This window comes from Saccoglossus kowalevskii, chromosome 21 (assembly GCF_978046115.1).
Source record: "Saccoglossus kowalevskii chromosome 21, keSacKowa6.1, whole genome shotgun sequence".
Taxonomy (NCBI): domain Eukaryota; kingdom Metazoa; phylum Hemichordata; class Enteropneusta; family Harrimaniidae; genus Saccoglossus; species Saccoglossus kowalevskii.
This window is the reverse complement of record NC_140661.1, coordinates 16,783,199-16,927,377: the sequence shown is the minus strand read 5'-3', so window position 1 is coordinate 16,927,377 and position 144,179 is coordinate 16,783,199. Positions and strand designations below refer to the sequence as shown.

The 144,179-nt window shown below is 36.6% G+C and overlaps 4 protein-coding genes and 1 long non-coding RNA gene across 7 annotated transcripts; 3 read left to right on the top strand and 2 right to left on the bottom strand.

Annotated features, from left to right (window-relative positions):
* Positions 1–28,840: 28,840 nt before the first annotated feature.
* Positions 28,841–31,185, bottom strand: LOC144343699 (uncharacterized). Of its 3 annotated transcripts, none has more exons than XR_014928022.1 (4): positions 30,255–31,185; positions 29,943–30,102; positions 29,643–29,668; positions 28,841–29,355 (listed from the first exon to the last, which is right to left on the bottom strand). It is a non-coding gene; the product is annotated as an uncharacterized LOC144343699 (long non-coding RNA). The 3 variants fall into 3 exon arrangements; XR_014928021.1 differs by having other exon boundaries at positions 30,846–31,185; XR_013419033.2 differs by lacking the exon at positions 29,643–29,668 and having other exon boundaries at positions 30,846–31,185.
* Positions 31,186–66,015: 34,830 nt separating this feature from the next.
* On the top strand, positions 66,016–74,008 carry LOC100369061 (uncharacterized). Its single transcript, XM_006825468.3, has 7 exons — positions 66,016–66,243; positions 67,742–67,924; positions 69,924–70,174; positions 71,157–71,451; positions 72,043–72,199; positions 72,620–73,076; positions 73,302–74,008. The coding sequence occupies exons 2-7, from the start codon at positions 67,782–67,784 to the stop codon at positions 73,523–73,525; spliced, it is 1,527 nt and encodes a 508-aa protein (XP_006825531.2). The 5' UTR covers positions 66,016–66,243; positions 67,742–67,781; the 3' UTR covers positions 73,526–74,008.
* A 1,967-nt stretch (positions 74,009–75,975) lies between these two features.
* On the top strand, positions 75,976–86,076 carry LOC144343704 (uncharacterized). Its single transcript, XM_085495342.1, has 7 exons — positions 75,976–76,844; positions 78,303–78,495; positions 78,784–79,031; positions 82,238–82,532; positions 83,606–83,762; positions 84,511–84,967; positions 85,395–86,076. Exons 2-7 carry the CDS (start codon positions 78,344–78,346, stop codon positions 85,616–85,618), a joined length of 1,533 nt encoding a protein of 510 aa, XP_085351468.1. The 5' UTR covers positions 75,976–76,844; positions 78,303–78,343; the 3' UTR covers positions 85,619–86,076.
* A 7,366-nt stretch (positions 86,077–93,442) lies between these two features.
* LOC144343703 (uncharacterized) lies at positions 93,443–112,682 on the top strand. The gene is made up of 7 exons (XM_078006124.2): positions 93,443–93,517; positions 106,498–106,690; positions 106,967–107,214; positions 108,812–109,106; positions 110,395–110,551; positions 110,984–111,440; positions 112,041–112,682. The coding sequence occupies exons 2-7, from the start codon at positions 106,539–106,541 to the stop codon at positions 112,262–112,264; spliced, it is 1,533 nt and encodes a 510-aa protein (XP_077862250.2). The 5' UTR covers positions 93,443–93,517; positions 106,498–106,538; the 3' UTR covers positions 112,265–112,682.
* A 2,035-nt stretch (positions 112,683–114,717) lies between these two features.
* LOC146729665 (uncharacterized) lies at positions 114,718–117,136 on the bottom strand. The gene is made up of 4 exons (XM_085495049.1): positions 116,490–117,136; positions 115,767–115,932; positions 115,362–115,500; positions 114,718–115,162 (listed from the first exon to the last, which is right to left on the bottom strand). The coding sequence occupies exons 1-4, from the start codon at positions 117,134–117,136 to the stop codon at positions 114,999–115,001; spliced, it is 1,116 nt and encodes a 371-aa protein (XP_085351175.1). The 3' UTR covers positions 114,718–114,998.
* Between the last annotated feature and the right edge of the window lie 27,043 nt (positions 117,137–144,179).

Below are 144,179 nucleotides of genomic sequence, written 5' to 3'. Positions count from 1 at the left end.
TGGATGTTAATATATAATTTATTACTGATTCGAAGTAAATAAATTTATATTTTAGCTTACTAATTCCCCCAAAGCTGATTTATTTTGAACGCCAATTTTGCGATGATTACTGAAGTATCAGGGGGGATTCTTCTCCTCTGAGGTTCTCCACACGTGATAGGGGGGACTCGTCTGGGCTCTATATCGCGTCTGCTTGAGGTACGGGACCGGGAAAGTCACTTAAACTTTACAGTCAAATAGACACGCACAACGAAATACGTTTCACCTCTCGTCTTTAGTCGGTCAGTCGAGTACTCTATAAGACACAGCGCCCTGGGGAAAAGGCCTCAAGACTATCACAAGGCTGACCCAAGAATCTCTCTAGACTGCCCCAAGACTGCGTCTCTCGTGGTGTACTCGCCAAGACCAACTAAAACAACTTTATTCACTTTCAAAACCTTAACCAATTACAAAGCAGTATAAAAACTCTAGGGCGTAACCTTCAATCATACAGCCAATCACACTAAGTACTGAACACGTCATTTATTTTGTTTAATCATTCACAAAATATTAGTAACTGCGAATACCAACTGTAAGAAATAGTAGTCCGGATAGCGACGGTTATATCGTAATTAGTTCCAAATCACTGAGTCGAGTTCCGTCCAGGACCTCGCATGAGTCTAAACGATGACATATATAACACAGCCATTCTCTAGTAATCAGCTAAATAAGTCGATCAACAGATACGCAAAAACAAATTCATCACAGAAGCACGAACCAGATTGTTTGAATACAGCATCAAGTGATGGATGTTTACTTTTGCAAACTCGTTTATTTGCTGTGTTATTGCTGTGTAAATATTGAACTAGTTTCTGAAAGTGTGCCTCATCAGGTAGATACATTTCCCAATGTATTGTGGCGGGATCATGTGTGAAAATGCTAAACCAATGAGCTAACTTCAGTCGTGTCAGCTGACGTCGAAAATTCATAATTTATTGGCCTCTTCCACCATATTTGTTGGTTTTTATTCCGCAGCACTTTTTGTTCCGTGTTTCGAAAAAATTGCATGGAATGCATTAATTGGTGTAACCCGATCACATAAACCAACTTCTAAGCGAATCTTTAGTAAAGGGCGGGCTCTCCCCTGTGCCAGGCATTTTAACGAATATTCATCGTAATTACCTCAGAGCCACTCTCATCCTCTGACCTACGCTGTGATACGGAATCATTCCTTGTTCAGATATTTTCAATTTTCTTTGTATTCCGTTGTCACATTCAGCATCAAACCAATTCTTGATCTTTTGTGGAAATAATCATTTAACCTTTAGACGTAGAAAACGAAAACTACTAATATTGCCTACTACTAATATAGTGTTGTGCCTGTAATTCTCGCTATCATAATTGTTATGCACTTGGGCGCAATTCTTTGTATTTTTCATCATTCATCCAAGGGGTAAATCATTTGCAACTGACTGTAACTGATTAGTGTAATCATCCTGTGCAGTCTGTACTTGTGTTATGTTCATGAACTTACATTTTCCCCATGTGCGATGTTTTATTTACAGTCGGGTACGCTAATTTGAAATCTCCAATTAAGAGCATTTTTTTTAAATAGTGCTCATTTCAATTTGGTATTTGGTATTAAAGCATAAATATTTCTGATAGCTATGATATAACTTCTTTGACGTTCGGTGAATATTTTATAACATGATATATTATTTTATGATGATATTATCTTCTTATGATTGTGATTTTTAGTGAATTCATTTGAAGGGGAATTTTAGACTTCTTCTCGAAAACTACTTTTATGTTGCAAGTGTTAGTATTTCATATGTAGTCAAATTGTGGATGTGTTATTATTTTGTACGTGTACACCAGTAGCGTGTTTACGGAAGTTTCTCAACCAGCTGAATCACATCAAATCGCACATATAACTTGACATGGCTATACGTGCATCATCTCTTATTTATTTCATTCAACAGCTGCACCAACATCACCAACCACTGTGCAGATTACATATGTCTCATATACAACAATAACCATTTCTTGGATTGCCCTGCTTGGTGCTGACAGTTACGTAATAACCTACGATGAATCCACATCCGGAACACAGCATACCATAGATGTTCCATCGTCTGCGACTTCCTATATGATAATTAATCTGAACCCCGGCACACTGTATGACCCCATAACTGTACATGCAATGTATGCTGGGACACAAGGTCTTCTGAGTAATGCGGTTTCTCAATTAACACGTAAGTATTTATATTCGTCTTTCCGTTAAGTGATATTTGTGCCACAAATAAATAGTTCTCACAATGTACCAACATTATTATTTAAATAATAATAATTACAATTATAATTCGTTCACCAGCTGCACTAGCACCAACGTTAAGCGATACAGATGTTACAGGAACAACAATAACTCTTTCTTGGTGGGCAATCCCTGTGGCTGATCATTTTCATCATTACATATGTAGAATACAATGAAACCCTTCAAACCATATCTGTGCCAGGGACAGCCAGATCTTATGTATTGACAAATCTGAAATCCAACAGTTTCTATGAGATCTACATACAAGCAGCATATCCTGATGCGACCAGTGTTATCAGCAATGCAATTGCAGTAAACACATGTAATTACATATATACTTATGTTTTACTTCACTTAAAACTTTTCTTGTTATCAACATTTCACAGATGGTATTAATTGTAAATGTCCCTGCAAGCAGCAATGTGGGATTCCAAACTGGTTAACATATCTGCCATACATTTGTTCAATTGTAGTGTTTGTGTCAGTTATCTAATGCAAAACAGTATTAGCTTACAGCAACATCTGCTTGCTAGTTCTGGCGTAGTGGGGTATGTATGCATGCCTATAATACATGTGACCAGCAAATGCCGTTAATTTTGTGTGTATTGTTTAAATCACACCATCCATCAACATCTTCCCCATTATCAACCATCACTTGGTCTGTCATCTGATAGTAATGACTGTCTTTCTTTGATTGAACCCGATGTGATTTCCCATATTGGTTGTCATGTCATTTTTCCTTAAACAAATTATCTTTCTGTGTTTTTCTTTGTCTTGTGCATGAAATTTATTGCTGATTTGCATCATCACTCTGGTTAACAGGCACAACTATTGGTGAATGGGAAACCATGTTATTTGTATATAAACCATATTATCTGAAAGTTAAGGTTTGGCTATTAGAACGCTAACAGCACTTAATGACTTGTTAGGGATCGTTATTCTAGTATTTCTGACTGTCTAAGGCACGTAATACGACATTTACAAGATATATACTCTATTAGTTACAAGCAGTACATGTTAACTAGATTCTTTGTTCTCAACATTACCCATTTACAAGGATATGGGTGTTTTTCCAAACTAGATTCAACAGTTCCCTCACTATGTTACATTTCCTGATAAGTAAATTCAAACCAATGATTTAGATATCACTGAGCTGTAAAATTGGTAAAACTTTATGACTGAATATGAGAACTAGACTGTTTTTGAGGCAAAGATTTCTCTGTCCAAAATCAGTAAGTTAATTAATTTTAGTTGTATTCTAACTATCAGATATACCATGCTGTTTGGGAATGTTTGCAAACATACCATGTCAATACATGCCCATAATTAATGCTATTTAATACATCTCAGTATATGTACCCACTGAAGAGGCAATTGCAGCAGGCGACCCACATATGACAACTTTCGATGGACGTCGATACAGATTCCAAGGTGTATGCTGGTATACATTATTTTAAGACTGCAGCACATATCCTGATTTTGAAGTGGCAATTAAGTTTGAAAAAAGAGATGATATCGAACTATTCAAGACAAGAACAGTATCCTTTAAAGTTACTGTCAGACCAGTATGCTATTGTTAATGACGTTGATGTAATCAAAGTAAGTATTTTGAGGAATGATATTGGAAAGCTAAACACATAGACATACATCATAGTGTTCACAATATCTAACATGCTAGCATATATTGATATATAGGGAAGTACCAGTGATGGACGTGTGGATTCCACTGCTATACAAATTCAGAAAGAAGATCACATGATGACACTGACTTTCACGTCCAAGGATACAACATTCACAATGACATGGACAATGAGGAAACATATATTACAAGCATCATTCTCTGGCACTGATTACAGCGGCAAACTCTGTGGTCTGATGGGAAATGCTGATGGTGACAAAAGTAATGACTTCAAAAAGCCTGACGGTATTAGCAGTAATGATGCTATTGAATTTGGAGAAAGCTGGAAAGTAAAAAATGTGCAGTCTGTTTATTGCATATTTAAATTGCGATTATTTGAGGAAGACCTTTCTGGTTTGTGGTCTGACAAAATCACGTGAGTTATGCCATCCACGTTGCTCCTAACAGAATACACGCCTGACAGAACGATGTAGTTTTTCACTTTACCAGACGAGTGTTTGTACCAATCAAATTTCAGGAACGTCAGATAGTGACAGACATTAATAATAACCAGTCAGAGCAAAATTTATTTGTTTGTTGACATAATGTGTGATAAAGTGCTGGCAACTTTCCGCCCAATGTTTATCATCTTTTTAAAGACCGTCTGTGATTTGTGTCAACAATGCAAACATGTATTGTTCTTTCAAACGAGACATATACTATTCTATCAGGTGTTAGTGGGGTCTGATGCCGTTCGGCCAGTGAGGGCGCCACTCACGCCTACATACAAGGCCATATGGTTTGCACTTGAATACAAACTAAATTGCTGAACTAACACGATTTTTACTGGAAATTACCTTATGAGCACAAATGAGTAGTTATTCTTGGTAGCTAGGTAGCGATAAAAAATACATTTAACGAGGAATGCAGACAGTGCAAATGTACAACTTACTACCAAATTACTAATTGCATGTTTTCAAAGCTACAAACCTGTAGCTAAACAAATAATGTTATTTATAACACATTGAAAGATATCTTATTTTTGTTCGACCTTGCAAGTGTAACTAAGAATGTCGAAGGGACGAAAACTGACCTACTGCTTGCATGTTATCTAGTCATTTGGAAAGTTGGTCACATAAGATCCTTAATTTTGATGTTTTATGTTGTAAAATGTGTAGTAATTTAGAAGTTCTAGGGTTTGGTTTTAAATTATTCAAGACAGGAACTGTATAACAGGTTTTATGGGTTTCATGTTCAGCATCAAAACGTTAAATTCAATAAAAGGTGTGAAGTTGGGAAAAATTGTGTGTGAGTATTTCTTATTTAATTTAACAATTTTAAGAAAAAAACAAAGAATAGAACAGGCTTGCACATGCATTAATCTATGAAAGTGTTTTAAGAGCAAATATGTTTGTAATATGTCTTAATGGGCCACAATGGATGTATCATTGCATATGCCTGAATCTAAGCATGTATGATGAGGGCGAAGATCTACACCATCAAGCTTAGATGTACCCAAATAAATGTATTTTTGTTTAGAAGATGTGTGCATTCAGGCTTACACAGCAAGAATTTATACAGGTGAATACAGAGATTTATTGGGGGAAAGGCTGTTCATTTCTGCCCACCGCTAAAAATACATAGTTTTTTTCTCTTCAGCGAAAAATTCGCTTCAAACGCCATTAGTACTGCCCACAACGTTTTTCCTATCAGGCTACCCGTTTCCCACATAATATTGATTGAAGACTGCCCTCTCCCTAAGTAAGGGCCCACCCACTACCAAAGTTTTTGACTTGCCACAAACTAAATTCCCTCCATCAATGCAGAAACGTGCGCCCATCAATGTTTCTTCTAAACTATTACAAAGAAAAATTGCATCTTCTGGTTAAAACATCAATTTTTGGGCCAATTTCCGAGCCCAACCCCATTTTGTATGTAGTGTATACCCAATTAGAACTGTTATTTGTTATAAACATGCAACTTTTCATATATTTTGTACAACCTGCAACTCATAAACATTTTCTATTCCAAAACAACCCTAAATAATTCAAGATGACTCATTCCTAGGACACAGTATTGATCTTATAACGATCATACATATTGCCCTTATAAAAAACATAATCAACCAGTGCCCTCAATTAACAGATAATTATAATATAAAGGCAACATTTATTGCATAAAGCAAATTTGATTCAACTATCTTTTCAAAAGATTCATTTCAACAGCAAGATAAATGGTGTGTAGATTGACATTTCTTCTGCAGCTAAAATTGCAAATAATTCGGCTGTTGGGCAATCTAATTTTACACTAATTGTTAAATTAATTACGTAAAAGGAACACAAGTTCACACAAATATTGCCGTGAGAACAATAGAATATTTAAGAAAATGTAAATGCAGTGGCTAGTAATCATGATTTATTTAGAAAAAAACACTTATTGATAGTTTTACATATTGATCAATTAGAATTCAAAAGTTATGGAAGAATGGGGTAACTGAATTTAAACTTAATGGAAAATATTCTTTTTCTCATCGATTTTGAAATAACCACTATTTTACATAAAGAACTACTAAAAAAAACAATTTTGAGAAGGCAGTTTATTTTTACAGATATTTTGTATTTATGTAATCAGGAAGTTCACATTCAAAAAGTATACAATTAATTTGAATCTTACAAAAATAAGAACTCCAAGAAAATAATATGTCAAACATTGAAAAAGAATTGTTGATGTTATCGATTGTACATAATGCACATTACATTAAATTGATGACTAAAATTGACAATAACCCATTCTTATCAATGCAGGCAAGAATAGACAGAAGTCCTAATCCAACACGTATGATCTCCAAAACATTTCGAGCAAACAACTTTTGAGTATCAAAATTAGTCAATTATATTTTCAAAGTGGCTGCCAGAATCACAATGCTACATAAGACCAAGTTATTTGATGTAAATCATAATGTAATGTCCTTCTGATTGTATTATTGAAGTTTGTAATTCAATATACATTCCAACGCTTTTCTCACCATTCACTGCAAATCAATATGCCGTATCTCGTACACCAGCGGATGGCGAAATCTTGTGACATCATCATTTAAAAAAAAAGATTTTAGTTGTCAGTAAAGTTATAATGAAACCAAGCCTTAGTGAACATTTTCCTCGTTGCCCCAATGCACATGTTGGACTATACTGTACTTGCACCTATACATTGCTACTTTTTCCATTACGATTGTTCAGCTTGAGATCCACCTCGAGATCGATGTTCCATCTAAATCTCCAAAACAAGACAAGTCTAGATGTTTTCTAATTGATTGGAGTTAATTGCAAAATTGTTAAGAGACTATCTATGTTAGTAGACTAAACTAAGGATATGTGCGACAGCATCGCCTCATTTAATTTTCTTATAATATTCTAAATTTGAAACCACTGTAAGAAAAAGTTCAAAAATATGATTTTCGACATAATATTTACTTTTAAATCTGAAATCATTGGAAGTGACGATTTAGAAGTCACAATTAACATGGCTAAATACGACCCATTATAAAATCACCTAAACGTAAAAAAAATACGATATTGACATAACCTTAAAAAATCTACGGAAAAACTACTTAGGAATCTAACATGTTTTTAAGAAAAGTCTGATTGTGTAAGCACGAATCACAATCAATTTCACCATAATATAAGAATTAAAGAGAAAATCTATGATGGTGCAAAATTAACAAATCCAATTGCGAACCACACAATGTACTTGCAAGCATTCTGACTTGCAGTTTTGAATTAGATGAATGCAAAATTCTAACGTACAAAAGAGCTGAACAATTTTTTTCAAAAAAAAATTATATATAAAACACTTCTAACTCAGAGTCTGGTGAAGATACGAAGAAAACCTCACAATCAGTTATTTGGTTGTGGTATACACTGAAAACATGTTCAGTTCCATTATTTTGCAAGTACATTCTTCACTAATAAAGTAATTTCTGTAAATAAATCATTATTTTAAACAAAAACACATTGGTACAAAGCAATGTAAAATTGTTAGAATATTAAAAACGTGCGTTTTTAAATAGCTCCACTAATTAATACATCTTGAACTTCAGTATCTACAATGGCAATTCAAACAAGCCCAAACAATTTTTCACAATTATGTTTGACTTTGAAAATAAGCACAAGTCCTGAATTACATTGATTATCGCATGTAGAGTTTTGGAAACTCAAACATTGAAAAAAAATGAACATTCAGAATTGGGCATTCATTCCTTCCATGCATTGATCTACAAACCTAAGGATGAACGGCAGATATTATGAGGTTTAAAACCCTGTTGTTTTTGATGATCACTCTTGTTCCGTTCGTTCATCTGTGTCACGGGGTAGGCTAGCATCAGACCACAGATGTGATAAGAGCCACGCCTCCACCTCGTGATGTGGATTCTTTGAAACCCTACTGATTAAAATATCAAAATAAGCCTGCTGATGAGTTGGTTGTCCTCTGTATAAATTATTATCGTACCAGACCCGCTTGCACACAATGAAATACACAGTAATATCGTAATGGATGGTTTAATTGTACAACCAGTTTATGATATCAATAGTACACAGATATATGAATTCACTGTACAATAGGAAACATTAAAACGCATGTCAGGGCAGAATAAAGCAGTGGCGTCCCGTAGATAACCCATATACTCGACCATGTATCGAACGACGCCGCCGCCGATAGTCGTGCGGAACTTAGAAGCAGAAAACGGGCTGTTACAAAATACAATGAAGCTAATATTGTTACAATTTCAGAGCACCCGTAAATAAGCATACAATAATTCAGCCAATAGATTACACAAATAATTACCAGGGTTAGGGGTCAACAGAAAAAACTCCCCAAGTTTCCTACATTTCACTGTACTATAGAGAATAACTGCTAAAGTATGAACGACATGTTTATTCTATATATGCTGCTGTATGATGTCAAAGAGTTGGGAATCTATTTCGCGTGTTGATAACGTGATTTCACATGAGGGTAAACACAATTCAGGTGTTAATTTATAACGTCGGAACAGCATACGATTACACTGTCTAGAATATTTTCCAACCAGTTCTGGGTGAATGCGTTGAACGGCATCGTAACAAGTGTCAATTTTACGGATATCAATTTTGCGCAAAGCTTGTCGATGTATTGGCGAATTTCGCTAGCCTGACTGTCTTCATCACAGAATCCATAAGATAAACAAGCGTGTCGACAAACAAGCTAGGCCATGAATTGATGAATTCAGTGACATTTTTTTCAGAAGCAGTTTATCTAATGGTTGCCTGTGAAAAAAACACATGCATTGCATGTATGCATTATAATAATAATCATGTTAATCACTGGTAAACTTAACCAGAATGAACTGTATTTACAGTCTCAAAAGTATAGGTGGGAAATCTGATTGCAATGTTACTAACGAATTGGCTGACTGCTTGTGTTTTGATAGTCGCACCATTTTGGACGAACCTATATAACAGCAGGGAATGGGAAATGTTCACGACAGCTTACAAATAAAATAACTATAATCATTGATCAATGTGGTATTTGTATGTAAAAAAAGAAAACAAAAAAACGTACCTGACAACACTATTGATTTGGGGTAAAATTTCATTGAAATCTTTGTACTGTTCCATTGTTAATGTTACCCCGCGCTTCGTCAGGTACCCGTTATATTATTCACGAATATGTACATAACGTTTCCCTCGGAATGAATTTATCTTTACATACAGGTTCTTAATGGGCCACAACAGGTGAGTGAAGATGTTCTCACCTTTGGGAGCGATGGTGGGGGATTCACCAGCCGTTGCACTGATGTCAGGTGATACCTTTTTAGAACATTCACCAGTTGATGGACACGTTACCCGTCAGAAGATGTTGTAGCCAGCGAATTAACGGCCCGGCGTTACTTAGGACGACTCATCATGATGCTCTGTTCATAGGTTGGAGATGGGGTCACAACGTCTTGAGTGAGAGAGCCAGCTAATTCGTGTAAATACGTGTTTAGCTGATTCATCTTGAAGCAAGGCTGCTATCTGAAGAGATGACGTGAACCACTAACTCTTTGTGTTCAAATTCTAATGCTCTCTCGCTGATTGGACAATACATTTTTTCCAGGACAGAACATTATATTTATAGATGTGGTGTAAAACAGAATGTATGAATCATCTTTTTATTTTCCCACAGATACAACATTCCTCGAGACATTAATCTTGGTGGTGACTTAGGTAGACAACCACTACCATAAGTATAGAACTGGTAAGGGCTGGTAACCTCATTTTTATTTCCCATAAGAAAATTACAACATTTCTTGGAACCACTTGCTCGGCGTTGAACGATGAATGCGTGCAACTGGTTTCCTGATACAATTATATCAAGCCAAAACAGACCCCAAAGACACGGTAAATATCACAGCTGACTATTATGTTAAAATATGAATGTCAGGGTTGGTGTGTATCGCGAGTTATCAAAAACACTAGAACATTTACACTCTACGCCATCTAACCTTCAGCATGATGCCTAAGCAATCTCTAGAATTGGTTGAAACGAATTCCACTGTTAAAAAATAATCGAGTCATTTTTATTTTTGTTTTCACGTTTTCAAACACTAGACAATAATTCTGAATATGCGAGTTTTTGTTTTGAAAAACTATCAGTTGAAACCACTGAGGAAGCCTTGACCCTTTGCGTTTTTAAAAAATGCGTTACTGCTATGAGAGACATTCTTATAACTGTTCTCATTTTCAGACACATGATAGAATATAACAATTCAGATGATAGGTAAATGATTTATTTATTTATTTATGAGCATTTTGAAAATGAAGGAAAAATAAAACATGTTTTTTTAACTTCATCTACAGGGAGAATTTTACTTCAAACTTTGTCAGACCTAGAACATGAATGTATTATTTTAAGCAGGTGTGTACTCGAATACTATACATATAATTTATTCGATATGCATGTGAAGATCAGTAAACAATTTAATAAAAATAATATAACACTTTTTTTTTCAGTGAAGACGAGACACCTGAGCAATCACCTACGAAAGATAATGTTTCGTGAGTTTATTTATTTTATTTATTTATTTATTTATTCATTCATTCATTCATTTCTGATTTTTATTCCTCGAGTGTAGAAAAATATAGCATTGATTAATTACAATGACAGAATCTCAAATTCCGATTACAGTATCAAACATGTATCAATGTTCACTTATAAAATATTACGAGTGTATGTCACAATGAAAGTCAATGCATACATGTGACGATATAATACATATGAATTATAAAACTATTGATTACATTATATTCAATAAAAAGCTTATTTGTAAAATCACAATAATATAAAAAACGTTAAATACGAGTATGATGTAACGATATTATTAACAGCGGATTGTCTCTCTTGTTTTCTCAGCCAGTATCCAGTACATCTGGGAAGCGTAGTATCTCTCCTTCCAATATTGCCACAGCACCATTCATGCACCATTGGAATTTGAAGACATCCAGTGACTTGGTAAGCATGTGATAATCGTATTCTCTCTTAATTCTGTGTTTTAGGCGAGTAGTGAAACATTTTGCTGCAAAGACATCTGAATCATCGTTAATTTCCTTGTATCTTGTAATGTGAATTGCAGTTTTCACCGAGACACAAAGGTAACACAGAATACGGTGCGTTTGTGTTATTGCTTGACGTCTTGGCGGCCCCAGAACGTAGTAAGAGATTGGTACACTGTCTACATTGAGTAATGTACAAATAACAGATTTGAAAATGACAAACAGTCGATTTAGCTACCAGTGGGATAGGCGACATGAAGTAACCGCCACTGTAAGTCGCCATCTTTTGTTGTTATTGGTTTAAAGTAACAGTCGCGAAAAAGAGGCTGATGTTCCTTTTCCAACGAGAGAATATCTGTCCATATGTTGTAAAAATATGTAGTGTGCTTTGAAAAATAAAGTTTAGAAATAAGAAATTTATAAATAACTCCTTTTTGCAATTTATAAAGTGGACAATTTAAAAGTATGTCATTGTCTTCATCTTCGTACAATAATTCGAGTGAATAATTCGAGTTGGTGACTTGTGTAGTGTTGTCACTGCAATTTTCAATAATTTCTTTAAATTGACGTGGGATAGCTCTGTGCACCACATCAAGTGCAACATTGCAAAGCCTTCTAGAACATATCGGCACTTTGTTATACAAGATGTCACGTCCAAGCCACGCAGTCCCAGTGACAAGATCTCCAATTGTCGTAATGCCCGCATCACGAAAATGTGTGAGGGTGATTGGCACACCATGCAAAGGGTGCAGAATCAGACTGTTATACAAGAGCGGTTCCCGACAAACAGAGTAATAGGGGTCGGTTGCCCTTTTCTAATATTTGAGATGGAGGACCAAACCTTCATAAGCTCACAATAGTACACTGGTACTATTTGTGGTACATTTGTAACAAACAACTGTTTGTCATATTTCAAATTATTAAAACGTTTAAGAAAGTAACTGGTGAAATAAAAACTAGGATGCTTCAAATTGGAGTAAAAATAACGTTGAATGTATTGCAAACGAAAGGAGGCAATTCTTGATGGTAAATGAACTAAGCCTTGACCACCCTGTGAAGGCGGTAGATAAATAGACTCTGCAGGGAGCCAATGGCGACCCTGCCAAAAGAAATCAACAACAAGTTTCTGAATATGATTAATTAGAGTACTGGGAGGACATAAACAAACTAGCCTATGTAGCAATTTGGACACTATCAACTGATTAACAACCAATTTTTATCAAGCCACATAGGTGTATTCCCAAGAAATGTGCCAAGAACTTTAACACCCACGTTGTTCCAGTTGATATTCAAGGGCATATCAGTTCTTGTTTTCCATTGTCCCACCCATAATCCCTGGGACTTTGCGTAGTTGATCCGTGAATTGCTGGCTTGTTCATATATGGTCAACCATTCTTGCAATCTATAGAAATCGGTGTTATTTGTTAAAAAGAAACTGACGTCATCAGCATACGCAGTGAGATGGGTTTTTTTTCTTGTTGAATTACATACTTGAATGCCCTGCATACCACTCGTAGTTCGTACTTTGTGTAGAAACGGCTCAATACAAATAGAATACAGCTGACCACAGAGTGAACAGCCTTGGCGTATGCCGCGGGCGAATTGCAGAGGGGCAGTAAGATTGCTGTTCACTTAAACAAGAGATTGGGTTCGTGAGTACAAAAGTTTTATATATTTAGTGAAATTATCACCAAATCCAAAAGCTTTGAGAGTGTTAATCAGATAATCGTGGTGTACACGGTCAAACGCTTTTTCTTGATCTAAAGATACGATACCAAGAGCTGTGTTGTTATCATTTGCATACGTGATGACGTCATGTACCAAGTTAATGTTGTCAAATATCTGACGACCAGGTATAGAGTAACTCTGATCAATGTGAATTATGTTACTGAGCACTGCCTTGAGTCTGAAGGACAGAGCCTTGGTCAATATATTGTAATCAGAGCATAATATACTGACTGGACGCGAATTCTTTAACAAATTATTATTTCCATTTTTAGGTAGCAGAGTGATAACAGCTCGTCTGCATGAAAGCGGGAGCTCTCCATCCTTGATCGAGGCTAGAAAGACTTCATGCAGCTCAGAGCCCAAGGTTGGCCACTAGAATTAAAACACCATACAGGGTTATGATTTCTTATAGACTTTATTGAAAGACAAAGTGTAACAAGGCAATGATCGGAGAAATTATAATGTGGGCAGATAGAACTACTTTTAATTCTAGACGCAATAGATTTGGATACATAGAATGTGTCTATACGGGATTTATATTCATTTCTTCTCCAAGTAAACTGTTGGCTAATGTGTTGCACTGACGCCTAGCATCAACAAGTTTAAACCGACGTAAAAAGTTTGCAGATAAAAAAGTGTGGTTCCGGGATTTCAGATCTATTATTCTCAGGGCATAGGGTACAATTGAAGTCGCCCCCAATGACAAGTGGGTCGTTATTTAAGCTGTTCAAAAACGTTTTTAAAACTTTAAAAACGTTCAAACCCATTTGTCGGAGCATACACATTAATTAAATGCACCGGGACGCTATCAACCACGGCATGTATGTGCAAAAGACGCCCTGGAACGACATTCTTTAGATTTAAAATTGTTACATTTTTATTTGGTTTAAAAAGTAAGGCAACACCAGCAGAAGGTGAACTTTCATGTGAAAAATACACAGGTGCTTTCCATACCACTTGCCACCTTACTTCATCAGAAGGTACGGAATGCGTTTCCTGGAGGAAACAAAAAATCAGTGAAGTGGTTTTGCTTAATAAATTCAAACACTTGACATCTCTTGAAAGAATCACGACAACCATGTAAATTCCAAGTAATTTCTGAGAAGCTCGCCATGAGTAAGGATACAAGAAACAGAACAAGGGCATAGACAAAAACATAGGCGCAACTATTTGATTTATTAATAACTTTAATCATTATTAGTGGTTAGTAGTTTAATTCAACTTGGGTATTTTACTACCAGCAGTAGTGCACATACCTCGTCTTGCATCTAATAATTTATCGCTGCGTTTGTTCGTAATTCTGGGCATTCAAGAGATGCCGATACTTGACGCGATTCTACAAGTCAAACGCCTTATGCGGATTTTTTCCTTTGGAGGGAAGTCGTTATTTGTAGGGAATTACTTTGAGAGCGTACATGTACGCGCAGGGCCGGACAAAAACTATTGGCGATCAAATGTTTAGTTAGTTGTTGCATCTCATGTGGTGCATCAACGATTGTACCATCATCCACAAATTTTTGTATTTTATCATGCGCCAGAAGAGACATTGAAGTTTCGCTTGAATCTTCGTTCTGTAGTAGGCTAGACATATCCGAAAAATCCGATGCAACTGACTCCAGATCCTCCATATCATCTAATGGAAAAGTGGGTTGTTGATGCTTTGAATCAAATGGATCGATGAACGAAGCATCGACGGAAGAAGAGGATGCCCCGGGAGACGTAGTTGTTGAGGGAAGGGTTCGTACCATCTCCTCATCATTATTTGGTGAACGACCTGTTATTGTAGTTATTTCAGTGCTGACAATCTCATTAACATTACAAAGACCTGTACGCGTGGCATCAAGTTGAATGGCATCTGTGCTGGGTTCAATCGAAGTTGAGTCGTCATCACACACGCCAGTCACGTCAGTTTCCATATTATTTTTATCAACATTAGCAGTTATTAAAATACTATCAGTTTCAACATCATTTTCAGTAGGGTTTTCATTATTTTCAGTGGTCTCAGTTATTGTGTCATTAACGGCAGTGCTAGTCATAATGTCGGTTGTAGGAGTATGTGTAGATGTGTCAAGTGTGTTCTCTGCTTGAGCCGTTTCAACGTTTTCACGGCAATTACGCTGGATATGCCCCTTTTTATGGCGTTTATGGCACACGATTTCGTCCGTTGACAGGTAAATTCGGACGGTGCGCTGATCGTGTGTGATATTAATAACCCCGTCAATTGAATTCTCATCACATATCATGTACACCTGTCGACGGAACGATTTGACATGCCTTAATTCAGGATTTCTGCAGCCCAAAGGAACGTAATGAATACTCAAAACCACTCGACCATAATTAGATAGTTCCCTTTCCAATAAAGAGATCGGAACGTAAGGTGGTACACCAGAAAGTATAACAACAAAAATAAATGACGACCCAATAGAAATATCCTCAGCGCAAACCAGTTCGACTGAGGTAACACAATCAACAAAAACAATAACACTATGATTGACACGAGAGGCAGCTACAATACTCTTTGCCCCAACAATAGAGGATATTGCCTTTACATAGGCATCAATTCTTACACCATCAACAGATTGGCACTTAATCCCGTGCTTGCGAGTAAGACCCGAAAACGGGTTCCCACCTCATGGGTTTGCCATGGGAGCGGCCATCTTGGCAGGCTCACCGGCAAGACTCCAGACAACAAAAAATAAAATCAACCAAAAACACGGCAGTTGTATGCATAAACTGATTAACAAAGTAATGACCGTGTGCACAAAGTATTAATGAAACAACGTAGATAATCAAAAAAGTAAACTTAACTCTCAAAGAGGTGAATTTTCAGCTATATTGAGGAGCTCAGTGCAGCGATGTGTGAAGCTAATTAGCATTCATTCATTCATTCAATCATTCATTCATTTATTTATTTATACACAAAAAACGATGTTGTATTTTTTTTCCATAGTTCATGGTCTCCAGCCAGCAGTATAGCTACTCCAGATTTCAATCAGAAATCCACGACACACCTGAGCAATCACCTATGAAAGATAATGTTTCGTAAGTTTATTTGTTTATATATTTATTCCTTCATTTATGTATTTATTTATTTATTTATTCATTCATTTATTTTATTTGCATTTGAAAATTGTATGTGAGGGAAAAATAAAACATGTTTTTAACTTCATCTACAGGGAGAATTTTACACGACTTCAAACTTTGTCAGACCTAGAACATGAATGTATTATTATAAGCAGGTGTGTACTCGAATACTATACAAATAATTCATTCGATATGCATGTGAATATGAATATGAATATGTGAACAATATGAATATGAATAATAAAAATAATATAACACTTATACAAATAATTCATTCGATATGCATGTGAATATGAATATGTAAACAATATGAATATGAATAATAAAAATAATATAACACTTATTTTTTCAGTGAAGACGACATACCTTAGCAATCACCTACGAAAGATAATGTATTGTAAGTTTATTTATTTCATTCATTCATTCATTCATTCATCCATTCATTCATTCATTCACAACAAACGATGTTAAGACCTCACAATATCCAGTTGGGCACCCGACAGTCATAACTAAAGATTTTATCGCCAAGCCCACTGACTATTTCGATATTATCAAGTGCGATATTTGCCCTCCGAGGAGATTGTAAATACCAATTCTAACTTTCAGGGTGAACAAAAAACTTATGTTCCCACTCTGTTCCAAATGTGCGAAACCATGAATCAAGACGAATGTCACCACGGTGTCAATGAACGCCAGCTGACAGGTGTTTGGTGCACTGCGGCATTGGAAAAAGCTAAAGAAGTAGGGTATTGCATCACCAAGGTATACAAAGTTTTGCATTACAATGAGTCGGCAACCTACAACCCCGGGACTGGAGAAGGAGGGTTGCTTACCAAGTACATCAACATGTTTCTGAAAATAAAACAAGAGTCATACCGAGGAAGACCGAACCATCTACATACAAAGGAACCTCGAAAGAGAAGGTATCGTCTTGGACAGAAGCAAGATAACCCCAAATTCAGGCCTCAGAGCTCTAGTTAAGCTAAACCTCAACTCATTCTGGGGAAAGCTGGGACAGAGATCAAACTTTGGACAGAGCGCGTATGTAGAAACGGACGCCGAACTGTTGGAAATTTTGAATGATAGTACAAGGGACATCACAGATCTTTCTTTTGTCTCTGACGAAATGGTACTTGTCCAGCACTGTGATAAAAAATACCACATTACCGAAGCACCCATTACGAATGTTGTACTGGCTGCCATGACGACGAGCTATGCCCGACTTAAACTCTACAGTGTTCTGGAGAAATTAGGTAGTAGAGTCTTGTACTTTGACACAGATTCTATCATTTACATCCAGCGACGGATGATTATCTCAGGGATCTAATGAGAGAAATAACTCCAACGAATAATTACATCACACATTTCGTATTGGGTGGACCGAAGAATTATGCATACAGACTACACAAACCAGACAAAAGTGGGAACCAGACGGTGTGTAAAGTGAGAGGGTTCACCCTCAATTAAAGAAATTAACTGCAAATTAATTTTGACTCCATGAATTGGTCCTCTGCATGTCAAAGACCCCCGAAAAATAATGTGCAAGGGAGGTAGAATATTCAATAGAGAAGAAGTTAAAACATACAGTTTAGTGTATGACAAACGAGTGATACAAGATGATTACTGTACCCTCCCATACGGTTTCTAAAAAATATAAATAGAAGCGAAATCATCAGTTACCCTCCATTCATCCATTTGAACCTTGAACAATCACATTGACATGGGTTCCACCAAATCGGACATGGTTCTATCATTCGTCAATTTCGGCTTATGCACACTGCCTCATTTTGTTTTAAACTGGATATTGAAAAAGTACATTGAAGAACGTAAAAAGAGACGTGATAACGAACGTGGTCCTATTATGTCGTCATGGATGCAAGATTGATACACCCATTTACCTCTCTCATGTTCGGTCCCACAAAGTCAGGGAAGACGTTTTTAGTCGAACAAATATTAAAACAATGTGACAGCGTCATATCCCCACCGCCGGACGTTATCCATTGGTGCTATGGTGAGTTTCAGCCAGCCTATTTGGAAATGATGAAGACAGTGCCTCGAATTCGTTTTATCAAAGGGGTACCTCCAGATATTGGTAGAATGATCAACCCGGCTAAAAGAAACTTGTTGGTGATAGATTATCTGATGACAGAAATGGGTAATGAAAAACAAATCGCCCAGCTTTTCACGAAGGGATCTCACTATCGAAATTTATCCATGATACTGATTTGCAAAATCTCTTTCATCAGGGCAGGCATCGAGAACCATCAGTCTCAACACGCACTACATTTTTCTGTCCGAGGGATGCATCACAAGTCAATTCTGGCTAACCCCAGAAACATTAAGTTTCTTCAGAAGGCATTCACCGATGCCACCCAAGAACCTCACGGCTACTTCCTCGTGGATCTGATGCCAGACACCCCTGAGGAAATATGCATTCGAACGAACATACTTTCATCTCAAGTACCAATAGCGTATGTGAGAAAGGTATAAAAATGACAGTCTTCCACTGTCAGTCATTTCATCATGTCAGCCTGCATGCGAAAGAACGCTGATTTTCTCTCCGTATTGCACAAGACCAACTCAAAACAAAAAAGGGGATAATCGATGGATCATCTAGTGACTTGATACAGGTTCTTTGCGAATGCTCACTCAATGTGTTGAAAGGGAATGTCCAACTATCACCTAGTCAGAGAAATTGGCGTTGTACGTGAAACATCTCTGAGCACTGTCCAATCAGTAAACTCCCGTAAAAAAAAGAAAAAATTCTGGTTCAGAAAGGGGGTTTCCTGACAGCCTTAATCACTCCCCTAATTTCGAGCATACTCCCACCGCTACTCGGTCTTAAATAGATGAAATTCGTGAAGAAGATGGCTTTAGTCCCTGCTGAGCTCTTATCTACCATCCAAAACCAGAATGCTCAAATGTGGTGAAATCATTGACTCTGCTGGATAGAGACTTGAATGACATAACGCAAATGGGTGAGTTGCCAGAAGATGAGAAGATCACACTTTACCAACAAGTTCTGCACAAGTACTTGTTGTTGCGGGAGAAGGAAAACTAACTGATTCCAATCTACATTACACAACAATTACCCAGCGCTGTCACTGTAGTCGATCGAGAATCTCAACCCAACAAAGACGGTGTGCCAGATCAAATTACATCCGAAGTCTTACAAAGTGTTCCCAAGAGCATGCAGAGAAAAGTGATGCTCCTACATCAGAAAGTTAAATGGAACCAATTGGTAGACTGGGGTGAAAACGGTCGTCTTACATGCATAGCAGCACACTCAATTGGGAGAGTTCCTCAAAGACGTGGTCCCCATGTGGTTTCCACTCCCATTCATCCCTGACACACCTGGGTGATGTATTAAATAGAACCTTGTCGTACAGCCTTGATCTCACTTTGGTACAGTCGGTCGTGATGGATCCACGCTGTCCCACTTTGCTTTTGTTTATCGAACGTATCCACTGCCTCTGCTGTGAAGATGGTCACCGTCCTAGACGAACTGTTTTACGATGTCCAAAGTCCTTGAAGTTATGGTGGTTTGAATTCCCTTTATGCTGCCGTAAAAAAACAAAGAGAGGAAAAAAGATAACCAAATCGGACGTGAGGAAGTGGTTGAGTAAACAGGATACATATACTCTGCACAAACCGTCTAGACGGTTCTATAAATGAAGGAGGGTGGTGGTTTTCCGAGTGGATGAGCACTGGGAGGCTGATCTATGCCATCTCTCCTCGATATCCAGATACAACAGAGGATACAAGTTCTTATTGACGTGCATCAACGTTTTTTTCGAAATATGCTTTCGTCGTACCTTTGAAAGACAAGAAAGGGGCGAGTTTGGCTCAGGCAGACCGACAGAGGAACTGAATTCACCAACATACTCTTTCAGAATTATCTCAAGAGCGAGGATATTAAGTTTTTCACTACAGGCAATGAGACTAAAGCCAGCGTTGTGGAGAGGTACAACAGAATCATTAAGGGGGAAATATTCAGATATTTCACAAAGAACAGTACATTGACTTATCTGACTGTATTATACGACATAGTACATTATTACAACAATACCGATCACAGAAGTATAAATACCAAACCCTCACTCATTACCTATGCAAACCAGAAAAAGGTCAGAGACATATTGTATGGTGATCTAAGCACAGAGAAAAAGGGGAGGAAGAATATTTATAAACTCGGTGACAGAGTCAGAATCAGTTAAATCAAACATGTTTTCAAGAAAGGATACTTGCCCAATTGGACCGAAGAGGTATTCACAATTGTTGGACGCCTCAACACGCAACCATCTGTTTACAAAATGTCAGATTACAATGGTAAATGTTGGATGGTACTTTCTATGAAGAAGACTTCAGAAGATCGTAAAGGACGATGATGCATTGTACGTTGTGGAGAAAGTGTTGCGCATTTCAAAAACCATCATGTCGGGCAGGATTTCTTCTTGACACTCCCTAGTAATGCATCGGTCGATGTTTTCCCAAACAACACGTTGACAAAATACACTGTCAAACTACCGAGAACGCTTTTGTTAGATAGATGGCAATTGGGAAGTAGCGTTGGCTGACATCCACTACCCAAATTCGTGGTACAACATCGTACATGATGAAAATAGGGTTTCTTACGATGCCTCACCCAATCTGAGAGATCACGGAGAACTGAAATTGAATTTGGGCTACCATAACTTGATCAAAATGATATTATACGCAACTCGACAAAAAGGTCTGCCAGGTGAGATACTGATGACGTATAATTTGAGGTTTTAGAGAGTTGCCATTGCGGTTGAAGAAGGAGCTCGTGTAATCTTGATGGATGGATTGGCTGAACTGTTAGGATTTCCCTCAAATACAACAATTACAAATGAAAGACGCACTAGCCCCTACCTTGAGTTTTCGCAAAGCACGCCATCACTAGTGTGAAGAAAAAAATGAGCAGACATCGACCTTACACTCCTCACGTGGGGGTTTATAGAAATTACTACATGAATCAGATCGGAAGAGGATCTGTATTTTCTGCTGCAAGACTTCAACACGGATATGTAATCGGAAGTATGTTTTCTGGATTGGCAAGATCAGACCCACCGCTATTAACTACAAGATCTGAAAGGCGTGGCAAAACCAGCGCTCGATGCCAGTTTGGGTAATCTAGGTGACCTTGTACAAGGGAAAAACTTTAAAAAAGTGGCTTTGAGTAAAGCAAAGACTGCGGGTCATCAAATTACTTCTTCAGTATTGAGCAATTTATTTGGAAAACCCTCTCAAACAGGGCAAGGAAGTACCATCAAAAGGAAGAAACAACGGCAAGACGTGTCATTTCTTCCAAGACTAAGAAGAGGAGAAGATCTCCGGATATATTCGACTGAACATCATGGCTTTTGTACAAGAACACTCCTGTGAATGCGCAAAGACGGAACTTGATCTCTTTACTATTCCTCACAGACAAGTATCAAAAAAGGAAGTTACGAAGAGGTAAACCCACTCATGAATATAGCTGAAGGTCAAATTGGGAGTGACTACATCGATATTGGTTCTACACTTTTGCACATTAAGGCTAAAATCAAGAATGCCAACAGAAGTAATTTGGCTGCAGACGCCACTGTAGGACCTGCGAACTTGTGGTTGCATTCCCTCTTCAATCAAATCGACGTGTACCTGAATGGAAAGCAGATTTCTGACGTATCTCCCACCTATTCTTACAGAGCCATGATTGAAACGCTATTGAATTATGGAGTGGACGCCAAATCAACACAGATCGGTGCGGCAATATTTGAGAAAAACACAGCTGGCAAAAATGAATATCGCAAACCCGAGGGCCGATGATGGTGAAGCTAACATGGGACTCAAACGGTAAGACGGTCGACATGATTGGACGAATACACAGAGACATATTTTTTCAGTATTTACTAAATGGGGTGGAAGTTAGACTGAAATTACATCGAAGTAAATATTTAGTTCTGCTTAATCAGCTCAACTGAAAATTCAACATTCAAAGTAGTCATCACCGACGCTACTCTCATGGTGAGAAAAGTCCAGTTGATCCCCCAGTGTACAACTGGGACACATCGAAGCATTGAAATAGGGAACTGCAAAATATCCCATTGATCGATGCGTTATGAAAATTGCTTCCATCCCGGCTGGTACAATGTCATTAAACAAACTAAGATTTGATATTCCTCGGTCAGTTGCATTGAAAGATCATCCTGTATTTTGTTTCCAATGCGTCTTTCAACGGATCCTACGAAACCAATCCATTCAACTTCCAAAATTACAGTATCACGTCCTCAACGTTAGAGGCGAGCAAGTTCCTGCAAAGCTGTTGAAGACGAACTTCACAGCTGGTGGTGGTAGAAGTTGCATCATGGCTTATTACATCCTGTTTACTGGTACAAATAAAATTGGTCAAGACCAATGAAACGGTATCACTCGAAACGAATATCCCGAAGGGTACACAATCTTTGCATTTGACCTTACTCCCGACGAATCAGCTCGCGATTATCACCTCAATTTGATACAAGAAGGAAAGATTGGTCTTGAGATTCAGTTCAGGCAAGCATTGACTGAGACTCTGTACATTTTGAATTATGCTGAATACGACAACGTTATCGAGATTGACAGAGACAGAAACGTGTTGACCGATTTCTAGCTGTGATGGACACGAATCATCAACTGGATCGAATTCTGTTGACTAATCCATACACTACAAATGTGTCCTTTGGAATTTATGCTAGAGATCAACTGCTGAAGGCAAAAGTGTTTCAGTATCCCGCAGTGTTCGTATCAAACACCGATGACAGTAGTGGGGGCGGGACGCATTGGGTGGCGTTTTATCTGAAGGATGCCTACCATGGAGAATATTTTGACTCGTATGGTAGTCAACCCTATTACATGGAATTTAAGAGATTTCTCCAAAAAAAATCGTTTGTACATGGATCTACAATCATCAAATACTACAAGTCCCGTTCTCTACAGTGTGTGGTCAATACGTCCTATATTACTTGCTGCATATATGCCAAGGGGAACCTATGAAATCCGTAGTCGAATCTTTCACTAGTGATAAACATTTGAATGACATTTGACCGGACTCAACCTCCCTATTTATTTTTTCCCACGCAGTTTTCTTTTGTGACGTCATTTATTAAAAACGATACATTTAAAAATTACATTAAAATTAATTACACTGAATTCAACTGAAATATGGAGTTGGAGTCCATTATCAGCTATATCGATGGCTTCGTTGATATCCAAGATGCTGTTGAACTTATTCTGTCTTCTCAGGTGGCACATTTCAGCTGTGTCATTAGTGAATGTGTTGTAATGGTTGTGAAGTTGGGAGATAGATTATGTTTGCCTCTATATTTTCAAGATCAAAGTAGAAACTACTGCCAGACCCAGTAAGGCAGTGATTGCAATGAATTGGTACACACTTCGTTTCCGTATTACCAAGTGTTTAAACATTTCCGGTATTTACTACAAGGTTGCCAGGAAAGCGTGTCTCAGTTGTTTTATTCCACTGTGTTTTTTAATTGAGATGAGCTGTTAGAAGTATATTATGTTGTTAACTCTTTAACTTTTATTTACCCAGATCCCACCATTATTATATATTGGTATATTTTTTTTTCTTTTTACACAACGTAAGCCAGAATTCGTTAATTATGTCACAATATGTCTCATCGTTGATGAGAATCGTATCGAGATATCACGAAGGCTACATGATATTAACTTGTCTTTGAGATAATACAAAATTCAATTCATGACTTGAAAACTGAAAAGAACGATTGATTGATACATGTGCAATGTTTGAAGTTAATGCTTATTTAATAAAGAAAGTGTTCCACTTAGAACAACTGTAAAGTCCAACCAAAGTGAATACACCACAAAGTGAAATGACGCCAGACATCGACCAACTTGTAGCGATCAAGTATGCCTTGTCAAAAATATCGCTGATTGTGGATGAGACTCTCGTGCATTATTGCGATTTAGTTTAGGATTCAATGTGCAATTGAAATCATCCACCATGATTATTGAATGGCGTTCATTTAGTCTAAGATCATTTATTGTTTTCTCTTTCTAAGATGCAACAATTTCATGTCAATTTTATTTTTGCGAGCTTTTTTCTCAAACAAGACTCGCACAATTGATCTAAAAATTCACTACATTTTATGAGTTTGAGCTCCGGTGGATCTAGCACGTGGTCCGTGGCTACATAAGACGCAGACTCAATATCTGCAAACTCATCTACATCCTCATTAACTAACAATCTCTCATGCAAATAGAGGGAATGAGGATAGGGTTCGTACCCCCACTTCGTCATTAACACGTTTTGATCGAAGGGGCCAATATTTAACATTACCGTTACCACTATTACTGTCATGCAGGGGAATATTGCCAATATTCACATTTCCATGTAATCTGAATACTCACTTATTTGCATATCATTTTGTGGTAATTCATTTGTGGTTTAATTTGTTTTCAGGTTATCAGTTGAAAGTATATAAGTAGTTATGTGTTGTTTATCATTATTTGAAGTTATAATTTGTATACTAGTACCAATTTCACCCTCGTGTTTATTATTGTTTGTATTGTCAATTTTATCATCATATGCCACACCAGAAAAAAATATAATACTAGTAACCGGATAATTCATTCTAGATGTGACGACGAAGTTCTTGTCGCCAACAAAATCACCAAAGCAACAGCAATAACATACTTTTCCACTGACAGTTCAACAAAACACTGACATCTCACTATACGATCTCGACTAAAGTGTGTTTAATAAAAATTGCCAGACAATGGGGCGACCATCTTGCCAGCCCCACACTGAAACCCACACATATTAGAAAACAAATTCCAAATACAGATGATGAAGAAAACACAACGAAAATAGTTTGTAAAGAAATTGAATAAAAAAAAAACTTTCCTAGCTTAAATGAGGCAATATCACGGAGCTCCTGCAAAACACGTCCACAAGCGGCCTCACCAGGTCTAAGCTGTGAGATATTGTATATTTACTAAAGTCATACGATTGTCATAGGGTTAATTTAACTGATCAGTGCCATGCGTCAAAATGCAGTTGGTTCGCTGTATTTATCTAGATTAGAGATTGAGATATGATTTTCTGACTAAAAAATGAACCAATGTGATTATTCTTCATGAGGTTGCATGCTCATATAATAACAGCTGCTTATATATGTCATTATTATGTTGTTTGTTGCATGCTGCAACATTGTTCTAGATATCACATGACCTAGCAATGTGACATTCCAATGAAAGAAGTTAGATGGTATAATTGCACTTGCCAAATTTTAAATCAATCCAACCACTACATATATTCACATAACATTTTGCACCAGTTTAATTTTTCACGAAATCAAAGATTGTGGACAAAACGCATGACTGATCAAAATAGCTATTACTACTCTTTAAAATATTGCTCCGAACATGGTCTATACATATCCAAAATATGAAGTTATGGCCAAACCACGGGGCAGATCAAAATTCTTTTCGTCGGAATCTATGACTATACATAAGAAATACAAACTATCAAGTTAATTGCTTGGAACATTCAAGAGAAACACATTCCCCCAAACTGTTGGTCATCTTTGTCAAAAATCAAAAGATGGCGGCCAAACCACGTGACTGATCAAAATTATAACATTTTTTTGTAACATGCTTAGGCCATATATATGATATACACAAATTACTCAGTTGATCGGCTGAAGCACCAATGAGGAACAAATGCGCAAGCTTTGGTTATCTTTATCACAAATCCAATATGGCGGGCAAAGTATGATATATTCAATTGTTCACATAAGAAGCTATGGTTACGCATATTATATGCAAATATCAAGTTGATTGGTTGGAGCATTCAAAAGAAACAAATGCCCAAACTTGTGGTTATCTTTATCAAAAATCAAAGATGGCGAACAAACAACGTGACAGATCGAAATTATAATAGTTTTCTTGTAACAAGCTAAGACCTTATATGTTATATACAAACTATTCAGTTGATCGGCTGAAGCACCAATGATAAACACATGCCCACACTTTTGTTTGGTATTTTAATCCAAGATGACTGCCAAACCAAGTGACTGATCAAAATTATATTATTTTTCTTATAAGAAGCTAGGGCGATACATGTTATAGAATGTCCAGTTGATCAGTTGTAGCACCTTTCTAAAACGAATGCCTTTCAATTTTGCCTAAAATCCAAGATTTTGATTAATTGTGGCTTAATTGTGGCTTAAGTAAAACACTGGCCACTGTTTAAAAGAAATCCAAAATGGCGGCCAAACCATGTGACCAATCACAACAAACATAAATGTGCTTCATATATAGATGCCAAATACCTCATTTGAGATTATTTTCCTGAAGAAGATTTTCAAGTGTTTTTTGCCTTTTTTTGAAGAAAAAAAAACTGGAGGAAAAAATTGTGTGACCGCTGAAGTTGTTATTACTGCTATCTTTTACGCATGATTGGTTAAATAGCCACTTCCGGTTTGATTTAATCATATTTGTCTGCCGAACAAATTGACCAATCAGAATTCTGAAAATGTAATGCACAATATTTCATTAGAGAGTATTAGTATAGAGAATTTCACACCATTTCATTCAGCGGTTTTTCCAAACGCCTCAATGAAATAAAGTTATATAAGAAAGAAAGATTGTTAAAAGCACTATTTAATACTTTACTTGAAACAAGTTACTATTTAGTATTCAATTCCTACACAACTGGTTTAAAAACAAAACAAAAACAGTTTATCATTGTTATTAATTAAATCTTGAGGGAATATCAGCTTTTCGCCATTAACCTCTGCTAGTGAACTAAGAAGTAACCCAGTTTTTTTATGATTTTATAATACCGCCTGACAGTGTGTAGCCTTTACTTGAACATTCGGATGACTCCCGTCGTCGTATCTCTATTAATCCTATTCAGTCTGGTCTGATGAAATAGAGAGCTGTTTCGGTTTGGAACCACCAATGAGGAAATGTTATATATATGGAGTGAAGGTTGACGCAAAAAAAAGATGTAAACGGGAACACTGTAAACAGGTGTGTAAAAGATCTCCTTTTTCGTGGCAGAAAGAGCACTGTTTTGATATAGATTGTTTTAAAATATATGGTACATGTACTTTCTCCAATAAACGTAGTGAATAAATATATTTGGTGTAATTCGATGAAACGATTGTCCCTTACTTTAACAACAGTAGGAGGGGGTCAAGTTGGTTGATACCAATAATTCAACCTTGTTATGATACTGCTGGAGCGGAGCGCCCCACTGGTCCAAAATTGAATCAACTTCTGAACCATATCAACCCAATTATTTGCAATAAAGTCTTTTTTTCTAATATAGAGGCCAAAAAACTTTAGTCCTACATTCTTCTAGCTGATTCCCAAGTTAGTATTAGCTCTGTTTTTTACAACATCCGACCCATAGCCCACGTGATTTATTAAGATTTACCTCGCATTTCTGTTTTTTCATAAACAGCAAGCCACTTCGACAATTTTGACTGATAAAAAAACTGAAGCCATCGCGTAGGCTGTTAAATTGCACTTTCTGTTTCATTTAGTTGTGTCAGCATCCTGCGCGAAATATTATTCTTTCCCAACTCCAAAAAGGAAACCACAAGACTAGTCCGACTCGCGTAACAGACAATGTCGAGACCGTATAGTTGCACCACGCGTCTCTTTTTTCGTCAGTTCATCTAATACATATTTCTTACCATCCTTTTTTTAAAGTATGCGTGTTTTAAAATAATTGATTTCACCAGTGAGTTCTGTTTTGTTCTACTTTATATTTACAGAATTTAATTACACTCTACTGTTGACTTATTTTTTTATTTTGTATTTCAAAAAATCCTACCACATTTGTATATTTGTGTAACAAATTTCACCCCAAATATTTTTTATTAAATCACAGAATGCTTCATCCTCGAGTAAGCTAATATTAGGGAACCATTCAGGGTTTGTGATCAGAATATGCAAATGACTGGAATAAGCATATTATTGACTTAACACGTGTCCAGCGTAGACCGGCTGTCACCTCTGACCCAGTTGATATTGCATGCATCACAACGCCATGCATCGATTAACTTTTGCCGATTGATGATGCCTTTTAAAAAGCGAGAGGGAATTGAGTGTGGTTCAGCGTACAATTGAAATTGCTTCCCAATCCATATGAGTCACGTTTTTCCAGGTTGTTACTAGTCTTCATCATTACCAAAAACCTCAGATGTTTAGCACCACTAGTTGGTGCATATATGTTCAGTATATGATACTTAAAAATAAACCATTAACCGTGACGTTAGTTTCTATAGGACGACCATTAACAATACGAATTGACAACAATTTGTTTATTTTGGATACATGAGAATATCAACGCCAGCCGACGTGCTGCTAACGTGTGAAAAGAAAGTTGGCGGACGGTTGGAATGATATGAGTTTCTTGCAGAAAGTACAAGTCCGCATTCTGGTCGCGTTTTAAAAAGTTAAATATGTCATGATGCTTGAGTGAGTCGCGGCAGCCATTTACATTCCACGTGGTTATGGAGATTTAATGGAATAACGCATATGTCATCATTATTTTTATTCAGTTTAAAATCAAATTACAACTTCTTGTGTATGTGCGAATACAATATCGATACAATATACAATATACAGTTTTTTGTATATTCAAGCTTTCCGTTGAAGATGTGTAAGCTCTGAATTTAGCACACAATACCCAGTTGTTATTGTTTATAACAACATTGTTTCACACACCCATGTCTTGTTCTGGTCAAATTGATTATCAATCCAGCCAAAGGTACCATCTTCTAACACCTTAATTATATCATACTCTACGTCCTCAACGTCCAGTTTTAATATAACATAATGGTCTTTTTATTAGTATTTTGTTGAATCCACTGTGACAGATCAACGGCAGGTACGTGTATGCGTCGAGATAAGCTCCAATTTCTGCCATCTTGGTCATTTTTCTCACTATCGAAGATCCTCCACCCCACCTTGTCTATATTTTGGTTTAGTTTGCCAGGATAGTCCATCAAGGTATGTCTGTAATTCTGGAAGCATGCAACTTATTACAGTTACATTAAATGGCAGCTGTTTGCACGTGATAATTTATAGACGAACTGAAAATCTGGCAACTAATGACTGTCAATATGCCGAATAACCCAGTGGCTGAACTGAATCATAATGGTTACTTTATGGGATAGGTTACAGGGGCAATTTTATAATTCAATCAATTTAGACTGGCAGTACTATCACAATGGTTTTGGCAATACGACGTATCTGATCTATGTCAGAGTACAACAGTGTGCTATGTACAGTAGTGAGAATAAACACTAACCTGCTGTGCACTAAAGATTGTGCTACCTTCAAACGGGGAAAAATAAGAACGTTGTCAGTACTCAATATCAGAATAATAAATGATATACTTTTTTGCCCTTTGATTTTAGTCACCATGTCAACTAATAATGAGAATATTGTGTGATTTGCAAAACAAAAAAAGAGCTAAGATGTATAATTTTAAATATTTTTTTTGAATATTAGCGATTACATTATTACAACCAAAATATATTTTATATCATAACCTACAAACCTGTACACACCTTATCAAAGCTGTCATGAAATAGAGAAATATAAATACCTGGACAGTGGTTCAAAATCGATACTTTCATTCTGGTCGCGTGTCCTAATTTCGGCAGAATATTTCAACACTAAAATGACGCACACAATTAAAGTGACAACTGAGGCGAGACAAATGGGGAAGTATCTTCCTATCAATCGTGTCATGTTTTGGTTCAGTGCTGTAGGATGGAGAAAAGCAACACTAGAATACAGTCATGAATTGTAGAACAGGAAATCTGTAAAGGGTAGATGTTGGTGAAGACAAACGTGTGCCATGATATATTGCGGTAACCGACAATAATTTTATTTGGAAGGCTCAATTTTAACTCACTTCTGATGTGTTTTATTAACGGCCAACACAAAAGTGGTTAGGTGGTGTAGTACCAGTCACATCAACGAGAGCGACTACCTGTTATGTTACTAAATGGAATGATTATGATTATGAATAATAATTGATTTAAATTTGTAATTAATATTTATTTCATATTATTTTAATTATATATTTTTGGTAGTTTTTTTTTATATAGGAACAATGGTGGAATTATATATATAGAATAAATTTGGCAAATTTGTAGTATATCTAGATATTTTTCTACCTAAGAATACACACACGTTCAGTAATGTTGGTATGTAATAAAACACCTACATGTCATCGATTATTTGTTGTAGATTGGAGTATTAATCACACATACAGTTATTGAAAACCTTCCTTTAAAAGGGTTAAATTTTTCCGTATTTTTTCACATTAACGTGGACATAAAAAGAAAAAATTCATCCTTGAACCACCGGTGATTAATTTATTTCTTTATTGTCCAAATAAAAGCAAAGAGGAAATAAGAAATGGTGTATGGAAATTAAGACTGTGAAAACCAGCCCCATAAATATGTTGTATGACAAGGTAATAAAAACATGTTTACATTACCGTTTGCAACTGCCTGTTATCACACGTTCACACGCTGCTTATGCTGCCATATAACATGCCACGTGATCTTTATGCAAATTGTGTCAGAAATAAACCTGTTCATACGTTAACCTCTTCCAAATAATATGCAGTGAATTATACTACCATTTTTCCGTAAAATAGGTTTGTGATTGTTGATGTCAATAACACATCAAAATGATGGTAGTGAACACTGTTACACAGCCGCACACTTCCATAACATAGGGGCACATACAGCGCCATTGTACTCGATATCAAAATATCCATGGCACTCTGCTACCGGCACATTTTTCAACGTAGTCGCCGAATTTGGTTTGCGCAAATCTGCTCACGACAGCAGGTAAATTAAGCTGACATGACCTGTGACAATTGCAGTATGCGGTAGAACAGCAGCATTAACAAAACAGTCTCGTCAATGAATTAAGTTATTTTTTCCAGTTCATTTTCTAGTATTTAACAACCCTCGTCGTAGAAATGACAGTCAATTTGATGAAGCTAGCTTCTATATATTCATGAAATAGAATTAGGATTTAGTTTGGATATGCAAATGTATTCAGCGAAAATAAATAGGGAATTAAAACCTTGTTTATTTTTGTATACAGGACTCTCAATTTCTATCGAATCTAAATTCAGAGTTAGTGGGACCAGCGCAATATAAACGCGACCTTGATAATAGGATTGTGTTTTCCTGAGTGTTCAATTAATAGAAGCTGACATTTTTTGAAACACAAGACAAAAGTATTAGATGGATTGCAAAAGGAGGCTATAGTCAATATAGGCAAATGATTTGCTTGAGCCATTGGTACATTCATAGAATTGATTTGATTGTGACAATGTATACATGTATGAACTATTATGTGAATATGGTATTGTGTGTTATAGAAAGAGGGTGATATATTAAGTCTTTTGGTTATGTCATTTGAATCAGGAGGGGGAGGTTAAAGTATTTGATCGGAAATAATGATTATATTTGTTCTTTGGAAGTGAATGGCTTATTTGTACTTGACTGATCCACCCACCCACCACTCGATTGTAATTTGGCCAGTTGCTATTAGACATCACTAGCATGACTAGTTTAAGACAGCAATGTAAATACAGTGTGAAAAGTATAAACGTCTATAATGAACAAGGAAATAATAAAGGTTTTATTTTTTGTCTTAACCAGCAATAAACAACAAATTTACAAAAAAACATTTGAGTAAGAATAAAGTAACAATAACTGTTAAGTTTAACCACTAGGAGATACTTGTGATGGTTGAATTATCTCGCCTGGAAGAAAATATAAAACAAGTAAATGGTAAGGATTATATGAAGGTAATGAATGATTTGATTAAGGTGTTGAGTAGAGGAAAGTTCAATAGGAAGAACATTGTTGAAATAGATAATGCTTTGGAAACTTAAAATGAAAACTGAGGCGAGACAAATGGGGAATGCTGTACCGTGCATTCAAGCATAATCTAAATGAAAGGAAACACAGGATATGCACATTTACATTATAATGATGTAAATTAGTGTTGTAGTCTTAGGATTAAATCTGGTATGATGTGCATGAAACGACTCATGGTGCAAAAGCGCATAATGGTTCATGGAAGATATAAATGATAGGTATCACAACCGACAACAAATTTGGTAGTAGTCATATTGCCAAAAATACTATATCTTGTTGTTTTCAATAAGTATATGTGCATCAATAATAAACTGTACAAAACCAGTAGTTAACTGTTTACAGCATTGCACAAGACAGTATTATAGACCCATATCATGCAATGTTACAGGGTGTCCCTTATATACCCCCTTACTGTTGGGCTATTGTATGTTCATGCAACTGTTCATTCAGAATGAATAGAAAATAAAGTCGGTGCAAAGACTTTATATATAGTGTAATTGTACTTCATAGGAATATCACTGCTTTATATGAATGATATAAATTCCATCAGACTGATAGAACCTGTAAAAGTCATGAATTTATCGCATGTCAATGTGCCATCTGACATATAACCAAAGTGAATTGACCATTGTGCAAAAACAGCGTTGTTGGTTTGCATAAGACAGCCCACACACATGTTATAGGAAGTAAAATCTTGGTATCACCATTATCATGGCTGTAAATGAGTCAACATCAAACTATAAACATAGAATATAAATGCATGTACCTGTTTTAACAGAATACCGGTTCATCCCTCATCATTTATGTCGACCATGTTAATAAGATCCCAAACCATTATGAGGCCAATGAAAACAAATTCAGTGTTTCCAATATTATGGTAAAAAATTATTGGGTCAATCATGTTAAACATTTGTTTGTTGACATGATGATATTATTATCAACTTGTGTTCGTTTTAGAAAAACAGTAACTCATTACCATAAAAATAAAGTTTGGCCTTCATAACAAACACATGTCATTGTTTCAGGTTGAGGTGAGTGTTAAGAACTGTTGATCGGTGGCACCATTTCACGAATGGCAGCTGGCGACGGCAAAACTTTCACTAATGTGCATGTGTATGTTGACAACAGCACAAGGAATTGGCCCCTATCAGTTTCTGTCAAATAATTGACAGTTATGTACATTCCTGCTGTGGCCATTTACCTACAATAGCAACATCACAAGCATGGTAAGAGCATTTCTGATGTACACATTGCAGCCCTTGCTGTTTCTTGCATGTGACAAAAATCAGCCTAAATCACAAGAAAATTGTAGTGTGCCAAACAATGTCCATTAAAAATAAGAATAGAAACAGCCTGCCATGCCAATTCATATGGCGAATGAAATGCAATTATTGCATGATCTTCTACTCAATATTATAGTGTGTGGTAGCCTATGCCGATAATCAATGCGTGGTCACAAATGATTAGAAGATTAATCATGATCACATACTTCATAGACACTATAACATTACATTAATGGACAAAGACTATAAATCATATTCATGCATCTAAACATGTCTGCATTTGAGGTAATCATTTTGCCAATGCCATTCTTGCAATTTCATTATTCTTGGTTGTATGATGCGGTTAATTATCGTGTTATCAACCAATATCTGAAGTACCAGGGACCGGGGAGTTCGCCACCTTTCGATCGAACAAGACACACACACAGGTAGAATACAGGTCAATTTCTAAGTCTTAGTTACTCGCCAAGAACTCACCAAGACAGAATGTCCTGGGGAAAAGTCCCAGAAGACTCTCTCAAGGCTGGCCCAAGACTGTGTGTCTCGTGGTGTTCTGCAAAGACCGACTAAGTCTTTTTTATTCACTTTCAAACCTTAGCCAATTACAAGGAAGTATAAAGACTATAAGGCGTAGCCTTCAATCATACAGCCAATCACACGAAGTATATAACACGTCATATCTACTGATTAATCGTCTGCTATAATGGGAAATTACACATACCAAATTGTCAGAAATAGTTCCAGTCAATGATTTCAGTTCCGACCAAGGCGCCATATAGGTCTAATGATGACAAGTTATGGAAATGTGTTGAATGATCTAAACCAGCTATAAACTAGAACAGTCATCAAGTCGTATCAGTGACCAATCCTCTTAGACACAGAAATAAATCATGACAGTATCATGGACCAGACTATTATTGTACACGTATTTACACATACATACCTTATACGCAAAATAACAATATACTTTGAGGGTTTTTTTTTTTGAATAACAACCTCTGACTCTATTATTATAGACCTGCCATACTCTCGCCATGATATCGGAAATAACACTCGACTTTGTTTCGTGTGATTTCCGATATCATGCCTCGAAATGACACTTCGTTGGTATGGTCGTGATATCATCTCGTGATGAGGCCTCAGAATAAATTACATAAACAGGTTAAACGTTTTGTTTTCAATCGAATATTAGGATGACACATTATACTGCTATAATTGATCAGATATTTCCGGTAATAGTAAACACGCAATTGTTGTCAACAATTCTAGCTCCAGCGTCCTGGGCGTTTAGTTTATGGATTTCAACATCCGCAGGTTATGATGTGTCGGAAAATTCATCAAGGTCGAAGTTTACTTACTTGCTTGGAGTAATGGAGTTTAAAATTCTTTGAAAAATCAACAAGTAAAACGTGCTTTGCTACTTTCTTAAGTTAAGTTAGTTTACAGTGATAGCAATATATTAATTATGTTCAAGTTTGGTTACCTTCTACTGAGCGGTGTCCTGTTCGTTCCATTATGAGTTGCTCATCAACACCATGCTCATAAAGACTGGTCGCAGCTGTAGCATGTAGACTATGGTTTGTAAAGTTTCCAACGATTCCAGTAGATCGGAATAAATCTGGCACCACGAGTTGAATAAAATTGTGACCCATCGACATCTTAGTAAACCATATCTTGTTGAATACTTCGTATTTACGTCGGGGTTGCAGGTAGAATGCTTTTTTGTTTTCCCTCGGACGGGCAGAGTGATGTGTACTTCTTGTACATTCTAGTATGGCATTGTTGGGGGTTTTCAGCATTTGCATAATGCACTACCTCCTTTCGTCTTACTCTGCGATGCTTTAGACCACCTTGGTTGCTTTTCGACACGTCTTTCACATACTTAAAATAAGTCGTTTCACCTGGTAACTTGTGTAAAGTGTTTTGGGGTGGGTCAAAACGTAGAGCTTTTTTTGTTTTTGATCCCAACCCCATACTGGGCAATCTCTTCATTTCTGAATCGAGTACTTGACAAAAACCCTGAAATTCTTTATCACTTAGAACATTTAGAGGCGTTTGCATCTCAGAACAACGGTAGCTTTGCCAACCCATGATCAAAGATAACAATGTTTTTGGAGGATAACAATTTCCATCCACTTTTCGCACCTCTAGAACGAATTTACTTAACCAATAAGCCAAGTCCACGACGAGCATTACTTCGACACTCTCATAAATGTTCACCTTTTCATCAGTCAGATGTTATTTCGTACCATCGCCCATTCATTAAAAGTACGCAGAGCGCACATGTTACGTCGCCTTGTGTTTTTTGGTATTGAATCCTTAGCGACGGCCCGTACAGCAGAATCCGACACTGGGTCGCAAAACCGTCCACTCTGGATTCCCTGCAATATGATAAAACAAGTTGCATGTGAAGTCAAGTTTGCTTTTTTTAATACAAGAATATGATAAACCAGTAAATTTTATTCACTGAAGTGAGAAAATACTTTCTTGTGGAACAGTACCCGGTTCCATATAGACATTATCAAACCCGAGCTGATTCAAATATTCAGCTGCCTACGTTGCTTCTATTAGTTCATCGTCGGAAACGTCCGAGAAAGTGGAAATGCTTCCATCTCTCAACGATGCGCGTCAATGAGAACTGGGGAAAGTTGGCCATGTGTCATATTGCATTCAGCAAATATTACGTAGCCAATCAAACAACTTCAATTTTGTGAATACCAAATGTCCGTGGCTTGATTGGTTGTATAAAACTAAAATGCATCCAGATGCGGATGTCGAATTCCACAAAATCTGCATATCAATGGGGGAGGGGGGGGGGGGCTATACCATTTTAAAACTCAGTGCTGATATCGACCACTTGTTTCATTACAAAAGGTTTTGCAAGGTTCTATTATGTTGTAAGGGTTATTTCTCTATAACAGAAGGACATCCTCTCGTTGTGTATGTTTGATATCGCATTCCTTCCTCGACGATATCCATAATCGCCTCAGTAGTATTGCGATATCTCACACATATCGTCTAAATTTAGAGCCATTGTGACAACGGTGGTCGTGCAGGACTGGTAGCTTAGGTAGTTGTTACTAGTTGCACCGTTCATGTGCACACCACACAAATAATACGAGTTCACAGGCCACTGACCTTGTAAATTGCTGCCATAATTTATGTACGATGTTTAGCGATGACATCATGCTAATGTGGCCGCAATATTTATTTTTTATTAGATTCTCTGATTCATGACATTATGTACCAACATATCCTGAAAATCGGCTTTGTTAGACGATGAAGTCGTTTAGTTCAAAGCACTAAATAATCATAGAGTGCAGAGTTTTAGATGTAAAGCATTTGTTATTAATAAGAACATATTTAAATTTGTGGAAAAGAGCACGATCTCTTACCTATAGTACAATGTCTGTACGGCGACCCCGGCTGGCTGGCAAAATAATCTACGTCATCGTAAGGCGCGTGTACGTGTACTGTGGACAGTTTTCAAACGCTGCATTGCATGCGTGGAATCCGCTTTTTTCAACAAATAATTAACTTTTTTCTCCCGACAAAACGTCGTCAATCTCATTTCATTAACCTGAACTTTGTCGTTTTGACAGCGCAAATTACAGCTAAATAAGCATCTTTGGTTGATTTTTGGCAACCTTTATTGATTCTCGACTCCGTCATAATTACGCGTTTAAGAATGACCTGGTGATCCTAAATTGACGGGTCCCGGGATCGTTGCGTCTAGTGTCATATTTATTACGCATTTTACCTGAAGACAGCCATATATGTTCGACATAGGGTCACTTTGAAGCTGATTACACTATCGCGTTCATTTAAAGTGTTTCTCCTCGAGAATTAATCAAATATTTACTTTGCAAATTTGCTCGGTTTCAATAACTCAGAACTTGATCCTGTGTTCGTAACGAATGATTGTGACTATCGTCGACTCTTGCAATGCCAAGGGTTAGTGTTAGGCATGCATAAGGTAATACCAGTCGTTGAAAATGGCTACGATCAGATGCTATGTAAAATTGAATGATATCGAATTCAATCGGTATGCCAGTTTCAGTATTATGATTGACATAAAGAGGGAGCAATTAACATCAGGGTTGGAGCAAAGTACTAATAGTCAAGCGGATAAGTGAATCATTGTTCAAATTGTGATAGAAGCATGAAATTTGGTACAGGTGTTCATTTTGACATGTAGATTTATATTCGATTGAGACCTATCGCTGATCTGGTCGATGAAGACTGATTTTTGGAGTAAAATACCACATTTTGGTCAAAAATTATGAAAATAAATAATTTGGAAATGTTGAAATGATAGTAGACTTATAAAATGTAGTACAGATAAACTGTTATATTTAGATTCATATTTCATTGGCTCATACATCTTCTAACTGGCCCAAGAAGACTTATTTTGATGTAAAATATCACATTTTGGTCAAAAATTATGAAAATAACAAATAAGTAATTTGGAAATGTTGAAATCATAGTAGGCTTATGAAATGTAGTACGGGTATACACTTTTATATTTAGATTCATATTTCATTGTCTCACCCATCTTGTAACTGACCCAAGGAGACTTATTTTGGTGTAAAATATCACATTTTGGTCAACAATTATGAAAATAACAAATAAGTAATTTGGAAATGTTGAAATCATAGTAGACTTATGAAATTTAGTACAGGTATACGTTTTCATATTTAGATTCATATTGCATTGGCTCACTCATCTTGTAACTGACCCAAGAAGACTTATTTTGATGTAAAATATCACATTTTGGTCAAAATTTATGAAAATAACAAATAAATAATTTGGAAACGTTGAAATCATAGTAGACTTTTAAAAGCTATCTTCTGGGGCAAAAACATAAAAATAACAATAAATGATTTACAAATGTCTTGATCGTTTAAAAACCATATAATCTGGCACACGTATACACTTTTGATGGTTGTAATGTAGATTTATATTCCATCCTTGTAACTGACCTATAAAGACTGATGTTTAGTGTAAAATATCACATTTTAGTCAAAAATTATCAAAACAACAAATTACCTATCATTCAGTCTTGGTGACAATTTCCTGCGCAGAAACAAAGTCTGGTACATTGAAGACTTGCTTTGTAACATTTGAGGTTACCTCTGCAGTGAATCAATTCATGACATGATTTGGATGCTTCTGGTAGGGTAGTTCATGTTGGTATCCACACATTGTCTGGTGATTCCCAACCCCAGTTACTTGGGCTGGGAAGTTCTTGAATAGGAACAAGGGCCTGTCCTCAGACATGACCAGCCTGGTATGCAGCTCTCTTTACATGTTCTATTAGGGCAGTTTGACTAGGTGGAATATTCTCTATAGATCTTCTATCTTGAGAAATCAGGGCTTGACGGACTTTGTTGACTTGGCTATGAGGCAGTGTTCGGCTGTACAACAAAACAACAAATTGTTCAACTGCTTGGAGATCTTCCTCTGATATAGTTATTGGTCTGTTAGAGAGTGCACGAAATATCGGAGTCACATTTGAATCTACATTCCATGTCTCAAATGCCACTTTCTTCCCTCTACCAGAGAAGGCAGAAACTGTGTCACTCTCAGTTACAGAATGGAAGTGCTTCACATTTATTTAACCCTAATGAATTAGCTAGAAATGTATCGTTTATGTTTTCCAGTGCCAAAGTCCAACCACAGTTCTTGAATGCCTAGCTTATGAACATGTGAAATGCCTAGTACTAAAACACCGGTATCAACAGTTCTTATCATAATTCTTTGGTGGTCATTCTTTGCTCCATGTGCTATATGGAGAAGGAGTCCTCTTCCTCGTGGTTGCATGGTGCAATGCCAATAGTATCAATAGGAGTTGAACTAACAACATCTTGGTTATAAGTGCTGACTACTTCTACTTCATCTATTGTATTATCAGTCACATATCTTGCCAAAAACGTGAACAGTTCAGTTTTGTTTTCATTCACTCTCAGAAAACTCATCCAATTTCCTGGAATAACTGTATCTTTTGTGTTTTTTTTAGACTATTTCGAATATATCGATCCCCTACAAGATCCAACCGCTTTACAGGTTGTGCTTCTTTCTTATTATGGGGAAGAAAAACTGATCCTGCATAATCCTCGAATGTCTTACATTTCCCTGGCAGAACCATGTTGACTATGACAACACCATCTACTACTTTCATATCTACATCTGGGGGGTCAGATACTGTATCCATTTCCATACACTTAAGTAAATCTGATTTATGACCAATTCGTAGTTTTCCGTGGGAAGAGAGTACTGGAGGGTAGGCATATTCTCGTGTTTAAAAACTCTTTCAGGTTTCCATCTCTGGATTGACATGCAATATATAATCTGGAGAAAAGATTGCAGTCATTCTTTAATTAGGCTATCTGGGTTTTCATTCTTAACCGGGTTTTCTGTGGGGTTCCAAGCAAAAGCAAACTGTTCTTGGAAATTATGTCTGTGATAGGAGTTATACACTTTTGAAGTCTCTCATCCGCATATTTAAGGTACTGTGACTGCCCCAATTCCTCAGCACAATTAATTGACCTAATAACACTTTCAGGCATAATATCCTTGGTGTCTAACACCAGCAGATCAGTGCTATCTTCTGTGAAAGGGTTGCCCATTTTCTCCATTACAGAGACAAGGTCATGTACATCTCTGGCAAAAGCATTTTGCACACTTGAAACCTGTTCATGGTGATGGAAATCATTTATCTTTGGCGCACGAAAAGTAGCTTCAAACTCTTTCACAGCCCTTGCAACCTCTGGTTCTGCAATCATCTAGCGTCTTGGAGCTGCTGGGTTATAAGTCAAACCACAGCTCCCCCATCACCTTTAATTACTTCATTCTCTTGTTCATGATTTTGGTCTAAAGCTATTAATGAGAAAGCATGGTGAGTTGTCTTTGCAAAAATGGCAGGATGTTTCTCTTCCAGAAAGACCATGTCTCTGATATGGACAGGAAGCCATCTGGCATAGTTATTGTGTCCAGTGCAAACATCCATGGAACTATCTCAGAAAATATTTGAACATATAAGGGAAAGTCACCCACTCTTTGCGACCTTACAAAATCCAGGTGTGTAAGCTCCAACTTTGAAGTAGTGGACCAGAATTTGAAGTGAGGGTGTTTTTAGACTGTTTCTCTGTCCACGTACTGAAACCCAGAACGCCTGTGCCTTCAACAAAATCAGTATATGCTTTATATGCTTTTTTCTGTAGGCTATACAGTGCACATGCACTGATTTGATGAGCATAGCGAGAACGTGTGACATGCGAGGCCTTCAAAATTGCATCTGCTTTCCCTGTGGTTGTGATTGCAGCTTGCAATCAGGGCAGTCATTTCAATGTGCAGTGCTCCCATCATCACTACGTATTTGTCCTCCCCATATGTGTCAGTAATATGCCATTGAATGTGTTTGCCAATGGCATACAATGGTTGATCCATGAGCACAACAGGAGTCTATCCAGGGTTGAGGCATTCCACTGAGTTTGTTATGATTTTCATTGAGTGCAGCATCATTGTTGGCGAATGTGCAGTTTCGTGGAAGACTGGTAGTAATGATGTATTAGCTAATGGTCTAGAGCAAGATGGTTGTATTGAAGCATTGTATGCAGACAATGAAACATAATCACCATCTGTAGTCTAACTTTCGGACCTCTGTAACAACTCTGTAACCATAGGTTACCCTTTGCAAGAAAAACGATTATGATCAATATTATCTGTTGCTCCAGTGGTGAATATCTGCTTTTTTAGTTTTGGTGGACAGCAGGATGCCTGGCCTATGTACTATGAGATCTCACTCGATTAACGGCATTGAAAATGATTAGTTGAGACAATGTTAATGCTGCATCAACTTTCTTGTTGCCTATCTGATTGTGTATGTCAGGTTTTTTCAATATCATATTTATAAGAGCAAGTAATGATAAATACATGGCTTCTGTGTCAGATCTGTTCAGATGCGCGAATTGCAAAGCTGTGCCAATGTCTCCTTCAAAAGCAAGCATGACTTCTCTACCTTCATTATATGCTCTATGATCGGGGATTTGAGAAATCAGTCGCTCTTTCAGTCTTGAAGAGTTAACTCTGTTAGGAACATAAGCCCCATTCTGTTCCAATCTCGAAGTATACAGTTTCACCATGTCTGACAACCTGAATATGCAAGTGGTGTCTTCCCCATCAGTCCTAGTTTCTTCAATGTATGACTCTATCTCAGCTAAAGCAATACTTTCCATTAACGTTTACTTTGTATTGCACTTGGCTTGCTTGCAAGTGCGCCGAGCTCGGTTGTACAAAGCCACCAGACATTTCAAATGGTAGTTGGCATATAATGCATGCATGTCATCAGCAGCTAATTTAGTCAATAACTGTATGTCTCCTAGTTCTGTGGCACACCATTTTACCTTGTGGTCCAAGTCAAGGGTACATGCTCGATGTAGGGATCCTCCAGGTTCGTCACAGAAAAAAACACACTGTTGTATCCCTATTTCCACTAGAAACCCATGATCCCATGCTGGCACTGGTTTTTACAGGGCTTGCATGTGCTACAACACTTTCACTTAATTTTCATTTTTGTACTCTTTGGAGCTTGAGCATGCCATTTTGCATCATTTCTTCTCAAGGTAGCCTCAATTCCTTGACCTTCATCAAGTTTAGCTATATTATTGTTCATAGGTACATTTCCTAGTTTATGAAAACCAGACAAATTATCAGACAGTGTATGGTATCCTGAACCTTGCTTATTTTTGCGGTTAGACTGACAAATTAACTTTTCATCTGACTGTTGTTGGCACAAGACACATACATGCCACTGGATGGAGCTATCTTGACTATTTCGCTGGCAATTTGTGGATTCTAGTTCCATTTTACTCTCCAGTTATGTAGTAATATCTAACTTAAAATGTATTTTCACCTACAAGTAAAATGATTGCATAACTATTGTGCAAATTCTACCAGAATGGAAACAATCAACACGTGAAGAATATTTACTCACCAACACATGAAGAGTGGAAGTGATCGATGAGGTGGTACTCGGAGAATATACAAAATTATTTGTTATGGTACAATATACATGTACATGTAATACTTCTGGACTAAATCTGTCCAACCTTCTAATGTCCTGCAGTGCATTAAAGTTCTTGTTTTACTGGGTTTTCCTAATCCATCTGATAACATGGAGATTACAACGCAAACCTGTTTCCCAAAGGAACTAAGCGCATGCGCAGTTTCTTCTGGCAACTGAGGGTGCTAATATTAAATAGTGTCAAGCTAAGATGACGCAATCAACTGTAGAACTGATATAAATGCTCTTGTCTCATGGCATCATATTTTTGGAACAATCTAGATTGCGTTTTCATTTAAATATGTATTTATTATTATTCACTATATATACATGTAGTATGTTATTCAATATATTATTGTCCAACATGCTTATCTATTGACTTTGTGTCAATTTTTGTTAGGTGTTTATACTATTATTATATTCAGGTTATTTTTGTGTCTTTCAAAATGATTTGTTCACGGAACTCTCATTTGCACTCAAATGCACCCCTACTTGGGTCGCATTTTTATACAAATCTGCATTTACAGTTGAAGTTTACAAATGAAATTTATAACACTTGAACAATTATAAAAAAAAACAATGTTATTCTCCACATTTTACCCCAAAACCCACTTTTCAGAGGAGAGTCAAATGCACGTTTAAGTATCATGTGCACTGCCACATCAAAATGCATGTATGTACCGAATTTCATGCTTCTATAATACGAGAGGCAGTTATAAATCTGGTATTTGTATTTTTTAAAACCAAACATCAGTCATCACAAGCAAGGTTCGCTATTGATTTCAATGAAATATGAATCGACATATTAAAGTGCATACCTGTACCATATGGTATGGTTCTAAAACGATTTAAACATTTGTAAATCATTTATTGTTATGTTCATATTTTTGAACCAAAATTTGATGTTTTTGCCACAAAAGATAGCTTTTAAAGTTGAGCTCAATAACAGTTCACATTTTATATGAATTGTAACATTAAAACGTGTATATGTACTAAATTTCGTGTGTGTACTACAATTTAAACATTTCTAAACAATATATTTGTTATTATCATAATTTTTGACCAAAATGTAATATTTTACACCGAACATCAGTCTTCACAGGCCAAATCTGCGGTGCTTTTCAATCGAATATGAATCTCCACATCAAAATGATCACCTGTACCAAATTTCATGCTTCTATCACAATTTGAACAATTCCGTGCTTTTTGGGTCTTATCTGCTGGACTATAAGGCCACGATCGCAGTTGTTAACATACGAGTAATGTAGCAGTTATCAGACTCAAACTATTTGCATAAATTTTGAGATGTATATAAATATTCCTTATTTGACAGTCGGCAATACAGACTAAATATGTTGTCTTTATTCAACAAACAGGGAAATAATAAAATAGGGCATTTATCGCTTACCTGAAACAATATTTTGAGACGCAACTAAAACAAACACGTTGTTATTCTGTTATTCTATTTGAGACAGAATAGTATGGAGGAGAATTTGTCAACAAAATAGAAACAAACATACAGCTACTTTGGTTCTAAAATAATATGCGCTACATTATCTTTGTAGTGTTAAATTCTTGTTTATTATATTTGAACTCTTGTTTAAAGCAAGTGTAGACACTACACTCTGGAATTAATATTTCTCCGATGAAGAAAGCAGGCAATAGTATGGCTAGTAATCTCACCAAATTGACGACGAGGGCTGGCATCACTAGCAGGAAAGTACAAATAATGTTGACATCACTTGCACTAAAGTACAAATAATGTTGACATCACTAGCACTAAAGTATAGAGAATGATAATATCACTTGCACTAAAGAACAAATAACGTTGACTTCACGAGCACTAAAGTACAAATAATGTTGAGATCACTAGCACTAAATTACAAATAATGTTGACATCACTAGCACTGAAGTACAAATAATGTTGACATCACTAGCACTAAAGTACAAATAATGTTGACATCACTAGCACTAAAGTACAAATAATGTTGACATCACTAGCACTAAAGTACAAATAACGTTGACTTCACGAGCACTAAAGTACAAATAATGTTGACATCACTAGCACTAAAGTACAAATAATTTTGAATTCACTTGCACTAAAGTACAAATAATGTAGAGATCACTAGCACTAAAGTACAAATAATGTTGAGATCACTAGCACTAAATTACAAATAATGTTAACATCACTAGCACTGAAGTACAAATAATGTTGACATCACTAGCACTAAAGTACAAATAATGTTGACATCACTAGCAATAAAGTACAAATAATGTTGACATCACTAGCACTAAAGTACAAATAATATTGACTTCACTAGCACTAAAGTACAAATAATGTTGACATCACTTGCACTAAAGTACAAATAATGTTGACATCACTAGCACTAAAGTACAGAGAATGATAATATCACTTGCACGAAAGAACAAATAACGTTGACTTCACGAGCACTAAAGTACAAATAATGTTAAGATCACTAGCACTAAAGTACAAATAATGTTGAGATCACTAGCACTAAATTACAAATAATGTTGACATCACTAGCACTGAAGTACAAATAATGTTGACATCACTAGCACTAAAGTACAAATAATGTTGACATCACTAGCACTAAAGTACAAATAATGTTGACATCACTAGCACTAAAGTACAAATAATGTTGAGATCACTAGCACTAAAGTACAAATAATGTTGACATCACTAGCACTAAAGTACAAATAATGTTGACATCACTAGCACTAAAGTACAAAAATGGTGACTTCACTTGCACTAAAGTACAAATAATGTTGACATCACTAGCACTAAAGTACAAATAATTTTGACTTCACTTGCACTAAAGTACAAATAATGTTGACATCACTAGCACTAAAGTACAAATAATGTTGACATCACTAGCACTAAAGTACAAAAATGGTGACTTCACTTGCACTAAAGTACAAATAATGTTGACATCACTAGCACTAAAGTTCAAATAATGTTGACATCACTAGCACTAAAGTACAAATAATGTTGACATCACTATCACGAAAGAATAAATAATGTTGACATCACTAGCACTAAAGTACAAAAATGACGACTTTACTTGCACTAAAGTACAAATAATGTTGACTTCACTTGCACTAAAGTACAAATAATGTTGACATCACTAGCACTAAAGTACAAATAATGTTGACTTCACTAGCACTAAAGTACAAATAAAGTTGACTTCACTAGCACTAAAGTACAAATAATGTTGACTACACTAGCACTAAAGTACAAATAATGTTGAGATCACTAGCACTAAAGTACAAATAATATTGACTTTACTTGCACTATAGTACAAATAATGTTGACTTCACTAGCACTAAAGTACAAATAATGTTGACATCACTAGCACGAAAGTACAAATAATGTTGACTTCACTAGCACTAAAGTACAAATAATGTTGACATCACTAGCAATAAAGTACAAATAATATTGACTTTACTTGCACTAAAGTACAAATAATGTTGACTTCACTAGCACTAAAGTACAAATAATGTTGACATCACTAGCACGAAAGTACAAATAATGTTGACATCACTAGCAATAAAGTACAAATAATATTGACTTTACTTGCACTAAAGTACAAATAATGTTGACTTCACTAGCACTAAAGTACAAATAATGTTGACATCACTAGCACGAAAGTACAAATAATGTTGACTTCACTAGCACTAAAGTACAAATAATGTTGAGATCACTAGCACTAAAGTACAAATAATGTTGACTTCACTAGCACTAAAGTACAAATAATGTTGAGATCACTAGCACTAAAGTACAAATAATGTTGACTTCACTTGCACTAAAGTACAAATAATGTTGACATCACTAGCACTAAAGTACAAATAATGTTGACATCACTAGCACTAAAGTACAAATAATGTTGACATCACTAGCACTAAAGTACAAATAATGTTGACATCACTAGCACTATTGTATAAATAATGTTGACATCACAAGCACTAAAGTACAAATAATGTTGACATCACTAGCACTAAAGTACAAATAATGTTGACATCACTAGCACTATAGTATAAATAATGTTGACATCACTAGCACTAAAGTACAAATAATGTTGACATCACTAGCACTAAAGTACAAATAATTTTGACTTAACTAGCACTAAAGTACAAATAATGTTGACTTCACTAGCACTAAAGTACAAATAAAGTTGACATCACTAGCACTAAAGTACAAATAATGTTGAGATCACTAGCACTAAAGTACAAATAATGTTGACATCACTAGCACTAAAGTACAAATAATGTTGACATCACTAGCAATAAAGTACAAATAATGTTGACATCACTAGCACTAAAGAACAAATAACGTTGACTTCACGAGCACTAAAGTACAAATAATGTTAAGATCACTAGCACTAAAGTACAAATAATGTTGAGATCACTAGCACTAAAGTACAAATAATGTTGAGATCACTAGCACTAAATTACAAATAATGTTGACATCACTAGCACTGAAGTACAAATAATGTTGACATCACTAGCACTAAAGTACAAATAATGTTGACTTCACTATCACTAAAGTACAAATAATGTTGACTTCACTTGCACTAAAGTACAAATAATGTTGACATCACTAGCAATAAAGTACAAATAATGTTGACTTCACTAGCACTAAAGTACAAATAATGTTGACTTCACTAGCACTAAAGTACAAATAATGTTGACTACACTAGCACTAAAGTACAAATAATGTTGAGATCACTAGCACTAAAGTACAAATAATATTGACTTTACTTGCACTATAGTACAAATAATGTTGACTTCACTAGCACTAAAGTACAAATAATGTTGACTTCACTAGCACGAAAGTACAAATAATGTTGACTTCACTAGCACTAAAGTACAAATAATGTTGAGATCACTAGCACTAAAGTACAAATAATGTTGACATCACTAGCACTAAAGTACAAATAATTTTGAATTCACTTGCACTATAGTACAAATAATGTTGACATCACTAGCACTAAAGTACAAATAATGTTGACATCACTAGCACTAAAGTACAAATAATGTTGACTTCACTAGCACGAAAGTACAAATAATGTTGACTTCACTAGCACTAAAGTACAAATAATGTAGAGATCACTAGCACTAAAGTACAAATAATGTTGAGATCACTAGCACTAAAGTACAAATAATGTTGACTTCACTTGCACTATAGTACAAATAATGTTGACATCACTAGCACTAAAGTACAAATAATGTTGACATCACTAGCACTATTGTATAAATAATGTTGACATCACAAGCACTAAAGTACAAATAATGTTGACATCACTAGCACTAAAGTACAAATAATGTTGACATCACTAGCACTATAGTATAAATAATGTTGACATCACTAGCACTAAAGTACAAATAATGTTGACATCACTAGCACTAAAGTACAAATAATTTTGACTTAACTAGCACTAAAGTACAAATAATGTTGACTTCACTAGCACTAAAGTACAAATAAAGTTGACATCACTTGCACTAAAGTACAAATAATGTAGAGATCACTAGCACTAAAGTACAAATAATGTTGACATCACTAGCACTAAAGTACAAATAATGTTGACATCACTAGCAATAAAGTACAAATAATGTTGACATCACTAGCACTAAAGAACAAATAACGTTGACTTCACGAGCACTAAAGTACAAATAATGTTAAGATCACTAGCACTAAAGTACAAATAATGTTGAGATCACTAGCACTAAATTACAAATAATGTTGACATCACTAGCACTGAAGTACAAATAATGTTGACATCACTAGCACTAAAGTACAAATAATGTTGACTTCACTATCACTAAAGTACAAATAATGTTGACTTCACTTGCACTAAAGTACAAATAATGTTGACATCACTAGCAATAAAGTACAAATAATGTTGACTTCACTAGCACGAAAGTACAAATAATGTTGACTTCACTAGCACTAAAGTACAAATAATGTTGAGATCACTAGCACTAAAGTACAAATAATGTTGACTTCACTTGCACTATAGTACAAATAATGTTGACATCACTAGCACTAAAGTACAAATAATGTTGACATCACTAGCACTAAAGTACAAATAATGTTGACTTCACTTGCACTATAGTACAAATAATGTTGACATCACTAGCACTAAAGTACAAATAATGTTGACATCACTAGCACTATTGTATAAATAATGTTGACATCACTAGCACTAAAGTACAAATAATGTTGACATCACTAGCACTAAAGTACAAATAATTTTGACTTAACTAGCACTAAAGTACAAATAATGTTGACTTCACTAGCACTAAAGTACAAATAAAGTTGACATCACTTGCACTAAAGTACAAATAATGTAGAGATCACTAGCACTAAAGTACAAATAATGTTGAGATCACTAGCACTAAATTACAAATAACGTTGACTTCACGAGCACTAAAGTACAAATAATGTTGACATCACTAGCACTAAAGTACAAATAATGTTGACATCACTAGCACTAAAGTACAAATAATGTTGACATCACTTGCACTAAAGTACAAATAATGTTAACATCACTAGCACTAAAGTACAAATAATGTTGAGATCACTAGCACTAAATTACAAATAACGTTGACTTCACTAGCACTAAAGTACAAATAATGTTGACATCACTGGCACTAAAGTACAAATAATGTTGACATCACTAGCAATAAAGTACAAATAATGTTGACATCACTAGCACTAAAGTACAAATAATATTGACTTCACTAGCACTAAAGTACAAATAATGTTGACATCACTTGCACTAAAGTACAAATAATGTTGACATCACTAGCACTAAAGTACAGAGAATGATAATATCACTTGCACTAAAGAACAAATAACGTTGACTTCACGAGCACTAAAGTACAAATAATGTTAAGATCACTAGCACTAAAGTACAAATAATGTTGAGATCACTAGCACTAAATTACAAATAATGTTGACATCACTAGCACTGAAGTACAAATAATGTTGACATCACTAGCACTAAAGTACAAATAATGTTGACATCACTAGCACTAAAGTACAAATAATGTTGACATCACTAGCACTAAAGTACAAATAATGTTGACATCACTAGCACTAAAGTACAAATAATGTTAACATCACTAGCACTAAAGTACAAATAATGTTGAGATCACTGGCACTAAAGTACAAATAATGTTGACATCACTAGCAATAAAGTACAAATAATGTTGACATCACTAGCACTAAAGTACAAATAATATTGACTTCACTAGCACTAAAGTACAAATAATGTTGACATCACTAGCACTAAAGTACAGAGAATGATAATATCACTTGCACTAAAGAACAAATAACGTTGACTTCACGAGCACTAAAGTACAAATAATGTTAAGATCACTAGCACTAAAGTACAAATAATGTTGAGATCACTAGCACTAAAGTACAAATAATGTTGACATCACTAGCACTGAAGTACAAATAATGTTGACATCACTAGCACTAAAGTACAAATAATGTTGACATCACTAGCACTAAAGTACAAATAATGTTGACATCACTAGCACTAAAGTACAAATAATGTTGAGATCACTAGCACTAAAGTACAAATAATGTTGACATCACTAGCACTGAAGTACAAATAATGTTGACATCACTAGCACTAAATTACAAATAATGTTGACATCACTAGCACTGAAGTACAAATAATGTTGACATCACTAGCACTAAAGTACAAATAATGTTGACATCACTAGCACTAAAGTACAAATAATGTTGACATCACTAGCACTAAAGTACAAATAATTTTGACTTCACTTGCACTAAAGTACAAATAATGTTGACATCACTAGCACTAAAGTACAAATAATTTTGACTTCACTTGCACTAAATTACAAATAATGTTGAGATCACTAGCACTAAATTACAAATAATGTTGACATCACTAGCACTGAAGTACAAATAATGTTGACATCACTAGCACTAAAGTACAAATAATGTTGACATCACTAGCACTAAAGTACAAATAATGTTGACATCACTAGCACTAAAGTACAAATAATTTTGACTTCACTTGCACTAAAGTACAAATAATGTTGACATCACTAGCACTAAAGTACAAATAATGTTGACATCACTAGTACTAAAGTACAGAGAATGATGGTATCACTTGCACTAAAGAACAAATAACGTTGACTTCACGAGCACTGAAGTACAAATAATGTTGACATCACTAGCACTAAATTGCAAATAATGTTGACATCACTAGCACTAAAGTACAAATAATGTTGACATCACTAGCACTAAATTGCAAATAATGTTGACATCACTAGCACTGAAGTACAAATAATGTTGACATCACTAGCACTAAAGTACAAATAATGTTGACATCACTAGCACTAAAGTACAAAAATGGTGACTTCACTTGCACTAAAGTACAAATAATGTTGACATCACTAGCACTAAAGTTCAAATAATGTTGACATCACTAGCACTAAAGTACAAATAATGTTGACATCACTAGCACGAAAGAATAAATAATGTTGACATCACTAGCACTAAAGTACAAAAATGACGACTTTACTTGCACTAAAGTACAAATAATGTTGACTTCACTTGCACTAAAGTACAAATAATGTTGACATCACTAGCACTAAAGTACAAATAATGTTGACTTCACTAGCACTAAAGTACAAATAAAGTTGACTTCACTAGCACTAAAGTACAAATAATGTAGAGATCACTAGCACTAAAGTACAAATAATATAGAGATCACTAGCACTAAAGTACAAATAACGTTGACTTCACGAGCACTAAAAGTACAAATAATGTTGACATCACTAGCACTAAAGTACAAATAATGTTGAGATCACTAGCACTAAAGAATAAATAATGTTGACATCACTAGCACTAAAGTACAAATAATGTTGACTTAACTAGCACTAAAGTACAAATAATGTTATCTTCACTAGCACTAAAGTACAAATAATTTTGACATCACTCGCACTAAAGTACAAATAATGTTGACATCACTAGCACTAAAGTACAAATAATGTTGACATCACTAGCACTAAAGTACAAATAATTTTGACTTAACTAGCACTAAAGTACAAATAATGTTGACTTCACTAGCACTAAAGTACAAATAAAGTTGACATCACTTGCACTAAAGTACAAATAATGTTGACATCACTAGCACTAAAGTACAAATAATGTTGACATCACTAGCACTAAATTACAAATAATGTTGACATCACTAGCACTAAGGTACAAATAATGTTGACATCACTAGCACTAAAGTACAAATAAAGTTGACATCATTTCATGTGAAGTATTACAAGACATATTTTGATAAATAAATATTTTTGAAAAGCCAACAAACAGTATATCAATTTGACAATATAGCACTTGTATTATTTAAACCCATCGAAACTGAGAGATGACCCAAATTCTCCTTTTCCATTATAAGAAGTCATAAAAACGACGTCCGAATAATGTCCTCGTCAGGTGCCACGCAATTCAATCTGAAGCGTGTTTAATTGGTATGGTTCAACTGTTGTGTTTATATTTCTTTTTATTTCGCGGTAATATTGGCAAACATCCAGACTGGTACATGAAATAGTGTTATAGTTGCTTTTTCAGTGTACAGCATAGTGTAAACTTGAACTTTAAAACTTAAATCCAGCATGCAAATACAAATCTAAGTTACAGTCAATAGTTGAAGAACTTGCCCTCCCCAAATGTAAGTTTATGATTCCTTATGTAACTACAAGAACGCACCGTCACCAAGTTTGGATTTCTGCAGTTTGACGAGCACTCCCGTAAACTAACAATGCTATGTTTCGAGCTCTCATATAGATAATCTAATAAAAAAAACTGAAATCACATAGCTGTCTGGAAAATCCGAAATCTTAGGATACCGCCTTGTTCACCCAGACCTTCGTGAATTATTGTCAGAGCCTTTGAGGTACGTTGCACGTCTTCAAAAGTATGGTAGTTGTCATTGGTTAACAGCGTTCCTGGAAGATAAAATTCGTGCATGAGATATAATAAATATCCACGATATAACTTCCTGCACGGACGCGGGGGGTGTTTTCTGTAAGCAACTCTGTTAATACTACTAGTGAGGATAGCGGTGTCAGTGAGGTGGATACTCGGGTAACTTAACTCAACGTTGAAATATTAATGGAAGTGGCAATTTCAATATATGCAGTAATTATGTAGTGAGTATTTTCACAATAGCAATTTAATGCGCTACCCTAGTGTGAGTAAATTGTGGTAAGTATTTTTTTGTAAATATATTTAACACATATATTTAACACCTAACACATATCTACCAACCACGAGTCCAATGCAGCAACCATTATGCGACCAGTGGCCAGCCCCAGTAGTGGTTGGCACCAACTACCGCTCTCATGTGCATTCTGATGCGAACCAATCAACGAGAAACAAACTCGTAATAAGGAGTGTAATGAATAAAAAGTAAAAAAATGCATATCCGAATTCATGGTGTCATTACTAAAGTAATTATAGTAAGTAATTATAGTGTCAGTACTAAATACAATTTTGCATTTACAAATATTATACAAATTAAAACAATGTCACTGCTTATTCATCGCTTAATAAAATAATTGCCAAATAAAGTGTACCATGTAATATGACCATACCAGTTTTCGGTGAAATGAGACTTATGCCTTGATTAAGCGTAAATCTCTATCAAATATCACCTTCCGAACATTGGAACCAGGTGGCAGTATATATGCCGGCGTGAAACCGATTTTTTCATTCGTTGTTATGTGCTGGTCACTGACATGCGCAGAATATCTTCCGTTTTCGTTCCTCCCAATTATCACCTGATAGAGGGCCACTTGCATGAATGTTTATTTCAAAGCATTTGCTCCATGTTAAGGCTAGATCTGGAAAATATTCCACAAAGTCGCCATATATAAACAGAGTCAACGGCACGTTGAATCTATACGCTGATATGCTATCAAACAGTCGTATCGCTGACTTCAAATTCATTCCTATCTCAATGACGGCGCTAACCATTGTATGTCCGTGCTTGAGTATGCACTAGTCTAGAATTGTCTTCCTTGCTCCCGGTGTGTTCTCTGGGATCTGTGGGAAAATATGTGTGAAAATAACCGTGCATTTAAGGATGAACTAGTATTTTTTTCTAGTTGTGCAATCGGGACAATTTTTGTTTGTGTTCACCGGGAAATATATTTTCAGGAACTATTTTCATCTCTGTAAAGAATAATCAGGTTTATAATGTGACAAAAAAAAATGATGGTATTTCATCTGGTACACCAGCTGGAATGAATATGACAGGTTAAAGTCCTGATATCATCAGCACATTATTCAAGTACATTCTTTAGTTAAAGGGCGATTGTCGTCGCGCCACGTTCTGTTCGATATGGGACTTATAGCGACGAACACAACGCGTGTAAAATACAACATTGCCGTTTATAGTTGACACTGTTATTTTAGAATGGTCGTGACAATGTGATGTCATTGCTTGATAGTATCATTAATAGGCACATAATGCACGTGTTTGGGCCCAGAATTATGTATTAACGAATTCCCATTATGTAATTAATTGAGGTCAGAGTAGCGCGACTGGTGTTGTTATACATGTCAAATAATTTTGTGTGATTGGTTGTTAAAATTTCATTTGGTGGAATATACGCCCAATCAATCTGAATTCCGATGTAACAGTGCTTATTGTGGAAGAAAACAAAACCTGACAAAGGAAAGTATTTGACAGTGCTTCGTGATCATTGCGGGTGAATGTTATCGATCCCGCCTTACTGGAGTATTTTTCTCGTATATTATTTTTATTCAATTTAACTCTTATAAAGTCGGGTCAATATGTAAAAACATGACGCTGATACGATGACGGGTAATAATAATTTTCCCCGATTCAATATTTGGCACTAGAAACAGAAATAACGCTCCGGCCAGTATACAAGTCTACACAATGAATGAAAAAGATTCTCGAGTGTGTTTTAAGTCGAACTTGGCGTTGTGGAGAGCGAACCGCCATCGTTTCACGAAGGTAATAGAAGTAATTGGTAAAAAAAATAGCGCCCTGCCAATATTTCGTGCATATTATCAAAATCGTCAAATCTGCATTTCGCTCCAATCCAGTCAACAAACTTCACTCCTGTACCTGTCATCTTGTCCGTTATCTCGATTTTTCATAAGCATAACTTCCCATAGAATCTAATACAGATTTATTGAAACAAAAATATGTAGATGATGTTTAAGAACAGGACGTTGTTTCTATACTAATACATTTGTGATCATAATCTTCTAAATGACTAGTAAATAAAATACCTACCGTTTCGTTACGAATCAACAATTTTGAGCACCAGCGTAAACTTTGGCCAAAAAATATAACAGTCGTGCAGCATTTTTGGTTTCATATTTTATTCAAAATTATAATCGAAACATGTAATCAGGAAATATTTTTTTTGTATAACAATTGTCAAAACCATTAGTAGAAAAATACATGGAAAAATTCAAAAACGCACTGTTAAACCAATGCGATGCTCAGCAAGTCCAGAATACATTATTATGTTGAGCATTTTCACAAAGACGACATTCTATATTTTGCGTAGTAAATAAAATGTCCCACAAACATTGAAAAAGGCGTCCCAGGACCACAAACATTATGAGCCAGTGGATTATTAGTTTTATTGCGGTATCATTTAGTTATCGGCCGAACGGTTTCCCAAAATAATTATTTCTTTATTTACGTTATTTCAGGTTTAGTATTGTTTAATTTAAGTACCATATATACTATAGAATTTGTCTGTGTAAGCTCGTTAAATAGTATAGGGATATAATAAACCCCAGCAGTAAAAAACGAAGACGCAGTGAAAGAGTTTGTCTGTGGCACTTTAACAGCTGAGCCCGAAAGCCGCCACCTAGCGATGCTACGCTTTTGTGACGTAAATGCATACAAGTAGGAAATACAACAATGTTTCGACACTATCTTCTATATTTTGTTATTGTTATGCTTAAACCAATATACGTTATATACGTTTGTCGCTAGATGGAGCATCGCATTGGAAACAACTTTAACAATATCACTAATACTTATCTATACAGTCAAATGTCCCATGTGGTTTCCAAAGTAAATTGTTATAGTAATACAAAACGAGTTAGCACGAGTAAGATAACTAACGGATTGCCAACGCGTTGAGTAGTCCGGGACAGAAATATTATAATATTATGAAGAATATTGTTCGAGCTAGCTTGAAAGTATTGCAGTAGACTTGACCAACTTAGGCTAATCACACTTTATAATGCCATACCTGTGGGTTGGCACTTGCGTTGTTAAACAGTGATCAATTATAATCGAGTGCGTCTATTCGCATTACATTACTGACGTTGTAATTATAATAATTTATGATTTAGTAAAATTTAAAAATTTGAAAAAAAATATGATATTTATTGACTATCGAACGGTTTCTGATTATTAACATCAATGCATTTGATTACTATGAAATACTTCAACCAAAGTAATGGTTTATGTCAGTCTTTTGTACATTGTACTACTTTCAAACGGAGCGAAGTAAGGACGTAGTTGAGGGTCTATCTTAAATGAATGGATAACTCCTTCGCCCAAAGATACGTTTCACGAAACAAAGGTGCAGAGGACGCCACGTTTGCCCTGCAATCTAAAAAGACCTCCTTGGAGCTGGTAATGAACCGACCGTATTCCATTTACAGGGTTGCACTTTTCTGTTTTCTACACTGACAAAAATGTCCAGTATGTTAACACAAGGTTTTGTCGCACCAGGAAAATATTGCATGCCCTTAAACAGGCAACAAATCTAGTGAAAATGAAACCATGACAAAATGAAAAACTTTAGTTCGATGATGGAATACGCGATTACAAATTATATTTTAATTATTTCCCGGGGTGTGTAATAGCACGACAAAATATATGAAAAAATACACAAAAATATGAAAAAAAAAACTCCTCAAAGTTGATCATTTTGTTAGTTAAAATGAACTGCCTGAACTGCTAGTTACCTGCGTAATGGCTTGTAAACTCTTTCATCGCTCTGACCACACGCCATATTGCAAACACAAGAGTATTGAAGCACTGCAATGATGTATGAAATCATAGAGAAGACATACGCGAGTCAAACGCAGAAGAATAATTCTTTCAATCGTGCATTGATTTGGTGGCGTCGATGTTGTATATTATGAACGCTGTGGAGTATATAAAAAAAACTTTATACATACAATAGCGATAGATGTAAAACAGGCAGTCTGTGAAAGACAGGCAAGAATTAATTGAGCTATACTATTTATTTTTTTCACAGAAATTTTGTTTGATATTTTTTACCGTTCATCCAACCCCCGACAATAGTCTCTGAAAATGGTAATCTGTTTGAAAATTCAAGTGCTATAACTAAGAGTGGATGAGCGTATGTCATGAGTATTTACCGCAGAAATCATGGTATTACTCAATTGAATAGTGGCACCCCAGTTGTTCATTGATTGCGTTACTATATATACAAGTCGGCAACGCGTAAGTAATTTACTGCGCATATACAAAACAAAAACAAACAAAAAATGTATAAAATACAACTTTACATTTCACATTGCAGTATATATATAATGTACGGTAAACTTTGACTTTTGGTGAGTGCATGTCGCCGACTTTTCTATTTCACTTGTCCCATTTACCCAGCCCAAAATACTCAATACAAAAACAGGTAATGAAAATACATGAAGAATGCATAGAAACGTTAATATTTAACGCTTGGTTTCTCACGCGAAATTGCTAGAATGTCATCAAAACGTTTTTGCAATCAATATTTTCCTTATTAGACAAGACTTTGAGCAGATCCCTGTAGAATTACAAATAGGTATACCAATCAATACGCAGAACTATAATATAAATCTTATGGTTTCGTAGTTACCCTGTAACACTTACCTATGACGTTAACTTCTAACTAGGCATTGCATGTCTCGAGTGCTATGTGGTGTACATTTTGTCGAAAATAAAAACATACATACATTGGTACTGAACGTACAACATCCATGTGCTTCACGCTGCAAACATTTTGAAAAATCATAGTTTGAAATATAAATTCAGTATTTATATTTAGGACGGGTAGCGCCCTCTAGTGCGCATCGCTCTGGTATCCCCATAGTCTTTTAACCGTCTATGCGTGTACACTTGATATTAACATAATTTGAATTAATTTTACTAGCGGCCTGACGTATAATATCAAACAAACAATAGGGAAACCTATCCTTTTTATTGCTGAGATAAGATTGGGAGAATTATAAGCCCGCATATACAAATTCTGAGGTCATTCTTAGAACATTTTTTCGGGTCGTTGTACTATGATTACAAATTATTGCGGACCGCGGTAATTCAGAACACAAAAGAATCTCTGAATCCTCGTGTGTTGGAAAAAAGTCAGAACCCGTCGACTGAGATTATTTCTACGCATTGTAAATCATTAACAATTTGAATATTTAAGTAAATATAACAATTCGTCAACCCAATATTTTACCTTGTACTCCCAAAACGCGAACACATTACAACATTACAACATTACACAGTACAATATATCGCTAAATTGTATATCGATTCCTCCAGGCTTTTGCTCAAATTCGTCTGGAAGATTTAACGGGCGTACAGTTTGCGTACAGTTTACGACAAGCGTTCATATCCAGTATTTGCGATGAGAATATGTTACACATTCGAATACACATGATTAAATTGGCTCAATATCACGCACGAAGTCACACTACAGTTCAGAGTATATACTTCACACATTTGCATACGGCAAGCAGTGATGGCGATGAGATAGATATGTTGTAGACTGTACTGCAACGTATATTTATGCAAATATATGCAAATGCGAAAAAATGCTTAAATCGACATTGTAACTGCCTGTTATCACACACAGGGTCCGTGCGCTAATTCAGCTGCCACGTATATTTAGACCATGGGCCAGAAAAGGACCCCCCTCCCTTTGGGGATTTTTCAAGATGATGTTTTTCGCATACCTTAGGGTGTGTCTGACAAAAATTAGGTTGTCTGCCATCTTCCCAATGGTGGGCGTGGCCACAAGGCCACCATTTTGAACATATAATGAGTAAACCAGTTTTCAGGCTCTGGTACTGGAAAATTATATTTAAGCCTTACGTTTTACATTGTATGCTACATTGTCAATATCCATAGCCAACATACATTATTTTGGCACCTTTCTTATAGGAGCGTGGTTAACAAATCATCTATTTTGAATATTTTATGAGATTGGCTGTAATAATTGCTTCTATGTTTTATTCAATTTTAAATGCACTGTCAGTAACTGAACAATATCTCTATTTGGATTTCTTGAGCTGAAAACTTCATTAATCATCACAATCAAATATTACATCTGTTGGTAATTACAAAAGATTCATCTTCCTCAGTGGAGTCCTGAGAGTCATTCATTACTATCAAATCAACAATCTCTTGTGGCATTACATCACCCTCAATCCATTTGTAATCAAGCTTTTCATCAGTTATATACCAGCCATGGCCACCTGGTGTTGGTACCTGTGGACGTGCTTGATTTGCTCTGCACCAAATGAGAGCTTGGTAATTAGCTCTTCTTATATGCATTCGAAGCGCTGCTTTGCAAGGTGGTGAGATACTCATATCAACTCCATTATAGCTTGAAAAAACTGTACCTTGCTTTGGGCTGAACTTTTGCATGAATAACTCAAGTCGAAGCTATATCACATGATGCAAATGTTCTCTTGTACAAAATACACGTGAAATGCTCTAAACTTTCAAATACACGATCATCTACATCAGGTGTGGCTCCTAATGTTAGGAATGTCTCAATAAAGTCTGGATGCTGCTTTAGAATTTTCAAAGGCAACAGTTTTCCATTGCGAACAAAAGCACTGATTGTGTCGCACCTAGAAAATGCATGAAGTGCGGGTAAAGCTGAACATATGTCTTTCCCTGTTTCTGCAATGACTTTATGACGGTCTATAAGTCGTCTTTTGTTCGAAACTCCTGTATCAAATAATAGTGAATTTGTAATACATTGCCCAAACTTGAGTAACAAAACAAAGACATCCGTATCAGGGGATTTTACAACAATTGTTATATCTGGTGAACTTGAGGCAATGTGAAGGCAGTGCAAGACTATTCGACTATCAGCTTCTTCTTGTATTGAGTGCAACTCTTCCACCTCTGCTACTTCAGTAGTCAGTCCATCTGTACTAGACAAAGATATGCACATCTTCTCACACACATACAGTACTTTTTTTTCTAGTAACTTATTTGCATATTTGTCAGTTTAATCGATTGTCGCTTGTTTTCTCATGGTATTTTTGTAAGGGCACCTTGGATCATGTATGATTTTGATACACCTCTGCGGGTTCTCTCTGCATCTTTTATGGACATAGGAAAATATGTGTCGGTTACAAAATCCACACGCTGTACCTTTGGAAGCTGGGAGAACAATGTTTCCGCTAAGTCTCCAAACGTGCTTGGTAGACCTGTTTGGGGTTGGAAAAGAGCATTTCCATCAATGACATAATCTGTAATACTTTGATTTGGTCGTTATGTTAAGGCTACATTCTCCTCAAGGTAGTGCATCAGTTTTGACTTGTCTGTCTTTGCAGGAGACTCATCAGATATGGCAAGAGACCATGGTACAGGGCCTAGTGGATAGCTAAGTGCCTTTCCTAAGTTGATGTTATGTCTAGTTGCAAGCAATGCAAGTTGGCCAAGAACATTTCTTTCTGCTGTGATCTGTTTTCTTTTCGTTCCTTTCACTGTCACAGTTTCGGCATGTGATGCAAATGTCTTCAATTTCAACTTCTTTATTGGGTCATTCCATTCGCTCTTCAACAAAGGAATTATATGCTTTTTTTTCCAAGACTTGAAGCTGAAAGGAGGTCCCGTTCTACATCAGTCGGTGCTGGTGCACCCGAGGAAAGACAGTAACGAACATTTTTATTGTCAAAGGGGTTGATGAAATTGTCAATCGCATCAATGACCTTACTAACAGCTTCTTCACTGTGAAGTATTTCTGACGTTCTAACATCCTTGTGTGATGTGCTCTCATGGCTATCCATCTCAGCTATTTCCATCGAGGTCTGAACATACGCTGCTTTAGTATGCCTTGTCATACACCATCTATAATAAGCTGAATAATTCCGACTGAAACCTACAATTCCTCCATGTGCTTTAGCATGCCGGTTAAAGGTCTGTTCTATAGTAATGTCTACTGCATTCCTGGAGGATGGAACATCTGACCTATTCACGCTAAATCCATTCTGCCTTAGAAGTTCTTCAGCACCAGGATGTGACTTGTCCAAATTAAGGAGTATAATCAAATAAACTGTAGCATATCGGGCATAATTTACATGATTATAGCTAAAATACATTGGAATGAGCTCCTGGAGACAATTACAATGAAGATCAAAGTTGTTCTCCTTTGTTGCTGTGATAAATCGTAGGATGAGCCATACGTTATCCAAGCTCTCCTCTGCGAATCTATCTTTGAACGTTTCATATTGTGAAATAATCATCAAACAGGTGTCACTGGCCATAACTTCTGACAGTGATTCATGGTTTGGAGCTTGAGCTAGAGTATTCAAATTGTTCATAGCTTCCTTGTTTTAGTATTCTACCCTCAGTTTCTTCATATGCTCTTAGAAGCAAACGTTCAAATGCTTCAAGCATTATTTTATGAACACGCATGGAAATGTTATAATGCTTGCCTGACATCACCTTTGCAATTGACCCACTTGCACAAATGTCTGCTTCAACCAGAATGTCTTCAAAGCCACTGCACTGCAGGTGTTGACCAAGAGCACCAAGATATGAACATGTTGTGTGGAATACGCCTAATCTTACTAGAACATCACTGAAAAGCAATGGGTTCTGCCAGACAATTGTATAGGCCTTCTTGGCTACAGCCAAATCAAAAGTGACAATTGTATATTGTTGTCCAACTCTTCTTGATACAGCCTGTGACAATCTGATAATGCGTTGTACTGTTGAATTCTCAGTAACAGGAGCATTTATGGGAGCCATATAATCTACAGTGGTTTGTCTATCTGCTTTCTGTGATAGTTAACCATCCTGCCCATCCAGGCTCTGTTTGTGAAGAGTCCTTCAACAAAGTCCTACAGATCACCCACAGACTGTCAGAAACTTTGGCATAATTTACTGCCTCTGGGTGCGTTGCACTTGTTCTACCTATTTTCAAGTTTGGTTCTGTTTTTCCTTTTGCGTAGCATGGTTCTATTTCAGTAGAAATGTATGCTACAGATCGTTTCTTTGTTTTTGCCAAAGAAAATTAACACTTGTGTCAGAAGAAACCTCTGCATGATGATACCATGATACCATGTGTTGAATGTGTTGTGCCTGAACCGAATGGTGTTTCTTCATTGAGGTCAAAATTGTCCCAGCACAAATGTGTCACAATATTCTTGTCACGTATCACAGTTGGCGGAAGAAGGCTTTTTCTTTCCACTATAGCATTACACATTGCTGTTTCAAGTTCAAATAAACTTGAGTGTGAAGCACAATGACCAAATGTATTCAAAAGACTAATTAACTCACTACCTGTGAGATGCCTAAGTGTCATACCAAGAAGAAGATGTGTTGGCATCACCCATTGAGACCTGGTAACAGCTTTACAAAGATCCTGTGAAAGGGAATTGACCAATCTCCTTTTTTACCAGTTATCAACCATGAGAAAAATTAATATAAAAGAGGTGGAGGTTGAATGCTATCACTAAGTAGGAAACTTTGAGATTGTGGCCATGGCATCACAGGAGATTCTTTCTGAGCACCAATAATAATCCTACGTAACACTGTTGCAGCTTCTTCTAATCTCTTTCCATTGGAGGCTGCAGTTGTAAATGCGACCTCAACAGCCAAACCTTGTGGAACATCTGGACAATAAACGAGGTCACTTCTATAGTTCGACTGCCAAAATTTCAATTTACTACCAAACTTCCTCGTGAGTTTTGCTTTCAACTTATCAGTTTTTTATTGTGGGTTGTAGAATTCTGGACTGGTCTCTAACATGAACTCCAAGTACTTCCCTTTTAGCATGGTTATTCGTTCCACATTGTAACCTTTGATAAAACTATCCTCAACATACTGGTACAGGTATTCAAATGCCTTGTCATGAGCTTTTTGTTCCTCTATGGCCTTTCTATACTTAGTGTTCCTTTCATGTCGATCCCCTGTACGAGTATAATCTCTACGACAAGAAGGATGATAGTGTGCTTCTTTGGCTATTAGGTCAACATCCTGCACCTTGACCAACACAAGTCCGTCTTGCTTTTTCATTGCAGCATCTTTAATGGACATATCTGCACTCTGTTACACACTGTGCCAGCTTTTCCTCTTTGCCTTGTCTTTTTATACGATTTTTGTGGCAGAACAGGCATCCATTTGCAGGAAACACTACACATGGAGACTGTGTTGTTCTTCGCCTCTTTGAAGTACTTGGCTCACCTTCATCTTCATCAGGAAGAGATCGTCGTTTCAATACCTTGGATACATTTATAAAATTGCTGTAGCACCACTTATGTGTTCCATGTAAGTTCTTGTTGAAATTGGTTGGTACATTCGCGCAAATGTCATGCAATTTTTCATTTGCCGTGCTCCTTTTCTGGCGAACTTCAATAGATTTTTTGATTTTCTGAAAACTTGTTTCAGTCAATGATCTAGTTTTCTTCTCTGATTTGTTTTTGGAATAATGAATTATGCATTGCAGAGCCTTGTTCTTTGTTTGTTTAGCTCTCAATCTGGAGGATTTCAAGTTGACACGTTTTTTGTCAGTGCTGTGTACATTAGACATGTTCAACTATTACTGACTGGCAAACTTGGAAGTAATGAAAGTGAATTGAACTTTACAATGACATTGAATTATTTTTACTTACAATGAATACTGAGAAAACACTTAATATGTAAAATAATAAACAAAACAAAAGTATTGAATTCCATGCATAAGGGAAGTAAATATAACTTTTATATAACTAAAACAAATTACTAAGTAGATGAAATAATCATATCACTGAACGAATTATTTAATTAATTAATTAATATTAAAATAAATAACTGATTATTTTAATGAATTGATTATTCAACTTATAACTATTTGTGTCTTACATTTATGCACAATATTAGTGAATATTAATTTGCTGTTGGCTTTGATTTGTTTTTGTATTTTGACCAATGTCTTAAAACGTGGAAACACGGTAACTACTACTACATATATGTATACTTTTTTTCTATAAGACTTTCAAATATGGAAATATAAATAGATATTCAATCATTATTAAAAGATGTGCAAAGTAAATGACATCGTTTTTTTCTATTTAGAGTTACTACCATGAAGCTATATTTAGCAGTGTTTAAGCGATTGTTATAAGGTGTTGGAGTTAAAATGAGTGCCAGAGGAAGTACACTGACACATTTTTCACATGCATGTGGTTTGCATTAGTGTTACAACAATTATTGAACAAATAAATCATGTGAGTTAATATATGTTCCTCTACATTCATCTTAATTGCCTGCTCACACGTTTTCTCATTATATATTCAAAATGGCGGTCGTGTGGCCACGCCCACCATTGAGCAGATTGCAGACAACCTGATTCTTGTCAGGCACACCCTTGAAAAATCCCCATAGGGGGGTGAGTCAAGGGCTGGCCCATGGCCTAATTATCACGGGATATGATGAACAGTGTAACCAATACGCAAATTACGACAAAAAGTAACATACATTAAATCAAATCAATAAGCCATCATGTTTTCCCAATAATATAACAAAATATATTCTAAATAAAATAATATTTATTTTTTTGCAAACAGCGAGTTCTAATAAACTATTAAATTGCAAGTCATTGATACGCTCACAAAATGACACACGTCAATGTTGCACTGACAAACATACGTCCATTGTAGAGCACATTCCCGTCTTCATGGCAGCCGGCTACCAGCATAAATTTTATGGTAGTCTATAAATTTTGCTTGCGCTAGTGGTATTCAGCTTTGTGGCCTCAATGTAGAAGTGGCTGGTAGTTAAGTGCTGAATGTGACTGACAGGGAACAAAGGACATTGCTTATTAAAACAAGCGGATTCTAAAACAACAAGGCCGCCAATTTCCATTTAGAATTAAATTAAGACAATAAAAAGAGCACACACTCATTGTAAGTTGTACTACGTTGTGAATATCGGGAAAACAATTTGATGTTTCATAATGGAGAATAGAGTGTTAAAATTCAAAATTTTAAATTATAAATTCTCCGAGAATACAATCACAACGTCTTCACAAGCTCAGACACCTTATATTTCGTCTTCGACCCCTGAGAAGTCAAAAATTAAATATATTATCCGCCCAATGCGCGAATGTGATTGGCTGATAAGTGTTATATACATGTTACAGGGATATCCACACACATTTGAAGGCATTCAGTGTGTCCTATCACGGAATTCTTATTTGTAAAAACGACCATGATCCTATGTTAAAATGGAATATGCTATAAGAATATTTTCACTGAATTCTTTAAAATAAATTTACCAAATACAAATTAATTAATTAATTAATATTTTACAATCCATATCCTTAAATTTGAATCTGAATTTGAAATTAAATTTCAAGACATTTGAAAAAAAAAACATTTTACAAGCATAACAATACGACTAGATTTGGTGTAACAGTTTGCTCCCAATTCATATTGGAATATTGCCAGTAATAATTAATAAAGCTTGTTCAGAATACCATTTATTCCCGACATCATATTCAGTGGCTAGTTCTCAGGATCTACAACAGTAATAAACAAATAAATATAAATCATTCTGATGCCATGATTTTAGAAGACACCGCCATAACATTTTGATTTGGACCATACCATTTCAAGTTGCAGGGTGTCTAAACAATGGCACAACAACCGATGAATACATCTTTCATCCACCACAAAAATTGTAGACATGTTTGAACAACCAAGAAAGCAAAAAATATCAGGCTGCATCCTGAAAACAACGAGATAGCACATTACAACTAGTCCTAACAAACATGAAATCCTCCACCCCTACCAATACCAATATTTGTTTTTTCTGTCATGTGTGGTAATCACTCAACTGATTTGTGTCTCTACATTTGATTTATATGTATATGATGTTCAGTAGTTAAAATGTTGATTGAAATTGACATATTGAAATTTGTGCAGATAAACCACTTCCGGCCATGTGACCTACTGCCATGTCTTCAGTAAAACAGCATTTAGTGTTTTTTTTCTCCCTTTAGAGGTCAGTGAACATTTTTTTTGTCGTCACATGCGCATCAATAACACATCGACAGCATTCAATCCACATAAATGTTGAACTAACACAGCTTGTGTGTTTATCGAGTAGTTGTTCATTCACTGGAGTACAGTACGTGTACATAAAACAAATGACACCGTGGCACTTCCGATCTACGTTTTGTGTCGAAGCACAGTACCGCGATTTAATACTTCGATTTTAGTAATTCAACGGGTTGCTGAATCACGTGATTAAATCGGCGGTAAATCCGTAGCAGCTGAGACAGCTCTAATATTCAGTCTGTGAGAGAGAACAACAGGCGATTAAAAAGGTAATGTCGAATAAATATATATATTTTTTCTCATTTCGATATACATAATTGTGAGTCCATATAGACTACGGCGATGTAGGACAAGTTCTACATTTATCGTCATTATCCCCGGTTTACACAGCATACGACTAGTATGTCGGTAAATGTATATACATGTGTGTGAATGCAGTCGTTTGAGCCGGGACCATCAGCTAGGTTTCACGAATCAGCAGAGCTTTGACTCCCAGTATAAAAAATCTGTATCAAACCGTTCGGCTCCGTCCTCAACTCGGGAAACCTAGCTGAATCCTAAATGCAGAATAAAACCAAAAGAACACGCTGTTCTCGTTCAGTATATTAGATTGAGACACCTATAACGTAGGGAGTGATGACAATGAAATTGTTGGATCAATCTATATGAGTTGCTATATTCGATTCGACCTTTTTATGACGAACTGTAAAAGGTCGGTGACCTATTACTTGCATCGCAATATTCTGCAAGCTGGTGGCACTAATCGATTGCGCTGTTACAATACTGATAGCCTTGATGTCACTAGGAGTGTCGGGTACATGACCATGAGCAGATTTAGAGGGGGCTGAGGGGGCCGCCCCCCTATTTTTAACAACCAACAGGGCTTCGCGCAATCGGCGCTCGCGAACTTGGCCTTCGGCCAAACTTATCGCCCCCCCCCCCTTATTCCAGAATTCTAGATCCGCCCCTGATGACTGATTAATTGAACTGATAATATTCATGCTCCTTCGCAGCCTTGGTAATAGGCAGTCGGTTAATGGTGTACGTCGGGTTGACAGGTCTCACACATGGCTGGCCCTGTTACTCTAAATAAAATGTTCGATTGAATTAATTGTCTCATATAACGCGGAAAATTGTGAAAATTGAACGTATATCTTTACTCTTCAGCGAGACACTGTCATGTACTGTGTGTTCTGGCACGGTCTAGTCCGTAGTCGTATGCGTGGAGATAGTTGTATGTGTGATACAGTACGAGTTTACAGAGGTGAGAGGCAAAATTATAAACCACATTAATACAATATGTCTAATTGCCTTTAAATCTAACCATGGCGGTCAAAGTATTTTATCTTCATGTCCTAACACATTGTTTGCACCCCATCATCGCGCGCGTCACTTCCTCGGTGTCTTGTTGTACATTATCTCCACCTGTTGATGAAAATGAGAAAAGAGGTTTGGAAAAAGAGGAAATGTGCTATAAATATCGTCAAATTGATCTGATTCTATATGTTATGCATCGAGATAATAAGTTTCTATCATGTTAATTATAGAGGGGTGTGGCTAGAAGATTTCTCAAAAAAGTTGCATGCTAGACAACGAGAGAGAAAAATGCATCTTGTATTACAGATGGACGTCTTGGCACATTCAAGACAAATATGTACGTCCAGAGAAGGCACCGCTAAAACATAATGCTCTTCCTAACGCCCTTTTATTTCATACGATTCACCCCTAATACAAAATTCATAGTGTGTTTTTTCCTTTGTCTCACAGACTACACAGCCCGTAAGACACGATAGCGCTGCAGAACGCAATGATGCCACGATTGAAATTCACATTCTACTGTGCTTTTCTAGTGACTGTTTACTGTGTTTACGTCACCGATGCGCTCCAATTGACAACTGACTTAGGAACACGTGATCAGAGTGAAGGTGTCGATTACAAACCATTGCTCAGGTACTATGTTTTGATTAAACATAATGATGTAAAACACAATCACACAAATGCACAAGCATGTTGGATTGTTGATACGTACTATAAATGTAATGGGCATGCGCGTAGGTCATTGTGTCATCTAATAACTGTTATTATGCTTGACAGAATTTTAATTCCCATTCCTAATGTGCTACTTTTAACGTATGAAGATTATTTGGGTTAATTTGATCAATTTAGCAACAGTTTTCTTGAATAGAAATTAGGGTTTCGAGCCCTATGGGTCGAAACCCTATTGTAATTGCTTTGCTTATTATTATTTTTCCGCCGTTTATTGTAACCACTGTAACTTGAAAAATAATGCTGCGATTGATTTTCTATTATTCATGCTGATAAAGGACCATGAGTTGTGGTGCATACCGCAAAACCAGCCATGTAGGTCACATGACCTGGCCGCCATCTTAGGTAGAACACAAGCCGGAAGTGCTTAATTGCACCACTTTCTGAGGGTCTAGGAACTTCCGGTTTTTGTGTGTGGCATCATTGGCTCATGTCTAGCAAATATCAGCAATAAAATCTTTAGCGGTCATGTGACATTGGCCGCCATATTGGATTTTGTGAAAATTTACAAAAAACTTTTAAAATCTTCTTCTTAAAAATGGCTCATTCATGTGATGCGAAATTTGCTTTAAAGTACATATTGCCAAAGCTCTACAAAGTTACTGAAGCAGATTTTTGAAAAATGGCTTCCTTTGGCAGCCATCTTGGATTTAGTAAAAAGTGAAAGTACGCTATAAATCTTGAACAATTTGCCAGATTTAAACAAAACTTGGCATACAACATCCCTTCAATAAGACGATTATGTGTTCATGAAAATATTTCCCATGATTCAAGTGGTTTTGGCGGCCATGTTGAATTTATCACAAAAATGCCAAAAAACTCAACAAATTATCTTCTTAAAAACTGCTTGCTTGTTTGAAAAGCAATTCAGCATATAGTATCTCTGTTGATAGTTCTACAAAGTTACTGAAACAGATTTTTGAAAAATGGCTTCCTTTGGTAGCCATCTTGGATTTAGTAAAAAGTGAAATTATGCTATAACTCGTGAACAATTTGCCAGATTGAAACCAAAGTTGGCATATAGGTCCCTTGAATAAGATGGTTATGTGTTCATGAAAATATTTCCCATGATTCAAGTTGTTTCGGTGGCCATCTTGAATTTATCAAAAAAAATGCAAAAAACCTCAAAAAATTATCTTCTAAAAACTGCTTGCTTGTTTGACAATCAATTTAAGCATATAGTATTTATGTTAATAGCTCTACAAAGTTACTGAAGTAGATTTTTTAAAAAATGGCTTCCTTTGGCAGCCATCTTGGATTTAGTAAAAAGTGAAATTACTCTATAACTTATGAAATTTGACAGATTGATCCCAAAGTTGGCATAAAACATCTCTTCAATAAGGTAATTCCGTATTCATGAAAATATTTACCATGATTCAAGTGGTTTTGGCGGCCATCTTGAATTTATAAAAAAAAACACGCAAAAAACCTCAAAAAAATGTTCTTCTTAAAAACTGCTTGCTTGTTTGACTAGCAATTTAGAATATGACCCATATGTTGATAGCTCTACAAAGTTACTGAAACGGATTATTGAAAAATGGCTTCCATTGGCAGTCATCTTGGATTTAGTAAAAGAGAAAAAGTTCTATAACTCATGAACTATTTGCCAGACTGATACAAAATTCGGTATGTGGAATTCTTTCATTACGTTTATCATATTCCTGTGAAATAAAATCCATATATTGTGTAGTTTGTCTGCCATCTTGCATTCTAGACATGAAACGTTCGTCAAATAATCACATCGAGCAAGTGCAATTTGCCACGAGCCACGCAGGCTCGAAACCCGTCATCGCTGCTATGCAGCTATATTTATAATTGTGTTCAATAATTTTCATTCCCATTGTCCGCATGAAATCAAGCAAACTTCGTAATAATTACGTTTCTGTGTTACCATTTATTTCAGGGTTGGGCGCAAAGAATTACGGATCAACACGTCAAGTAATCCGCCCGCATCATTACCAGCTCCAAGAAAGTTCTTTTTGGATTGTGGGGCAAACATGGCGTCCTCTGTACTTTTGTTTCGTGAAACGTATCCTTGGGCGAAGGAGTATATCATCCATTCATTTGAGATAGACCCTCAACTGCGTCCTTATTTCGCACCGTTTGAAAGTAAGACGATGTTCTTCCACAATCAAGGCGTGTCGAATACTTCAGGTTTGTGTAAAAACTGGGCCTCTTGCTGCTTCTCTGCTGTGAATCATCCTTGGATGCCGTCAGAGACTCAAGAAACTTGGTCATACACCATGTTTGCATCTGTTTTGTGTCCATTCAAATCTATTAACTTACATGAACGCAAGAAAACGCGATATTAGTGACGTGTCTACCGATCATTCTGAGGTGTGAAAAAATAAAATCTTATCAAATAACACGTGTATATCAATGCAATAATTGTATTACTGTGTTCGCACAAGAAAAGAATTACGTCAACGTAACTTGCGCTCAAAATAAGGATCCCATAATTTCACACAGTTTGTATACCAACAATTCTTAGAAGAGGCGCAAATATGGCGACCATTGCGTAACGGGCACAATGACGCAGATAGACAATTTTTCGGCTGATCATATACATCTATTTCTGTCTTTTGCGGACATTTTCAGTCCACGCAATGCCATAATTATTAAAATTATTTGAAATAACAGATAACTGAAAATGTGACAACCATTTCGGGTCCGCCTTCTTTGAAATAATTAAATACAGTTGATCTAGCATCTGTAAATAGTCACCGATGTAAATTGCCTCCGCCATATTAGTTTAACAAGATATACAGGCATATAACCAGCTAAACTGACAAACATTTTGACAAAAATTAAGACTCTGCCTACTTTAAAATAAGATAAAACTTAAACACAGCTGACCGAGCACTAAAATTCAGTTCGGAATGCCAATCCACTTACAAACCCTTCGCGAATGGCCGCTGGTGTTGCCAACGCCATATTTAAGCCACTGTATGTCATCTGTATTTAATGTAATATTTACGCCGTTGCTGGAGTTCAATTGGAGTTTAAACACCATCATTTGCGTCGGCGTAACGTACTCACACCTGTTTTTCTCTAACGCCGACGTAAGGTAAATTATTGACTGAAAATCATTATAATTTAATCGTAGAAGTTAAATTGTAATAATTTGCATTTGTAGGAAAGTTACAAGCATATCTTGAAGGGGCGTGGTATCCAGAAAAAGTGAACGCACATAGAGATATGCAGTGGGGCGGAGGATCGTTATTCGCCTTCGATAACGAGAAAAACGCTCAAGATGGCGGAAGCCGAAAGTTGTCCCGTCACATTCAGGTCCCTGTAGTTGATCTATCGCAGTGGATTCAAACAAATACTAATAAAGAAGATTATGTTATATTGAAACTGGACGTTGAGGGCGCAGAGTATGGTATAATTAAAAAGATGATTGGAGAGGGAACTTTTGACTGGATTGATAAGTATGCATATTATGGATGTTGTTACAGTTGCCGAGTCACAATAAAACTATATGTCACGCCCTCTCGTAGTGAAGTGGGACTTGGATGTCAAAATGGCGTGCATGGTTAGCAGTAATGTCGAATCTCTTAAAACATTTTTTGTTTGACCGACGACTGCGAATTGAAATTACATTGACACTTTGAATGACATTCTTTCACAATTGTACGTCATAGAAGCATCATCACTAAACGTCGCGACTAGAACGAATGAAATATTCTTTCACATGGCAACAAATTCTCTTTTCTGTATTCAAATGTTTTCTCATTCACACCATTGTTTGTCTGCAATGTTCACTATCATCCACTGTTTTCTGTTCTAAATACGTTTTGCCTTGCATTTGTGATTAGCGAAACATTATAAGAAAGACGATTGGTTTTTATTTCACAGGGGTTTACACATTAAAATATCCCATATTCTGCTTGAATAATTATAAATTTTCATTTTGGATTTGTACAGTGTATTTATATACAAAGTGTACTTCAATAATAAATGTTTTTTTATCGTTGCGTTATTCGAAAATGTGTCGTTTATATATAATGTTTATATTCTAGGTTATATGGAGAGTTTCATGACTGGCAACCCACGGGTTTTAGTGCAGATGATAAAAGAGAAATAAGAGATTGGATGAACTTCACTGGTGTAAGGATGTTGGACTGGGTTGGAGAAAATCACAGATTTGCTGATTTCGACGAGATGCATGAAATATCGGTAGTTCATGTCGCCATTTTGTTTTTAAATAACAGATTGTCTTTCTCCGTACACGTATTTAGAACGCTGGTGGGGCGCTTTCTGACAGCCCGACAGCGTTCTACTTGATAACAGACGATGGAATCAGATGAGTATTGGTGATATTGAAGCCGAAGTATTCATGAGTATTCTGAGAGAGAAACACGCAATTTTCTGCAAGTTTTAACGAACGAAAACGAATAGTATTGTTGTCTAGCCCAGAATAGAATCAGGAATAAGATTAAAAACAAAAACACACACACAAACAAATATTTAAAAAAAATGCATATTATGTAGTGAACAAAAAACAATTTATCCAAAAATACTAATTGTGCCACTCCGGCAAAAATATTGATTCGTACCTCAGTGCAATCGTTTATGCTTCAATTTCATAATTTACAGATTTCAGCGAACACACCAGGTGCAACACAAACTATTCTGGACCAGTGCATTCCCAAGCACGGACATACAATGGTTAGCATCGTCATTGAGATAGGAATGAATTTGAAGTCAGCGATACGACTAGTTGATACCATATCAGCGTATAGATTCAACGTGCCGTTAACTCTGTTTGTATATGGCGACTTTGTGGAAATGTTTCCAGATCTAGTCATAAAATGGAGCAAACGTTTTGACATAAACATCCGCGCAAGTGGTCCGCTTCCGCGCGACCACTGGGAAAAACAAAACAAGGAAGTGCTGCGAATGTCGGTGACCAGTGCGGAACAGCGAATGAAAGACATATGGTTGACGCCGGCATATATACTACCGCCTGGGTTGAGTACAAATGTGTTGGAAGTGATTTTTCAAAGGAATTTACGATTAATCGTTCCATCGGTCTCATTCCCACCGACGAGAGGTATGGCATGACTGATTAAATATAAGAACTGCGAACATAATTATTGTTTAAAATGTATTTAGTATCCCAATTGCCCGCGATTATGAGCTGTCAGTTTTAGGAGTTTAGTGTGGCGGACACTGCTTATTATTAAATTACAGAAGCCGTTATAATATGTCCATGCAGTCGCGTATACCCCAAATAATTAACATATCTCATGACAAATATTCAAATTTTATCTTCCAGGTATACTTTTAACCAAGGATAACTACCATTCGTACAGAGATGTTGAGCGAATCCCGAAAGCCCTGAGATCAATTCACGAGGGTTTAGGTGAACAAGGCGGTATCCTAAGTTTGGATTCGGATTTCCCAGACAGCTATATGATTTCAGTTTTTCTTATGGATTATCTCTATGAGACCTCCAAACACAAAATTGTTAGTTTGTGGGAGTGCTTGACATTTGTGTGAACATGCAGATTTGCACGGGGTGATAACGTGTTTGTAGATGCAGGAGAGGTCAGTTATAAACAATATATAGTGTTCAATGTGTGATTCACTATTAATTTTAACTTATTTTTAATGTTATCTATGTCCAATTTGTATAGTTGCATGCATCACCGCGTACATGATACAGGTTCCCAGTCGGCAATTACAAGTGATTTCGCTCGTTACGTACAGGAAACGCCCACTCTGTTCTATTCTTCTAAAGATGTAACACCATTGAAACTATTCTCGGAATGATAATTTGAAGAAAATGGTTTGGGCTTTTTTTATAATGTGTATATACAAAAAGTTTTCTCGTTGTTGTTTAACACCTTCAATTGTTCTACCTATGATGTCTTTATTATTCCCCTTATTAAGTCTAACCGGACCGGGATTGTAAATTTGTTAGTATTCTAAATATCCAAACATATTTTAGTATAAGTAGTAATAAATGCAAATTGGCGGCTATATTTAAGAATGCGCTTGCTTCAATTACAGTTCCTAAATAACCGGTTGGAAAACGTCCTTGTTCAACGATGTTAATCCTCCGATCGCTAGCAACAGTGCGCGTTATGCTTCTGGAGCATCTCGAGGTCTTCCTAGATTTAAATTGTCTTTCGTTCTGCGCCAGTGAATCCTGTGCCATTTCATACAGTTTATTTCGAAATTATATTGAGGTACGTGTGTATTTGTGTTCGTAAAAGCTTCCTGATAAGACACATGTAATTTAAAAGATATATTCACTGAATAACACAAATATAAATTTCAATTGCAAACACTCACAGCCAGCACTGTTGTGTATTGCAGGGTAACGTGTTATGGTGACGCTGTACAATAAGTTGTCACCCTGTGAAAATGCGTTCTTTTTTGTTTTTTTTCAGTTTGATATTTAAGTTGTTCACCAATATATGTAATCTTGTGTGGAAACAGCATTAATGGGTTTATTTTACCGTCGGTTTTGTCCCCGTAGATACAAGTACTTGTATACACCAACGAGGCAATATGGTCGTCGAGTATCGCTCGAAGAAAACTGTTCAAAGTTTTTGAACTGAAATTTTGGTGAACCGTTGATTTATATATTAGAAATAACTGAATTATTTTGGTGTGGTCGGATTCGGAAATTCTCATCAAAAGATTACTGTGAATTTAGAAACTACAACATTAAAATGTTGTTCATGTTATATCAAGATTGCAATTCAAACGACTGTAGTCGATGTTATAGTTAGAGTACAACCCTCCCAAACGCACTTTTCCGACTTGAATCATTATTTTATTGACATGCTGTTTTTATGGCTGTTTTGTTAAGGTAGAGATGTAGGTTCGTGGGCACTTGGGAGTGAAATTTGTTTTTGTTTCCTTTTTATTATTCAAACAGTCTTGGCTATAGACTGTTAAATTTTTGTAGAATTGTGAATAATGGAACATACTCAAAGGACGATTTTAAAATATAGATAACAGGTGCAAACATTCTCTCTTTTGAATGCTTAGCAAGATTTATCAAGGCTGTACATAAATAATAAAAAAGAAACATGGTGAAAAAAAGAAATGACGGGATCTCTATATTATGCCTTATTTTAACCTTTATCAAAACAATAATGAATACATTTAAATTTGGAATTATTACAGCTATTTTAATTATGAGCATTAGCAAACTTCTTACTGAGTGAATTGTTATGCAAATTAGCAATTATCTCGGCTTCTTTTTAGTGCACATCCCAAAACTTTGACAAAAATAGCTCCTTGACGCTTTGACCTTTTGTTTTGAAATTTTCACAAATGATTGACAATGTGTTTATCTTCAAAACGCCGTCGGGGCATTGTTTTAGTTGAACAGTATTACAACAATCCTACAGACAACTAGCCTGGGTGTTAATTTATGTATAAACTTGAAGTGTTGAAATTTGATCAAAATTGACAACTGGTAGACAATTTTCAAGACGACACTTTTTTCATAGTAAACAGTTGTACCCATAAACCAATTTTGACAGGAAACAGAAGCATGGTTTAGAAGCTAGTTTTTTTTTAAAAACTTTTGACCAAAAAAGCATATTATGTGCACATTTCAAACTACAATGTCCATAAAAAAATACTAAAAAAAAGCTTTCCGAAAATATATAGTTTTGTGGACAAGGGAGGTCATCTTGGGTTTCTAATTAACTAATTAAAATACCTGTCAGGTAAACTACATCTCTACTTCATTTTTTGATTTGTTCTTTTCTGTTTGTAACGCATAAACTACGTTCGATGCAGGTTTTTCAAGTTTGTGTGTGGCCTTGGCATAATGGATGGGTGCGTCGATTTCTCCTTCTCAAATTTGTTGTTGCCCTTTCCATGCATTCAGCAGCAACATACTCTCTCTTCCAATATATCTTCCAATCGATATCACTGTCGTCGAAATCGACAAGATCCCCAGCGTGTTTCGGCAAATAAAGTACCATCTCAAATAAAGTACCATTTTTGTATCAAAAATCAAAACAAAGTGGATGTGAATCAAGAAGGCTTCTAGTTAAAAATTATGTTATAATATATGTTAATTTTATGTTAATGGAAAAGTAGGCTTGCGTTTACATCAACAATTTGACGAACACAAAACACGCATAGAAACAAAAGAGGTATTTGCGTTTCCCAACCGGTTGTTGAAGTCGCGCGATGAGTTGCGCCCTCGGCGGTGCTCCAAACCCAACACACGCCAGACAGAACGGTGGAGATTTCACTTCCCCCGATGATTTTTTGTCGGTACCAATCAAATTGCAGGAACGTCAGATAGTTACTGCCATCAAAGAGTAACCATTCACAACAGAGTTTATTTGTTTGTTGACATAATGTGCTGGAAAACATCAGCTCTATGTTTATAATCTCGTTGAACACAGTCTGAGATTTTTGCCGACAATGCAAACACAGCTTTGATTGACGGTGTTACTATACCCACCAAAATGAGTATTCATTTAAACTCATTGCAAGAAGGCGAGAACAGTAATGATCTTACCAACGAGACATACAATATTCTGTCAGGCGTTAGTGAGGTCTGATGCCTTTCGGCCGGTGAGGGGGCTACTCACGCCTACATTTCAGGCTATTGAGGGACTGTGCGTTAATAAGCAAAGTCCTTTGTTCCCCTGTCAATCACACTAAATACTTAACTAGCCGTCACTCACACAAATCTGATTACCACTAGCGCAAACAAAAGTTCTGCTGGTAGACGACTACATATCAGTTGTATTGTTCAACATCTCCTCGCGTGATTGTACACGTGGCAGCTGGAGTAGCGTGTGGACGCTGTTTGAGATAACAGGCAATTACAGAGGTAATGTCAACATATTTTCGCACTTAGCATATTATTTTTTTTCATGTTTCAGTAAAGACTACAACAATGCAACATCCATCTCATTGACATCGCTGTTGGTCGTATGCAAATGTGTATTGTACATTAGTAGTGTGATTCGTGTGTGGAATGGAGCCAAATTAATCTTGCGCAGTCTAATGAGTAACACAGCCTCATTGCAAATATAGCCCCGAACTCTAGTCTTCAACTATACACCGAGATAAATATTTCAGTCCAGATGAATTTGACCAAAACCCTAGAGAAATCGATATCCAATTTAGCGATATATTGTACTATACGATAGCAATGCGTTTGGGTTTTGGAAGTACAAGGTGAAATATTGGATGGGCGAATTGTTAGATTTGCTTGAATATTCGAATTGTTAATTATTTACATTGCGTAGAAATAATGTCGGTCGACCGGATACACGCCTGATTGTGTTTTCGCATGTCAGAGTCTCCTCGCTGTGTTCCAAAACACGAGGATTCAGAGATTCACTCGTGTTCCGATTTACTGCAATTAGCCATAATTTGGAACTAGCTTGGGGCGATTCGCGTGAAATGTTACACATTTCAAAAAAAACGGAAAAAAGTTCTTCGAATTATAATAGATTTCAATAATTTGTATATACAGAATTATCTTAGCAATAAAGAGGACATGTTTCCCTATTGTACCACTCACATGTCAGGCCGCTAATAGAATTATGTTAATATGCTGTGTAAATACATGAATGGTTATAAATATAAAGACAGATACCAGGGGGTGCGGGCGCTACATGGTCTATATATATATATAAATATTCAATTTCAAATCATGCATATAAAGACATGGTGATTTCACAAAATACTAACTGATTAAGTGTAGCAGCGTAAAGCACGTGTGTGGAGTACATGGTATAGATATTTATTTGTGGCATGCAAATATAAGGTCATAGGTTTCAGGGTAACTAAACTACCATAAGGTTTATATTATAATTCTGACTGTATATTGATTGGCATGACTCATTGTACAATGTATTTCTATAGGTTGGCATCTACTCAAAGTATTGTCTAATAAGGAAAATGTTTACTGCTCAAACTTATTGATAATATTTTTAGCAATTTCGAGTAATAAACATGCGTTAAATATCAACGTTTCTAATGTGTTTATGCACTCGTGTATTACACAACTTGTTGTGGGTGTTGTGGGCTTAATTGAACATGTTCGATATATATGTGAAATACGAAAGTCGGAAGACATGAAAACTTTGCTGTAAATCCTATGTACTGCAATTGATATCACATCACGATTAGTTTATTCATCTATTGGAAATGAAACAGTTTGCGAAGTGCTAAGAGCAACCAATCTTTGGGAAATAGAAATAAAAAGCACAAATAATTCTTGCTTGTTTTACATCTATCTTAACTATATGTATAAAGTTTCTTTTTATTCACTCCACAGCGTACGTAGTTCGTAATATACAAAGTCGTCGCTAGCAAATCATGGCACGATTGAAAGAATTATTCTTCTGTTTTTGTTTCGCTTCCGTTTTCTCTATGATTTCATACATCATTGCAGTGCTCCAATACTCTTGTGTTTGCAATATAGCGTGTGGTCAGAGCAATGAAAGACTTTATTACAAGCCAATACGCAGGTAACTAGCAATTCATGTTAACTAACAAAATGGTAAACTTTGAGGGAATGTTTATAATTTTTTGTATATTTTTTTTCATATTTAGTCATGCTGATACACACACCAAGTTATATTTCAACAAATAATTCGTAATCGTGTATTCCACCATCGAACTGAATTTATATTTCTTTATTTTTGATGTTTCAATTTTTACTGGATTTGTATTCTGTTCAAGGGCATGCAATATTACCCTGGTGCAACAAAAGATCGTGTTAACATGTACTAGTATGTCTGGACATTTATTTTCAGTGTAGAAAACAGAAAGGTGCAACCCAGTAAATGGAATACCATCGGTTCATTACCAAGCCCAAGGAGGTTCTTTATAGATTGCGGGGCAAACGTGGCGTTCTCTGTACTTTTGTTTCGTGAAACGTATCCATGGGCGAAGGAGTATATTATCCATTCCTTTGAGATAGATCCTCAATTACGTCCTTATTTCGCACCGTTTGAAAGTGAGACGATGTTCTTTCACAATCAAGGCGTGTCGAATACCTCAGGTAAGTGTAAACTCGCGTGCATACCATTACAAATACAGTGATGTAAATAATCTGAAATTTTTTTAAAAAAAATAATATATTAACTAAACCATAAATTATTATAATTATACTGTGTATAAGACGTAATATTGCATAATTTACGACATATAAGCACGAGCCGTAGGCGAGTGCATATATGGAGTGAATTGTGCAATATCGAGTGGTACACCCGACGTCGGTGTGTTGGGGGGGGGGGGTTGTTGCTATTTTATTATACCAGTGTATTGTCAATTCGATAATAAAACAAAGTATTTGATTCCATCTACTACAAGATTATGATTATGGCCTTTGAACATAAATATGTATAAAAACAGTATTTAATTGTACAACGAATGCACACTAAAATGCACACGCAACACAGTTCAAATTAAATAGAAACTTCTGTTATTTCGCGTGAAAACAAAACGTATCCACAGTGAATAGAATAACAAAGAAACACAAAAATTAGCATAACAAATGATGACCCTGCTGACCTTCTACTGACTACATCAACGCCATTTGAAAAACAGTGTCATGTACACTATGGATCAACAAAACAACATATTTTCCACGTTTTCATTCCGGTTTTTGTACAATTTGGACTGTAAATGGCCTATTGAAATTACAGTTGTGAAATAAACTGGATCTCTGAGTAATCATACTGCTTGTAACTGTGAGCTCCCAAAATGAAACGTAAAATCAAACCAAACTGTCCCAATTAAAGCGGGGGAGTCGTCACCTGCGCATGCGTCAGATGGCCATAGCGTGTTAATGTTTACAAATAAGGGCCTACCCGTGAGCCTTTTCGTTTTAGCGTGTGTTGTTATCATTGCTTGGGACTCAATTCTTGCGCGTGCGCAGGTTAACGGGGTTACTTGTCCAAAGCACGTTGGCGTCGTCCAACTTCTCCAAATCTTCCCTGAAGATACCTATTTTATATCAACTTTATCAAGTCCTTCTATTTTAAGCTGTTTATTTAAGCCTTTGAAGGAGTTGCTTGTAATGTTAATGTAGTATATTCACATTTTATTGTACTTATGAGATAACCCTTTTGAGACGCCCCATTAACGAGTATCGTCTGGTCTTGGGATGTCCGCCATTTTGGAAAAATTTTGTACACTTTGGAAAATGTCGGTAAACTTAAGTAAAACAGAAATTATAGTTTTTAGACGTGGGGGCATTGTTAAGAAAAGTGAAAACTGGGCTTTTGGAGGGACACAGATTAATACAGTAAGTTACTACAAATACCTTGGTTTATTGATCTCTAGTAGAAATTCATGGTCAATGGCTGTAAATACATTAGCAAGACAAGCACAAAAAGCGATGGGGGCAATTTTTCGCATGATACATAATACTGGGAGTCTTCCATATAATGATTATTTTAAATTATTTGATGGTATGATTTTACCAATTTTGAGTTACGGATCAGAGATATGGGGACATAATAGGTATCAGGTAGTAGAAAGAGCCCAGTTAAAATATTGCAAAGCTTTTTTAGGAGTTAAGTCTTCCACATCCGACGTTGCAGTACTCGGAGAGTGTGGTAGATACCCTATATATAATTATACAATCAAAAAGTGTATGAAATACTGGCTAAGACTATTAAGCATGCATCCAAGTAGAGTTGCTAAGCAAGCTTATAAACTTGCGCTCAATCTTGATGAAAATGACAGAACGTCATGGGCAACACACATAAAATCTATTCTTTTTGAGTTTGAGTTTGGTTTTGGTGAAGTGTGGTTTTGGCAGGGTCCTGGTGACCCTGAAGCCTTTCTTTGTCAATTCATGTCAAGGGCAAATGATATTTTCAGACAAAATTGGAGAGCGGAGGTGTGTACAAAAGACAAACTACGTACATATTGTAATTTCAAAGTCCTATTCCAGAGGGAAGATTATTTATTATTTATTAGTAATGTTAAATTGAGAAGAACAATATCATGCTTTAGATGTTCCAGTCATGTATTGGCAATAGAGGGCGGCAGGATCATGGGGCTTGACATTGATTTTAGACTTTGTCGAGTCTGTGACATGATGGAAGTAGAGGACGAATATCATTTCATTATGATATGTCCTCTGTATGAGACGCTTAGAAATCGGCTCATTCCCATTTGGGCTTATACAAATCCATCTGTAAATAAGTTTTATTCTTTAATGTCATGTAATTCATTTGAAATTATTAGTAACTTAGCTGTTTTTATACAAAATGCATTTAAGTTGAGACAAGATGTACTTGACCTTTGACCAAAGATTTGTTGCATCAGTATTGTAATAAGCAAAAGGGGCCAGTGGCCTATAAGAGCAAATAAAAAATATATATAAAAAATATATATATGTCCGCCATATTGTAAGCTCCGTAGTCCAAAATAAACATGTTACTGTCTTGATTTTGTGTGGATATATTACATTGAACTCACTGTCTTGCATAGTAATCAGATTCCGATTTTATGGCGGTGAGTTGATGTGCCGCTCGCACTGCACTGAGACCCGATCTCCCGTACTTCTTCGCAGTCTGACGCATCTTAACAGCATAAAACTGTCGTAAAACATTGTTGAGATCTTCAACACTCAGATACTCGAATTCTGGGTTCTTCTAAGTTGGTCGCAGCCAGTCTGTTAAAAAAATGGGAAACAGCGTTTCAGTAAAATTGAAAACCGTATTGTAAATAGTTTGGTCTTACCGGCGAAATAAAAATAAAACAAGTCCCTCCCCTTTCATATTTTTTCTCGTCCAACAATCCATCAATCTCATCTAGTTTGTCACCAGTTAAACTTACAAATCGTATTCTCTTCGTTCGATGTTCACAATCCATTTCAAAGCCACAACACAGAGAACAAGATATGTTTTACAAGTAAAAACAGCGTTCTGGTGTTCGTTTGGGTGTGTGTAGCGACCGACGACCACCCAACGACCGACAATCACAACTTAGATCCCGACAGAAAGCAATATTATGGTTATAACATTTTTCAGATGTTTTTAATTTGGTAATTGTTCTAATATTGCCAATATTTCCCTAAAAATAAAAAAAACTATAGTCAATTCATGTTCCATGGCCACTTTGTTTAGCATAAGTGTGCATTATCAGCCAATAGGACCAATCAAATCGATGGACTAACATCATCAAGATATTGGTATAATATAATACAATAACAATTTACTTGGGAAACCACATATCAACTTGTATTTGCAGGGAAATTAGAGGCATACCTTGAAGGGGCATGGTATCCTGGTAAACTAAACCTACATGCAGACAAGCAGTGGGGTGGAGGAACCTTATTCGCCGAAGAAAGCGAGAAAACTGCTCAAGATGGCGGAAACCGGAAGTTATCACGACGTATACAGGTTCCTGTCGTTGATTTATCACAGTGGATTCAACAAAATACTAATAGAGATGATTATGTCATATTAAAACTGGACGTTGAGGGCGCAGAGTATAGCATAATTAAGAAGATGCTGGAAGATGGGACATTTGACTGGATAGACAAGTATGTAAATTTGTGATGTTGTTAAATTTTCCAATGCCATGCTCCCCAGCGACAAACCAGCGACAAGTTGTGAATGACGTAGATGGGTGTAAGCATCTTCATAACAATTTTTAAAAAAATGCTTCGTTGTCTGGTAGTTGTCATTTCGAATATAGTGTGGAAACATTGTTGTATGCCCTTCTTGTATTCATATACATCACAAAAGCGTAGCATTGCTAGGTGGCGGCTTTTATGTCAGCTGTTGAAGTGCCCCAGCCAAATTCTCCCACTGTGCCTTCATTCTTTAGTGCATGGGGTAATTATATGCCAGTAATATTGAACACACTTACGCAGACAAAAGCCGCTATCCTCGGGGACAGAGCTACGTCGCAAGACGTTCCACGTTGCTAAGACGCGCATCACTGTACCACGTATTTCTACGGGCTATGCGAGCACTGTTCAGGAACGCGCAACGCCGAGCGAAGAGCTGGTAAAAATTTGAGAAAACAACAGGAACTCAACTTTGAAGTAATCCTGAATATTCAAATTTATATGCGTTACACACGCAGGGATAATCTTGTTACACTGTTACACAGGGGAGTCTCAACAACCATCCCAAAGTACCGTTTTCTGGGAGTTTTCGGTCCTTGTTTTCACCGTGATGGTTGCCAAGCGGTGAAAATGCCCGGATGTCTGCCCCTGAGAATAGTTCAAATGGTGCTTAAATTCAACAATACTAAACCTGAATTAACGTAAATAAAGAAATAAATATTTGTGGGGAAACCGTTCGGAAGATTACAATTAAATTTATTTTTTCATTTTCTGGTTACAGATTTCGATCATAATTTTGAATAAAATATGAAAAAAATGATGCACGATTGTTTAATTTTTTTGGCAAAAGTTTACGTTGACGCTCGAACTACTAAGCTGACGTCATTGCGGATATTGTTGATTCGTAAATGCAATGCACGGCATGGTAGGTGCTTTATTTACGAGGCATTTACAAGATTATCACCACAAATGTATTACTATAGAAACGACGTCCTGTTCTTAAACATCATGTACATATTTTTGTTTCAATGAATCTGTATTAGGTTCTATGGTGAGTTACATGATTGGCAACCCACTGGGCTAAGTGCAAATGAAAAAATGGAGATAACGGACAGGATGGAAATTACAGGAGTGAAGTTGATAGACTGGATTGGAGAGAAACGCAGATATGATGACTTTGATGATATGCACGAAATATTGGTAAGGCGATATTCTGTTTTATAAATTACTTCGTTTGTTGTTGTGTTGCGATGGCGACTCGCTCTCTGCTTCGCCAGTGTTCGACTTTGAAACACACTAGGAAATCCGGTTTGACATGTACAACAACATCAGTCGTGCTACTCTGGCATTAATGGTTTACATCCGGGGAACACGTATCTAATTTTGGTCACGAACGCGTACATTGCGTACGTAGTGAAGACACTGTCAGGCAATGACGACGTCACATTGTCACGAATCGGGACATGAAAACCAACACAAGCGCGACCATTCTGAAATAGAAGTGTCGTCTATGAACGACAGCGCTTGCGTAAACACATACATAAAGGGTAGTGGTGGTCGTACAACGCGTATTCAAATTTCATGTAAAGAACACTTTGTGTACGTCGCTACGAGTGCCATATCAAAACTGGACGCGGTGCGACGACCAACGCCCTTTAAATAAGGTATTTATTTGAATAGTGTGCAGACGAAAAGTAACGCAATGCTCATAAAATACAAAATATCAGCACTTTAACCTGTCATAATCATTCCAGCTGGTATACTAAATTAAATAGCGTCAATCTTGTTATCATATTATAAACCTGATTATACTTTACAGAGATGAAAATAATTCCTGAAAATATATTTTCCGTGGAACACAAATAAAATCATTCCTGATTGTATAACTAAAAAAAATACTTATTTATCCCTAAATACACGCTTATTTTTCACTCTTATTTTTCCACAGATTCCAAAGAACACACCGGGAGCAAGGCAAACAATTCTAGACAAATGCATTCCTAAACACGGACATACAATGGTTAGCGTCGTCATTGAGATAGGAATGAATTTGAAGACAGCGATACGACTAGTTAATACCATATTAGCGTATAGATTTAACGTGCCGTTGACTCTGTTTGTATATGGCGACTTTGTGGAAATGTTTCCAGAGCTAGTCATCAAATGGAGCAAACGTTTTGAAATAAACATTCGTGCAAGTGGCCCTCTATCAGGTGATAATTGGGCGGAACAAAACGAAGACATTCTTCGCATGTCGGTGACCAGCACAGAACAACGGATGAAAGAAATCGGGTTCACGCCGGTATATATACTGCCACCTGGTTTGAGTTCCAATGTTCGGAAGGTGATATTTGATAGAGATTTACGGTTAATCAAGGCATCAGTCTCATTTCCACCGAAAACAGGTATGGTCATATTACACTTTATTTGGCAATCTTTTTATTCTATCTTCCTGAAATTGTATAACAATAATTACATATGTATTTAGTGCTGACACTATAATTACTTGATTGAATTGAATTCGGATATGCATTTTTTTTACTTTTCACTCAGTTAATACCAACACATCACACTCCTTATTACATTGTGATTTTGTTTCTTGTTGATTGGTTCTCATCAGAATGTACATGAGAGTGGTAGTTGGTGCCAACCACTACTGGGGCTGGTCACTAGTCGTATAGTGGTTGCTGCATCGGACTTGTGGTCGGTAGACCCGGCTGTGTTAAATATATGTCATCAATTACTTACCACAATGTAGTATTTATAGAGTTGCTTACAGAAAGTTATATCCTGGATATTTACTATATCTCATGCACGAATTGTATCTTACAGGAACGCTGTTAACCAATGGCAACTATCATACCTTTGAAGACGTGCAACGTACCTCAAAGGCTCTGAAAATAATTCACGAAGGTTTAGGTGAACAAGGCGGTATCCTAAGTTTAGATTCAGATTTTCCAGACAGCTATATGATTTCAGTTTTTTTATTAGATTATCTATATGAGAACTCGAAACATAACATAGTTAGTTTACGGGAGTGCTTGACACTTAGATGAAAATGCAAAAATTCAAACTTGGTGATGGTACTAGTTCTTCAACTATTGTCTGTAACTTAGATTGTTTTTTGCAAGAACGATGTAAGTTTTATAAGTTTTAGTTTACACTATGCTGTACACCGAACAAGCAGCTATAACACTGCTCTATTTACCAGTCTGGATGTTGGCCTATATTACCGTGAAATACAAAGAAATATAGGTTAACACAACGGGTTAGATGGCACCTGGAGAGGACATTATTCGGACATCGTTTTTATGACGCTTTATCCTGTGTGGGAAAAGGAGAATTCAGGTTATCGGTCAGTTTCGGTGGGTTTGAAAAATACAAGTGCTATCATGCTATCAAATTAATATACTGTTTGTTGGTTTTTCAAAAAGGAATTATTTATTTTATCAAAATCTATCATGTAATATTTGACATGAAAGGTATCTTAATAAAGATAAAATTTTAAAATTCATTCATATATGCTTACTTTTTATTCTGATATGACAACATTTTCTTTGTATTTTGATAGTTTCATTCATTGACAAATGACATCATTTCATTCATACATGTGATCCTTGGTATATATATGCCAATGTGTGCAAACAATTGTGGCTGTTTGTTGAACACTATTTCAACTTCTCATTTTGCAATCCATACCCTTATATTTAATCTGCTTCAAGAAATTTTTAAATTAAAACGACTGGCTTTGTTGGCACAGTTTGCTCCCAATACAAATTGAAATATTGCCAGTAACATTGAATACATCTTGCTCAGTATACCTTTTTTCCGACATCATATTCGATGACTATAGTTCTCAGAATCAACAAAAGTAATAAATTCACAGAAATCATTTCGATGCCATATTTTTAGAAGACATCGTCATGTCGAATTTTGATTATGACCATAACCTTTCAAGCTACAGATTGTCTAAACAAATGACCCAACAACCAACACATTTTCCATCCGCCACAAAAAATGTATTTATAATTGAACAACCAAGAAAGCAACAGATATGAGATTACATCTTGAAGACAACGAAACAGCATTTTGCAGCCAGTCATTCAAAGCACGAATCCGTAAACTCCTCCCAATATACTCTTCTGTTGCATCAATGGTTCTTTAATATATGTGAAACAAACTTAGCCAATAGCTGCACGCGACTCATTAAACTTTCAACCAACAACTCATTCTATTTATTGTTGTGTGAGGAAGGCATTTACTAGCAAAACGGATCTTTTGAAGAAATATAATGAAAATAAAGTACAATTTATTTAGTAAACATGACACTTGTAGTTGGGTATGATGGACTTCCCATGAATGGGCATAGAAGTTAAAATTTGTTATCCATCAGAAACTTGAAACTATCAACAATTACTTTATAAAAAGTAGTTTAATTCCTAGTGTGGTGAGCGTAGTAGGGGTGCTTTTATTGGTGTATTTGTTGACATGTTTGACCACCGAATTTGCCTTTCATAGTGATCATTCCCAAATATACTACAAATGTTCCAACCAATGTCAGACTAGACTCCCATATCCATAGAGTGGCATTTGGAATTAAGTGCCGTGGCATGTGGCCCCTGGGGGCAATACGGTCGGCTAAATTTCCATCAAAAAACAAGCAAACATGTATACCTTTATGTGTGATGCCATTTACATGTAATTTGATTTCGATGGTTACTGTAACGTTTTGAATTGAATTACAAAAATATATATGGTCACCGAACATTTTTTTCCATAATAACTGGAGGGATGCTAAATCCACACCCACGCGCTCCGATATTAAAAATGCCTTGACCAGTATGAATCTAAATTACATGGTAACATTATTTTGATTTTGTTGAGAACCAATAAATGCATTTGATAGGATAACTCAAAACTCTATCATAACATCAATTAAAACGGCTTGTTGCATTATAAGTAACACATCTGTGTTAAATTGGTGGTTCATGCATATTTAAAGCGGGGTGTCGTCATGCGCATGCGTCAGATGGCCATAACGTTTCATTGTTTACAAACAAGCGTCTACTACGGCGCGCCAAGGGTTGCAAAAATATTCTATCATACAGAATGATAAAAAACAGAATTTCATAGCCTTTTTCTCAAAATTTAAATAATATATATATATATATATCTAGAAATAACAATTACAAAACTAGAATATAAAATACAATATTTAAAGAATACGAGAATGGAAAATGCGGGAAATAAAAAAAAGACAGTAGCAACGACAAAATAAATTTGAAAAAAAAACTTACAAATGAAAAACACTAAAGAATAAAACAAAAATAAACATACAAGCAATTAGAAATAATTATAAAAATAACCAAACTTGATATAAATTAATAAAAAATGGATAATTTCAAAAAAAAATTGAAAAAAAACAAACAAACTAATATGAATAATTTCAAAAAAATAAAAAAATAATAAATATATTAAAACAAAAACGAGAAAAATTTAGGAATTATGTCATACTATATGTTAATTTTATGTTAATAGCAAAGTAGGCTTATGTTCACATCAATAATTTGTCAAACGCGAAACACGCATTGAAACAAAACGGTTGTTGAGGTCGAGCGATGAGTTGCGTCCGCGGCAGTGCTCCAAACCCAACACAGCCATACAGAACGATGTAGTTTTTCACTTCCCCGGATGATTGTTTTGTCGGTAAAAATCAAATTGCATGGACATCAGACAGTTAAAGCCATTCATTCACGACAGAATTTATTTGTTTGTTGACATAATGTGCTGGAAAATTTTCGCCCTCTGTTTATCATCTTGTAAAACACGTACAGTTTGTGTTTTTTTGCCAACAATGCAAATTCTTTGATTGACGGTGTTACTATAACCACTGTTGGGTTCTTGGGTGCAGCGAAGGCCGTAACAGGCTAAAGAATACAAGCTCGGTATAAACAACACAACTGGTTTATTACAGTAATGGCGGCGTTCAGACTACGCATGTCATTAAATGACGTAATAAAGTACATGTCATTAAATACGACCCAAGCTCAATATACTACATCCCTCCCTATCTAAGTGAATCTCACTCTAGCAGTCTATATTGGGATTTAATATATAATATTCTTTTCTGGATCAGTTCATTCTGCATGCACTTGTACTGAATACTGCAAAACTCAACTAAACTACAATGTGGGTGGCGCTAGGCTCACACCCTAGTGCAGGCTTTATTCTGGCCTATCATATGCACTGTTTCAAAATGTAACTAAACATACATATCATATTTATCTGGAAATTTTCTCTGACGACTAGATCTACGCACTTCTGGTACCGAGGCATAAGTTTCTGACGATTGTTCATTTATAGGATCTGTTGTCTCATCTTTCAATGTAGTAGATTTGTTAGTAGTTGTAGGTGATACATTCTCTGATGAAAGTTCTTCCGGTTTCAATGATGACGAATCATGTTTAGGAACTGGCACTGATGGCGAGATAGAAGGCATCCGTATTGGTACAGATACCATATTCGGTTTACTCTGAGTTTGGTCACTTTGCGTAATTTCCTCTGATGGCATCTAGATCTAAGCTGATCTTGATGTCTTTTCCATCCTGAAATCTAACTAGGAATGTTAGTGATCCCCACTTCTCTTCAATTATTCCAGGTATCCATTTTGGTATTCCCGCATAACCGAAAGTAGGTGTAATCCCTTGTTTTTGTATCATAATTCTTTTTCATCTTTCCCTGGTTATGCAATACTCGTGTCTGAAGTGATGGTTGCACAAGATCAAGTCTTGATCTTGGATGTCTATGCATAAGTAATGCTGCAGGAATCTGTCCTGTGGTAATCTGTGGCGTGAATCTGTATCTTGCCAAAAACCGATACAATCTGGACTCTAAACATCCTGAAGACTTTCTGAGACCTCCCTTGACTGTTTGTACAGCTCTTTTAGCTAACCCGTTACTGGCAGGATGGCAAGGAGCTGTTGTGATGTGCTTTATTCCATTTGTTTTACAAAAGGATCTAAACTCTTCACTGGTGAAACAAGTACCATTATTTGATACTATCACGTGCGGTAGCCCATGCGTAGCAAATGTTTGGTACAATTTGTTGATTGTTGCTGTGGATGTTGCTGTCGGCATAACGTGAGCTTCTATATATTTACTATGAGCATCAACAATGATTAATATCATTTTACCTTAATATGGACCTGCAAAATCTATGTGCAGTCGGAACCACGGCTGGTTAGGCCATTCCCAAGCATGTAATGGTGCTTTAGTTGGAGATTTCGTAGAATCCTGGCATGCTGTACAACTGCGAACACTGTCATCGATTTCAGCATCTAACCCTGGCCACCATAGGTAATTCTGAGCCAAAGCTTTCATGCGCACTATACCAGGAATTATACCCGCGACCCCCACAAAATACATCCTTGCTGAACTGAGAGTTCTTGTTTGCGTCTGATATACGGTCGCAGTTGTTCCTCAACCTGCTCAGGCCAACCTTGGGTTACCCACTTTAAGATGTGTGATAATACTGGATCTCTTGCTGTCCAGTTTTCTACAAGCTCAGCCGTTACTGGTGATCCATCCAGTGTTGATAATGTAAGAACCACCTCTTCAGGGACAGGTACACTGCCTGGTTGTTCCTTTATGGGTAAGCGACTTAATCCATCTACATTTCCCATATTAGATCCTGGTTTATACTCTAACTGGTATTGATAATTGGCTAGTGTAAGTGCAGATCGCTGAATTCTGGCACTTGCCAACTGTGATATAGCTTTATCTTGCTTTAACAGACCAAGTAATGGCTTATGATCTGTTTTGATGCTAAATTCACGCCCATATAGGTACTTATGAAATTTGGTAACACCAAACACAATTGCTAGTCCTTCTCGTTCTGTCTGGGCATATCACTTCTCTGCATGTGCTAGTATGCGAGAGGCAAAAGCTATGGGTTGTTCCATTCCATTTGGCATACTATGGGAAAGTACTGATCCAATGCCATATGGAGAAGCATCACAATCCAAGGTTAGTTTCAAACCACTATCATAGTGTACTAACAGTTGAGACGACTGTAATAGTTCCTTTGATTTGCTGAATGCTTCCTGCTGACGTTTCCCCCACTGCCACTTGGAGTTCTGTTGTCCAAGTTGATACAGTGGTGCCAAAACAGTGCTAAGATTCTTCAAGAACCTATGATAGTAATTTAAGAGACCTAAATAACGTTTATGCTCTTCTCTGTTCTGAGGCGCTGGAGCTTTCTGTATGGCTACCACCTTTTCTTCTGTAGGACGAATACCAGTAGCATCAATGCAATGTCCTAGGTAAGTGACTGATGGTTTCTTAAACACACACTTGTCTCGTTTTAGTTTGAGTCCAGCTTTGTCTAAGCGATCCAAAACTTCATCTAAATTCTCTTCATGCTCTTTTTCGGTAAGTCCAGAAACCAGTATATCATCGATATAAACTGCTGTCATTGATATGCCTTGGACTGTCTGTTCCATGGTTCTCTGGTCTCTCTGCTGATATACCATAGGGTAAACGTGTGTATGTATATATACCTTTGTTAGTATTGATGGCTGTCAAGTTCTGTGACTCCTCATTCAATAGCAATTGCTGATAAGCATGACTCAAATCTAACTTAGTGAAGAATTTACCCCCAGCAAGCTTTGCATACAAATCTTCAACATTGGGTATTGGGTATCTGTCAACACATAAGGCTTTGTTTAAAGTTTGTTTGTAGTCACCACATATGCGAACATCACCTGTCGCTTTAAGTACAGGTACAACTGGTGAAGCCCAATCTGAGTAAGATACAGGTCTAATGACTCCTTCCTTTTCTAAGCGATCAATCTTTTTATCTACTTTATCTCGGAGGGCAAATGGTACAGTACGTGCTTTCATATATCTTGGTGTTATCTCAGGATTAACATGCAGCTTGATGGTAGTGTCTTTCAGGGTTCCTAATCCTGGTTCGAACAATTTTGGATGTTTACTAATCCATGACTCTCCATCAAGATGAAAAACTTGTGGCGAGTATAGTTTTATTAATTCTAACCAGTCTCTGCCTATCAAGTTTGGACCATTACCTGGTACAACCAATACTTTTAATTTATGTATGGTATCTGCTTCACGTGCCTCCATTTCTGTCTGACCTAAGGGGTTAATACAATTTCCTGCATATGTTCTCAATCTGGGTAGTCCCTCAGTGTGTAGTTGTAATGCTTGCTGACCAACTTTCAGTTTCTTAAACTGCTGCTCACTTACCAAACTTACTGCTGCGCCCGTATCAATTTCCATGGTTGTCGGTACCCCATTCAGTTGAAGGTTGTATTTATATGGCTGTGTTTTGGAAATACTTGATGCAGTCTATACAGGTCAACGTTATATGTTTCCTGCCCATATGAGTAGACTGTGGTTGGTTCAGTAGAAATAAAAATATTTTCTGTTCTCCCTTGTGACTTGCAATATTTAACAAAATGAATCTGCTTATGACATTGTCTGCATTCTTTTCCCCAAGCTTGACATTTCTCCTTTTTGTCATGAGGCCATTTACCACCACAACCCCAGCATGACGGTTTTTTATCACCATTACCAGGCCCCCTAGGCTTGTGTAATTTCTTCAGTTTGTAATGGGTCATTCTGTGTACTGTGTGTACATTGCTAGGTGCTTCAGCCCCTGCATTGACTGTAGACATATTATGTGCCTGAGCTGTAGTGGCTTCTAGTGAACGACCATATTTCAATAAATCATCAAGGGAAAAATTCAGCTCTCTTAATCCTTTTTCTCTTATTTTTCGGATTTATGCATTTCTGTATAATCTGAGATTTTATTTCATTCTCTTTCTCATGAAATTCACAGTTCTTGGCTAGCTGTCGTAATCTAGCAGCAAATTTATCACGTGTTTCTGATGGTAACTAACTTGCCTAGCGAAACACATACACTTCATACTTCACTTTGGCGCGAAGTACTCACTCAGTTTTGTCTTCAACTGTGCGTACGTTTCGTCTTCCGCCTGCTCCAATCCGAGGTGAATTTCAAAAACTTCTTCCCCCGCTAGGTGAAGTAGGAGAGCTCTTATCCTCGCATCCTGTATAATATTCTTGGCTACAAGATAATTATCGAATCTTTCTATCCACCTTTCCCAGCGCACTGTAGCTGTCTCTGGCGGAATTGGGATGAACGGTTTCAAAGCATCGTTGCCGTTCATTGTGACGCTGATTTGTTTTGTCTTCAAAACAGGCTCAAAAATAATTTGTACTCACTTCACTTGTTCTGACGGTTTTCAGTACGTCAAAGTTACTCCTCGTCGCCAAATTGTTGGGTTCTTGGGTGCAGTGAAGGCCGTAACAGACTAACGAATACAAGCTCGGTATAAACAACACAACTGGTTTATTACAGTAACGGCGGCGTTCAGACTACGCATGTGCAGATGACGTAATAAAGTACATGTCATTAAATACGACCCAAGCTCAATATACTACAACCACCAAAATGAATATTCATTGAAACTCAAGACATGAACAGTGTTAATCTTACCAACGAGAATACAATATTCTGTCAGGTGGAAAAAAAATGTAAAGGCTACCATAAATGTTCTGCTGGTAGTCGACTGTCATGGAGACGGGGATGTGCTCTACAATGGACGTTTGTTATTACATCATTAACGTATGTCATTTTGTGAGCGCATCAATTAATTGCAATTTTATATTTTATTGATATCTTATATCAAAACTTTCTGTTTGAAAACCAAATTAATAGTGCTGTAAATATTTTCATGTTATTGGGAGAACATGATGGCTTATTGATTTATTAATATACAGCAGATCACGGGGTAAGTTATTTGTTGTGATAATTTGCATATCATTTGCATTGTTCAGTATCTCCTCGCGTGATTATTGACGTGGCAGCTGGAGTAGCGTATGGATCCTGTGTGCGATAACAGACAATTACAGGGGTAATGTCAATTTCAACGTATTTTCGCATTTAGCATATTAATATTATATATATTATAGGCTACTACAATGCAACATCCATCTCTTCGTCATCGCTGCTGGTCGTATGTAAATGTGTAATGTACATAGACTGAATAGTAGTGTGATTCTTGTGTCAAATTGAGCCAATTTAATCCTGCGCAGTGGAATGAGTAACACAGTGTCATTGAAATATAGCCGCGCTCTTGTCGTCAACTATACAAAACGAAGTGAAATTTCTTTTGACACAGTGTAAAATCATAGCGTTTTGCATAGCAAAATCGTAGACGGCTTTACAAATACAAAACTATACACAAGCCGCGCGAACAACATGGCTTAAAAGCATATATTCGTCATAATAACCGTTCCACGTTGTCCACTGGCCCACCTGGCTTACATGTAGGCTGCCAGTAGTAAATTTCCATTGGCTCGAATGTAAGCAACGTGTTAAAACCAGTCCACAATGCTCCATGGTAATGAGAAAATAGGCTTGCTTACATGTAAGCTGACCATAGATAGACATGCTTGGCTTGCATGTAAGCGGCGTGTTATTACCATTCCATATTGTTCACTGCCCACATGGAACTAGTATGGCTTACATGTAAGCTGCCTTTAGACAGTGTCTATATAGACATGACTGGCTTGCATGTAAGCGGCGTTTTACAGCCAGTCCACAATGCTCACTGGTAATGTGGAAATATGCTGTTTTACATGTAAGCTGACCATAGGTAGACATGGTTGGCGTGCATGTAAGCGGAGTGTAAGAACCACTCCACCATGTTCACTGGTAACATGGAAATAGCCTGGCTATTTAGCAATGATTCATATCTGCACTTTAGTGCAATGCAATACGTCTGTAAAACACGACTATTACCGATTGTGGCAAAGTGAAACAACTCTGTAGACACTTTAGGCAATAAACACCATACAAAAATGCGATATTAAATTTAGATTATAAAAAACAGTTATTTTCTTCATTCAACGCGGTAGCGTGAGTAAAATCACACACATATCACATTAAAAAATACTTGGCAAGGAGAGAATAGAAAGCGACAAATAACTATGGAATATATTATAAGTTAATATAACATTTAAATATAGCTTGGTTGTGTGTTAATCATAAAGTAGTGAGCAATTTGATTAACAGTATTAATTAAAAAAAATATGTTCATGTTAAATAGATAAATAATATGCATAAATGTCAATTAAAAAGTAATGTTTATGTATTAGCCCAAGAGCGTCAGTAAAATAATTTTATAACATTTGAAGTTTTTTTATTAGAACTGAAAAATAATCCATTTGTTTACTACATAATTTCAACAAGATTTACCGCTTTTAATAGTCGGATAGTATTCGTCGCTTTTCGTATACCATTGCATGTCTATATCCTTATCGTAGGTAGTACTCTGTCGTTTTTCCGGTCCATGTTTGTTTTTCTGTACCACGAATGTGAAGGAAATCACCCACGTGTACAGTCTGTAAATATAGATGTGTGCAATTTGTGAAAATAAACACTTTATCATTCAACTTAACCAGTTATAACTGTGCCAGTCATGCAAGGGCTCACTGATTAATTCAAACATTAATACACTGAAGACAGCTACGGTAACCGCATGTACTTCCCATCATACCTCATGGGACTATGTATACACTTAAAATATACCAAGAAAAAAGTGTTGACTATGATGAAAATCAGTTAGTGAACATCGTGCATGCGAGACTGGCCATCATAAATTAGACATTTATTGTTGAGTTAGCTCGAAGTTACTATATAATCTAATGTGTGGCATCGAATAAACAAGTTTATAACGAAGGATATATCTATCCCGGTGTATTTTTGTTATAATCATATCAATGTGTATGACAAAGAGGTAAAAATCAAATTGTCTGATTGTCATGGCAAACATCTGAATATATTCAACGCAACTCACCTTGGCATTAGTATGTTTCTGATCAGCATCCACACTCACTTCAGTAAGTGTTTCTGTCAGAAAAAAATAAATATATCAGTAAATATGACAGCTACCATCTCCAAATTAGCGTATTTATGTGAACAAAACAATATTTAAAATATTTTAACACATTTTTTATCTTTATTTTGTTGGCTCTCAATTGCGCTCCTTTTTTCACAGCTTTATGTGTACACAGATATCAAGATAAATCTTCCAGTCTAGATGAATTTGTGTGATAGGTGTTTTTGATGGTTAACAACCTTTCACTTAGGTAACCGGGATTCGGTCGTCTCCACGCTAGGCCGACAAAAACACACACAAGCTTCGTTCATGTTCCCAAACGATTCTCTGCCAAGTCCCTGGTTTTCACCCGAGACAGCATTAAATCACTCTTTATTTCTTGTCACTCCTTAACCAATTACAATCAGTACAAGAGACTCCAAGGCCTTGCCTTCAAACAAACAACCAATCACATGAAAGTTTTACACATCATAATCAATTAATTACTCGTCAAGCTGTCTAGAAAAAACACTTCTATATATTGTCAACACTAACTAATATTGATGGGGTAATAGTCTCGCACTAACATTCCACAAAGATACCACCTTAGTTAAAATCGCAAACAAAATTGGTTTAGAATTACAGCTACTGTATTGTATCTTAAAAACTGCAGAGTCATAAGATGTTTTTGGTTGATTTCGACCAGCTCGCCATCTGGTCTTGCCATTAACCTTTATCAGTATATGTCATGGCAACCACTGTCAAACTGACTGAAATATAAATCATGATACAACCCCCTGTTTTACATTCTGCATGTTCTCCGAACATACCGTTCCAATACCAAGGATGTCATCACATTTATATTTCACACGTCAAATACATCAACAATTGTTATGCAAGTAAAATACACTCTAATATAACAAAATACATAGTTTCAAATGAGTAAATACAATGATTACATATGGTAATTATAATTTCAAATAAAAAGCTATAAATTTAAACACTACTGTTAAGATTCTAAAATACAATAGTTATATATATTGAAATAAAAAGATTATGAGGTTAAATACATTGGTTATATTTTCGAATATCCTACTATATCAAGGAGAGGTGCCAGCACTTCACTTGCTATCCCAATTATTCAGTATTGGGTTCCCTATCTACTGCATACTAGTAATATCCCTAGGAATCTCAGTATATACTTCCGATAGACCTACCAATAATCTATAATGATTCCCTACCCCTTCCACAGCCATGCACTTACTATCTTTCCACTTTGGTATCTTAACGGCTTTGGGCAAAGGAATTACACGTTCTACACCATGAAATTTGTATTTTAAATCACCCCATTCGATATTCAACACAGACGAAATTATACCACGTTCAACTGTTAAATTCTCGATCACGGTTCGCTTTGCAAAAGCTAAATGACTCGGAGACACGTACAGGGTCATAACATTTACCAAGACATACAGCTTGTCATTGGATATCTCTAAAATTAACTTAGTACGGGGCAATTTAGGTGCACGATACATTATAGAGCGATTACGATAACACTTGCACAATCGAATAACCGCCAATATCAATCCTGAACACATTAAAATCAGAATTAACGTTTCATTTCGAAGTTGGATCATGGAACTCTTCAAATCTCGCAAGGGATGGTCCGTAATTAACTCGTCTACTGGCAAATATAACGTTTTAGCCCGGGCCCTGGGAAGGGTTGCAATCAATATGCTCAAAGTTCTCACCTTACAAATTGTATATACTGACAAAATCAGTGACCCTGTGCATATAATAGCCAGAGTGGTTTCAATTATAGTAATAGTTTTGACTTCCAAAAACGGTAAGGCAGGGGTTTCATCAATTGTGTCGCTAAACAACTTGTCCGCCATAGAATAATAAATTGGTTTGTTTTTCCTTAATAAATCTGCCGTTCTGTTTAAATCTACCACCAAACGTGCGTCAGAACGTACAATTTCCTCGAAATTCCCTCTGTTAATGGTGATGTTAGGGAGTTGTACTCGCCACGGGTTTTCATACATCGATTCCCCCGTCATTTCTGTCAAATCATCTGGGTCATAAAAGGGTATTAAAAATGGCAAATTTACCGGATGCAGAAACGTGGGGGCCTCGTCTTCTGTGCAACTAGTTAACAATGGCGATATATAGTAATTGTCGGAATTTATAGCGCATCCACAGGGCAATTTAATTATACACATTGTACAACCTTCAATAGGCTCAGGGCTTTTATCCCCGCATGCTATTAACCATTTTGTATCATTGCTATTCACCAAAATATTCCCCTGTCCGATTTCGAGAATCTTAGGGTCGTATACTGGGTTAAGTATTAAATCTATTTTACATGTGTTATGAATTTCCTCTTTATTATCATAGAACAAGGCCTTCGTACACGACGACTTACGCATATTTTTCATGGTAATTACAGAGGGACAATCTTTTACTGTCAGACCAGTACAAGACGAAATTTGGTCTGTACTCATTTCAACGTAGTAAGTTTCATCTTCATTAACCCCAAAATACTCTGCAACTGACGTTACCTTCGTGCGCCCGTTCTTTACTGTATTATTGTCGAAATGCTGAGGTTTATCACCTAAATCATAAGGGAGGGGCATAGGCATGACTATCACTTTATACACTTCGAATATGTCGTTTTTTATTGTAATGGGGATTCCAACCTTTATGTACACATTATTGTCTGTACGCCGAAATGTCACTCTCGCATTATGGTAATAATAATTCAAATTCGTGTATGCTATATCAAAATTAGGATATTTCTTTCGTAGTTTCTTTCGCACTGCCCTTAAAGCATCCCCTAACACTCTCGGTCCTACCAACTGCAAAGGTAACCTTTCTTGTATTAACACGTCAATCGAACCCACCCTACGTTGTGTCTCCCTTTCAAGTAACTGTAACGCTTGTAGCCGTTGAATAGCATATCGAAACATTAAATGTGTGGATCGCCGTTCATAATTTAATTCTTTTTCTAACGCCTCTTGATTTAGTTCCATTCTGTTCAAGCGCTTTCTCCATTGCGATAAATCAGATACGATCGAATAAATGGCCTCATGATTTTCCTTAATCCCATTCAGAGCATTCTCTATTCTTTTATTCGTTGTGAAAACATATGAATTTAAATCATCTTCGTATGCAACAATTTGATCTGTCATAACCTCGGTGGAACTTTCCAATGCCGCTACATGTCGTCTCAAAATATTTACGTCGTTCGACGTGGCCGTTCCGAATAAAGATTTCGATACCTTCCCTACAAAGTCTAATAATCCCCTTTTCTGTCGTTCATTTCCCAAATTCTTTTTCTCTATCTTTGGAAATAACACACGAATCGCTCGCTCATCTCTCGAAATATGATACATATAGAACTTATTTTGTTGCTCGACTAACTTCAAGGTTTCCCCGTATTCCTCACAAAACTTCGGAATAAGGTGAATTGTTTCGTTCGAACATAATGACCCATTCACACTCATCATAGAAATACATTAAGCTGTTATCGATGTTTGCTACCCGTTCAAACAATACTCCATAATTGGGGCGCAGAACATAATCTCTCATCTGCACAGACGGTTTCCATCGTACGACCAGTAATACACTAATAAATATCAACGCTATTCTCATCGTGACATCAATTTTTCGGGAAACGCACTGTAAATTAGTAATGAAATGAAAAGAAAGGGGTATGACACATGATAAATGAAAAATCCGTGGCAAATTCTCAATTTGCGTGGTCGAATGGTAGAATTAAGTACCCACCTAAAGCGTTTCCTATGTTCTCATCAAATTGTCCACGGCGTCACCGCCCGGCGTCTTCATGAAAGTGTGACCCCCAACACCAAACCCGTACATAGCTACAGTGTGGGCATCACACCTCCATGTAATTTAAACTTAGGCTTTATCATGGATTCTTTCCACGCTCTTTGAGAAATGATCTCGTATGAATGAATTCGTTAAGTATTATCGTTAGTAATGAATGATGTGCGTCCCAGGGCCTAAATAACACTCGTCTTGTCACACACTAATCTCTTTTTAATATACTTCTAAACCATTAATCAACTTTTCCCGCCTTCTTTTATTCGCTTTTGTCGACCCCATAAGGGGTATCGGATGGTCTTCTAAAAATAATCTCGCCTGTTCGTTTACATTCTCATAACATTCCCAAGACTTTTGATCTTTCGGGTACCCCACCCATTTAATAAGATACTCTTTTCTACCGTTCCTCAGCCTCCCCTTAATAATCTTTTCGATACCAAAATATCCGCTATTCTTACTATTCATCCCTGTGTCTCTGGGCCCTACCGAATCATTTTCTCCTTCGGGTATATCATCTAAATTAGGAACATTTTCTCCAGGAATTTCCGTTTGAGTGGGTGGGGGTTCACTTTGCATTTCCGTACCCCTCTCATCAGCATTCACGATTTCAAACTCAGGCGCTTCCCCAAATATATTCCCTTCATTTTGTTCCTCGCGTAAAGCTCCGTGTTTCAGTCTGTTCTCATGAACTATATTTTTAAATATTTTCCCATCGCATACGCGTTGCAATCGAAAGTTCACGGGAGATACTTTTTCAAACGTTCGATATGGGCCGTGCCACCGATGTTCTAGTTTTTTACTCAATCCCGATGTTGCTTTAGGCGTGTACAAATAAACAATATCACCAACTTGGAACGTACTCTCTTTCGCTCGCCGGTCAAAATAATATTTCATTTTTCCTTGATTAGCCTCAATGCATTTTAAAGCAGTCTCATGGGCAACCTTTAATTTTTCTTTCAGTAATTCCGCATAATCTCGGGGTACCTTATTCTCTTGTTCTGGTTCTAATAACACTGTGTCTATTGGCAACGTCGCCCGTCTCCCATATGTTAAGTAAAACGGTGTTTCTTGAATCGTTTCCTGTTTAGTTACTCTATACGCAAATAACGCGGCCGGTATAAATACATCCCAATCTTCCTGTCTAGAGTCGCAAAACATACTTAATATTTGAATTAATGTTTGATTAAAACGTTCCGTATTCGCGTTACATTGTGGGTTAAATGGCGTCGTGTTTGCTTTTCTGATACCAAACATTTGGCAGGTCGCTTTGATTACTTCCGACAAGAAATTTTGACCCCTGTCTGACAAGAGACATCTTGGTGCTCCGTACCTGCATATAATTTCATCAAATAGAATCCTAGCTGTTGTTCGAGCATTCATGTTTTCCGTCGCGAACGCCTCAGCCCATTTCGTAAAATAATCAGTAAACACGATAATATACCGATTTCCCGCCCGAGTTTTATGCATGGGCCCAATAAAATCAACTCCGACCCTATGCCAAGGGGCTTCTATTTTTAACGGTATCAAGGGGGCCTTGGAGCGTAGTTTAGGAGATTTCCTAGTGGCGCAATCTACACACGTAGACACCCAACTATGGATTTCAGAAGCCATTTTTGGCCAATAATAACGCTGCCTGATTGAAGTATAAGTTCTTGCAAACCCAAAATGACCCGCTGTTACTTCATTGTGAAATTGTTCTAAAACGCGATTTCTTAATTTATGCGGAATGACTAACTGTTTTACGCAATCCTGTTCTTTACTAAATTTACCCTTGGGAACCAGAGGTGATATAATTTTTCATTTTCCATAACATATTCGTCTCGGTAGGGTCCCGTTTATTAAATAATCTATTATTTGGCTTATCTCTGGGTCGGCTCGTTGCATTTCGCTAACATTACACCAGCCTGTGTCTGCAGGCGTTCCACCGACTACAGTTTCTTCACAATATACTGTTCCTTCATTATTAATTTCCGGTTGGACTTTATCAGTTACTAAGGATACTATTCCAATCAAATCATCGTCTTCCTCTAATTCTGTAATCGTTTGGGGCCCCTCATAGGTACGTCTAGACAATGCATCCGCGTTTTGGTGAATCTTACCGGGCCTATGTACAACTTCAAAATCATACTGTTGTAGGGCAATGACCCACCTTCCGATTCGGCCCTTAGGTCTTACTAACCCAAATACATACTTTAAACTTGAGTGATCTGTTATTACCTTGAACTTTGCGTGCCTTAAATACGGGTCAAAATATTTAATTCCTACCACTACGGCCAAAGCCTCTAATTGTGTTATAGGATAATTACGCTCTGCCGGGGTCAACGCCTGCCCGCCATACGCAATAACTCTCTCACGTCCGTCTTGTAATTGCGATAAAATAAAACCGATGGCTTGGCCAGAGGCGTCGCAACTTAATATAAATGGCTTCTCAAAATCGGGCTATGCCAATATAGGCGGATTTGTTAGCGCCTCTTTCAGCTGTTCGAATGCCTGTTGACATTCTTTCATCCATTCAAATGCAATATTTTTGCTAGTCATTGTATTCAAAGGCCTGGCTATTTTCGCATATTGGAACACTAACTTTTTATAATAATTACAAATACCTAAGAATCCTCTCAAACTTCTTACATCACGTGGAACGGGGAAATCCCTTATGGCTGCACATTTTTCTGGATCTGCTCTGATACCGTTCTTACTTATCACGTGACCTAAATATTTAACCTCTTTACACGCAAAATTACATTTTGATAACTTCAGTTTTAAATTAGCCTTTCTTAACCTTTGGAATATTTGATTCAGGTCCCCTAAATGTTTCTCAAAAGTATCGGAAAATACGATTATATCATCTAGATAAACTAAACAACTCTTCCAATTCAATCCCCTAAGCACAATATTCATGAGCCGTTGAAATGAATGTCCACTCCCAGCGACCCCCATCGGACATCGGTTAAATTGATAATTCCCAGCATGGGTCGTAAATGTAGTGAGTTCACGACTATCTGGATGTAGGTCTAATTGGAAATATCCACTTTTTAGATCAAGCGTCGAAAAATATTTGGGTTTGGCTATTCCTAAGGAGTCAAAACAATCCACTATTAAGGGTAAGGGGTATGGTTCTAATTTTGTGATTGCATTCAACTTTCTATAGTCGACACAGAATCGATAAGCACCCCCAGGTTTCGTAACCAAGACAACCGGAAAACTCCATTCCGAAACAGAAGGTGAAATTATATCTTCAGATAACATATCATTAATTTGTTTTTCAATCTCCGATCTTTTTTGAGGAGTGACCCTGTATGGCCGACAACTAATTGGGTCGGGGTCGCCTACTAATCTTATTCTATGTTGGATTAATTTTGTGTGACCCATAAGTCCGGCAATTTCAGCAAATATATCTCCATTCATATTTAGAAATTTCCTTAACTTTTCTTTTTGTTCAGAGTTTAAATCTGCCCCCGCCATGTCAATATTGAAAGGGTTTACTGTTTCACTAGGGTGATCATCGTACTTGAACTCATTCAAACTTAAGTGCTCCCCCTCTGAGCCGACGTTAATTATGCCAGTATCCGGGGTCAAACATTGTATCATTCCAACTTTAATGCCTCGAGGAATTTGAATTTCTGTGTCTAACGGATTCATTATTCTAATTGGCACCTTATTCTTATGTATTTCAAAAATGCCTTTTGCAGTCAATAACCCGTACTTAGATAAATTATTCACGCACCTATTTTCTGCAATTACCCCATTTGGATAATGATATCTAGTTTTACAAGTCATAATTTGCTGTGTCTTGGGAGGAATTGTAATACTATTTTGTGTCCATATTGGCGACTTCGGTCTCAAATGAAACTTTCGGGATGAGAAATCAATAACTGCTTTATGTTCCGCTAGAAAATCTGCTCTAATTATCACATTACTTTTTGTATAGTCGACAATGTGGAAAGGAATAGTCACTTTTTGATCCGCTATTTCTGCCTTGACATAGATTCGACCTCTGAGCGGAACTATTTGACCGTTCACAGTACGTGCTGAACTTCGAAGGGTGGGGGGTATATTTTACGATTTCTCAAGTTTGGAAAGTTTCGTATGAAACTTCTTGAAATAACTGAAATCTCAGCTCCCGTGTCTACCAATGCCCATACATAATCATTATCTAATCTTACTTTAATTAAACTATTTCTATAGATATCGGTTGATACTGAACACAAAAGAGGGCTGTCTACCATCCTTTTCTTATGGCTAGTCAGTCTATTCTCCGCCCTTACTAAAATAGACTTTTTGGGTTTAAATTACCCCCTTGTTTTTCGTTATCACAATTTTTAGCAATATGGCCTTTCGCCCCACAACTATAACAAATTATATCTTTCGAATTCCCTTTTTGTGCCCCTTTCCGACACTCTCTCGCCCTATGACCCCTTTTGCCACAATTATAACAATTTCCACTGAAATAACTTCCACGGCTGTAACAGCCGGCTGCTGAATGACCCTGCTTATTACAATTGTCACATATCGGAATTGTATTGAATTTTCTACCTTGGTAAGTTAGGTTTGAACCAACCTGACTCTCTGGTCCCTGGAACTGCTGCGGGCTGTATACGTACTGCAGTCGATGTTGTTGTAATAATTGTTCAGTTTTCTGTGCTAACCTTTCCACGCTGAATTCAATCGCTGATAGATCTGCGCCATTCTTTTTTTTCTCGCCTTCCAGCATCTGACAAGCTATCTCACTCAGTCTGGCTCTTCGTCTCGCTTCATCAATGGTTTGAGGCTGATGGACAATCACCTGACTCTTGATGTCATTCCGTAGCCCGGCGCGAAAATAACGTAATTGTTCTTCAGGTGTTTTACGAAGTCGGGCACAACGCGACTTGATATTTGCAGCGTAATCTTCTACGGATTCGTCGGCCCCTTGTTTTCGCTCAGACAGTTCTTGTTCTAGTATCCAGTCTAAATCGGCGTTTTCAAAATATGCAATAAAGGCCGCTGTTAAAGCTTCATAATCATCTCTTACTTGGGCTGGCAATTCATTTACCCACATCTCGGCTGGGCCAGTCATCAACATTCTGAATCCTGCCGCATTAAATCTCTGTAACCAGGATGTTGCGTTCTCTGATTGTTTACCTTTAAATGAAGCTGGCCCGATTCCCATGTTGACAGGCGTTGGACGATTTTGAAGATCTTCCACCACTTCCTAAATTCCTTCTACTGCTTGTTGTGTCATTCTTTGGTCTCCAGCAATGGCTTGTGTCATTTGTCCAAGATGTTCCGTTAAAACTTCACGAATCCCTTCCATCATGTATGTCTTTTGTCTTGTAATCATACAGTGTTCCCAGGATGATTTTTGTGTTGAACACAATGCCCAAGGGTTATCCACCACGTGTGATAGGTATTTTTGATGGTTAACAACCTTTCACTTAGGTAACCGGGATTCGGTCGTCTCCACGCTAGGCTGACAAAAACACACACAAGCTTCGTTCATGTTCCCAAACGATTCTCTGCAAAGTCCCTGGTTTTCACCCGAGACAGCATTAAATCACTCTTTATTTCTTGTCACTCCTTAACCAATTACAATCAGTATAAGAGACTCCAAGGCCTTGCCTTCAAACAAACAACCAATCACATGAAAGTTTTACACATCATAATCAATTAATTACTCGTCAAGCTGTCTAGAAAAAGCACTTCTATATATTGTCAACACTAACTAATATTGATGGGGTAATAGTCTCGCACTAACATTCCACAAAGATACCACCTTAGTTAAAATCGCAAACAAAATTGGTTTAGAATTACAGCTACTGTATTGTATCTTAAAAACTGCAGAGTCATAAGATGTTTTTGGTTGATTTCGACCAGCTCGCCATCTGGTCTTGTCATTAACCTTTATCAGTATATGTCATGGCAACCACTGTCAAACTGACTGAAATATAAATCATACTATTTGACCAAAATTCTAGAGAAATCGATATCCAATTTAGCGATATATTGTACTATACGATAGCAATGTGTTTGAGATTTTGGAGTACAATGTAAAATATTGGATTGGCAAATTGTTAGATTTACTTAAATATTCAAATTGTTAATGATTTACAATGTGTAGAAATAATGTCGGTCGACCGGATACACGCCTGATAGTGTTTTTGCATGTCAGATGCTTCTGACTGTGTTCCAAAACACGAAGATTCAGAGATTCTCTCGTGTTTCGATTTACTGCAATCAGCCATAATTTGGAACTAGGGCGAATCGTGAAATGTTACGCATTTCCCATAACAGTACACAAAAACCCGAAAAAAAGTTATATTATATTGCAATAATTTGTATACACAGAATTATAATTCTCCCAATCTTATCTCAGCAATAAAGAGGATATGTTTTCTTATTGTTTTCTCTTAGATGTCAGGCCTCTAATAGAATTATACCGAAATTATGTTAATATGCTGTGTAAATACATGAATGGTTCTAAATATATAGAGAAATATCAGGGGAAGAGGGTGCTACCCGGTCTATATATAAATATTAAATTTCTATATATAAAATTGTTCAATTGCAAACTATGCATAAAAAGACCTGTTGATTTCGCAAAATACTTTATGATTAAGTGTTGCAGCGTAAAGCACATGCATGGAGTAAGTTCGGTACAGATGTTTATTTGTGGTAGATTATATGGTCATAGGTTTCAGAGTAACTACACCACCATAAGGTTCATATTATAGTTTTGTATATTGATTAGCATGACTTATTATATTTCTATAGGTTGGCATCTGCTCAAAGTATTGTCTAATAAGGAAAATGTTGACTGCTGAAACATATTGATAACATTTTTAGCAATTTCGAGTAATAACTAGCGTTAAATATCAACGTTTCTAACTTCCTTATGCACTCGTGTATTTCATTAAAATTACTTGTTATGAGTATTGTGGGCTGGCTATATTGAACAGGTTCGATATGTATGTGAAATACGAAAGTCATACGATCTATAAACTCATCAAAAATTACTGTAAGTCATATAAACTGCAATTTATATCGCATCACGATTAGTTTATTCATCTACTGGAAATGAAACAGTTTGTGAAGTGCGAAGTTCAATCTGTGGGAAATAGAATTAATTCTTACTTGTTTTACATATATCGTAATTGTATGTATAAAGTTTCTTTTTATTTACTCCACAGCGTACGTAGTTCGTAATATACAAAGTCGTCGCTACCAAATCATGGCACGATTGAAAGAATTATTCTTCTCTGTTTGTCTCGCTTCCGTTTTCTCTATGATTTCATACATCATTGCAGTGCTTCAATACTCTTGTGTTTGCAATATGGCGTGTGGTCAGAGCGATGAAAGAGTTTATTACAAGCCAATACGCAGGTAACTAGCAGTTCATGTTAACTAACAAAATGGTCAACTTTGAAGGAGGGTTTATAGTTTTAGTGTATTTCTTTATATATTTTGTAATGCTGATATACACACCAGGTTATATTTCAACAAATAATTCGTAATCGTGTATTTCATCATCAAAATAAAGTTGTTGGTTTGTTTCTATTTTTACTAGATTTGTAGCATGTTTAAGGGCATGCAGTATTACCCTGGTGCAACAAAACCTCGTGTTAGCATATACTAGTATGTCTGGACATTTATTTTCAGTGTAGAAAACAGAAAAGTGCAACGCAGTAAATGGAATACGATCGGATCATTACCAGCTCCAAGGAAGTTCTTTTTAGATTGCGGGGCAAACGTGGCGTCCTCTGTACTTTTGTTCCGTGAAACGTATCCCAGGGCGAAAGAGTATACCATTCATTCCTTTGAGATAGACCCTCAACTACGTCCTTACTTTGCTCCGTTTGAAAGTAGAACAATGTTTTTCCACAATCAAGGCGTGTCGAATACCTCAGGTCAGTGTATACCCACGTACATGCATATACATTACACAAAAATGATATTAACCATTACGTTGGTTGCAATATCTCTTGCAAATTAACTGCAAATACATTGATGTTAATAATCTGAAATCGTTCCACTGTCAATAAACATTATTGCTGATGTTCATTTAAAAAAAATATATATCTTAACTAAACCATAAATTATCATAATTACAATTTCAGTAATGTAATGATGATAAAGAAAATCAATTATAATTTACCGTTGCTCAAAGCAACAAAACAAGCGCACAATCACATTGATGGCGCTGTACGCTGTGATCTAAGTTAATCAAATATACTGAAATTATTTCAACCTAGCTCGAACAGCAATCTACCTAATATTATAATATTTCTGACCCGTGCTACTCGACTCGTTGGCAACAATTAGTTGTCTTACTCGTGCACGAGATATTGCACAATTCACGAAATATAAGCACGAGCGAGTAGGCGAGTGTATAAATGGAGTGAATCGTGCAATATCGAGTGGTACACCCGACTTCAGTGGGGAGGTTCCTATTTTATTATACCAGTATATTGACAACTCGATAATAAAACAAAGTAGTTTACTTGCATCTACTATAAGATTATAGTTATGGCCCTTGAACACAAATATTTATAGAACAGTATGTAGTTGTACATCGAATGCACACAAAAAATACACACGCAACTCAGTTCAAATTAAATAGAAACTTCTTTTAATCCGCGTGAAAACAAAACGTATCCACAGTGAATAGAACAGCGTAAACACAAAAAATAGCATAACAAAAGATGACCCTCACCGTTCACTGACTACGTCAACGCCATTTAAAAAACAGGATCATGTACATTTTGGTTCAACAAAACAACGGATTTTCCACGTTTTCATTCTGGTTTTTGTACAATTTATTCTGTAATTGGCCCAATGAAATTACAGTTGTGAAATAAACTGGATGTCTGATTAATCATACTGCTTGTAACTGTGCACTCCCAAAATAAAAAGTTAAATCAAATCAAACTGTTCTAATTAAACTAACGGGGTTACCTGTCGATAGCAAAAAACAAGACCCTCACTTTCATAATTCTTTTTCCCAATCCTTTATGTTTTTTTGTTTGTTTTTCGTCCTACAATCTCATCTAGTTGGTCACCAGTTAAACTTACAAATCGTATTTTCTTTGTTGGAGGTTCGCAATCCATTTCAAAGACACAACACAGACATGTTTTACAAGTAAAATCAGCGTGCTGGTGTTTGTTTAGGTTTGTGTGGCGAACGACGACCTCCCAACGACCGACAATCACAAATTGGATCCCGACAAAAAGCAATATTTCAAATGTTTTTAATTCGGTAATTTTTCTAATATTTTTTTCCAAATTCAACCACTATATTTCCCTAAAAATCAAATACTACCTGTTTTATGTATTATCGCATTAAAATTGTAGTCAATTCATGTTGCAGGGCCGCTTTGTTTAGCATCCCTCAATTGCATATGCAAACATTGTGTTAAGACCAATCAAATCGATTAACAATATACTGGTATAATATAATACTATAATAATTTGCTTGGGAAACCACATATCAACTTGTATTGGCAGGGAAATTAGAGGCATACCTTGAAGGGGCATGGTATCCTGGTAAAATAAGCCTACATGTAGAAGAGCAGTGGGGTGGAGGAACCTTTTTCGCCGAAGAAAGCGAGAAAACTGCTCAAGATGGCGGAAACCGGAAGTTATCACGACGTATGCAGGTTCCTGCCGTTGATTTATCACAGTGGATTCAACACAATACGAATAGAGCCGATTATGTCATATTAAAACTGGACGTTGAGGGCGCAGAGTATAGCATAATTAAGAAGATGTTGGAAGATGGGACATTTGACTGGATAGATAAGTATGCAAATTAGTGATGTTGTTAAAGTTTCCAATGCGATGTTCCCTCAAGGGATAAACCGGAGTTGAGAATGACGTAGATGGGTGTAAGCACCCTTATAAAAATATAAATAAACGTTCTTCGTTGTGTGGTAGTCATTTGGAATATCCTCGGAGGCGGAGCTACGTCACAGACGTTCCACGTTGCTAAGACGAGCACCACTGTACCATGCATTTCTATGGGCTCTGTGCGCGCTGCTGTGGAACGCCGGTCGAGCCGGTGAAAATTCGAGAAAACAATTCAAACTCAACTTTGGATTAATCCTGAACATCCAAATTTATATATCTTACACACGTAGGGCTAATCTTGTTACACTGTTCAGGGGATTCTCAACAACCATCCCAATGTACCGTTTTCCGCCGAGTTTTTGGCCATTATTTTCACCGCGATGGTTGCCAGGCGGTGAAAATGCCCGGATGTCCGCCCGCGATGATAGTATCGAAACATTGTTGTATGCCCTACTTGTATGCATTTACGTCACAAAGGCGTAGCATCGCTTGGTGGCGGCTTTCGTGCTCAGCTGTTGAAGTGCCACATCCAAACTCCCTCACTGTGCCTTCGTTCTTTAGTGCCTGCGGTTATTATATCCCATCAATATTGAACACACTTACGCAGACAAAAGCTATAGTATAAATAGAGTTTGTATTCATCAATACTAAACCTGAAATAACCTAAAAAAAGAAATAAATTGTTGTGGGGAAACCGTTCGGAAGATTACTATTAAAATGACACCGCAATAAAACTAACTACTGGGTTATATTGTTTGTGGTCGTAGGACGCCTTCTTCAATGTGTGTGGTTTCCTACGCAAAATATATAATGTCGTCTTCGCGAAAATGTTCAACATTAAAATGTATTCTGGAATTGCTGATCATCGCATTGGTTTGACAGTGTGTATTGCTTCACGCGATAACATTTTGAATCCTTCCTGTATTTTTCATTAATGTTTTTGACAATTTTTATATAAAAGTTTTTTTTTATTCTCTGGTTGCAGGTTTCGATCATAATTTTGAATAAAATATGTTGCACGATTGTTTTATTTTTTGGCAAAAGTTTACGTTGGCGCTCAAAGTAGTAAGCCGACGTCATTGTGAATATTGTTGATTCGTAACAATTGCAATGCGCGGCATGGTTGGTGCTTTATTTACGAGGCATTTACAAGATTATCACCACAAATGTATTACTATAAAAAACGACGTCTTGTTCCTAAACGTCATCTACATATTTTTGTTTCAATGAATATGTATTAGGTTCTATGGGGAGTTACATGACTGGCAACCCACTGGGCTAAGTGCAAATGAAAAAATAGATATAGCGGACAGGATGGAAATTGCAGGAGTGAAGTTGATAGACTGGATTGGAGAGAAACGCAGATATGATGACTTTGATGATATGCACGAAATATTGGTAAGGCGCTTGCGTAAACACATACATAAAGGGTAGTGGTCGTCGTAAATCGCGTATTCGAATTTCAAGTAAAAAACGCGTCGTGTACGTCGCTAGGAGTGCCATATCAAAACTGGGCGCGGCTCGACGACCACTGCCCTTTAACCAAGGTATTTATTTGCCTAGTGTGCAGATGAAAAGTAACGCAATGCTCATAAAATACAAAATATCAGCACTTTAACCTGTCATAATCATTCCAGCTGGTATACTAAATTAAATTGCGTCAATTTTATTACTGCATTATAAACCTGATTATGCTTTACAGAGATGAAAATAATTCCTGAAAATATATTTTCCGTGGTACACAAATAAAAACTTTCCTGATTGTATAACTAAAAAAATACTTATTTATCCCTAAATGCACGATTATTTTTCACTCTTATTTTTCCACAGATTCCAGAGAACACACCAGGAGCAAGGCAAACAATTCTAGACAAATGCATTCCTAAGCACGGACATACAATGGTTAGCGTCGTCATTGAGATAGGAATGAATTTGAAGACAGCGATACGACTGGTTGATACCATATCAGCGTATAGATTCAACGTGCCGTTGACTCTGTTTGTATATGGCGACTTTGTGGAAATGTTTCCAGATCTAGTCATAAAATGGAGCAAACGTTTTGAAATAAACATTCGTGCAAGTGGCCCTCTATCAAGGAATAATTGGGCGGAACAAAACGAAGACATTCTGCGCATGTCAGTGACCAGCACAGAACAACGGATGAAAGAAATCGGGTTCACGCCGGCATATATACTGCCACCTGGTTTGAGTTCCAATGTTCGGAAGGTGATATTCGATAGAGATTTACGGTTAATCCAGGCATCAGTCTCATTTCCACCGAAAACAGGTATGGTCATATTACACTTTATTTGGTAATCTTTCTATTCTATCTATAATTAATTAATTATAATTAATAATTACATATGTATTTGGTACTGACACTATAATTACTTGATTGAATTGAATTCGGATATGCATTTTTTTTTACTTTTTACTCAGTTCATACCAACACATCACAGTCCTTATTACATTGTGATTTTGTTTCTCGTTGATTAATTCTCATCAGAATGCACATGAGAGTGGTAGTTGGTGCCAACCACTACTGGGACTGGTCACTAGTCGTATAGTGGTTGCTGCATCGGACTTGTGGTCTGTAGACCCGGCTGTGTTAAATATATATACTCAATTACTTACCACAATTTACTTACACTAGAGTAGCAAATTGCTTATGTGAAACTACTCACTACACAATTACTGCATATATCGAAGTTCATTATTAAATATGAATTTACAGTTGCCAATTCCACTTAAAATTTCATCGTCAAGTTAAGTTACTCGAGTATCCACCTCACTCACACCGCTATCCTCACTAGTAGTATTAACAGAGTTGCTTACAGAAAGTTATATATATATTTATTATATCTCATGCACGAATTTTATCTTCCAGGAACGCTATTAACCAATGGCAACTACCATACCTTTGAAGATGTGCAACGTACCTCAAAGGCTCTGAAAATAATTCACGAAGGTTTAGGTGAACAAGGCGGTATCCTAAGTTTAGATTCAGATTTTCCAGACAGCTATATGATTTCAGTTTTTTTATTAGATTATCTATATGAGAACTCGAAACATAACATAGTTAGTTTACGGGAGTGTTTGACACTTAAATGAAAATGCAGAAATCCAAACTTGGTGATGGTACTAGTTCTTCAACTATTGTCTGTAACTTAGATTGTATTTGCATGTTCGATTTACGTTTTATAAGTTTAAGTTTACACTATTCTCTATACTGAAAAATCAGCTATAACAATATTTTATGTACCAGTCTGCATGTTTTCTATATTGCCGTGAAATACACAACGGGTTAACCACATCAATTAAACCAGCTTCAGATTGAGTTTGGTGGCTCCTGGAGAGGACATTATTTGGATATTGTGTTTATGACTCTATCATTTGTGGTAAAAGAAGAATATAGGTTATCGGTCAGTTTCGGTGTGTCAAAAAAAAGAATTATTTAATGTATCAAAATGTATCATGTAATACTTCACATGAAAGGTATTTTAATAAAGATTTCGAATCTGAAATACAATTTTAAAATTCTTTCCTATATGCTTACTTTTTAGTTGGATATGACATCATTTTCATCGTATTTTGATAGTTTCATTCATATTACATCATTTTATTGATACATTTGATCCCTTTATTCGGACATTCAATCAAAACCATTTAGATTAACCATTATTTTGTTCGGACATTACGTTATTTTGTTTGGATTTTCAAATATTTCATTTATACAGTTTGCCCGGGGTTTGAAACAACGGCCAATGAGCGCGATTGAACATTTGCTGTGTCTTGCATTTTAGTTACCCCAAATTTGAGTATTACTTAAATTTTAGGGTAGAGTCATTCGAATTTTTTCCTATTATTTACTTGCGTCGAGAGGGGGGGGGCTTTTTTAGAACCGTCTTCAAAGTAATATATGGTGAACCAAACTACATCCAGTAGCCATATTCTCGATCGAATGGCTCGAGTTAGGAAGAAAGCATTAATTTAAAACATTCCACAGATTTTGTTGATGAAAAATAGCAGTACTGATGTTTCTACTACTGATTATTTAACCTGTAAACCTTCGTCACAGCAGTGTATCAGACACTCCCGACAGTACTTCAGGGACAGTACTGTCAAATCATTTTGTTGCCATTTTATTAGAAGACATAGCCATGTCTAATTTTGATTAGTACCATAACATTTCAAACTACAAGGTGTCTAAACAAATGACCCATCAGCCAACACATCTTTCACCCGCCAAACAAATTGTATTCATAATTGAACAACCAAACATCAACATATATCAGGTTACATATTGAAGACAACGAAACAGCATTTTACAACCAGACATTCCAAACACGAATTTCTACACTGCTCCCAATATACTCTTCAGTTGCATCAATGGTTCTTATACTCATTTGATCTTTTGTAAAAACAAGCTTAGCCAATAGTTGCACGCGATTAAACTTTTGACCAACAACTCATTCTTTTAATAGTGTGGGGGCAGAATTTACTAGCAAAATGGATCTTTTGAAGAAATATAATAAAAATAAAGTACAATACCTGTTGTTGAGTATGATGGACTCCCCATGAATGGGCATCGAAATAAAAATGTGTTATCCATCAGAAACATGAAATCATCAAAAGTTACTTTATAAAAAAGTAATTTAATTCCCAGTGGGGTGAGCTGAGTAGGGGTGCTTATATTGGTTTCTTTGCTAACATGTTTGACCACCCAGTTTTCCCTTCACAGTGTTCATTTTCAAATATAATATAAATGTTCCAACCAATGTCAGACTTGACTCCCATGTCCAAAGAGTGGCATTAGGAATTAAGTGCCGTGACATGTTTAAATAAACACGGACATAACAATGTTTTTGGAACAGTAAATATGATAATTGCCTCACCCCTAGGCTGATTTGGATGGTTACTGTTATGTTCTGAATTGAATTATAAAATGATATGGTCACCGAACAAATGTTTTCACCATAACTTGAGGGATGCTAAATTCCCCCACCCCACGCATTCCAATATTAAAAAATGCCTTGATCAATACGACTCTAAATTACATGGTAACATTATTTTGATTTTGTTGAGGCCCAATAAATTTGATATGATAACTCAAAACTCTATCACAACAGCAATTTAAACAGTTTGTTGCATTATAAGTAACACATCTGTGTTAAATGGTGGTTCGAGCTTATGGTCAGATGGCCATAGCGTGTCATTGTTTTTAGCGTGTGTTGTTATCATAGTTTGGGACTCAGTTCCCGCGCGTGCGCAGGTGACGACCCTCCCGCTTTAAATCACGCCTTTATAGATTCAAACTTTAAAGTCAAACTCATAAGAGAATTCCCAAGATGATTTTTCACGAATGCCAGCGGGCGCTATAGCTAAACATTTGTCTTACAATATCAAAACTGATATATTAATTAATTTATAAAATTAGAATTATAATAATAAACAAAAAGTTTAATTGTATTCATTTAAAAATGTTAAAGAAGCTGAACTGGTTAAAGTTAAAACGAATAATGTTCATATATTGTTGTATATAAATTAACGATCGTTTCCATATCTGTATTTGAAAAAAAAAATAATCAATTTATTTTTAGTTCAATGCAAGAAATAATTCATAATTGCCAGAAGATATAGAAAAAGCATGACCTCCAATTTCTCCTACATTTCTGGTGTTTCTCTATTATTGACTTCGATAAATTGAAATAGAAAACCAGTTAACCACAGCAAACCGAATGGGTACGATGATATGTTGATTTTTCTAAAACAGATTGTCTACAATGATTGCCCACACTGAGTCCATATCGTATTGATAAAATGCGTAGTTCTGTACGTTCTGTAATTATTTCTTTCTTCTGCTCTGATCTTTTATGAATCTTGCGATTTGAAGATCATCCAATCCAGGAAGGTTTTTAGTGCACGTGTAATTCTTCCCGGCAACAACTCTATCAGCCATTACGAATTTTGACCAGTGCGACTTACACGAAGCTATGAAATAATCTGCCCCTGTTTAAAACAAATAAAAACAGACGAATGACACTGCAATGGGTAATTGCATTCAAATTTCGTTGTACGATTTGTTTGTTCATGGTTTGCAAGTTGTTTCTTTTCTAAACATGTGCATCTCCTCTCACAATGATTTTGGAAAGTGTTAGTATTCCATCATACTCTGAACATTGATATCGTTACATAACGGCACACTTACTGTAACAAATTTCTTGCTCCACGAGTGACAGAGAATAGTAATCGTCCCGGAGTGACGATAGATCTTCTACATCGATGATATCACTGGTTGAGTATATGTTTACCCGAGGAATTTGTTTTCCAAGCATGTGTAATATTGTCTTCATATAAGAAAAATATGTAAATAAATGATTATATGTATTATTTATCAAGATGGTTGGATTGTTCCAACGAATAAAACATACAACGTCTATTTAATCCGCAAGACTTATGAAGTTGTATTAATTAAACTTGTTGAACGATTAGAATTAAAGACTTTTTCATTCCATCGGAATTCTCACATTAACAGCAACATGAGGCATACATAAAGGAGCCCGCGAACTACCACGAATTCTTCGGTAAAAATTTATTTTTAACCACAACTAACCTTCGACCATTCCGGGGTTGCTACATATATGCAGTGAATCTTTAATTTTTTCATGATATCAGCAATTGCAGTGCTTGCATACTCAGCCAGGAGAGCAACTTCTGGGAGCCGATTTGTGCAAGAAGTATTAAGATTCCCTTGTTTTTCATATCTGTCAAATATGCACCTACCACAAAAAAAAATCATTATTGAAGGAATATTCAAAAATAAATCATAATCATGAAAATAACTCGAAAAAAAAATTTACACGACGTAGACATTTCTAAATTATATGTGATTTCAATTACATGCTTGCCTCATTTAGGCGTGAGAAAATACCAGTTTAATTTAATAAAGCGATAGTGTTGGACATAGTTATAAGATACTTTGAAAAAACGTTATGGACGAGCGTTTTGAAATACTTTAGACAAATTCAAAAAAGACATATACACGTAATACATGCTTGACAGATATATAAGAAACTATAATAAATAGCCTTAGACAAACGGTGACCGCTTCAGTGACTCTCCCTTTGTCAGGCGAATGATGATTTCGTAATTTCCGTAATTTCAAATCCAAAGGCATTATTGCATTTCACGCCAATTGCATAGCCTTATATTATAAATCATTGCTATTTCTTTTATAAAACATCTTATCGTAACTGTGTTAAGTCAATCGCATGTAAGCATCTGGTATAGTATGGTACTTTTTGGCAATTCGAAATGTCCAGGACATTAGTCTTACCCATTTTCGGTTGTCTTGTTCCGCCAGTGAAACGCCAAATACGGTCTCCCACCACAAATATGTTTCGATATGGTATCTGCGTAGTGTTGAATTTTCTCTGATCTAATCAGGTGAGAATGCACATGCTTCTCCAAGTCGTAATTCAGTACTGTTATATTGGCATGCATTTCATGCGGGCGATAAATCGATAAGCATGGTTCATCTTTATGGATCGATGCCACAGCATCGGGGTGAGGTGTTCCTCTTATTATGTTCAACTCATCGTACAGAGGCAAATTTTTTATTTTGAGTATATTCTTGAAAACAGTTTCTCTGGTCTTCATGTACTTCGCCTCAATCCTTTCCCATGAAAGAACACTGATACTGCCTTGGCAGTGCTTTTTAAACTCGTCGATTGTGGCGACTGGTACAATCCGAGATAGTGTCTGTTCGTTAAATGTATTGTTAAATGACCGCATATTACTGCCGATATATCCTCTGGTGTGACCCCCGTGCAGGAAGAAGGGGGTGAGCACGATGGTCCGATTGGTTAGAATGGCAAGCATAACAGCATTGGCAAAATTAAAGTATTGTGTATTAGTACCACCGCCACCTGACCGTTGGATCGGTAACAGATAACGACGAGGTGTTTGTTGGTCTTTATCCATGCTGACATTCTGCGCATGCTCATTCGGTGGAATCGTCGAAAAAGAATTGACATCCGACTGCAATGAAATAGTAGAGTGTCCACATGAGCCCAGGAAGATGAGTGATGTTATAGAGAAAGGATCACTTTAATATGTTAGCACACAAACATTGGTTACTTGAAGCGTTTACTTGCGTCCGGGACTGGCGTACACGCAACAATAAATGGAGGAAAGAAGGGAAGCGAGAAAAGATTCTCAACTACCCTGAATAATGTCAGGCCCTTCAACATATGTATTGCTCAATGAGATAGGTTCCAAAACTTATCTTCAATCGAGCGTAGAATTGTCCAATTTCCATATATCACTACAAGCACGAAACTATATACTACATCCGGGCACATCATTGGGTGACTGACGAATAAATAAGAGCATTACGGATTAACGTAAATCATAAATGCTTTATAGGAAATAGACCGCCGAAAAGTGCAATAAATTTTGAGGGTTAAGTTCCATCCTTTCGGGAAGGGAATTGATAACTTTCGAGCTCATATGACCAACACTTCAACACTCAGTATTGTATTGTATAGTACGCATGTACGCTGCCATCATTTATCTTTTTGTGGGCTCCTGGGAGGCAGTGTTTAGTGCGTTGCAGAATAATCGAATACAAAATCAGAAATTACCCGCTTTCAAAACTATATACTCGTTCTCTGCGTGCATTGGGAGATTAAATACTTACCGAGCATCACTATAGCTTGCTAAACATAGCCAGATATATCAAATGTTAGTAGTTTCTGAATCTGTATTTGCTGCAATGTTGTTTTGTGAAAATTGGTTAAAATACGACGCATTCAGACCGTTATAGATGTGGATACCCTAAGTTTATAATTGAAACCACAAGTTCACAGTCTTATTAAATAGCGCCCTGTTGCGGGTAAAATAGATAGAAATAAAAGAGAGAGTTGAAAGGTCACATTGTGTTTATGAAAGTTAACCACGAGCAGAAGTTGTGATGGGCTATGTAGTGTATTGAAACCGGAATAAATCTACTGTTTGTTGTTTGTGTAACACAGATCATGAGCACAGATTCGTTTTTTGAATAAATTAAGTGCCACCAGTTCAAAAAGTGTCGTCTGCACTGTTCGATCGCAAAGGGCGCCCTTCCCGCCAAGAATATGATCTTCTAACATGGCTATACATTTCCAATAATCAGATTCCGCGGGATGTCCTCGCCATAATTATCATACAGATTTGTACTACAAATATCATCACTTAGAACAGACTTTGGAATAAATGGAAATGTTAGAATTACGTTGTTCGAATTGTATTAAAAATCCCACCGATTGATGTGAATTTTGCTATGGGAACTAATACTGAGACTACAATAACAGTATCCGTGGTAGTTTGTTTGGAAAAAGTAGCCCTAGACCGACTGTGATAGCAGCCATGTCAAAGTCAATCATTGTATGGCAAGCGCTCTCTTCGGAGTTCGACATCACTTTCAGTTCACCAAGTCTCGTAACCCGTATAGGTCGTTTGCCATTCTACACCGTCTAGACGACAGTGTCTAAATGCATGTTTATACTTAAAAATAGATTTATAAAAAAAAAATATGAAAAAAAAAAAATAATTGTAATTAGTCTCATGCAAATTGAACCGAAACGATTGAATTGTCTATGCTCGTTCATAAATTAGCCCACGTCACTGAATGCGCTAATACATTGCTCAGCTGCCGTTTGAGTTTATAAATATCTGCGTGCGTACATGTTTTATAACGTACAGCCTTGCATGACAGCATTGTATACTCGCAGACGTGCAAATACAATCAATGACATCGACGCAATAGCGTCTCAGTGATAGTTACAGAAATACGCTGATCATCGACTTATTTCGGTGTCGGGGTTTTCTAGATTTACTAGTCACGCTATTTTTATCTCGATAGGCTGCTTGGATTATGTAGGTTTTACAATTAAACCAACGACGTGGCGAATTATATGGCTACACGATGGTTACTCCTGTAATTATCCATTCGTGTGAATCTATAATAATATTTGACAAATTATGTTTAACCATAGATCCACAACAAATAATTATATCATTACGTCATTCGTGGTGATGAGGCTACATGACCCGTTGTGATTGTAGGGCTCATACGTTATGTATTTTATATGCACGCATGCGCAATAATACTACATAGCGTGTGTTTGAAACGATAACACGCATATGTGAAGGGGTTTAGTATTTCATTGTGATTTACGTTGATATTAATTGCACACGTGTTGCATGGAGATAACTGCTTTCACTTAATTTAGTGAATGTGACAAAAAAGCGATAGAATCACGCCGCCCGGCACGTCGTAAAAGATATAAACCTGGCTATACTCTTCGAGGGTATGTATATGTTGATACTAACCCGTATGTGATGGTATGGTTTGACACAGTACGTGCTGTGTATTCTCGCAGCAACTGCGATGTACTCGGAAAATTGTCCCGGTTTTATTGAGAACAAATCGCTATCGCCGGTGTTTATTTGCAATGCACTACTCACCACGTTACTGGTTTCCCTTCGACGCAAAGCAGCCTCCTCGTAATCAGCGTGTGTTCCTTCATGTACCAGTATCGAAGCCGGCATTGGCATCCCAAGTGTAAGGCCAGTAGTAGATACGTACAATATAATTGTAGTAAATACACAGAACGCTAAGACAAATGCAAACACATTTAAGCGTTCCATATCAGTCACACAGCCTACGTCATGAATAGCGTCCAAATTGTTAATGTTGAGTTGATCCCCTACAAGCTGGTGCACAACGTCAATAATTAGGATCGAAATGTTGTTAATAGTAGCGAATGTATATATGCATTTTATCAATCAAGAAAAAATGAATTAAAGTAATATCATCATGCCTAAATTTTAAGTGGATATTTAAACAGATATATTCATAATGAAATTCAACATTTAGTATCTAACTAAACAGTCTCTTATTTTGCTTGTATATCCTGAATATACTATAATTACGAAACTTATCTTTTCCGATATTGGCGATATATTCTAGAGCGGAACCGTAATATTAATTATTTAATATTCATATATCAACTATTTAATTAATTTCAACACAGTATGTAAATATATACAGTACACATAAGTGCAAATATGAGTGTAGCTGTTTGTACACATGTTAAACACACCGTGACTGTGATGTTAATTAATATAGAACGTACACAATTAAATTAATTAATATATTTAATATATTTAAAGCGGGGGAGTTGTCACCTACGCATGCGTCAGGTTGCCATAGCGTGTCACTGCTTACAAACAAGCGTCTACCCATGGGCCTTTGCGTTCTTAGCGTGTGTTGTTTATCATCGTTTGGGACTCAATTCCCGCGCCTGAGCAGGTGACGACGTCCTTCCCTCCGCTTTAAATGCATCTGAAAAACTGGAAAGGAAATTTTGAATTTCATTGCAAAATGTAAATATATAAGGTACAAACAGCTTTATTTACACCGTATAATAAATTATTATAGTGAATAGTGCCAGTCTGTATAGCACGATTATTTACTATTAATATAGTTCGTTATATCTGTTTATTGTTTATTGTCTTTTAGGCCACAGGCCCATATGACTATACATAAAAAAAAGAATACACAAGCACTGGAGAATGAACAGAAATTGTAAAATACATATATATATATAACAAAATTATAATACCGATAGTAACAAAAACTCCCTTCTAAGGTTGAATGCTTTATGTAGAAATTTACCAAGATTACGTAGTACCGTAGTACCTGCTAATTTTGAGCGCATTAGACTGTAATATTTTTCTGGATTGGGCAGATGCCAAAAATACTCAGGAATTAACTGTTTTCGCATAGAGTGAAATAATGGGCAAATAAGAACAAAATGGTATTCGTCCTCTATATTAGATAAACAAAACTCGCATATTCTTTCATCAATTTCCAACCCTGTATAGCGCCCCTGTTCAATGCGCAATCTATGACTAGAACAGCGAATACGTGCTAGAGCATGTCTGTGTTTAGCCTCTGTGACTACAAAAAGATATCTTTCTGGTTCAAGCATGGTTTTAAAATTACAATATGACCTTAGTTTGGCAATGCAACATATTTCACTGTACCAATCCTGCCTATGAATATCAATTACCCGCTGCTTGAACTGTACCAAGAACAGGTTTACATCCCCCACGCCATGGGATATCCAAACCATACCAAAGCCGTACATATGAAGTATATTTTTAATTTCAGTGGCCCATGATGTCCTTCCATGTTCATCTATTTTATACATTAGTCTGTAAGCATGCTTTACAACCCTCCCTTCAGGGAGTTCTGTGACTCGTAACCAGTATTTTATACATTTTAACAAGGAGTTTACAAAAATGGGTAACCGCCCACATTCCCCAAGTACGGCTTCAGTACATGTTTTGTCACCAACCCCAAGAAAATGTTTACAAAATTTCAACTGTACTATTTCAACTGTACTGTATGTAAATGTCAACTATTAATATAGTGACCATTGGAGAGGACCAGAACTAGTAATCGTTAAAGTAAGTTCACTGAAGTGAACATGAATTTGTTACCACCTGTTCAAAATCGTTTTTGAAAGAAGGAGAACTTGGTGTTGAGGAAGGTCACAGAATTGCTTGAAATCATATAAAATATATGTAAAATTGTCAGTGCAATAAAGCAATAGATATTACATACTTTGAAGTGAAAATTGTACAATATATTTCTTATAATAAAACTACGGTGTTTTGGTAAATATTGAAATAATATTGCAGTTGTTGCCCGATTTAAGTAGTGAGAACACCCATATAACCTGGGGGGTCTTCTCTTTATTGGGCAGGGGAGTTTATTTTCATTCTGGTGAAAGTTTTCAAATCCGACTTTTAAAGTCCACTGTATACAATCAATTTATTTCCCCTACTGTAATGTAGACTTGCCCAGAGTGGACGCGGCCACAAGTCAGTGCCAGCGAGATTTGAATATCAAAACCAATTTGATTTAACCAATTCGCTGGCGAGTTTGCAAATTGGCTTCCCGAATACTTCTGAGACTTGCTCTAAAGAAAAGGAAAATATAAGGCAGATTGTCTCTACTTGAAAATTTCATAATACATAATTTATAAAATATTAATCATGGCACATGAGTGGTTGATTTCACTAGGCTCCGAATTCAACTATCTGTACACATCAGCGAGCCATTTGTCACGCCGTTCAGGATCGATGTGTCTTTCAGAAAGCTCAAAAACGATTCTCCTAAATTTTCGACGGAGTAGCTATGTGCGGGGCATCGGACGAAAGTTTCTTTGTAGGATTAGTGTCAGACACACATAATATATATATATAATATTAATATTATATGTGTATGTCGCCTTTCAAATATTCATTTGTCTGTGAGGTTATGTTAAAGTGAATAGCCACGTGAGATCACGAACAGATCAGTATACTACTGTATGCTATGGGAGAATGTACCGAAGATATTATTTGGGTTTTTGATGATTCGCTGTCAGACCACCTACAAATGAGGGCAGATTTAAAGCTGAGAAGTCGTCACCTGCGTATGCGGCAGACGGCTATAGCGTGTCGTTGTTTACAAACACGCGTCTACCCATGAGCCTTTTCTTTTTCAGTCTGCGTTGTCATCGTCGCTTGGGACTCGATTGCCGCGCGTGCGCAAGCGACGACCCCTCCTCTTTAACACTTACAATAGCTGCGCAAGCATGTTGACAAGCAGATGCAAGAAAACGAAAACGAGAAGTACTTCCTGGGTACGCAAAGTAATTTTGAATAATTAAAACGCATATACTTCAAAAAAAGTCACAATCCAAGAAAGTGTAACAGTACCCAAACACAGCATACCGTGACGCACAGCGCTACGATCGCCCAATATGTAAGGCATTAAAGTAAATGAAACACAAATTAATTAAACAAAATTTCTCGGAAAAATAAGTGGATGTGATAAATACTTGAGTTCGGCAATAAAGGTAAACGGACGTGACACAAACTTCAAGTAAGATACTGGTGATACAGTTACCGTTCTCAGTTAATCAAATTAGATCCAGATCCAACAATCATTTCGTAAGTCGACTTGTATAAAACTAACAATATTTAGCACATTTAAAGCTATGCTACAATATCGCCAAAGGAAGGTAAGTGAAACCATTTACTAGTACATTAGAATGAATCAAGCGTGCTGACGTGTAAACAACGACACGTTATGGCGGTCTGCGGCATGCGCAGGTGACGACTCCCCTTGTTTAAAGACCGAATATTACATTACACTTTGCTCAGAAATCGTGACAATGTAACGGTAGACCAATTAGAACGTACCTTTTCAATATTACCTGGATTTTAGAAATTCTCACATATCTCATATATGGAACAATCTTTCAATTCAAAATATCATTGTAAACAATATAATATCATTTTAATTTCTCCCTTAAACCGACTCCATTATTTCCGTCTCCTAATGTCGGTGATTTTACAATTAACATTGAATTATTGCATACCAGCACTATTAATGCTACAATTTGTTGGCCAATGTTGTAGATATGGTAGATTTATGTAAGGAGAATATACTTGAGAAGAGAATGAATTAATGAAATACTGCCATATCTGTGGCGATGGCAAGAGCCGAAACATAAATGTAAATTCTAAATACAGACCTTTCTCGTTTGCAGGGAATCACTCGTTCATGGTGGCGACACCTTTAATTATGCAAGTCGTTGAGTGTATCTCCGCGAACAAAAAAAATGAAATAATCACCATAATATTAGACAAAATCAGAATGTCGACCAAACTGTCAATCATTTGTGAGAATCTTCTGAAATGAATGCAGAAATATATTCTTTTAAAGTGAATAGAACATTTGCAGCGACCCCATCGTCTATGGAATGAACGCCGCCGACTTTATGAACAAGTGTATAAACTAAAATTCGGCAATGAGGGCGCTATGCTAATTGTCTTTTCAGAATCATAACCGCGTTTTTTGGCATCACGTGTGGTCGTGACAAACTTTCTTAAACTATTTAAAAAAACATTGAATTTAAGTAACCCTCCAAATACATAGTATGTCTCTGCCAAATGAACATCTTTGCAAGCCAAGGTACATTTATTCGACAGATTTCCCCACGATTTCCTATCACACGCCCTCAAGCGATTATAAGATACGCTTGCACTACCCAATCAAAATTCATGATCGAAACAACAAATTATTTGGTAAAATTTATATCTTGGAATATAGAAATCAACGTGTTGCTAGCTTTTTGCTATGTGAACGAGCTTAATGACCACTAAAAGAAAGCGCTTAGTGCTGTATCTGAGGAAAATGATGTATTTGTTGCAACGAAAACGGATCGGACAAGTCAATATGTTATCAGTTTCGACAGTTTTGTCAGTTTACTAAAACACGGTTTGCACAAATATTTAGACATTCCATCGTCTTCATTCACTTGTCCACTAACAATTTTGGAAATTTTGTCAACAAATATAGACCTTCTGTTATTGACTCTTGGTGAATCAGACTTTCATAGTTATGATGCAGCTACGCTGATTGGTGGCGCCAGCTCCTTGGCTCGCCCTAACAAATGACTCAATTTAACTGCTATGAAATACAGCTTTTCCTAACACGAGCACGAATGGCCGGCTTTGGCGAAACCGTGCGATTCGGACGATGCCAAATGCAACGCGAATATTAGACAAAAATCCAGAAAGGAGCGGCCACCAAGAAGAGCGCCATCATTTTAAATCATGGATGGACGATTATGCAAATGAAAATAATTTTTTTCAAGTTAGTGTTGCAGCGCGTATAGCTACAGGCATCGCTCAAGTTCTCAAGAAATTGTGTAGTACTAGTAACCCATGGTCCACGGAGACGGTCCTATTTACACTCCGTTGTCGACTGACGTATCAGTCATATAACCCGTTGTGTCCCGAGATCTGATATAAAATAAAACAATTTCATTGTTTTGTTTTTATTTTTTCTTTCTAAGCACAGTATAACCTTGATCAGTATTGCACCATTGATACGTGATAAATGTCCTAGAACAAGTTATGCAAACAAATACATATGAAGATCTTAAGACAATTTAAAATAACGAGAGAACGAGTCAGGCTTTGAAACGTGACATGCAGTGTAGGAGTCCTGCATCTGAGCTTTGCCATTGGCCGAGAATTCACCAGGTGTGTTTTAATTTCAACAGAATTCATAAATTCGTGCCATGGCACTATATATGTTGTTGTCTAATCTACAAAAAGATGTAAAGGTGTTTTAATTGTGATTGTGGCAAATTGTATATATCAACAATATTGTTTATACAGGTAGATTGCCAATAGTCGTTTTATTTATGTAATTCACGTAAAACTGTAATAACTGTAATAAAATTAATTTACTAAATATTCAATAAAATTTTACAAAATGAAATCAATCCAATTCCAGATCATGCAATAGAGGCATTGCTACATAAGATACTCCAGTATGAACACACGCCAAAAGTCGGATACCGCTGGTAAAAAAACTTACTACCCTATAGTTAATGCGACTTTAAATAAATTATATAGACCTAAACAAATTACTTGTAAAACATTTATGCTCTTCATACACAAATGTTAAAATCCAGTGATGCCACATACAAGCGTAATTCCTTGACCGCTACAATATAGTGAAATTGACGTCTTCCTTATTTCTTTAATACCGGCAAAACTCACGTCACTTCTAAAGATATTGTCCGCCACCTGGAACGTGTATCGGCAAATGATACTACACAAACAAACGGGACTCCTAAAAAACGGGAAAAATGATCGTTTCCGTTTTTTATTTCAAGATTGTGGGCATAGTAATTCGTCAAACAGAATGCACTATCTCAGATAAAATCTAACGAACTTGAAATTAATGGAAAGTCAATATAACTATACAATTTTTTGAAAAAAAATAACGCGTTGCTTGAAAACAGGAGAAGTTTACAATAGACATTAGCACAAGGCTATATGGGAAAGATAAGAGTCACCCCCCAAAGAAACTCCCTCTTCTTCCCACTCTACCACTCGTTGAATATTCCATTTTCCAATATTTTCGACCCCACTGCAATTGTTGCTTGACAAAAAGTCTTGGAGAGGGATGTTCGCTTGAATGATCGGCTCGATGCATCTCGCTTATTATTGCGCAAATCACTGTCCTTGCGATATCACGCAATATTGGGCAATGTGGAACTCTCTAATACTTAACGAAATTGTTAAATATAGCGAAATTGGTGCATGCTAGAACATTTGCGCGTGGTGGAGGTCGTTGCTTGCCTGGGGATCATTTCCCGGTAGGTAATCTGTGCATGCTGGGAAATCGATGCATGCTAAGATTGTATTGTATGCTGGGAAATCATTGCTCGATAGGTGACCGTTGCATTCTGGAAGATCGTTCATGATTTTGAAATGTAATAATCGTGAATAAAGAAAAATACTAATCGCATAACACACTCTTTATCTCTTGAAGTGTTCTGTTTCTTTATTGGTGTAATAATTAATACGTAGCTTATACGTACATGCATACACCATGAATTATATTAAAGTCGCCACTGTAAATCTCCATCTTTGTACGTTAGCGGTGCAATACATTGGTTTGTCTGGATCCCGAGATAACAGGAGGTGTGCCTAGGTGGGTGGAATCTTTAAGCAGTTTTCGGGTGTAGAAATTTAGAAATTGTGCCTTTTTCCAGTTTGTACATTGGAAAGTTTATCAATGTTTCATTATTGTCATTCTAATCATTAATTCAAGAGAATATATCGTAGACGCGACATCCGTATTTTGCGTATTGTTAATTTTTTGCAATATGTTGCTGGAATTGCTTTCTGTATTCCATTCAATTCGATAGTAAGAAGAGTTATTAAATATTATATTATAGAAATTTTATAAGAGTGTTTAATGATAAACAATTGCTTGTCATATTTCAGATGTTGGTTTTTCTCAGAAAGTAGTCAGTAAACATAAAATAAGAGAGACCTGAGTTGAAGTAAAAATATCGCTGTATAAATTGCTGACGGTATGAAGTAATGCGCGTTGATAGATGCGTCAGTGTAAGGCTTGCTTATTGATATCTAGAGGGACACCCACACGCAAGAACCCACATATAAATAGTTCTTTCACTGCTAGAATGGAGTGGACAGGACAATAGCCCTGGAAATGAAATACACACACACCAAAATATCAAGTAAAATCTCCCGGCTTTAATACCTCTCAAAATAACGATAAGAAACAAAACACAGAATAATGCAATGAATAAATTAACTAAATTAGGGGATTGTCCAGGGAAGTGCGCATTAGTAATAACTCACAGTTCCTGTAAAAGAAATTCATGACAGTAAGTAGCTTCTTGCAATACAACGACGAAGAAATGCTAGAGTATTGCATGCAGAAGAACGCTGGTATTCTGGAGGGCACAGCTGACAGTAGGAGATCACAGAGCAGTTCATACTAGTCTCACAGAGTGATGTTGGAAGCCTTTATCACTTGTCTCACAATATCACAGCAGCAACACACAGGGTACTCAGTTGAAATGGTGGCCCAAGCTGTCCCCAGTCTTGCCTATTTATAGGGCCTAAATTGCCCAGTTTTAGGTACACCACCTGGGTTTCCACAGGAGCTAATCAGAATGTGGTCTTGCTAGTAGCTGTCTCGCGATGACATACAGGAACTCACGTAAGCAAGTCAGTAGATCGTAAACATCTTTTGTGATGTAAATCATAAGCACACCTGGTAGATTTCAATCGTTCTAAACAAGTTGTAAACAAGTACGACCTGTCAATGACCATTATCTGTATAGAAATTATCACACGCCAATCCCATGATTCCATGCACACATCTATTTGCAAGTTTTGAGGTATTATAAAAAACATAGGATAAAAGACGCTGACATTTATTGGAAAGTAAACAACTTCTGCGGATACCCAGTGTTTCTCTTGCTAAAAAAGTAAGAAGCTTTCGTTGGACAGATTCAATAATATGTGTGGGTGGATACTACTAGCGTATTAATTACAAAAACACGCCCTCTATAGTACATGGCAGGTGCATATTTGATTCATTGGCCTCGTTTTGCGTCATCGTTGTCAGTTGTTTTTTTTTTGGGGGGGGGGGCAGGGGTTATTTTCGTTCAGCGTAATTGCAATATTTTTTGTTCGTACAACGTAAATTGAAAAAATAAATTCCGTAATTCTGTAGTCACAGGCTAGACGTACAACGTAATCAATCAAATATTTTTTTCGTAAAATGTGTCATTTTTCTCGGTACGTACAAGAATTTACATCCAAATAAAAAAAGTCGTAAAGAATAATCCCGGGAAATTACATTTTCGAAACTGTAAAACGACTAGATGACACAATTCAATGCAAAATTCAAGTTTCACTGTAAACTGTAAAAACGTCTTTTTTCCCTTGTAAATTGTATAAAGCCCTTTTTATTTCCCGTAAAACTGTACCAGCTACCCCTGTGCCCCCCCCCCTTCTATGAACGTGGGATCATTTTCCAATAACGATACCAAGGATTTTAAGCCCGTTATTGTTCGAACCTATATTAAGTGGTTTATCAGTTCTAGTTTTCCACGCACCAACCCATAAGCTGTGTGACTTACCATAGTTGATGCGTGAATTGCTAGATCTCTCATAGATTGAAATCCGTTCTTGCAGTTTAGCAAAATCAGGGTTTTTGGTGTTTCAAAAACTGATGTCATCAGCGTATGCTGTTTGGTTATGACTTTTTGTTCAGGTACGTTGTCAATCACGACACCACGGATACCGCTTTGGGTGCAGATCTTTCGATGGCAAGACTATAAATCGATCTGACAGCGAACATCCTTGTCGGACACCACCCATGAACTGTACGGGACTGGTCAAAGAGTCATTTACGCGAACAGGCCTTTTTGTGTCGGTGTACAAAAGTTGTATATAATTAATCAGCTGTGGGCCAAAACCCAACGGCTTTTAAAGTTTTTAATCCGTGCTGCACCCGATCAAAAGCTTTTTCTTGATCGAATAAAACAATGCCCAACGTTATATTTAGATCATTAGCTTATGTAACGACGTCTCCGACGAGGCGTATATTGTCGTATGTCTACCGACCAGGAATTGAATAACTTTGGTCAGTAATGATATTAACACCTAGGACAGTTTTTAAACGAAGGGAAAGCGCCTTTGTTAAGATCTCATAATCAGCGCACATCAATCTCAGTGTCCGCTAGTTTTTAAGAAGATTAGAGTTTCCTTTCTTGGTAGAAACGTTATGACCGCTCGCCTACATTAAGATATAGGGAGCTGATTAGCCTCGATCCAAGCTTCAAATACCTGGTATCAGTGTTCAAAATGATCCAAAAGTGTTTGCAATATTCAGCGGGAAGACCATCTATACCCATGGGTTTGTTGCTAGAAATTAGTTTCATCGCATTTGTCAGTTCCTTGTAAGTGATAGGTGAATCACATTTGTTACTGTCCAATTGGGGTAAATCTGCCAAAATCTTCCATTTTGGTATTCTAACGAGACATTATCTGGGTAAAAAAGATCGCTGTATAAGTCTCATGCTAGTTTGCGCATTCCGCATTGTAGTTCCGTAACTTTGCCGTTTGGTTGTTCTAATTGGGTCATCATTTTCCTATTTCTTTTGCATTTCTCAAGATCAAAGAAAAAACGATGTTTGGGCATTATTTTTGTTCAGTATTTTATGATCCAATAGCCGCTCTTTTAGATAATGTCATTAGTAACGTTTCAAGAGAAGACTTTGTTTCGTTGATATTCAGTGCAGGATTGTTAACTATTTCCTGTTCAATAGATTTAATTTCATTATTAAATTAGTTATTGTTTGTAGGTATTTGCAAGACTTAGTTTACATGAGTATTGTTTAGTGAGCTGTTGAATTTTAAGTTTATCAATGTCTCACCACACAGATAAAGACCCAAAGCGAGCTTTTTCTCGACGACATTTTAACCAGTACTCATTTATTATATTACAGTATTCTTGATCCTGGAGGAAGCTGAGATGCCATACAGGATTCTGAGTACTCGTGTGATTAAATTATATGCATAGTTTAACAGGACACTGATCAGACATGTTACAGTGTCGTTGAATTGATGATGATTCGACTCATGATATAATTGATTTTGAGATGTAAAATGTACCAATCCGCGATTTACTCTCATGCCTTGACCACGTGAATTGTTTAGTGGTAGCACGAAGAGTAAGCCGTGCGTCTACGAGCTTGAATCGACTGACTATATATTGCAACGATGTTAAAGAGTGAGCATTTGGTTCAGAGCTCTCAGCTCTGTCTACAGTAGCGTTGATAGTACAGTTAAAATCCCCTTCCATTATAATGGGATCATTAGTCAATCTATTATTGAGATGTTTCACGTGTTGAAAAAAGTCTACTCGTTCTGGACTATTGGTGGATGTATAAACATTTATTAAATGAATGAACCGCGAGACCATCGATATCAATATGAGCATGTAGTAGTCGTCCACATTGTCAACATTTAAAATAGTGAATTTTTAGTTTGGGTTTAACAATATTGCCGACCCAGATGAGGGCGTCTTTTCGTGAGTAAATATAATCGGTCCCTCCAGACAACTTGAATGGTGTGTGTTTCTTGTAGAAACTGAAATACACTAGGATGATTACTTTTGATAAACAATAATAGTTAGTATCGTTTAAATGCGTCACGACATCCATGGACGTTCCACGTCATCGCAGACACACCAGCCATATACAGAACAGAGATTAAGGCCAGGAACAAACAATCCATGAATGTCATTTTAAGGACATTGAACTAAACACGTGGAGAATTCTAAGTTTTGCAGGTGTTGACACAGAGGCAGGTTGATTCAAACTGGTGGTATTGAAAATTGAAAGAACAAAAGAGTAGCTCATGAGGTTAATCGCTACTTCATGTCTGATTATACACGAGTTGAAGAGAAGGATAACTAATAGGTGGAGAGCCGGTATTACGATAATTGTATTATAAGGTGTACTGAGCTAGCAATGGTAGATAGCAAGCAGTCACGAATAAATTCATGTCCACTTCAATGAACTTTCTTTAACGATTACGCTATATTTTTTTATAACCATATGTTACAAGAAGTATGATAATCTAATTGCTTCCGAACAGATCTATGCATTTTACTTAGCCTGAGGTAGAATCCCATACGGGCTCGCTGGGGATTATGCTTATCGCTAATCGTGCTATTTATCTAAAACCTTACCACGTTTGTTTATGAGAATTTTCGGCTCCACTCTGTTGTTTTTTTAGGTTTCGTTGATAAATAGTTCTTGTTTCATCGTCTTTTTTTCTCTCTTCACGCTTTGGCTTGCATGGTAGTAGAACCAAGATGGCGACTGGTACAAGTATTGAAGCATATGTCAACAGTGTTTCTGGTGTCTTCCGGCATTTAAAGGTTATTCCTGAATCCCGTGTCAGTGGTAGTGTGATCATGTTTCTCGACTCTGTTCAGTCAGTCGAGAATGTTTGTATAGGTACTATTTTTTTTTGTATTTGTGTGTTTTTTTGTGTACGTGGAGCTGCTGGTCAAGCCAGCGACCAAGGTAATTGTGTCTGGTGTACCACCTTTTATTTCAAATATTGTGCTGCAAAAGTAATTATCCAAATACGGACAGGTTGTGAGTAATATTAGACTCATACGAACTCATCAAACCCTGCTTTGAGACATGTCAAGTCCTTTGGAAGACATGTGTACATGATGGTGGACGATAATGTAGAGGGAATACTTAATATTAAAGCGGAGGGGGCATCATCTGCGCACGTGACGATAACAACACACACTAAAAACGCAAAGGTTCATGGGTAGACGCTTGTTTGTAAACATTGACACGCTATGGCCATCTGACACGTGACATGCGCAGGTGACTACTGCTCCGCTTTAAGGTAGAGATGCAGGTTGGGAGACTATATTTCTAATTGCTTCTAATTACTGTAATTACATGTGTAAAATATACTTTTTTACCAATCAAGTTATATATCATTTGAAAGAGTTTTATTTAAACTTTTGAGTTTTATGGTTTACAATAATGTACTATGATACCATATTAAGTGGTGTTGATTTTGGGTTAAAATCATGCATTTTAGATGAAAGTGCACTTAAAACTATTTAAATTTAGAATGCATACCCTGATTTTAATTGAAGAAGACTTATTTAAAACTTCTGTTTACTAGGAACATAATGGCTTATTTATTAGTGCTTCCATTGAAAAGTTTTTACACAGTGATCTTTGAAACATTAGTGTTGCAGCGCGTATAGCTACAGGCATCGCTCATGTTCTCAAGAAATTGTGTAGTACTAGTAACCCATGGTCCACGGAGACGGTCCTATTTACACTCCGTTGTCGACTGACGTATCAGTCATATAACCCGTTGTGTCCCGAGATCTGATATAAAATAAAACAAATTCATTGTTTTGTTTTTATTTTTTTATTTCTAAGCACAGTATAACCTTGATCAGTATTGCACCATTGATACGTGATCTAAATAAATGTCCTAGAACAAGTTATGCAAACAAATACATATGAAGATCTTAGGACAATTTAAAATAACGAGAGAACGAGTCAGGCTTTGAAACGTGACATGCAGTGTAGGAGTCCTGCATCTCAGCTTTGCCATTGGCCGAGAATTCACCAGGTGTGTTTTAATTTCAACGGAATTCATAAATTCGTGCCATGGCATTATATCTGTAGTTGTCTAATCTACAAAAAGATGTAAAGGTGTTTTAATTGTGATTGTGACAAATTGTATATATCAACAATATTGTTTATACAGGTAGATTGCCAATAGTCGTTTTATTTATGTAATTCACGTAAAACTGTAATAACTGTAATAAAATTAATTTACTAAATATTCAATAAAATTTTACAAAATGAAATCAATCCAATTCCAGATCATGCAATGCAGGCATTGCTACATAAGATACTCCAGTATGAACACACGCCAAAAGTCGGATACCGCTGGTAAAAAAACTTACTACCCTTTAGTTAATGCGACTTTAAATAAATTATATAGACCTAAACAAATTACTTGTAAAACATTTATGCTCTTCATACACAAATGTTAAAATCCAGTGATGCCACATACAAGCGTAATTCCTTGACCGCTACAATATAGTGAAAATGACGTCTTCCTTATTTCTTTAATACCGGCAAAACTCACGTGACTTCTAAAGATATTGTCCGCCACCTGGAACGTGTATCGGCAAATGATACTACACAAACAAACGGGACTCCCAAACAACGGGAAAAATGATCGCTTCCGTTTTTTTATTTCAAGATTGTGGGCATAGTAATTCGTCAAACAGAATGCCGTATCTCAGATAAAATCTAACGAACTTGAAATTAATGGAAAGTCAATATAACTATACAATTTTTTGAAAAAAAAATAGGAGAAGTTTACAATAGACATTAGCACAAGGCTATATGGGAAAGATAAGAGTCACCCCCCAAAGAAACTCCCTCTTCTTCCCACTCTACCACTCGTTGAATATTCCATTTTCCAATATTTTCGACCCCACTGCAATTGTTGCTTGACAAAAAGTCTTGGAGAGGGATATTCGCTTGAATGATCGGCTCGATGCATCTCGCTTATTATTGCGCAAATCACTGTCCTTGCGATATCACGCAATATTGGGCAGTGTGGAACTCTCTAATACTTAAAGAAATTGTTAAATATAGCGAAATTGGTGCATGCTAGAATATTTGCGCGTGGTGGAGGTCGTAGCTTGCCTGGGGATCATTTCCCGGTAGGTAATCTGTGCATGCTGGGAAATCGATGAATGCTAAGATTGTATTGTATGCTGGGAAATCGATGCATGCTAAGATTGTATTGTATGCTGGGAAATCGTTGCATGCTAAGATATTAGTGTATGCTGGTAAATTTGACACTATTGAGTTGTATTTTTTATTGTGTAATTAGAACATTTTATAGATTGTCAGACGGACATGACATGCAGCGATTTGTGTGGATGTGCTTTTTGCATACACTATACTAACAGGGATAGCCGTAATAGAGTTATGAAACTTATTTTGGCTCCTGAGTGAATGCATTTGACATGCGAGTATCACGTGATCACTTCGTGGAAGGGATGACGTCAGCGTAGTGAAGACAGGGGAACAATGGCTGCTCGTTAAGTGGAACCACGCCGTCCCGAGTTGACTGGTTGAAACGCGGCCTGAACCGATCAGCGCGACCAGAAAAGGCCATTGCCGATGGGACTGTGAGTTGAAGTCCCTGCTGAGTGACAGGTACCCGTGGGGCCGGAGTATTTCGAGTCGAATGACTGATAGAAGCAGTTGTGGGCGAGTGAAGTGAACTGGTTTTGTCAAGTTTGTGAAACTACTGTAAGCGCGTGAGGCTACTTGAAAGTCAAAGGGACCTACGCTCCGTCGCTACAGTTGTGAGGGTTTCGCCGCTGCTTTGACGTGATCGACGCCAGTACACCACTGAGGGACTCGCCGCTACCCTAAGGAACTTGAAGATCAGGTTTGATACTCGTTATTGACTAACAAAAGTTAACTTTCTGCAAACTGTCATACGATTTCGAACAGTGATCAGTTCCGTTACTCACATCATGGACCTAAAACAGATCTTTTTTTAGCTCCATGCTCACATGTAAACGCGCGACTGTATGATTTTTGTATGTTTGAATCTTCGCGCTTGGAGGGACGTTTTTCGTTTGGCTTGTTGTTAAAGTTAGCAATTTCGTGTGTTGTGCCCTACAAGACAGCAAAGATTGTGTGTATCTGTGTGATGTTCGTCTGAAGTGAATATTAATTAGAGGTTACATGTAATCAGTTAACTAGGGTTAAGGCTTTTACTGTTAGTATATTCATGACATGTATAGTTTTATTAGGCTGTACGTTGTACGAAAGTTCATGCAGAATTTTATTGAGTTGTTGTACCAGTTAACTGTTTTTGTATTTACCTAACGAGAGATTTTCATAGCACTATAGTTATTGTTGTGTTTACGCTATATGTATATTGATGGACATTGTGTATTTAACTATTTAGTCATACAACTTTAGTAATTATTGTGATTAAACATTGCTGTTAATTCTGTCAACCGGAAGTGATTATTATTGTGTGTATTACTGCCGATTCATGCATTAGTAGTGTTTATTATCATACTATTGTTAGTTTATACTTCAGTGAGCGAGGTGCCAATTATTGTGTTATGTATAAATAATTATATGTGCCCACTGTTGACCTTGGTTCACCTTTATGAATATTGAATAGAAGTTGTTGTTTACTTGACCTGTCTGCGTCGTTAATTAATGGTGTGAATGTTTCCTTGATTATAATAAACGATGTACGTCGTTACCTCGGTTTACCACTGGACTGTCGAATTGTCTCGACCGGAGTAAGAGATCCCTGGTTGTTATTGCAGTGCTACCAGTTAGTTGCCCTTCATATAAATTTTCCCTATTTGTCCACCTGTGATTTGAGCTTATCTAGTTTTAGGCAACTTATGGGTGTGACACTGGGAAATCATTGCTCGATAGGTGAAGATCGTTCATGATTTTGAAATGTAATAATCGTGAATAAAGAAAAATACTAATCGCATAACACACTCTTTATCTCTTGAAGTGTTCTGTTTCTTTATTGGTGTAATAATTAATACGTAGCTTATACGTACATGCATACACCATGAATTATATTAAAGTCGCCACTGTAAATCTCCATCTTTTTACGTTAGCGGTGCAATACATTGGTTTGTCTGGATCCCGAGATAACAGGAGGTGTGCTTAGGTGGGTGGAACCTTTAAGCAGTTTTCGAGTGTAGAAATTTAGAAATTGTGCCTTTTTCCAGTTTGTACATTGGAAAGTTTATCAATGTTTCATTATTGTCATTCTAATCATTAATTCAAGAGAATATATCGTAGACGCGACATCCGTATTTTGCGTATTGTTATTTTTTGCAATATGTTGCTGGAATTGCTTTCTGTATTCCATTCAATGCGATACTAAGAAGAGTTATTAAATATTATATTATAGAAATTTTATAAGAGTGTTTAATGATAAACAATTGCTTGTCATATTTCAGATGTTGGTTTTTCTCAGAAAGTAGTCAGTAAACATAAAATAAGAGTGACCTGAGTTGAAGTAAAAATATCGCTGTATAAATTGCTGACGGTATGAAGTAATGCGCGTTGATAGATGTGTCAGTGTAAGGCTTGCTTATTGATATCTAGAGGGACACCCACACGCAAGAACCCACATATAAATAGTTCTTTCACTGCTAGAATGGGGTGGACAGGACAATAGCACTGGAAATGAAATACACACACCAAAATATCAAGTAAAATCTCCCGGCTTTAATACCTCTCAAAATAACGATAAGAAACAAAATATAGAATAATGCAATGAATAAATTAACTAAATTAGGGGATTTTCCAGGGAAGTGCGCATTAGTAATAACTCACAGTTCCTGTAAAAGAAATTCATGACAGTAAATAGCTTCTTGCAATACAACGACGAAGAAATGCTAGAGTCTTGCATGCAGAAGAACGCTGGTATTCTGGAGGGCACAGCTGACAGTAGGAGATCACAGATCAGTTCATACTAGTCTCACAGAGTGATGTTGGAAGCCTTTATCACTTGTCTCACAATATCACAGCAGCAACACACAGGGTACTCAGTTGAAATGGTGGCCCAAGCTGTCCCCAGTCTTGCCTATTTATAGAGCCTAAATTGCCCAGTTTTAGGTACACCACCTGGGTTTCCACAGGAGCTAATCAGAATGTAGTCTTGCTAGTAGCTGTCTCGCGATGACATACAGGAACTCACGTAAGCAAGTCAGTAGATCGTAAACATCTTTTGTTATGTAAATCATAAGCACACCTGGTAGATTTCAATCGTTCTAAACAAGTTGTAAACAAGTACGACCTGTCAATGACCATTATCTGTATAGAAATTATCACACGCCAATCCCATGATTCCATGCACACATCTATTTGCAAGTTTTGAGGTATTATAACAAACATAGGATAAAAGACGCTGACATATATTGGAAAGTAAACAACTTCTGCGGATACCCAGTGTTTCTCTTGCTAAAAAAAGTAAGAAGCTTTCGTTGGACAGATTCAATAATATGTGTGGGTGGATACTACTAGCGTATTAATTACAAAAACACGCCCTCTATAGTACATGGCAGGTGCATATTTGATTCATTGGCCTCGTTTTGCGTCATCGTTGTCAGTTTTTTTGGGGGGGGGCAGGGGTTATTTTCGTTCAGCGTAATTGCAATATTTTTTGTTCGTACAACGTAAATTGAAAAAATAAATTCCGTAATTCTGTAGTCACAGGCTAGACGTACAACGTAATCAATCAAATATTGTTTTCGTAAAATGTGTCTTTTTCTCAGTACGTACAAGAATTTACATCCAAATAAAAAAAGTCGTAAAGAATAATCCCGGGAAATTACATTTTCGAAACTGTAAAACGACTAGATGACACAATTCAATGCAAAATTCAATTTTCACTGTAAACTGTAAAAACGTCTTTTTTCCCTTGTAAATTGTAAAAAGCCCTTTTTATTTCCCGTAAAACTGTACCAGTTACCCCTGTGCCCCCCCCTTCTATGAACGTGGGATCATTTTCCAATAACGATACCAAGGATTTTAAGCCCGTTATTGTTCGAACCTATATTAAGTGGTTTATCAGTTCTAGTTTTCCACGCACCAACCCATAAGCTGTGTGACTTGCCATAGTTGATGCGTGAATTGCTAGATCTCTCGTAGATTGAAATCCGTTCTTGCAGTTTAGCAAAATCAGGGTTTTCGGTGTTTCAAAAACTGATGTCATCAGCGTATGCAGTTTGGTTATGACTTTTTGTTCAGGTACGTTGTCAATCACGACACCACGGATACCGCTTTGGGTGCAGATCTTTCGATGGCAAGACTATAAATCGATCTGACAGCGAACATCCTTGTCGGACACCACCCATGAACTGTACGGGACTGGTCAAAGAGTCATTTATGCGAACAGGCCTTTTTGTGTCGGTGTACAAAAGTTGTATATAATTAATCAGCTGTGGGCCAAATCCCAGCGGCTTTTAAAGTTTTTAATCCGTGCTGCACCCGATCAAAAGCTTTTTCTTGATCGAATAATACAATACCCGACGTTATATTTAGATCATTAGCTTATGTAACGACGTCTCCGACGAGGCGTATATTGTCGTATATCTACCGACCAGGAATTGAATAACTTTGGTCAGTAATGATATTAACACCTAGGACAGTTTTTAAACGAAGGGAAAGCGCTTTTGTTAAGATCTTATAATCAGCGCACATCAAGCTCAGTGTCCGCTAGTTTTTAAGAAGATTAGTGTTTCCTTTCTTGGTAGAAGCGTTATGACCGCTCGCCTACATTAAGATATAGGGAGCTGATTAGCCTCGATCCAAGCTTCAAATACCTGGTATCAGTGTTCAAAATGATCCAAAAGTGTTTGCAATATTCAGCGGGAAGACCATCTATACCCAGGGGTTTGTTGCTAGAAATTAGTTTCATCGCATTTGTCAGTTCCTTGTAAGTGATAGGTGAATCACATTTGTTACTGTCCAATTGGGGTAAATCTGCCAAAATCTTCCATTTTGGTATTCTAACGAGACATTATCTGGGTAAAAAAGATCGCTGTATAAGTCTCATGCTAGTTTGCGCATTCCGCATTGTAGTTCCGTAACTTTGCCGTTTGGTTGTTCTAATTGGGTCATCATTTTCCTATTTCTTTTGCATTTCTCAAGATCAAAGAAAAAACGATGTTTGGGCATTATTTTTGTTCAGTATTTTATGATCCAATAGCCGCTCTTTTAGATAATGTCATTAGTAACGTTTCAAGAGAAGACTTTGTTTCGTTGATATTCAGTGCAGGATTGTTAACTATTTCCTGTTCAATAGATTTAATTTCATTATTAAATTAGTTATTGTTTGTAGGTATTTGCAAGACTTAGTTTACCGGAGTATTGTTTAGTGAGCTGTTGAATTTTAAGTTTACCAATATCTCACCACACAGATAAAGACCCAAAGCGAGCTTTTTCTCGACGACATTTTAACCAGTACTCATTTATTATATTACAGTATTCTTGATCCTGGAGGAAGCTGAGATGCCATACAGGATTCTGAGTACTCGTGTGATTAAATTATATGAATAGTTTAACAGGACACTGATCAGACATGTTACAGTGTGGTTGAATTGATGATGATTCGACTCATGATATAATTGATTTTGAGATGTAAAATGTACCAATCCGCGATTTACTCTCATGCCTTGACCACGTGAATTGTTTAGTGGTAGCACGAAGAGTAAGCCGTGCGTCTACGAGCTTGAATCGACTGACTATATATTGCAACGATGTTAAAGAGTGAGCATTTGGTTCAGAGCTCTCAGCTCTGTCTACAGTAGCGTTGATAGTACAGTTAAAATCCCCTTCCATTATAATGCGATCATTAGTCAATCTATTATTGAGATGTTTCACGTGTTGAAAAAAGTCTACTCGTTCTGGACTATTGGTGGATGTATAAACATTTATTAAATGAACCGCGAGACCATCGATATCAATATGAGCATGTAGTAGTCGTCCACATTGTCAACATTTAAAATAGTGAATTTTTAGTTTGGGTTTAACAATATTGCCGACCCAGATGAGGGCGTCTTTTCGTGAGTAAATATAATCGGTCCCTCCAGACAACTTGAATGGTGTGTGTTTCTTGTAGAAACTGAAATACACTAGGATGATTACTTTTGATAAACAATAATAGTTAGTATCGTTTAAATGCGTCACGACATCCATGGACGTTCCACGTCATCGCAGACACACCAGCCATATACAGAACAGAGATTAAGACCAGGAACAAACAATCCATGAATGTCATTTTAAGGACATTGAACTAAACACGTGGAGAATTCTAAGTTTTGCAGGTGTTGACACAGAGGCAGGTTGATTCAAACTGGTGGTATTGAAAATTGAAAGAACAAAAGAGTAGCTCATGCGGCTAATCGCTACTTCATGTCTGATTATACACGAGTTGAAGAGAAGGATAACTAATAGGTGGAGAGCCGGTATTACGATAATTGTATTATAAGGTGTACTGAGCTAGCAATGGTAGATAGCAAGCAGTCACGATAAAATTCATGTCCACTTCAATGAACTTTCTTTAACGATTACGCTATATTTTTTTATAACCATATGTTACAAGAAGTATGATAATCTAATTGCTTCTATGCATTTTACTTAGGTAGAATCCCATACGGGCTCGCTGGGGATTATGCTTATCGCTAATCGTGCTATTTATCTAAAACCTTACCACGTTTGTTTATGAGAATTTTCGGCTCCACTCTGTTGTTTTTTTAGGTTTCGTTGATAAATAGTTCTTGTTTCATCGTCTTTTTTCTCTCTTCACGCTTTGGCTTGCATGGTAGTAGAACCAAGATGGCGACTGGTACAAGTATTGAAGCATATGTCAACAGTGTTTCTGGTGTCTTCCGGCATTTAAAGGTTATTCCTGAATCCCGTGTCAGTGGTAGTGTGATCATGTTTCTCGACTCTGTTCAGTCAGTCGAGAATGTTTGTATAGGTAGTATTTGTGTGGTTTTTTTGTGTACGTGGAGCTGCTGGTCAAGCCAGAGACCAAGGTAATTGTGTCTGGTGTACCACCTTTTATTTCAAATATTGTGCTGCAAAAGTAATTATCCAAATACGGACAGGTTGTGAGTAATATTAGACTCATACGAACTCATCAAACCCTGCTTTGAGACATGTCAAGTCCTTTGGAAGACAAGTGTACATGATGCTGGACGATAATGTAGAGGGAATACTGAATATTAAAGCGGAGGGGGCATCACCTGCGCACGTGACGATAACAACACACACTAAAAACGCAAAGGTTCATGGGTAGACGCTTGTTTGTAAACATTGACAGGCTATGGCCATCTGACACATGACATGCGCAGGTGACTACTGCTCCGCTTTAAGCATGACATTTAAAAGCGTGAATACAGAATCTGTCTGAGTATATTGGAGGCGCTGGATTAGACATGATGGCGGAAATTATGTAAGATTTAACGACAGTAAATAAACAGAGATGTCAACGAGATATTAAAGTACAACCGGAAGCCATGACAGATCCGGGAACTTCACTTTTAATGCAAAAATCAAAAGTTCCCTCAAATTAGGTGTTCGTATGTAAAGGATTTTTCCAAACAAAGACGAATACGGTCAGATTTTTGGCTTAATGTTGCCCAAACGCATAATTTGGCTGACAGGTGAAAGTTTGTTATTTTTCCTCTGGTGTGTGGGAATCTGAAAATCCCGTTTCTTAAATTGTCTATTTATTTAGCTCATGCGTATTCAAGACGGCGGCCCTCATATAGTAAATGTCGGTAAATTGGTCGCACTTATTTTATTATCAAATATGTACGCCAGCTGACTGTGTTTCCACAGCTTTCACATGCCAGGATCGTCTTCGTTATGTGGCCTAGTACTGAAAAAGATTACAGTTGGTCGAACTATTCATACAGGCCACCAATTAATTTTGTTACAGTGCGTGTTTGATGCGAGCACGGCAGTTCAATTTCATGCACCCGTTCGACGTACAGCACGAAACCTACGCCTCAAGCATGGGTCGGTCTGCGCAAAATTTTAATATCATTGTTTTAGCTCTTAAAGTCTTACCAGTTCGCTGTCCTCACCCCGGAGACATATCGTAAATACATTTTCTGTGTTTTTAAACGTGTGACGGTTGCAAGTGTATGTTTATATCATACTGAGAGCTTACATCATGCACATCATGTTTTGTGTGTGAAGTAGCTATAGCGAGCAAGTTGACGGACAGCGTATTGATGAAAATAATCTAGCATTGCTAGAGAGGACGCACTTAAATATACGTTGACTAAATATCATCTGCCAAAGTGTAGTGATTAGGATGACCGAATAAACGAACCTTAGCTTGTAGTGCGAACCTAACCATCGCATCAGAAATGAGAATACACACCCTGTGTTTCTAGAGTTATTATTAACAAACATACACTGTCACGTTAATATCTAAAAGTTCGTAGTTAATGACGTGCGGAATTGTCACATAGACTTATTTTTTACTTTTATCTATAGAAGGCGGGAAAAATTGAGATGTATAAAAGCATATTGAGGAAATTTAAATACAACAAAATTAGAAACTTTAAAAATGGAAATAACATACTAGTAATACGGGCCCACTCGTAAATCTTTAATGATTTTTTTTTATCGGGAAATGCCAGTGTTACAAGTCCAGAAACATAGAACATTGGACAATTAAATAATAAAAAATTTACTGTTACACTAAATAATTAAATCATTGAGAGAAAAATACTTCATGTATACAAACTATCACAAAAAGGGGTTTTCTGTTTGAAATAGAAGGAAGGCGAAGGATTTGGTATTTTATGAAAATATTTATATACATATATTTGTATACTCATTAAGTTTTGTTTGGGTCTCGGGGCTATTGTGTGGCATATATACGGATATGAATTGTGCGAATTCTGCGACTCACAATAATTCGGAAGAGAAGCAAATCCTAGTGAATCAACGCGTGGTTGAACACCCGGTTTAAGCAGTGTTGATGTGTCAAGACAGTTGTCGTTTGAAAGCGCCCTCTATAGGTAGCATTGCTGTGACTATGGCTGAAAACAGAATGAATCATAATTGCATGTAGGGTGGGCGGGGCCTTCTTACGTATTATGTTACTTTGACAACGTCGTTACTTATTTGCCCGTGTAACCAAACTTTAATTTTAGGTTGCCATTTATGTAAACCGTAATACATCAACGTATTAGTTCGGGCTCTAGAACAGAGTTGTTAGATATACGGCGCAGGTGTCTCCATTCTGATATTTCACTCAAGCTTTCCAGATATGCTAGCTAATTTCAAAAAAGATAAATCTACACATCTCGGAGCAATAAATTACAAAGGAGTAACCTATTTATGTATATCTAATATTGAGATCGAATTGTGGAATATTTGTACGTTTAATAAAAGCGATATGCAAAAGTGCAGTTAAAATTGTTAACATTTCTCATGGCGTTCTGGATGTCCCAGAATGCACTTGGGGTTCGTCATTTCAAATGGGCATGAGCTGTGGCATGTTTCACTATTTGTTCATGTTTTGTTTAAATCCATGTAACACTGAGCCACAATCATATCGGTGATACCAAATGTGTGAACACATGTTTGTATGACATGGCAAGTGGCAAATATACATGTGAATATCACTTGTAAAAATTAGTTTTTGCACTTGAACCAAACTATCATCTCCTAAATGCCTATGTGCCAAACAGGAAAAGTTATCAATCAATACACTGCAACGTTGTTGTTTTTTTCTGTCTTATTTTATATGTTAGTGCAAGTGTGGTTGCAGAGCTGAATTTCATATTTAGTACTATGTAATCAGTCCCTTCAATCATAATATCATTATGGCAATTCATTATTATATCGAACACAGGCACCTGTGGACATGATCAAGGTTTCCAGCAATTCACACTCATTAACGAATCATGATCATCGTGGGTGACACACTTACCAAGCATTAAGATAAGATCGTCCTATTTTGGCGTTCAACCCAAATAGAATTCGAACTGGCGGGTACAGTAAACTAGTGAAAGACTAGTAATTGCTGGCAAATTATATTACAAAATCGTCACCGAAAAAATGTTCCTATAAATAAAGCGTTATTGGGATATTGGGACTGTTATGTGAGCTATCTGATGGTCGAAATATGCGCGAGTTCTAATCGCACGCGATCGAATATGGGGTAATAATTAGCTTCATTTGATTCTTGGATACAGTCACTTGTAATATAGTTATTTTTTTATCAGTTGTATCTTCATTTTTTAACTATACGCCCCGACGGTATATGCTGCCACTGTTACATTGTATACACATTGGAGTCGTGCAACTGCCGATTTCCACCAATCGAGGTAATTCGTCACCTTAGAAGCGCCCTTCAACACACTTCGCTGATATTACCATAAAAAAGTATAATTTCAAAT

Coding starts and splice junctions, on each gene's coding strand:
- LOC100369061 (XM_006825468.3), top strand. CDS start 67,782: ATGATGCCACGATTGAAATTCACATTCTACTGTGCTTTTCTAGTGACT. Junction 71,452..72,042: donor ACTTTTGACTGGATTGATAA/GTATGCATATTA, acceptor TTTATATTCTAG/GTTATATGGAGAGTTTCATG. Junction 72,200..72,619: donor ACGAGATGCATGAAATATCG/GTAGTTCATGTC, acceptor CATAATTTACAG/ATTTCAGCGAACACACCAGG.
- LOC144343703 (XM_078006124.2), top strand. CDS start 106,539: ATGGCACGATTGAAAGAATTATTCTTCTCTGTTTGTCTCGCTTCCGTT. Junction 107,215..108,811: donor AGGCGTGTCGAATACCTCAG/GTCAGTGTATAC, acceptor TTGTATTGGCAG/GGAAATTAGAGGCATACCTT. Junction 110,552..110,983: donor ATGATATGCACGAAATATTG/GTAAGGCGCTTG, acceptor ATTTTTCCACAG/ATTCCAGAGAACACACCAGG.
- LOC144343704 (XM_085495342.1), top strand. CDS start 78,344: ATGGCACGATTGAAAGAATTATTCTTCTGTTTTTGTTTCGCTTCCGTT. Junction 78,496..78,783: donor TATTACAAGCCAATACGCAG/GTAACTAGCAAT, acceptor ATTTATTTTCAG/TGTAGAAAACAGAAAGGTGC. Junction 83,763..84,510: donor ATGATATGCACGAAATATTG/GTAAGGCGATAT, acceptor ATTTTTCCACAG/ATTCCAAAGAACACACCGGG.
- LOC146729665 (XM_085495049.1), bottom strand. CDS start 117,136: ATGGATAAAGACCAACAAACACCTCGTCGTTATCTGTTACCGATCCAA. Junction 115,933..116,489: donor AACAAGACAACCGAAAATGG/GTAAGACTAATG, acceptor TTTTTGTGGTAG/GTGCATATTTGACAGATATG. Junction 115,163..115,361: donor GGAGCAAGAAATTTGTTACA/GTAAGTGTGCCG, acceptor TGTTTTAAACAG/GGGCAGATTATTTCATAGCT.